This window comes from Dendropsophus ebraccatus, chromosome 3 (assembly GCF_027789765.1).
Source record: "Dendropsophus ebraccatus isolate aDenEbr1 chromosome 3, aDenEbr1.pat, whole genome shotgun sequence".
Taxonomy (NCBI): Eukaryota; Metazoa; Chordata; class Amphibia; order Anura; family Hylidae; genus Dendropsophus; species Dendropsophus ebraccatus.
Genome location: NC_091456.1, coordinates 193,286,515 through 193,413,729, shown reverse-complemented (window position 1 = coordinate 193,413,729; position 127,215 = coordinate 193,286,515). Strand labels below are relative to the sequence as shown.

Genomic DNA, 127,215 nt, shown 5'->3' with positions numbered 1-127,215 from the left:
AATTATTATTATATATATATATTTTATTAAGTTTTAAATAAACGGTCCCTAACGCACCAAGCTCCTCAGTCAGATACCATTGGGTTTATCTGAATGGTTTCCTGGCTAAAACCATCTACTGCTGGTCACAGTGACCTATTAAAAATAGCCTCGTGTATAAAAGAAAATTAGGTTATCATCTCTCTACGGTCTAGGAAAAACAGATTTTTAAGCCAAGAAATAAAGTGTGTTATAGAAAGAGACAAAGCCCCGAACCATTCACTTAATAAACAAGGCTTAGCCCCAGCTAAAATAGTATGTGCCATAGGGGAAGGATGTAGGAGACCTGTTCTTCTGACATATCTACAGTATATGAAAAAGAGCCTCATTACGTCCTAGCCTCATTACTAGGGCATTACAACATATTTGGATAAAGAGGGGCGCTAATATGGTGTAGCATGGAAAATTACTTGAAAGTGGACCAAACTAACCTGGTTGTGTTGTGCAAACCTTAGGCACAACACTAGAAGCCTTTTATGTTAAATTAGTCCACTACTTGGCCTCTGGTTCTCTGCTCCCAGCACCCGTCCTGATGCCAAAGCACAAAAATGCAGTTTGGCTTGACCATTGGACCATACATACAGCCATGGCGCAGGACTCCAAGGACCTCACGAGTATCTTTCTAGGACGTTTATTCACACTAGGCTTAAAAATTAGCGACGCGCTTTAGTGTCGGACTGACGTCTTTATCAAGCTCCTCCTCACTGCCAAAAGCCAAGTCCTGCCAGATAGGAGGGTCTTCAGAGGTGCTATGCCCTGAAATGAGCACCTGCATGGCGTTCTGATCGGGGGGAGGTAATAAATGCACCAATTGGGAGCTCACAGCTGCGTGTCTTCACATCCCGGCGGCGGAACCGGAAGTCCCAGACTGTTTTAATCTTGATGAATTTTTATGTTTTTCATTTTTTTGGTGTGTCTTTCCTGTGTTTCTTTTTTTATTCCATTATTTTTAGTATCATGGCTCATACAGTTGGAGGTCGTGATGCACTGTGGGATTATCGCCAACTCCGAATCGTATTATTTTTTTTCCCGAGTATTTTGATACTTATTTGGACATTGCTTCTCGGTTTTAGCTCCAGATATTTTTTTTTAGAATAATTAAAAAAAAAAACAAAAAAAAACACCTAACTTTTAAGTCATTTTTTCCCGTATGGCTCTTGGCTTGGCTTTATCTTTTCTGCTACTCTTCTTCACCATTAATAAGGATTCGTTTGTCATATTTTTTACGTTTTAATTTTTATGATATATAACCTACCTATGTTATGCAGTATTTTTAGCAGATATATTTCACTTTGCCCTTCATCTATATTTATAATTTTTTTCCAATCCTATTTATTACCATTTTTATTTCTTTTATTTTCATCATTCACACCTATTTTTCATATATGTCTACTATATCTATTATTTTTTCTTTTTTACTTAATATTTTTTACCTATATGGCATCATTATTAGAGATGAGCGATGCGAATCTGGCAAAAATATGCTTTGTCAACTTAGCAAATTTTTGTCTGATTTGTTATGAAATTCACAAAACATGGGGGCTGCAATGAAAGCTGCATATGTTTTTCTGCGTTACAGTGAGCGGGGGGATGCAAGGGATTATCCATAATCCCTTGAAGCCGTCGAATCATCTAACATCTGCTTGCCCGGCCGTGACCCTCCCAACACTACATAAGCTGACTACTTCCTGGAGGCGCCCATCAGCATGTGTGTTGGAGAGACGTTCACAGCAGCACAGGCTCCTGAATCTGATCTCATAATTACAAAGTGAAATTAAAAGCAAAGAGGAGAGAGGCAATAGAGAATCAGTAGTGGAGTGTTGTAGTACTGGAGAGTAGGAGTAGTGTAGTCGGATTACTGGAAAAGTCAGAATAGTGCAGAGCATGTTGATGTTAGGCTGGGTTCACACTGCGTTTTTGCATTTGTGTTCGTACGTTTTTCCATTGACTTCCATTATTTTAAAAAAAAGGATTAAAATAGATCCGTTTTTTTCATGTACACAAAAACATAGTCAACCAAATTTTTGTGTCTGTTAAAAAAAAATCCGTTTTGATCCGATTTTTTTTTTTTTTTTTTTTTTTTTTTTACTAATGCAGGTCAATGGAAAAAACATGCAAAAACGCAGTGTGAACCCAGCCTTCTATTCATATATAGGAGAAGTACAAGGCACAGCATATTGCTGGTATATACACATAGTAGGAGCTGTAGACAGGAGACAACTAGAAGTCCCAGCATGCTGATGGCGGCTGAAATGTTATATCACAGTTAGAGGACATCATCCTCCGTGATATATACCCCATCAAGAACCCTACCTTTAGCTTTATACCACTCAAGAAAACACAAGAGGCGTTAAAACCTCACACAACAATTACCCTATCAGGAACCATTGTGCGATATGTAACTACCATCCTGAGATCGTGAAAACCTCAAGAACAGTTATCAGCCAGTCACCATGCATGTCGGTAAAAATAGGACATGACTGCTACTATTCTTTATCACACGTGCCAGTGACTAATAACCCCACCGGTATGGTGACAAGGAGGGAAACGTCCTCTCTGAGAAACATAGTCATGGAGATTTGTGCCTGGATATGGGGTATGGGTTGCATGGTGCACTGTGTGGAGGCATTGAGCTGCTGTGGATAATATATGCCTGCAGTGGAAATGGTTAAATTGGTCTACATCATGGACAGTAAAGGTGAAGATGAAGTGGTTTCAGTTTTGATAAAGGTCAGTCTTGCCACACTGGGGCAAAAAAGCCTTGTCCTCCTGGTTTTCCCAATGGTCTCACAAAAATAAGGTGTGAGCGCACACTACATAGTAAGCTATTTCATGGAGTGCAGACAACCTCAGCAAATAAGATAAGACAAAAAACAAGAAAAAGAATCTGAGGATAATAAAGTATTGCACATCCAAAAATATATCAACATAATTTTATTAAACAAAAAATAAGAGAAAACACACAGAAAAAACAAGAAAGGCTGTATACAGCAATAAAAACCCAACTCTGAGGGGGGAGAAAACAATCAATCACCCCACCAACCGGGATCTCCCACATGAACAGATGTCACATGCCTAAATAGCAGGCATCCCTCCCATGAATCCATACAATGAATGGTACATAATGCACAAAAGAACAAGTCAATGCAATATAACAAAATACAGAAATATATACATATGGTAACTGTGCAAAAAATGTACAAACCAAATGAGAGACAGGAGGAGATGAGAGTGACCCCGGTACTGACCCTACCCCACGCGTTCCGTCAGCACAATGCTGACTTCATCAGGGGACTGTGTTGCAACTCTCAAATTAGATTATTTTATACCCCACATATAATGAATTAACCAATAAACAGCCAGCCATGGCAGTACTCACAGACGGAACATCATCACCGCCAAAACCGGCATCCAACATGGCACCCACGACGGCAACGGGAATCAATGAAGCGTGTAAACTACGTCATACGTCATGCGTTTAGCGTCCTACGTCACGCACCCGGCTCACACGCCTAGCGTCACACGTCACGCGCCCGGCTCACACGCCTGACGTCCTACGTCGTACGCCCACGTCATGCGCCATGCCTAATGCATCAAGCGTAAATACTTACCAATCAATCTCGATAATCACCTGACCAAGTGATCACATGACTCGATGATGTTCCCCCGTCACATGACCACAGTGTGTCAAACAAATAACATCATTTACTCCATTCAGGCGAAACCAGCACAAAATCAAAAAATAAATAAGTATCAAGTACATGGTGGTGGATATGAATACAAAAAGGATATAAATATAACCATATATAAAAATGATAATTTATGAACACACCAATAATATACAATAATTAATGTTTATATATCAACTCCAAAGATAGATAGAAAAACAAAGAATGTATATATAGATCATATCAAAATAACAATAATCAATAAGATATAACCTATAACTAACCCCATGATCATAAGAATAATTAATTAAACAACAAATAAATAATTAAACAATGCCCCTATATTCAGTCTCACCCCACATACATACATGTAACCATAACCAAAAAATGCTAATATCAATATTAAATGTATATAATGTATAAATTATGCAAATGATACCCCTACATGTAAATCCAAGACACATCTACTTTCTCCCCTTAAAGAATATATATATATGTGACTCGTACTAATCCAATACTCCTAATCACCCACCAAATCTATCGTAGAAACAACCTACAAATCCATAATAATTTATTAAAACATGAAAAATACATAACCACCACCATATAAGTATATTAAAATCCTAAATATATAAATCTAGCCTAATCAGTGTGTCATGAGCTAAACCAAAAAGCTCATGCACACAAACGGGATCACTCTCATCAAGGGGCATGAGGTCTAGTCAGGGACAAAAATATGACCAAGGTCAAACCTCAAGACCGGGGTCACTATACATCTCCGAATCTTAAAATATAAAATATGATATAGTATGATGATATAATAAACAATTAATATTCTATGCCAAAGTATACCTTAAATATATCCACCCATATTCCACCATGAATGACAAAAGGACAGGGGAACTTACATAACACCACCCCAAATATAGACCCATGGCATGATTCACATAACTACCCAGGGTATATACATGTGTCCCTCTCCTCAGTAGAAGTTTATAAGCAAAGGCATATTGTAAGAGAGGTAGCACTATAGGGTAATGAGGTTACACTAAAAAACCCAGTTACTTCAAAAAGTATAAAATATATTTATTATATAATAGTGAAGCACCTATTAAGAATTCTGTATATATCCGTGAAGCACCTATTAAGAATTTAGTATATATCCGTGAAGAATGTGTAAAAAAACTAAAAAACACACTAATGTAATATGTGCCAAGTATGAGCTAATCCCCATCCTATGTGAATATTATACCCAATAACCCCACAGCCTAATAAAAATCATCCCCATCCTATGTGAAAATTAATGCCCAATAAACACACAACCTGATGTGTGCTCATCCCCATCCTATATGTGAATAGTGCCCCATGACCCCTCACCCTAATGTATGTGAGCCACTATCCTATGTGGAAATGCATACCCAGTAATCCTCGTCCCTCAACACCACCATACCCCCCCCCCACCCCCCCCCCCACACACCCCCACCCCCCCACACCCCCCCCCACCCCCCCCACACACACACCCCCCCCCACCCCGAACACTACCCCCACCACACTCACATGAAAAAAAAAAAAAAAAAAAAAAAGTATAGTGTATAAAACCCCCACAGCAAAAACAACCCCCCCCCCCCCCCCTTATAAAGTAAACTGGGGTCATGTACAAAAGATGCAGATAGAAAATTACTTCTTATAAAACCCAGAGAAAAGTAGTTCCTCATTAAGTCCTCGGGGTGCCATCGTCTCTAATTGAAAGATCCAGCGTGCCTCGGATCTCAATAGAGACCCCGTCGTGTCGCCACCCCTGATATTAGGGGAGATCTTATCCAGTCCCACTATCCTAGTGCCTTCATATTTGCCTTGGTGATGTCGTAGATAATGATTCGCCACAGAGGTCAATGTTTTATCTTCCGAAAGCTGACGTCTGGCCAAGGAGATAGTAGAAAAATGTTTCTGTATTCGCTTCCTGAGTTCTTGAGACGTCTGTCCCACATATATTTTGTGACATGGACAAAGTAGTGCGTACACCACATTTTTGGTTCGACAATTGATGAAATTTTTGAGATTCCAACGTCTCCTGTCGTGTGAGAAAAAGTGATCATCAGCAATGAGAAACTGACATATGTTACAACCCCCACACGGGTAAGTGCCCCGCTGTCTTGTTCCAGTACCCAAAGCGGTCTTGGTCCTTGTAAAATGGCTCTGGACCAACATATCCTTCAAATTACGAGATCTACGTGCTGTTAAAGTGGGCATATCATGAATATGTCTGCGGATCCTTTCTTCTGAAGTTAGGATTTGCCAGTATGGAGTCAGTAACTTGTACAGGTCAGACCACTGATTGTTGTATTGTGTTATTAGTCTTATCCTGTTATCTTCTATCCTCGGTCGGGGCCTCAAGAGGTCCACCCGATCCGCTCTTAGGGCAGTAGTGTGTGCCTGAGAAATGAGACGTTTAGGATACCCACGTGCCCTAAATCGATTGGTCAAGTCCCTAGCAGCTGTGCCATAGTCACTTACTTGAGTGCAATTGCGACGGAGTCTCAGGAATTGTCCCTTGGGTATTCCAGCTTTAAGATGTTGCGGATGAAAGCTGGTATAATGTAGTAGGCTATTAGTCGCCGTACTTTTTCTGTATACACTGGTCACAACTGCAGAACCATCCAACTTGATTTTGAGATCCAAAAAATCCACTTCCGTTGTCGACACCTTAGATGTTAAAATAATGTTATTGGTATTTGAGTTCAAACCATCAATGAATTCTTGGCACTCCTGAATAGTGCCATTCCAAAAAAACAGGATGTCATCTATAAACCGAAACCATCCCACGACATGGTCCCGGAAACCCCGCGACGGGTACACCCTGCACTCCTCCCACCACCCCAAAAAGAGGTTGGCGTAGGAAGGAGCACAGCGTGCACCCATCGCGGTCCCAGAGACCTGCCGATAGAAGGTCCTGTCAAAGACAAAATAGTTGTGAGAGAGAACAAAGTTTAACAAACTTACCAAAAATGCATGATGAATCACATCCTCCCCTGTTCGTTTGGCCAAAAAAAATTCTACAGCCGATGATCCGTCCTGATGTGCAATATTAGAATACAATGATTCCACATCACACGTGACCAGAAAAGTCCCTGGAGAGAATGAGATATCTTTAAGTTTTTCAATAACATGCATTGAATCACGTAGGAAAGAAGGTAATTCCAAAACCAATGGTTGAAGATAGTAATCCAAATAAACACAAGCCTGTTCACACATGCCCCCTATACCGGCCACAATAGGTCTTCCCGGGGGTCTGGTAATGTGCTTGTGTATCTTGGGGAGCATGTAGAATGTAGGTACTATGGGGTCCTTTACTTTTAAAAAATCCAATTCACGTTTAGTGATAACCCCCTCATTGAAGGCAGCTTCCAACAGAAGGAATAACTTCCTCTGAAAGATCTGTGTGGGATCGGATGGTAATGCCATGTAGAACCGGCTATTACTTAGTTGTCTCCGAGCTTCCTCCAAGTACATGTCCCTCGGCCACAGCACAACATTTCCCCCTTTATCAGCCTCCTTAATTAAAAATAGGGGGTTCTCCTGGAGGTTCTTAATCGCCATCTCCTCCTCCCTAGTAATGTTTCTAGGACCATTTCTCTTTGATGGTAATGTCTTTATAGCATTAACAATAGAATGAAAGAAAATTTGTATAGGAGGAAATAGGGCAAGGGAGGGGGTCAGGCTCGAAGGTTTACGTTGTGTGAAGGTTCTCCTACCTGATGTATTTTCATTTTCCCTCAGGAGATCCCATAGATCCTGAAACACACGTCTGTCCTCCATAGGCCAATCATACACAATTGAAGGTTGTTCATAGAGAAGTCTAAAAACCAAAGATCTACAAAAAAGATAAACGTCCTTAACAAACGTAAATTTATCCAAAATACCTGTAGGAGAAAAAGTAAGCCCTTTCTGTAATACCGACCTTTCTGCCGATGCCAAGATGTGAGTAGACAAATTAATAATCTGCAGACCCCCATCCGGATCAGCAGTATTCACCCCTAAAGGTGTATCAAAGTTCATTTGTTCTTCTTGGTCTTCCGATACGAGGACTGGAAATTCCGGGGTCCTGTTTTCCTCTTTCTGTTTGGATTTACGTTTGCCGCGCCTGGTCCTCCGTCGGCGTCGCTTGAAGATAAAAAATCTTCACTAGTACTCTGATCCGTCGACATAACTCCTGTTGCCGTGACCTGGGTATTGCCCCCAGTAGTTCTCACATTACCCTTGTGTTTCCACCGGTATGCCTGATTCTTATCATGATCTATTTTATCCCGCTGGAACTTCAACCTCTTCCCAGACATAATTTCCTTTTCATAACGATCCAAGGTATCCTTCATTTTCACATAAAATGGTTCCAATAAGGTTTTATCAAAATTCTCCATTTTTTGTTCCAACTCTCTAATCTTAGTCTTTGTTTCTGCTATAACAATTTTATCATGATCCAAAAGCATAGTTGTGATGATTTTACTGCATTGTTTGAGTCCTGTCTCCCAAGTGCTTTTAAAATCAGGTGTTACTTCCCATGCCGGGAATATCTGGACCCTAAGACCCCTTGGGAAGATAGAATTTTTCATATATTCCTCAAGGCTCCGTATATTCCACCATACCCGTGTCAATGTCTTGTGGGCTTCAAGTAGTTCCATAGAAATCTGATTGAATAGTTGATTACCACCCATCACCACGTCCATGCTGAAAACTGAGTCCACCTGTGAGGTCCAACCTGCCTCTCTGGCCTCCAAATTAAACGCCATCATAAATCACAATGGATAGGTGCTGCTCACGAGAAAATGTCTGCTAAGAAGAGGGCAAACACAAAAATCAATAATCTCACAAAAATAAGGTGTGAGCGCACACTACATAGTAAGCTATTTCATGGAGTGCAGACAACCTCAGCAAATAAGATAAGACAAAAAACAAGAAAAAGAATCTGAGGATAATAAAGTATTGCACATCCAAAAATATATCAACATAATTTTATTAAACAAAAAATAAAAGAAAACACACAGAAAAAACAAGAAAGGCTGTATACAGCAATAAAAACCCAACTCTGAGGGGGGAGAAAACAATCAATCACCCCACCAACCGGGATCTCCCACATGAACAGATGTCACATGCCTAAATAGCAGGCATCCCTCCCATGAATCCATACAATGAATGGTACATAATGCACAAAAGAACAAGTCAATGCAATATAACAAAATACAGAAATATATACATATGGTAACTGTGCAAAAAATGTACAAACCAAATGAGAGACAGGAGGAGATGAGAGTGACCCCGGTACTGACCCTACCCCACGCGTTCCGTCAGCACAATGCTGACTTCATCAGGGGACTGTGTTGCAACTCTCAAATTAGATTATTTTATACCCCACATATAATGAATTAACCAATAAACAGCCAGCCATGGCAGTACTCACAGACGGAACATCATCACCGCCAAAACCGGCATCCAACATGGCACCCACGACGGCAACGGGAATCAATGAAGCGTGTAAACTACGTCATACGTCATGCGTTTAGCGTCCTACGTCACGCACCCGGCTCACACGCCTAGCGTCACACGTCACGCGCCCGGCTCACACGCCTGACGTCCTACGTCGTACGCCCACGTCATGCGCCATGCCTAATGCATCAAGCGTAAATACTTACCAATCAATCTCGATAATCACCTGACCAAGTGATCACATGACTCGATGATGTTCCCCCGTCACATGACCACAGTGTGTCAAACAAATAACATCATTTACTCCATTCAGGCGAAACCAGCACAAAATCAAAAAATAAATAAGTATCAAGTACATGGTGGTGGATATGAATACAAAAAGGATATAAATATAACCATATATAAAAATGATAATTTATGAACACACCAATAATATACAATAATTAATGTTTATATATCAACTCCAAAGATAGATAGAAAAACAAAGAATGTATATATAGATCATATCAAAATAACAATAATCAATAAGATATAACCTATAACTAACCCCATGATCATAAGAATAATTAATTAAACAACAAATAAATAATTAAACAATGCCCCTATATTCAGTCTCACCCCACATACATACATGTAACCATAACCAAAAAATGCTAATATCAATATTAAATGTATATAATGTATAAATTATGCAAATGATACCCCTACATGTAAATCCAAGACACATCTACTTTCTCCCCTTAAAGAATATATATATATGTGACTCGTACTAATCCAATACTCCTAATCACCCACCAAATCTATCGTAGAAACAACCTACAAATCCATAATAATTTATTAAAACATGAAAAATACATAACCACCACCATATAAGTATATTAAAATCCTAAATATATAAATCTAGCCTAATCAGTGTGTCATGAGCTAAACCAAAAAGCTCATGCACACAAACGGGATCACTCTCATCAAGGGGCATGAGGTCTAGTCAGGGACAAAAATATGACCAAGGTCAAACCTCAAGACCGGGGTCACTATACATCTCCGAATCTTAAAATATAAAATATGATATAGTATGATGATATAATAAACAATTAATATTCTATGCCAAAGTATACCTGGTTTTCCCAATGGCTGCTACCGCTCTAAACACCCTCTGAGATGCCTCACTGCTGGTTGGGCAGGACAGAAGGGTCAGCGGGAACTCTGCCGGCTGCAGCCAGATGTCGAGCTGCTATGCTCAGAACTGCACCAGATCAGAAATATTTAGGGGCAAGGGTGACTTCAAGTATGACTTGAGGTATAATTTCAGCTTCCGCTACGCAATGGGTGAGCTGTAAAAGCGCGTTCCGTGCCTCGTTCCTAGCCGGGTGACACCACAGATACACTACGGCGTCCCTCCTGTGTTATCTTTTGGCTTTTCAGACCCCGCCTTTTGTACCTTAACTATCTTTTGTTATCTGACTCTCCTGACCTTTGGCTATTGTGACCTGACTTTTCTGTGGATTGTGATTTGGTACCTCTGCTGGCCATTTGGTGTGACCTCGGCCAGAGACCCACTGTTGATTGGATTGTCTGTCAAAATTACTCCTCCTCTGCTTCCTCCTTCACCCAAATTTTGTCCATCTCTGGGCAAAGGTTCAAATGATAGACCGTACCACTGCTCCTCTCGGTAATCATGTTCCTCAAAGCAGTCTCCATGAGGTGGAGCAGAGGATGATGTCATTGAACGTAGTCAATGCGGTTGACCAACATGGTAGCTTCCTTAAATGTAATCAGCCGACAGACATCACACATTATCTGCCAATGGCTGATCTGAAAAATGCAGTGCAGCTTGAAGCTGCCAGAATGCATCCAAGGAATCGGAGACCGCTGTAGTCTGTTCTTACAGTCAGTCCAACATGTGAAGGGGCAACTTCCACCATGTTGCCACATCGCAAATGAACTAATGTTACTGAAGTCCACAATGGCATTGGATCTGGCAGAGGGTGTTACTTGCCATGTAGGAGGGGCTGAAGTCAGTGCAAAGTTTCCTGGACATCATCAGCAGCTCCTTCAGTCCTGGGAAGGAGTAGAGGAACCTTTGCATGAGTAGGTTCAGCACATGAGCCATGCACGCAACGTAAGTCAGCCCTCCCTGTTGTAGTGCAGACACATTGTTCCTCCCATAATCCGTAACTATATTGTCCACCTGCAAATGTCGAGGGGTGCCCCACTTCGAAATTTGGTCCTCCGTGGACTGAAGCAGGTCATGCCTGGTGTGGCTGTGTTCACCCAGGCTACGCAAGTGCAGGACAGCCTGACAACGGCAGAGACTACAGGGCAATCATGTACTGGGGGAATAGGATACATGACCATCTCAGGGACCCCCCCAAAAATTTATTTTATTTGTATTAGGAGAATTTATACTTTTGCAGTACTATCACATTTATGGCATGGCTTATGTTCCCTAGGAAAGTAATCCTATGAGTAATATACATTGAAATGTAGTCACATATCAATGTGAAAATCAAAAAGAAAATAAACACCATAGTCTAAAACCCAATGACTATGTGCCAGAAGGAGAAACATAAACTGAACAGCGTCGTCAGTTCCAACACTTCCTGCCACTGATCGTCTGACAAATCCCTCACATCTGTCTCCCACTTGCACCTTATAGCCAACGGAATCCTGGATTAGTGTTCATGTAAAAGTTGACTATACAAAAGAGAAATAAACCTTTGGAGGTTGTCTTCAGAGAAAGTCTAATACTAAGTTAGAGGACCCTAATGGGTGTTTGCTTTTCCTGTGTGTGATATACATGCCTCAATTGCATGTACGCATGTGGCATATTATACGAGGCACACAACTGTTAACGGAGACCAATTTTCCATCCCCCAAAAGCTACCCCATTACCCCATGCCGTTCCTACGGTGAGAAGCCCTCCAACCTAAGAAATGGTATGTTTACTTTTGTAGTCATTTATTGTTATATTTAAAATTTTAAGAAAAGAAATACATGGCAATCAGCCGGTAGTCCATTTAACATCTTTGCCGTAGGGTGGGTGCTGGCGTAGTGCTGTCCTATTGTGATGGCTTCACACAGCAACTGTTGTCTCAGCAGTGGAGGTGCTTTCCCTCTGGTCCCGACGGAGGAGGCAGAGTTAGATGTTCTTGACCTCCTTCTTCCAAGTGAGGCTGCTGACCCCTGACCTGCAGAGATAGGGCTGCGTGATGGTAGCTGCAACTGTTAGTAGTTATGGTCAAGAAGTGGCGTGGGGATCCCGGTTCTTCCAGGCAATGGGGTGATGCCGTTCCAGGTGCTGCCGCATTGAAGTTGTGCCTGGGTTGGCACCCAAACCTCGACCCACTTTCTGATCACAGATGTTGCATATGGCATGATGGTCTGTGCCACCACCGAGACGGAAAAACTGCCACACCTCTGATCGTAGTTGGCGGGTCTTTGTAGCAGGTGCACTACTTGATTGCTGTTGAGTGCCGCCACTACCTTGGGGTACCAACCGAGTACCTGGGCCTTTTTGAACGCTAGTCTGCCAACTAGCTGATGGTGTACCCCTTGGTGTACCCTGGGCCTTCCTGATTGCTAGTCTAGCAACTGGCTGTTTGTGTACCCTTTTACCTCTGGAACTGGAAGTTGTGCTTAGGACCTGACGCTGGCTTGGTGAAACAAACACATCTTCGTCCCCTGATGATGATGACAACGCCTGTGCTCCCAGATTTCGCATGGGGTCTGCCACATCATTATTGTAGTCAGGGATAAAAGTTTCCTCTAAAAGTCTGTCTTCCTCCAGTTGCATGCCTTTAAATCTCATTGCTTTGTAAGAAGATGCCCCTGCCTGGCTCTCCTGACTGCTTTCGGGCCTAGCAAGCCCTGGAATTTTAATGCTTCCTTTGAAATGTTGACTGTCCTCCCATTCCTCAAAAAGATCCTCTGAGTACATTGGCTGAATGTCCGGTGGGAGCGCTAGGCTTGGCAGAAGCTCTGTGGCTGATAGTCCTCCATAGGTGACTTGTGGCTGAGACACGACAGGAGACGGGGCTGAGTAAATCGATGTTCCACCACTTCCACCCCCTTGACTGCTACCACTCCCGCTGCCACTTGCCAAACCCTGTAAAGGGCCAGACTTCTTTAGACGCTTCGACATCCCTGCAGAGGACAATTTATTTGAATCAAAATTAACTCAATAAAAATCGAAACTAAAATAGAATATAAAATCGAATAATTTAAAATAAATTGACACTTATAATGGTGCCACTTAAACTAACAGGGGATACAAAGGGCGCCACATAACGGGAGGTGAAAGGGTACTTAAAGGGGAATTGGAATATGTTAAATGGTTTATTAGAAACATTTTACGACGCTGATCCAAGTCCACTGCTTTCCTGTTACAAAGCCTCATTTTATGCCGCTGATCCACCAACGACCACTGCTCTCCTGGGTGAAAATCTTTAGATTGGCTGAAGATTGACATTTTTTTTTTTATTTCAACAAGAGCTGTTGTACGAACCTATACTTTGTAATAGTCCCACTATCGTAGCTACAATGGTTTAGCTGCTTTATTGCGATTCCTTATGATTCGCAAATCACGGCTAAAATTTGCAAACATTTTTTTGAATGATCGCTCATCTCTAATCATTATGCAACTGCGACTCTGGTGAAAGGTCTCTTGCGTTTTCTGCTTGGTATTATATCTCATTATTGCTCTATCCTCTGCTTATCCGTTTTTTTTTGTTTTTTTTGGGGGGGCGTGTCTTTATCTTGCACATTGGCTGGGTTACATATAAGTTTGTTTCTCATACTGTGTGGTAACTCACACTGTTAGTGCTTGAACGCTATTTACACATATGTTCATACGAGTTCACTCATGGCTGATTTTTTTGTTTTATGGTGGATTATATACTTGACGTGGATGATTTACCATTGGAGATTTGTAGGACTTATTATTTTTATTAATTATTTACTCCGAAGCAGCAGCACACATGTGTTATTTATGCTTAACACATTATGAGCAGCTGTGTCTTCCTCTAGCAGATTACCCCATTAGAAGCAGCTGTATCCTCCTCCTTTAGCTTGCTTGTATAATACATAGTGACGTCTTATTACATGTCTGATAAATAATATTTTATATGTTTGAGAACTTTGGCTCAGTTTGCGTCTTTCTTAGTGAATTATAAAGATTTCTAATTTCCTTTTGTCTTTAAAGATTTTATTTTAGATTTTCAATATTAAGATTACAGGCATTGTTATAAAGTCATATTAAAGAAAAAAAATATACCATTGTAGATATCGAAAATGTAATGAAAGGACAGAGCTAAAATATGGAATATAAAGCAATAGTAGTAAGCTAAATATGTTACTTCACATGTCAAGTTGTTAAAGAATAAGCCTGTAATGAGGGGGGGGGGGTGTTAGTAAAAATATTAATACACAATTCATTCTATAACTTGCTGTGACAAAGAAGTACTTAGGACTAGTTGTGATTTTATAATGTTTGGATAAGTTGGTAGAGTGTAAAAAGTCCAAGGGGCCCATATTGTTAAAAACTTATTCTGTATATTTGATTTGCAATGAGAAAGTTCTTCAAGTCAGGGGAAAGATCAAAAGCAAATATTGAGAAAATATTACTTTACTGAAAGAGTAGTAGATGCTTGAAACAAACTCCCAGCGGATGTGGTAGGTAAATCTATAACAACACTATTTAAACCTGCCTGTTATATACATATATCTATACTAAGATAATAATAAGGGGAATACTACTAGGAGAAACTAGATGGACCAAGTGGACCTATGTGTCTAAGTTTATATTCTGGTTCCCTTTTGATCAAATTTATGATAAAAAACTGTGAATTGATTCTACCTTGTATTCCATTGAGCAGCGACTCGATAAAACAATGAAGCAGACAAATATGTGTTGCTCACCCCAAACCATGGTCACATCTGAGCACATTACTACACTACAGTATTCAAATGTCATATAGAATCGCCCCAACCCCACCACCCCACAGACGGCAACTGATAGAGAAGAAGAAAATCAACAGATTCGAATCTCTCAGTTAAAATCAAGGTAAGAATCTGTTTCCCTCGGAAATCGGAGAGATAATCGGCCAAATCAGGCCGATTTGGTTGATTATCACTCTGTGTAATAGAGAGAATGATCAGCCGATGACAACGATCACGACAACGAATAGTGATGCACAGCCAATGATTGTAGAATAAAATAAAGTATTTACTTGCCTTCCCTGGTCTCTGCACCTCCGCCTTCTGTTCCCTTCTCTTCTGGTCTCTGCACTGATAGGCCCGCTCAGCCAATCACTGGCCGAGACAGGAATGTGGCCAGTGATCGGGCTCAGCAGCCTGTCATTGCAGAGACCGGAAGAGAAGGGAACAGAAGGCAGAGCTGCAGAGACCAGGAAAGGCCCGAGGACACTGGGGAACGTGGTGAGGTAAGTAAATACTTTATTATTTTACACTAGGTAAGGGCTGCACAGGCATCGCTATTGATATCCGTGCAGCCATTGCTGCCCGATAGGCGCTCGTTTACACTTGGGCCGTATAATAGGACTCTAAGTTTACGTCATTTCCTCCACAACACACTATAATTAGGGATGGTTCGTGTTCGGCTGAACCCGAACGCTAGGCATCGGAATCCCGCTGTCTGCCCGCTCCGTGCAGCGGGCGGATACAGCGGGAGGACCGCCTGGAAAACTGGGATACAGCCATAGCCATAGGCTGTATCCCAGTTTTCCAGGCGTTCCTCCCGCTGGATCCGCCCGCTGCACGGAGCGGGCAGACAGTGGTAATCATTGCGGAGGGTTCGGGTTCGTACGAAACCTGTCCGAACCAGGTTCGGACCATCCCTAACTATAATTCCTCTTTTAGGATTTTGTAAGAAAGATTTTCTATATTCCCTACATGAAGATATTTTTCTATTTGAGCTCTTTGCTGTACAATTAAAGGCGACTTTTAGATACAACAAAAATTCCACCTATGTTACATAAAATATCTACTCCCCTTTGTGAATGTTCTGATGTTCGAAAAGATCTGGTTCGCAAGGCAAACCTGTCCCAGATTCTAGGCATAAAAATGGGCTCTGCCCTGTGTGAATTCTCTGATGTTTAATAAGAAGTGAATTGCTAGCAAAACATTTACCACATTCTGAACATGGAAATGGCTTCTCTCCTGTGTGAATTCTCTGATGTTTAAGAAGATTTGATTTTGTAGTAAAACATCTCCCACATTCTAGACATGAAAATGGTTTCTCTCCTGTGTGGGTTCTCTGATGCAAAACAAGATCTGATTTCTGAGTGAAACACTTTCCACAGTCCGAGCATGAAAATCGCTTCTGCCCTGTGTGGAATCTCTGATGTTTAATAACATCTGATTTAGTAAAAAACCATTTCCCACATTCTGAGCATGAAAATGGCTTTTCCCCTGTGTGAATTTTTTGATGTTCAGTAAGATATGATTTCTTAATAAACCATTTCCCACATTCTGAACATGGAAATGGCTTCTCACCTGTGTGAGTTCTTTGATGTACAATAAAATCTTGTTTCCAAGTAAAACTTTTGCTACATTCTAGACATGAAAAAGGCTTCTCTCCTGTGTGAATTCTCTGATGCAAAGCAAGGTCTGATCTCCGAGTAAAACTCTTTTCACATTCTGGACATGGAAATGGTCTCTCCCCTGAATGAATTAGCTGATGTGTAATAAGATGTGAATTCTTAGCAAAACATTTTCCACATTCTGAGCATGAAAATGGCTTCTCACCTGTGTGAGTTCTTTGATGCACAACAAGATCTTGTTTCCTAATAAAACATTTCCCACATTGTAGACATGAAAACGGCTTCTCTCCAGTGTGAATTCTCTGATGCAAAACAAGATCTGATTTCTTATTGAAATACTTTCCACATTCTGAGCATGGAAATGGCTTCTCCCCTGTGTGAGTTCTTTGATGTGCTACAAGATTTGAATTTCTTGTAAAACTTTTCCCACATTGTGAACATAAATATAGTTTCACTCCGCTGTGAATCTTTTGGTGTTTAACAAGTGATGATTTCCTAGTAAAACATTTTCCACACTGCTGACATGAAAACAGCGTCTCTCCTGTGTGCGTTCCCTGAACTGAATTCTGAGTAAAACATGGCTCCTCTTCTATATAAGCTGTTTTATGTTCATCGTCCCTTCTGTAACTTTTATTTTGATTTACAGTCTGTGATGAATCAGTAGACAGGATTATATTAAAAGGATAAGATGCGAGATCTTTGCTGTGAGGGGCTGGGTGTAAATCTGGGGTAATAGAATGTTCTTCATATGTATCTTGTGTGATATCATCATCTACTTTAATCTCTGTATAAATCAGATGTCCCTCTGATCTCCAGGTACAGTCATCTGCCAAGAATAAATCAGATTTTATTATTTTGGAGTAATATATCCTTAAAAATGTAAGCCATGTATTTAGTCTTTTTTTTGGGTAAGGCTGGGTTCACACTACGTTTTTGCAATCCATTTTTTGCAAAAAAACAAACCAAAAAACTTACGCATGTGTGTGCATCTGTTTTGATCCGTTTTTCCATTGAATTCCGTTATTAAAAAAACGGATCCGTGTTTTTTTTTAAAGGACACAAAAATTAGGCTGACTACGTTTCTGTGTCCGTTAAAACAATGGATCCTTTTTAATATAATGGAATTCAATTGAAAAATGGATCAAAATGGATGCACACACATGCATCCATTTTTTGCAAAAAAAAAACGGATGAATACAACGGATTGCAAAATGTAGTGTGAACCAAGCCTAACACCCCTAAGTGCACAGATTTCTACCAGATTCCGTCTCCCCGTCCTACGACCGCTACAATAGGATCTGATCATGTTCTCTCTTTCTCTGTTAATATGTAATGTCTGTAAGTATCTATTCTCATTTCCCCGGCGGTCTATGGAGTCTCCTTGTCTCTAATCTCCTTACCTCTCTCATTCTATCCTTTGCAGCTTGCTTCTACCCCTTTTTTCACACCTGGTAGTATTTATTACTAAAGATGAGCAAACTTTTCGAAATTCCAATAGGTTCACCAAAGTTTGCCGCAAAGTTTGGGTTCGTCTGAAACGATTCTGAAACGAACCACTAAAATGGCTAAACGACTGCACCTGCAATAGTGGGACTATAGGGGCTCTTTGCCACGCAGCACAGGAATCTCAGTTACCAATCAACCGGGGTCTGAGGAACTCTGACAGAACTTCGCAAGGCCTTCGGGCAGTTCTGCCTTTGTGATGTTATGTCAATAGGGGTTAGTTTTGTTGCTACTGCACTCTTTTATAAAGGATTTTGTTTCGTAACGATTTTATGCAGAGACTCTAATGGATGCTATTTGCTATGTGCTGGAGGACCGCTATCTTCTGGCTTGACAAAAAGATATTATCTGCTTCAAAACGCGTTGCCCGTACAGATCTATTAAATCAACCTTGAAGCTCTTCTTGGTCTCCTCGCACCTCAAAGTCTCCGGGGAGTAACGTCCCTGTTGGACTTGCAAATCTACAAAATGGACTTCTTATTCAAAGGACACTATACAGTTCTACAGTGCTAAAAGTCTTATTTTATCACTACAGCAGTCACCAAACTCTATTGTTTACAGGTGTTTATAGGATAACTTTAATATGGATGCTTTGTGAAGTCACTATTAAAACTTAAAGGGGTACTTTGTACCATAGTGACCAATGATTAAAAGTGCCTAAGGGTGCTTGAACACTACGGAATACATGCGTAAAGGCTGCTGCGGATTCCGTCGCTGGCCCCTGCTCACGGGCGCGCGCATGTCCGCCTGTGCCATAGACTCCATTCTAGGCACATACTGATTACACCGTCCGTCGAAAGAATTGATACGTCAATTCGCGCTGTCGTGTACGGGTACGAGTGACTGAATCCGCCGCGGGTCATACACGCGGATTCTGTAGTGTGCACGCACCCTTATGAAGGACTTAAAGAAGACCTGTCGCCCTGACCCCCCGCTGGAGCCCCTTATACTTACCCCCTTCCTCGTAGTCCCGGTCCCCATCCTGCCGCCGAGAAATCCCTGTTAAGTCCCTAAGGCTAGGCCTAGCATGGAACCTATGTGAAACATTAGGGTGGATTCACATTAAGGAATTCTCGTGGATAAACTCAGCGGAATTCTGCCGGCTGTACTCGCTCACTCAATGCAATAGTTTAAGCACGATAGACCGCTGATTTAAAGGGTATGCAGTGTCAGTATAAAGAAACTATTAAAGAGGCTATTCTTACCTCTCCACACTCCCCCGGTGTCCTCTAGCAGTGTCTCTGGTCCCCGCTGACTGCAGCCACTGCCGACACTTGCAAACCCATCTCTGCAGTCACAGCCAAGAGCAACTGTCACTGCAGAGATAGTATGGAAGTGGCAGCTGTGGTCAGCAGAGAACACAAAGACAAAGCAGGAGGACATCAAGGGATCATGGAGAGGTAAGTATCATCTTTATTATTTTTAATACATTGATGCTGAGTACCCCTCTAAAGCAAGGGCCACACGCACATTGCTAACTATGTTCATGCATCCCTGGCCACAGAGTTATTGAGCCATGTAATAGGCTTTGTAAGCGAGAACCGATTAAGCAGATCTCTGCTCATAGGGACGTGTAATATGGCCTTATTCTCCTGACTATGGCTGCAGGGGGTCTCTGCTCTAACCCTGGTCCCATCTTCAACTAACTTCAACTTTTCACCTTCCATACAAGCAACCCTTATCGACATTAATTGTAAAACTTTACATAACTTTGCTTTTTTTTCAGTTGCTCCCCGGTGAAAGGCTGCACATTTGTGCACAGATTTATGACTTTTTTGAAAGGTCTGGTGAAGGAGTTTTTAAGATTGACAGGTAAGATCTCGGTCATAATAAAACCTTAATGTCATTACAAAAAAAAAAAAAAAAAAAACTCAACCCATTCTATGATACCAACTGAAAACCTATTTGTAACCTCTCCTCCATCTCTGTGTACCTGGAACCCTTGTTCTTCTCTTGCCCTATAAACCATTATGCTGTAAACTCTCTTTAGCGGTCTATGTCTCCATGTTGTGTATCCTGTTATCTGGTCTATGTCTCCATGTTGTGTGTCCTGTTATCTGGTCTATGTCTCCATGTTGTGTATCCTGTTATCTGGTAAATGTCTCCATGTTGTGTATCCTGGTATCTGGTCTATATCTCCATGTTGTGTATCCTGTTATCTGGTCTATGTCTCCATGTTGTGTGTCCTGTTATCTGGTCTATGTCTCCATGTTGTGTATCCTGTTATCTGGTAAATGTCTCCATGTAAAACAGAGTAAATGGTTCCGTAGTACCAAAACTGGGTAACTACTTTTCCCCATCTGTACTGACAGCAAGTGATGTAGAAATAGATCTCATCCATATTAGAAATGCACAGTGTGTGAGTGTTGTCTGCATTTAGTTACCTGTAGTTATGTCCTCCATATACTGCTCATCAGCCCTCATATCTGTCTCTTCTTCTTCTTCTTTCACTATTATGTTAATAAAGTTCAAATCTTCCCCCTGATGTGTAAGCTGTAAAAAAAATATTGTAAAAGTCATCAGACAGGAGGAGAAGTCAGGTGGGATGTACAGATCATAGGGAACATCTCCATCTACCTGATCCTGTGGGAGAAGAGGACGGGGACATCTCTCTGGTGCTGTTCTCTTACTGGATCTGACTGGAGGGAACACATACAGAGACTGAATTCATTCTTTCCATCCAGATAATACAGAGAGGAGGTGTGTATATAGTCCTGTCTATTACCTGCTGATGGGAGGGGCTGCTGATCCTCCAGCATCACATCCTTGTACTGATCCTTGTGTCCTTCTACATACTCCCACTCCTCCATGGAGAAATAGACCGCCACGTCCTGACACCTTATAGGAACCTGACACACACAATGGTCACACAGTCATCCCCCCCACCCCTCCAGTGGTGTTACTGTATAATGTCCCAGCATTCCCAGCAGCCACAGTCTCACCTCTCCACTCAGCAGCTCCACCATCTTGTTGGTGACTTCTAGGATCTTCTCTTCCTCCATTTCCTCATGTATCAGGGGCCCCGGGATTGGGCTCAGGGTTCTTCCCCATCCTTCACACACAGGGGCCCCACAGCGCACACCAGGGGACATCTTGACTACTATGTAATTCTGTGTATGGAGAGACATCACTATCAGTCCATCCTTTCCCAGAATCCCTCACTTCTCCAGTCCTATCTAGAGATGATCGAACAGCGCTGATGTTCAGATTCGTACGAACTCGAACCATTGGTATTTGACTCCCGCAGTCTTACCGTTCTGTGGGGAAGGTGGAGACAGCCAGAGTACCCCCAGGAAAACAGGAATACAGCCTGGGCCATAGGCTGCATTCCTGTTTTCCAGGGGGGACTCGGGCTGTCTCCACCTTCCCCACAGAACGGTAAGACTGCGGGAGTCAAATACCAATGGTTCGAGTTCGTACGAATCTGAACATCAGCGCTGTTCGATCATCTTTAGTCCTATCTATTTGTTATTCCATAGATAAGAATGATGTCATGATGACATCACTCCCAGAATCCCTCACCTCCCCAGTAAGCAGGAAGAGTATCTCTAGGGTGAGGTTTATTATCCTCTCGGCCATCTTGTTCCTGTCTCTCTCCATCATTGATCGATCAGTCAGTCAGAAGAATCATCTACATAGGATCCTGTATTGTAGAAGGAAGATGAGACATTGTATAAATCACACAGATCACAGTTCCCGCCATCAGTACAATACTCTAATACTTAGAGGGGTATCTCCTCCATCGTATAGTGGGATAACAGGCTGATTGCTGGGGGTCCGGCTGCTGAGACCCACATTGTTCCCGAGAATAAGGAGACAATTACCCGGCAGTAACTGGAGCGTTCTACAGCGCCATCTCCTCATCTATACTATATATCCTCCTCACACCGAGCCGTATATCCACCCACACACAGGGGTAATAATCCTCCCGCTCTCCCCCAGCTCCTCCACACATCCCTCCACCTGCAGAGCTGTACAGGAGCCGTGTGCTTCCCCTGTGCTGACAGGACCTGCCATGATGTCACAGTCATGTGATCAGTCACATGGAGGAGGAGGAGTCGTCACATGATCAGGGGCTGCTGCTCAGTGTATGCAGGACTCTGCTGTGCTGGATGAGCTGAAGTGATGTGTATGCAGCAGAGCTGTGTGTGTGTGAAGTGTATGCAGCAGAGCTGTGTATGTGTGTGTTATATATGCCTGCAGCGGAGCCCTGTGTGTATGATGTGTGTGGAGCAGACAGGGACGGATTAACTTTACCATAGGCCCCAGGCTGTTCATCAAGCCTGCCCCCCCACCCCACTGTAACTATGGCAACAGTAGCGTGGTGTTCATAGTACAGGATAGATAATGTCATGATGCCCTGATTTGTGCAAAATTTTAGTAAAAAGTTATTTATTTATTTTTTTACAAATCATGGCAGAACTGTAGCCAGGAGACAGTACACCACTGACAGTATAAGTCTTTTTGGGTGGTCATGGGCCCCCCAGGAGCTCAGGGCCCCGGGCTACCGCCAAAAACTGACCTATTATAATCCGCTACTGGGAGCAGAGCTGTGTGTGTGTGATATATATGCCGGCAGCAGAGCCCTGTGTGTAATGTACATGTAGCTGAGCTGTATGTGTACACAGTAGAGCTGTATGTGTGTAATGTACATGTAGCTGAGCTGTATATGTGTAATGTACATGTAGCTGAGCTGTATATGTGTGTAATGTACATGTAGCTGAGCTGTATGTGTGTGTAATGTACATGTAGCTGAGCTGTATGTGTGTAATGTACATGTAGCTGAGCTGTATGTGTACATAGTAGAGCTGTATGTGTGTAATGTACATGTAGCTGAGCTGTATGTGTGTCATGTACATGTAGCTGAGCTGTATGTGTATACACTAGGGCGGTATATGTGTATTGTGAATGTAGCTGAGCTGTGTGGGTTTACATGTTTATTATTTTCACCCCCACCCTGCTGGTTTTTGTCTAAGTGAGACCTCTTCTTTATTTCTCTTCTTACCCTTTCACTATCTTTCTCAAAGTTTAGACATCAATCAATGATCTTTGTGCTGAAGATCTGGCCTCCTACTTTAAATCTGAAATTCACACTATCCGCTCTGACGGCACCGCCGAGCCCCAAAGTCCCATAGATCACATTCCCTCTCCTACTTGCTCATCACTTCCAGCTTTTGATCCAGTGACCAAGTCTCCAAGCTCCACTCCTTCTCTCGTCCCACTACCTGCCCTAGTGACCCTATTCCCTCACACCTCCTCCAGTCTTTCTCTCCCACTGTCACTACTCAGATATTCAACCTCTTCTCTGGTGTCTTTCCTTCTTCCTTTAAGCATTCTGTAATAACCCCATTACTGAAGGGGAAAAAAAAAAACATTTCTAGACCCCTCCTGTGCAGCCAATAGAGATGAGCGAACCTGGAGCATGCTCGAGTCGATCCGAACTTTCGGCATTTGATTAGCGATGGCTGCTGAAGTTGGATAAAGCCCTAAGGCTATGTGGAAAACATGGATATAGTCATTGGCTGTATCCATGTTTTCCAGACAACCTTTGAGCTTTATCCAACTTCAGCAGCCCCAGCTAATCAAATACCGAACGATCGGGTTCGGATAGACTCAAACCCGAACCTGGTTCTCCCATGTCTAGCAGCCAACTATCGAACTGCCTCTAATCTCCATTTCATCTCTAAACTCCTGGAACATCTGGTCTATTCTCGCTTAACCCGTTATCTCTCTGATAAGTCTCTAATCGGCCCCCTTGTTTGAGCCAACATGGATTATAAATATGAAATACAACTGAGACAGATTAATCCGTCTATACTTCGTGTCTATTCACTACAGATCGTATCAGGAAGGTGGATAAATGAACACCAAGGTTTGGTCCTACCCATCTGTTCACTCAACAGCTTCTACATGAGGAACACAGGTGGCATAATAACAGAGCTGGATGTGGAGGCCATGTATGGCCAGATTGGGCTGTATGAGCCATTGTTGCCGTGTTGTCTCTGGCCATGCTCATACAGGACATCTGTTGGCTATTTCTGGGCCTGATGAAGTCTTGCTGGAAATCTGTAGGAGGAAATAATTTCAGGCCTAATGGGATCTTCAGGAGTAGGGATGAGCGAACTTTTGAAAAGTTCGGTTCGGTTCGATCCGGCGAACTTTCGTGAAGTTCGGATTCGTACGAACCGAACCTAAAACGAACTTTGCTAATAGTGATGAGCGAATAGTGAAATATTCGAATATTCTATATCTATGTCTATGGGAACATGTATTCGATTATTGAAAAACATCTATTCGACCACTTGGAGGTCACCAAGTCCTCAATGACACCTCAGGAAATTATGCCAACACCTCTGGAATGCAACTGGGACAGCAGGGGAAGCATCTGACACCCCAAAATCGCCGGTAATAAAGTCACAAGTCGATGTTATACAGGTGAATTACCTGGTTATTAGAGATGAGTGAATAGTGAAATATTCGATTCAATTGGATAAGATTCACATAGCTCCCGATATTCGACTGTTCGAACGAATATCGAATCCTATTATAGTCTATTGGAGAAAAGTCCTTGGGACCGTGAAATCAATATTTGACGAATTGGAGGTCACCAAGTGCACAATGAAACCTCAGGAAATGATGCCAACACCTCTGGATGCATATGGGACAGCAGGGGAAGCATGCATGGATGCCTCTGAGGCTGCCTAATCGCACCATTATGCCAAATTCTGGGCAACAGCATGGCGGTGATCATGGCAGTGAACCATTAAAACAGAGGTAGCATATAAACCATCCCAAAATTGGTGACAGCAAGCAAGGTTACTGTGTGTTTCCATTCAGCGACAGCAACCAAGGCTACTGGGTGTTTCCATTAATTGACAGTAAACAAGAGTACTGGGTGTTTCCATTCATTGCAGCAAACAAAGTTACTGGGTGTTTCCATTCAATTACAGCAAACAAGGTCGCTGGGTGTTTCCACTAAGTGACTGCAAACAAGGTCGCTGAGTGTTTACACTCAGTGACAGCAAACAATGTTACTGGGTGTTTGCATTCAGTGACAGAAAACAAGGCTACTGGATGTTTCCATTCATTGACAGAAAACAAGAGTACTGGGTGTTTCCATTCATTGACAGCAAACAAGGTTACTGGGTGTTTCCATTTAGTGACAGCAAACAAAACTACTGGGTGTTTCCATTCATTGACAGCAAACAAGGTTCAAGTAAGTGATGTGTGTCTAGAAGTCCCAGAGAAGCCGTCAAGCTGTGAAGGTGCAGCAGTTGCAGAGAGGCCTTCAAACTGCCCAAGCAACATCTCCAAATGGGGCATCAAGCTGTACACGGGCAGCATTTTTATATATAATATTGAATGAGACCTGACACCAAGAAATCGTATAACCAATAACCTGATTGGATGGACTGTTGTAAAGAAGGACAGGAGTTACCTGTGTGAGGGTTGCAATTTGGAGTGCCTGTGGGTGTGAATGTGTAATATATATATCATAGAATAGAAAGTATTAGTTTAATAGATCATTAGATTTAGAAGGTTTATATGTTACTTGTTTTAATGCATGTATAGTTCAGGTAAAGGACATTAAAGGAAGGTTTTGCCTGTTATTCTATTATTGTTCTTGTTTTCCAGAATCCTAAATGAAGGGTTAAAGGGGATTTCCACATAAGGAAAATTTGTTTTCTATTAAAAGTACATTAAAATATGTGTCTATATAATGTATTACTGTATCTGTGCGGTTCTGCCACACTGGTAGCTGATAGAAATCCAGGAAGTGAAGAAAAATGGCCTCTGTGCCAATTCACATTGTCTCCTGCTCCTTCTGCTATCCCCCCTTAGGAGATAAATATTCTATGTCTCTGTCTCACATTGTGTGTCTGCTGAGCACAGGCTGATGATGCAGACAGGGAGCGGGGTGTGATGTCACAGGAGGCTTGGCTGGATCCCCCAATCCCCTGAGTGATTCACCATCTCTGACCGGCCAGAAGCAGCTGTTGCAATTTTGCTGATTGTGCAGAAGTCTGCAGTGAAATTAGGGCTATGTTCACACATGTTGGAGTTTCATTGCAGTACTGTAGCGTATTCACAAAAATTATGCAGTAACACAAGTAAATGATGCTAAACGGCAGAGAGGATCAGAGCCGGCACTGCCAATCCCACCTGGAGAAAAAAACAAGGCATAAACAGTATATCCCATGTAAGATAGTATTGTATAAAGTCCTTATTGTGTGGCTCAACTACAGGTGTTACAGGTAGAGAATACAGCGTGCTGTGTGGTGTTACAGGTAGAGAATACAGTGTGCTGTGTGGTGTTACAGGTAGAGAATACAGCGTGCTGTGTGGTGTTACAGGTAGAGAATACAGTGCTGTGTGGTGTTACAGGTAGAGAATACAGCGTGCTGTGTGGTGTTACAGGTAGAGAATACAGCGTGCTGTGTGGTGTTACAGGTAGAGAATACAGTGCTGTGTGGTGTTACAGGTAGAGAATACAGTGCTGTGTGGTGTTTCAGGTAGAGAATACAGCGTGCTGTGTGGTGTTACAGGTAGAGAATACAGTGCTGTGTGGTGTTACAGGTAGAGAATACAGTGTGCAGTGTGGTGTTACAGGTAGAGAATACAGTGCTGTGTGGTGTTACAGGTAGAGAATACAGTGTGCAGTGTGGTGTTACAGGTAGAGAATACAGTGCTGTGTGGTGTTACAGGTAGAGAATACAGTGTGCAGTGTGGTGTTACAGGTAGAGAATACAGTGTGCAGTGTGGTGTTACAGGTAGAGAATACAGTGTGCTGTGTGGTGTTACAGGTAGAGAATACAGTGTGCTGTGTGGTGTTACAGGTAGAGAATACAGCATGCTGTGTGGTGTTACAGGTAGAGAATACAGCATGCTGTGTGGTGTTACAGGTAGAGAATACAGCGTGCTGTGTGGTGTTACAGGTAGAGAATACAGCGTGCTGTGTGGTGTTACAGGTAGAGAATACAGTGCTGTGTGGTGTTACAGGTAGAGAATACAGTGCTGTGTGGTGTTACAGGTAGAGAATACAGTGTGCAGTGTGGTGTTACAGGTAGAGAATACACCGTGCTGTGTGGTGTTACAGGTAGAGAATACAGTGTGCAGTGTGGTGTTACAGGTAGAGAATACAGTGTGCTGTGTGGTGTTACAGGTAGAGAATACAGTGTGCTGTGTGGTGTTACAGGTAGAGTATACAGCGTGCTGTGTGGTGTTACAGGTAGAGAATACAGCGTGCTGTGTGGTGTTACAGGTAGAGAATACAGTGTGCTGTGTGGTGTTACAGGTAGAGAATACAGTGTGCTGTGTGGGTGGGACAATGAAATGATAAAGTACTGCATATAATTCAGTAACACAATGAAGCAATGTGTGAACACAGCCTAGATGTTCTGCAACAGATTTGGGCGGGGAATGGGCAGGGTGGAGGACTGTGATGGAACAGCTGGGGGAAAGCATAGCATTCTGGAACCTGTAGTACTGTGTACATCTGCTCAACCAGAAAGTACAGAAACACAATACAGAACAAAACATCCAAAACAAATGGATTTTTGGATGTAGTCTCAAAGCTGGGATAAATAGGTAAGAAATGCCATATGCTTCTGCAGGAGTTTCATTTTTTTAACCTCTACCTGGAGTTCCCCTTTAAGCATCATATGTTGGAGCCAACATGGACTACACCAAGTATAAATCTGATACAATTTTAGGCTATGTTCACACAATGTAAGTAAATGATTAATCACAGCCGTTGTTGCCGATTTGCAACACGGCCGTGATTAATCCTGAACATAGCCTTATGGTCTATGGTGACAGAGGCCAAAAAGAAGATGGACAGAATGGACAGAGCCTATGTAAATGAAGCTGCTTCCAGAGACAATGAAATGGAGAATCATAATTACTGGACAATGCTTAACAAGCCTTGCATTTAAAGGGGTATTCCACGAAAGAGCTAAAATGAAATGCTTTCAAACCTAGCTGATCTTACTCACCAAGTCCCCCTGAGTAATTTGAGCCATATCCCATCTATGTAGCTGCTGCCGTTCTTGAGCTACAAGTTTTTTTTAAAAAGCCAGTTTATATCCAAGATGGCGCAGGCCGGGAAACTACATCTCCCAGCGTGCATTGCACCTTAGAGCCAACTGCCAAGTATCTGCTTGATCTTGTAGTATCTGCTCATTGCTGGCTCAATCTGCATCTGTTTTACATTGTAAACAAAATAATGTGTCTATCAATCTATCGGCTATCCGCAGCCGCTCTTATGGTATGACAGTGTGAGGCGTTGCGAGTTCTTTGAGATTCTGGGTGAATTTGGGGGGCTTCAATTCCCTTAAACATATCGGGGGAGATTTATCAAACATGGGGTAAGGTGAAACTGGCTCAGTTGCCCCTAGCAACCAATCAGATTCCACCTTTCATTCCTCACAGACTCTTTGGAAAATCAAAAGTGGAATCTGATTGGTTACTGGGGCAAGTCTCCTCAGTCCTATCCTATAATCTGTCTGATTCTTACTGGGCTGAATTTTCTCCCCTTGTGGCAAATCCAGCTACTGTGCTGTGATCTCTGGCTGCAGTTTCCACAAAAATCTGGCTCTCTGTCACAGTTTCTACCTCACGCACACATTTAAGCTTAATTTTACCCCACAGACATCTTCCTGATAACTCCCTCACTGCTGGACAACTAGCAATATTGTGTGCTGGCACTTTCTCTAACTGCCAGACTGAGGTAATTAATTAACCCTCGATAGTGACAGACAAGCTTACGCTGGGCCACATATCCATCTACGTAGATAAATTAGAAAGAGAGAGATGAAACAACTGTTTTATTACCGCTATACTGCTCTGGAGGCTGTCACTGTTCTGTTGTTTCCTCACTCCTTGGCCAGGTGCTCACTGATTGGTGTGATGTCAGCGGTGGGTGGGGTTAGAGATGAGGTTTTACAGCTTGCCTGGCAACAGAAAAGACTGAGTTCATGTGACTTTAGTCTCAGAAGGGAGGGGGAGGACAAGGGTGTGGAGACCATGTGAACCAGGAAGTGAGGATTTTCTGCAGCTTCAGGGTGTAAGTCAGAATATGCTGCAGACAAATGGTCCAATTCATGTAATAGAAACCTATTACACACACGCTTAGATTATCGGTGGGGATTGAACAGGGTTAAATTTTATTAAGTGAAGTACCCCTTTAAGTGAAAAGAGTGGAGTCAAACAGTTGGATGGCTTTTCTGCTGTCATTAAGCCATAAACCAGAACCTGTTGCATACTTCAAAGCCTCCTTATCAGCATCACATGTGGATGGGCCTAACACGCCCAATGGAGTCAGCAGAAGGACAAGGACTTTATTCTATCCAAAGGATGCCACCTACAGGAAGGTGTTTACCTCTACATTATTGTCTTTAGGATATAAAGAAACTGAGCTGATCTGCTAAGACAGTGTCTGGAGGTGTTCCAGGGATGGGCAAGAGAAGGTGAAAAGGTGGAATACATCCCTTTACGAGGGCCATGGGGATGGTTCAGTTCCATGAACCAGAGAACGTGAATTAACGGAGAATACATCTCTTTACCAAATAGCGGAGAAGACAACCCTTTTACCAATCATCAGAGAAGACAATACTTTACCAATCATCAGAGAAGACAACCCTTTTACCGATCATCAGAGAAGACAATACTTTACCAATCATCAGAGAAGACAGCCCTTTACCGATCATCAGAGAAGACAACCCGTTACCGATCAGCAGAGAAGACAACCCTTTACCGATCATCAGAGAAGACAATCCTTTACCAATCATCAGAGAAGACAGCCCTTTACCGATCATCAGAGAAGACAACCCTTTACCGATCAGCAGAGAAGACAACCCTTTACCGATCATCAGAGAAGACAATCCTTTACCGATCATCAGAGAAGACAATCCTTTGCCGATCATGAGAGAAGACAATACTTTACCAATCATCAGAGAGGACAACCCTTTACCAATCATCAGAGAGGACAACCCTTTACCGATCAGCAGAGAAGACAACCCTTTACCGATCATCAGAGAAGACAATCCTTTACCGATCATCAGAGAAGACAATCCTTTACCGATCATCAGAGAAGACAATCCTTTACCGATCATCAGAGAAGACAATACTTTACCAATCATCAGAGAGGACAACCCTTTACCGATCATCAGAGAAGACAACCCTTTACCGATCAGCAGAGAAGACAACCCTTTACCGATCATCAGAGAAGACAATCCTTTACCAATCATCAGAGAAGACAGCCCTTTACCGATCATCAGAGAAGACAATCCTTTACCGATCATTAGAGAAGACAATCCTTTACCGATCATCAGAGAAGACAATACTTTACCAATCATTAGAGAGGACAACCCTTTACCGATCATTAGAGAAGACAATCCTATACTGATCAGAGGAGAAGACAACCCTATACCAACCAGCAGAGAAGACAACCCTATAACAACCAGCAAAGAAGACAACCCTTTACCGGCCAGCATTTTTGTACAGAACAAAAGAATTGTATAAGGCCATTTGGGTTACATGCACTGCCATTTTTTTGTACCCAAACCAGGTTTTACACAAGGCACTGTAGGGCTGCAAGACCTGGTCCGAAAGGTCCACCCCTCCTATGAATTTATAGTATTCTTGGTTTGATGGTAGGTTCTATGTTTCCTCGAACTAGGACTGGGGTGGAATGGTCAGCAGGCAGACTAGTCTACACAAGGACATCCCACTTGTCCTTGTATTTGACCAACATAAAGTCGTCTGAGCAAAGAACCCGACTTTCCCCTCGGGGCAATGGCTGTTCGAAGAACGATTTAGGGAGGACTTTTTTTGTTTTTTATGAATTGTGCCACATGCACCTGTGCCTCTGACAGCTAACTCGCTCAGCAGATTTATGCTAAATACAGCTGGTATCCACGGTCTAGAATGGGGTGGACCAAATCCCAAACTATTTTCTATGGGGGCTCTATGTGGGTGTCCTTTCCCTCGTATACACGAAACATGCATGTGTATCCAGATACGCTTTCACAAAGCTTGTAACGCTTTACACCATACCTCGCCCTTTGGTTCGGGAGGTATTGGCAGAAACCAAACCTGCTCTCAAAGCCCACACAGACACATTTCTGGGGGTTATACATTTCTGAAAATTTGGAATTAAAAAAATTAATTAATGGCCGAATTCTAAATAAACGGTCCAAGCTGGGGTCACTTTGGGTGGGAATTCCTCATCGTTGGCAAAGTGTACAAAGCTAAGTGGCATTTCAAAACGTGTCCTGGACCTGACAAGTGGGTTAAGAGGCGTATGGTATAAGATATCTTTGCTCTAAGAGAGGGATTTCTTATGATGCCCATGCTTAAAACAATGCCCCAAAATTTGTACATTTCGGTAGGGTCTGTAGGGGTCCATTTTTAAAGTAATATTTATTTGGATATTGGGCAGTAAAATGCTCAGCATAAATATTTGTTTGGACCACGATGAGAGCAATTACGTTGTCAGAGAAAAATAACAACAAAAAAATCTATTTCTCTGAATCCTGTGATATCTTAAATAATGCCTGGGGTGGCCGTAAATTCAGATACCTGGGGAACATAACTGGTTGTGGGGATCCATGAGGGGTGACTAGAAGTTGATGGCTCATTATCGCGAGGTTGCATGTGTGAAGTTTCATCATCAGAGGAATCGGAAGATGATGATGATGGTGATTCCAAAAATTATATCTCCTCTCTGCTGTCTAAGTCAGATTGCGCAAATAACATAGCTAAAGCCTTTTCTGCAGTAAAACGACATTAAAGGGGTATTCCCCCCAAAATTATTTTTGTATTAATACATTGCCCACCCGTAGCTTTACATCTTTCCAATATCAATTTATTATGGATTCTGCATAGTTTTGCTGTTATCTAGGTGCATTCACCCCCACCAAACACACAGACTCATCAAATCTCAGTCCAACCCGACACCGCTCCCTGCTCCTGGCCCCCACCCTCCGTGTCGGCATCACATGTCCTCCGTCTCTTCAATGGGCTGGGTTAACCCAGCCCACTGAAGAGAGGGAGGATAGCTACAGTCTCCCTCAGCTTCCTCCAGTGCTGCTGTGACCCCCTCCCCACACACACACATCCAACCATGCCCGCTCCTGTCAGCCCCCCGGCTCGTTTCTGTGCTATGACATCCCCCCCTCCCCATCCAACCATGCCCTCCCCTGTGATCCCCCGGCCCGCTACCTCCCCCCGCTCCAGATTCAACCATGCCCGTTCCTATGATCCCCCGGCCTGCTAATCCCCCCAAGATAAAACCATGCCCGCTCCTATGATCCCCCGGCCCGCTACTCCCCCCCCCAAGATCCAACTATTCCCGTTCCTATGATCCCCCGGCCCGCTACCCCCCCCCCCCCAGATCCAACTATGCCCACTCCTATGATCCCTCGGAACTGCTCCTCCCCCCCCAGATCCAACCATGCCCGTTCCTGTGTTTCCCTGGCCCGCTCCCCCCAGATCCAAAGATGCCCGCTTCTATGATTCCTCGACCCACTCCCCCCTCCCACATCCAAGATCCAACCATGCCCGTTCTTGTGCTGCGCTGTGACACTTCCCCCTCCACACACACAGCCGACTGTGCCTGCTCTAGCTTCCATGCCAGCCCGATCCTGTGCTTTGCCCCTGCTGCACAATGTCAGCATGGGTATCACAGCACAGGGGCGGGCTGGGTGGCTTACAGGAGCGGACACCGTCGGCTGTGTGTGTGAAGAGAGAAGTGTCACAGCACAGGAGTGCTCATCCGCGGCACACACACCCGGGGGGTGAGTGCCGAGTGTGTGTGTGCCCCGGGTGAGCGCTCCTGTTCCAGTGATCCGTGTTCAGTGCTGCGGCAAGGAAGACTCACCTGCAAACCCCAATACCCCCCGTGGCTCGCCGGTGGCATCAGCCCCGCTCACCCGCGGCAACCAACCCCCCCTGGACTCGCCGTGGCGTGCGGCATCCACACCCGGGACTCACCCACGGCCCTTCCCCGTGACTAGCCCGCGAAACCCCTCCCCCGCGACTCACCCACGGCACCCCAGCAAAGACCGTTCCCCAATGCCCCCCCACCGCGACTCACCCACGGCACAGTAACACCCCCACCTTCAGGGGCACAACCGCCTCTACAGCCCCCCCCCCCCACACTCACTTCACAACTCACATAACTCTGCTATGCCGCGCACTCAGCTCTGCTATATCTTGTGGATATCAGCTCAGCTACATCATGGACCAATCAGACATAAGGATTGCATGATGGGAGATGCAATCCTTATGTCTGTAACTATGGGAGCATTTTATTTTTTTAGCTCTTGGGGGGAATACCCCTTTAAGTCATTTTGAAGTTTTTTTGTTTTGTTTTGTTTTAAGAAAAAGAACAAGATAACTCCCGCTGTAAAAAATGTTTTCCCACAAAAAGCCTACGTCTCTCTCCTCTTTAACTTTTTTTTTTTTTTTTTAAACAGGGACAAGAATAAAAAAGGAAACTCAGCAGGCGGTATCTGTACCAAAGGAAGGAACTGGCAGCACAGCAGAACTATATTGGCAGGAAAGGGGTTAATTAGGGGTAAGTGGCTGGGATCACTCAGCAGGAGGTATCCGGACAACACAAGGTACATTGATGTCATCACTCCCAGAATCCCTCACCTTTCCAGTCCTATCCATCTGTTATTCCATAGATAAGAATGATGTCATGATGACATCACTCCCAGAATCCCTCACCTCTCCAGTCCTTTCCATCTGTTATTCCATAGATAAGAATGATGTCATGATGACATCACTCCCAGAATCCCTCACCTCTCCAGTAAGCAGGAAGAGTATGTGTAGGGTGAGGGTTATTATCCTCTCGGCCATCTTGTCTCTGTCTCTCTCCATGGTTGATGGGTCGGTCTCTTATACAGAAGATATCAGCAGAGGATCCTGTAGTGTAGAAGGAAGATGAGACAATGTATAGATCACACAGCTCCGGCCATCAGTACAGCACATCGCCTCCCACTGCTATAGCCAGGGCTGCAATAACAATTACATGGGGACAATGGTTGCTATGGAGATCTGTCAGAGTTCTATCTTAATAGATTGTCAGTCAGTTTATTACTATTGTCTAATCTTTTGCCGCCAGGATGACGCTATAATAAAGAATTGTGGCTTTTATGGGACAAGCAATGTTAGATTTCATTATTGAGCCTCTCAGGGAACGCTGTACAATTACCCGGCAGTAACTGGAGCGTTCTACAGCGCCATCTCCTCATCTATACTATATATCCTCCATACACCGAGCCGTATGTCCACCCACACACAGGGGTAATAATCCTCCTCCTGTCCCCCACCTCCTTCCCTCCTCCCGCAGAGCTGTACAGGAGCCGTGTGCTTCCCCTGTGCTTCCAGGACCTGCCATGATGTCACAGTCATGTGATCAGTCACATGGAGGAGGAGTCACATGATCATGGGCTGCTGCGCAGTGTATGCAGGACTCTGCTGTGCTGGTGTTTTGCTTATGGTACTTTTACACGTAGCGATAATTCGCCCGATCTCACGATTAACGATTTTGAATTATTTTTTTTTTATAACGATCAGCGTTTAGACGGAACGATACATCGTACACAAAAATCGTTTTGCGATCGCTTAAGCCCATCTCACACATTGGTCAAATCGTTGAAAGACTGTTTACACGGAACGATCTGCGAATGTTTTTGCGAACGATCAACGACGATTTGAGAACATGTTGAAAGATCAAAATGAACGATTTCTCGCTCGTCGCTTGATCGTTCGCATCGTTTACACGGAACGATTATGGCTCAAATGGGATCGTTATCGTGTAAAAACGAACGATTATCGTTCCGTGTAAACGGACCATTAGAGCGAGATTCTTTGGATTCTGTTATAGAACATGAAAAGAAAGTCGGACAAATCAGCAATAGTGTAACATGGTTTGTTGAAAATATAATATATCATTTCCCACACTTCATTGATGAGTTCCGAAATGGGTATTGTCAGGAAAATATCACCAAGCCTTAGCGACAGGTCGCTTCAGGCAGCTTCAGGCGTCTCCAATCACTGCTGTCAATTGATGATCACAAAAGCTTGGCGATATTTAACATCTTATATACCCTTATTTGCGTCATTAAAAGTAGGCAGTTACAGATGGGCTCCCACATCTGTAAGACATTACTTACGAGGATGTTGTTCAACAAAACTGGCCGAATTCCGTCAAACCGCTTCCCAGAAGAAATACGCTTCCCATAACATGTCAAGTCTGACAGAGTGCAGCCAAAATATTATTCACTTACATAAGGTGGAAAACAAGGTTACATGAACTGGCTTATGACCCGCCATGTTGTTTCACAACAGCCATCTTTGTATGGTTCGGTGCCATTTTGTGTGGATTGGCGGACATTTTGTGGGCTCCGACCGCCATTTTATATGCCACGGCAGTCATTATGGCTTTTGTATCACAGCTGGATGAGCTGAAGTGACAGGGCCGGCGTCAGCCCCACAGCATCTCTAGGGGCCCAGAGCTCTAATGTTCAGCCCCCTCACTGTAGTGCAGGCTGAGCACCGAACATAAGAAGAAACAGGAGGCAGAGTAGGACCTCCACAGAGAGAGAAAAGGGTAAAGAACCTGATCACATGACCTGCAGGTCCTCAACCTACCAGTGTGGAGATCAGCCTGACAGAGAGGAAGTGTGAGAACACTGAGCTATAAGTGCTGTGTGTGTCAGTAATGTGTGTTGGGCTGGAAAGGAGCACTCTTATTGTTTGGCCGCCCCCCTCCCCCCCCTTCCTCCTTCCAGTCATCCCCATCTTCATGCAAAATAGGTGGTCTAGGAGCAGGTAATATAGGACTATTCCTCTCCCCCAGTCACTCTCTTTCCCACCTGCTCATAAGCCTTTTTTAACTGCCAGTGCCGAAATTTTTGACCCCAACCTCTCTCTACATCATTTTCCAATGTATCTATATTCTTTAACACCCCCTCTGAAAAGAAGTGATTTACTCTCATATACCCTTTTCTTTTCCAATGATTTTGTGACTGTATTTTAAAAAATTCTTCAAAGTTTTTACTATCCCAAATCTCTGTGATCTCCAAACTACTTTCCACCTTACAGAAATGAGAGTATTTAAGTCTGACCCTCTTTCTTACCCACATCAACCTGTTCAATACCTGCTCTATCCGCCTGAACCACTTCTCATTGACAATAAGTCGGGGCTGCAGACAAGAAGTAGTTGATCTGGGGAAGAATCACCATCTTAATTAAAGCCAATCTAGCTGACATACTTAAGGGCATCTTTTTGGGCCCTATTCCACCGGACGATTATCGTTTGCATAATCGTTAACGATTAACGATCTCAAACGACAGCTGTTGCAAAAGACCTGAAAACGTTCACTCATTTCCATGGAACGATAATCGTTACTTATGATCGTATTTGCGATCATTTTTTCTTCGCTATTGCGTTCGTATCTACTGCAAACAACCGAACGACGTCTTATTCAATGCGAACGATTTGCAAACGTTTTGCGAACGAGCAACGATAAAGATAGGTCCAGGTCTTATAAAGCGATCAACGATTTCTCGTTCGGTCGTTAATCATTAACTGCATTTCAACCGAACGATTATTGTTTAGATTCGAAAGATTTAACGATAATCTGAACGATAGTCGTCAGGTGGAATAGGGCCCTTTTAGTACTGGTTTGAGATTGAACTCCACATATTGTTGAGGAGAGGCCGTAAGTTCTACTCCTAAATATTCCATTCCCTCTGCTTCAGGGATTATATGTAACCCCCCTCCCCCGCTGCTCTCATAGTTTCTCCATCTAGCAATAAAACGGATAAAATTGGGAACGTTTAATTTTTTTTTTTTTTCCACCAAATCATGTGATATGCATCTCTTGCAAACATACAAAGTGACTTTTTGACTTTTTTTCAGACTCCTCACATTATAAGACACAAATGTAAGAACCATAGTCGTGTTAGTGTGCACACTGCGGACCTATATAGAGAACAACCAAGTGTAACAAATAGGGTCTACATATAGAGTCACGGGGAGACTTCCGTCATGGAGAACACTGGAGCACGTCTTAAAGGCCTTAAAAAAAAAACAAAACAGAAACAAGAACAGAAAATGGAACAAAAACATGGGCCATGTTATAACACAGCCAGAATCCGACAGCCAGGTACAGCTACGTTGACCCCTATGAGAGGTTCATGGAGTGCGGTGATGACTCCGGTTGCGGGAGGTCACCTGTCAATCCGGACACAATTTATGGAACTCTGCTGCTGGTCGCTGTACAGAAGGAACGGTGATATCCCACGTCTCTAGGAATTTAATGCCGTCATCAATGAAGCTTATGGCCGAAGTAGCGCCATTCCTAGATACCAGTTTGTACCATTGTACATACCATTTGTAGAGAATCTTCTCTTCGCGTAGGGCAGCAGTCACCATTGCAATGTAGCTGCGGAGAAATCGGTGAACACAGCGATCAGAAATATTATCCCTTTTTCTGGTAGCCTCCTTTACGTGAAAGTGAACATGAACCAACATGTCCCTGGGTACATCAGGTGGCAGGTGTCTAGGGACTATCGATTACCAGGTCTCTGTGGGTACAGTCAGGGAAAAGTCCTTTTATTAAAGGAGAAGTCCAATGCAAATTTTTATTAAAGTATTGTATTCCCCCCCAAAAGTTATAAAAATCCCCAATATACACTTATTAAGGGAAATGCACATAAAGTGCCTTTTCCCCTGCACCAAGGCTTCACTTCCTGGATAACATGGTGATGTCACGACCCGACTCCCAGATCTGTGCGGGCAGTGGCTGCTGGAGAGGATGATGGCAAGGGGACACTGAGGGACACAGGGCACTGGAGGGACACTGAGCATCCCCCAGCCATCATCTCTCCAGCAGCCACAGCCCGCACAGCTCTGGGAGTCCTGTCGTGACATCACCATTTTATCCAGGAAGTGAAGCCTTGATGAAGTAATAAGTGAAGAGGGAAAAAGCACTTTATAGGCATTTCCCATAATAAGTGTATATTGATTATTTGTATAACTTTTGGGGGGCAATAACATACAAAAATTTTCACTGGACTTCTCCTTTAATTTCTGAACATAATGCAGTAGCTTGTGCGGAGGCACTGACTCTGGGATGCCTCTAAATTTCAGATTATTCCGACGGGATCTGTCTTTCAAATCTGTCAACTTTCCCTTTAAATACTGAACAAGTACTTTTAGGGGTCCATGTACACAGAAAGATTATCTGACAAAGATTTGAAGCCAAAGCCAGAAACAGACTATAAACAGAGATCAGGTCATAAAGGATAGCCTGAGACTTCTTCCCTTTTCAAATCCATTTCTGCCTTTGGCTTCAAATCTTTAAGGAATTAAGGGATGCCACTAGCTCTCCCATCTAAGGGTATGTGCACACTACAGAAATACGACGTAAAATCGCAGATTGTGGCGGGCTGGCGCGTCTCCATGTCATAGACTTCATTTTATGCATTAATGGACGACAAAATCGGACGGACGGATTCCGCAACAGATTTTACATCGCATTTCCATAGTGTGCACATACCCTTAGGGTGGTTTACACAGATAGATTATCTGACAAATCTTTGCAGCCAAAGCCAGGAACAGACTATGAACAGAGAACAGGTCATAAAGGAAAGATTGAGATTTTCAGTCCATTTCTGGCTTTGACTTCCAAAGGTGGTCCTCCTGGTAGAGACAGACCCAAATAACTCGTAGGTGGTCCTCCACAGTTTTGACTCATAAGGCCGAATACAAAAGGCAAGTCACACCTCACAATTACTTTTTATTCCATGTTAGTTGAGGAGATAAAATCCAAATAAAATAAGTTTACGTTTTTGAGTGCAAGGTGAACAAATGTGTATTCTGGAGATCATGTTGGCAGCAGCAGTCAGAGCCCCTGTGATCTCACACTTATCCTCTGTATAATAATTGTAACTTGGAATATCCCTTTAACACTTTACGAGCAGCTGTGTCTTCCTCTAGTAGATTACCCCATTACTAGCAGCTGTATCCTCCTCCTTTAGCTTGTCTGCATAACACACAGTGAAGTCTTATTACATGTCTGATAAATAAAATTATTCAAGTTATTGGCAAAAAGGTCTGAAGAATTTTTCTCTTATTTGCGTTTTGCCCATTCGCTGCCTACAAAAATGTATTGGGGAATTCATTTTGATTTCTGATTTCTAACATTATGTCTTGTCTTTTCCTCCACAATCGGCTGTAATTCCTCTTTTAAGATTTGGTAAGTAAAATGTTTTTCACGTTCCTTAGATAAAGATGTTTTTTCTGTATGATGTGCGGCTAAAGTTGCCTTTTGCATAAATAATTTCTACATATGGTAGGGAAAAAAGAATAATCCCCTTTGTGGACGTTCTGATGTTGTTGCCCCTGTCTCTGATGGGGTCTCCCTTGTGTGAATTATCTCATGTCTTAAAAGATATGATTTATCAGTAAAACATTTCCCACATTATAAACATGAAAATGGCTTTTCTCCTGTGTGAGTTCTCTGATGGTTAGTAAGATATTTTCTTACTAAACCTTTTATCACATACTGAACATGGAACTCTCCCCTGTGTGAGTTCTTTGATGTACAGAACGATCATATTTACAAGGAAAACATTTCCCACATTGTGGACATGGAAACGGCTTCTCTCCTGTGTGAGTTCTCTGATGCAAAACAAGGTTAGATTTCTGAGTAAAACACTTTCCACATTCTGAACATAAAAACGGCCTCTCCCCTGTGTGAGTTCTCTGATGGTTAATAAGATATGCTTTCTTAATAAAACATTTTTCACATTCTGAACATGGATATGGCCTCTCCCCTGTGTGATTTCTTTGATGTACAAGAAGATCTTGTTTCCAAGTAAAATGTTTCCCACATTCACATGAAAATGGCTTCTCTTCTGTGTGAATTCTCAGATGCAAAAGAAGATCAGATTTCTGAATAAAACTTTTTCCACATTCTGGACACGAAAATGGCTTCTCCCCCTTGTGAGTTCTTTGATGCTCTACAAGATTAGATTTCTGAGTAAAACACTTTCCACATTCTGAACATAAAAATGGCCTCTCCCCTGTGTGAGTTCTCTGATGGTTAATAAGATATGCTTTCTTAATAAAACATTTTTCACATTCTGAACATCGATATGGCCTCTCCCCTGTGTGATTTCTTTGATGTACAAGAAGATCTTGTTTCCAAGTAAAATGTTTCCCACATTCACATGAAAATGGCTTCTCTTTTGTGTGAATTCTCAGATGCAAAAGAAGATCAGATTTCTGAATAAAACTTTTTCCACATTCTGGACACGAAAATGGCTTCTCCCCCTTGTGAGTTCTTTGATGCTCTACAAGATTAGATTTTTGAGAAAAACATTTCTGGCATTCTGAACATGAATATGGCTTCCCTCCAGTGTGAATCATCTGGTGTCTAATAAGTGAAGATTTCCTAGTAAAACATTTTCTACATTTCAGACATGAAAACAGCTTCTCTCCTGTGTGAGTTCCCTGACCTGATATCTCAGTATTACATGGCTCCTCTTCTATATGAGCTATCTTACGTCCCTCATCTGTTCTGTAACTTTTATTTTGGTTCACAGCCTGTGATGGGTCAGTAGACAGGACGTGTATAGAAGGATGAGATGGCAGATCTTTGCTGTGAGGGGCTGGGGGTATATCTGGGGTAATAGAAGGTTCTTCATATGTATCTTGTGTGATCTGACCATCTGCTGTAATATCTGGAGATATCTGATGTCCCTCTGATCTCCGGGTACACTTATCTGCCAACAAAAAAAATAAAAAAATCAGATTTTATTATTTTAATTAGTAGTTTCCATCCTTTACAGATCCCGTCCTTACTAAAGTCTAATATGATCTCCCTAAGTTTAAATGTAATGGTCACTACTCTCTATTTGTTTTTCTGTCTCAATGAGCTGCAGCCTCTTTGCCTATGAAGATGACATTAGGCGGCTGTGTTATTCATACAGAGACAGGTGGACTGGATTACTTATGTAATACATGTAGTATGGGCTGTCACTGTACCATTAGTACAGTGCAGGGCAGTTCTCAGCAAACATTATGTTGACCAGTAGGAGGCGCAGTTGCCCTACTTTTGTATTCAATACAAAACATAAAGCAGAAAAGACTGTATGCTCTCTGTATCTACTCACTTAAGCAGTTACCTGTAGTGATGTCCTCCTTATACTGATCTCCACCACTAACATCTGTCCCTTCTTCTTCTGATATTGTGTCTGTATATGTATTACAGTTCAGATCCTCCCCTGTAGTGATGTTCTCCTTATACTGCTCATTACTGCTGTCCTCTGTCTCTTTTTCTTCTTTTACCCTTATGTCTGTAGCATTAAAACCATTCAAATCTTTCCTTGTAGTGATGTCCTCCTTATACTGCTCATCACCGCTCACATCTGTCTCTGGAGCATTAATATTGTTCTCATATTCCACCTGATTGATAAGATGTGAGAGAAATATTGTAAAAGTCATCAGACAGTAGGAGAAGTCAGGTGGGATGTACAGATCATAGGGAACATCTCCATCTACCTGATCCTGATCCTGTGGGAGAAGAGGACGGGGACATCTCTCTGGTGCTGTTCTCTTACTGGATCTGACTGGAGGGAACACATACAGAGACTGAATTCATTCTTTCCATCCAGATAATACAGAGAGGAGGTGTGTATATAGTCCTGTCTATTACCTGCTGATGGGAGGGGCTGCTGATCCTCCAGCATCACATCCTTGTACTGATCCTTGTGTCCTTCTACATACTCCCACTCCTCCATGGAGAAATAGACCGCCACGTCCTGACACCTTATAGGAACCTGACACACACAATGGTCACACAGTCATCCCCCCCCACCCCTCCAGTGGTGTTACTGTATAATGTCCCAGCATTCCCAGCAGCCACAGTCTCACCTCTCCACTCAGCAGCTCCACCATCTTGTTGGTGACTTCTAGGATCTTCTCTTCCTCCATTTCCTCATGTATCAGGGGCCCCGGGATTGGGCTCAGGGTTCTTCCCCATCCTTCACACCCAGGGGCCCCACAGCGCCCACTAGAGGACTTCTTCACTACTGTGTAATCCTGTGTATGGAGAGACACATTACTATCACTCCATCCATTCCCAGAATCCCTCACCTCTCCAGTCCTATCCATCTGTTATTCCATAGATAAGAATGATGTCATGATGACATCACTCCCAGAATCCCTCACCTCTCCAGTCCTATCCATCTGTTATTCCATAGATAAGAATGATGTCATGATGACATCACTCCCAGAATCCCTCACCTCTCCAGTCCTATCCATCTGTTATTCCATAGATAAGAATGATGTCATGATGACATCACTCCCAGAATCCCTCACCTCTCCAGTCCTATCCATCTGTTATTCCATAGATAAGAATGATGTCATGATGACATCACTCCCAGAATCCCTCACCTCCCCAGTCCTATCCATCTGTTATTCCATAGATATGATGTCATGATGACATCACTCCCAGAATCCCTCACCTCCCCAGTCCTATCCATCTGTTATTCCATAGATAAGAATGATGTCATGATGACATCACTCCTAGAATCCCTCACCTCCCCAGTCCTATCCATCTGTTATTCCATAGATAAGAATGATGTCATGATGACATCACTCCCAGAATCCCTCACCTCCCCAGTAAGCAGGAAGAGTATGTGTAGGGTGAGGGTTATTATCCTCTCGGCCATCTTGTCTCTGTCTCTCTCCATGGTTGATGGGTCGGTCTCTTATACAGAAGATATCAGCAGAGGATCCTGTATTGTAGAAAGAAGATGAGACAATGTATAAATCACACAGATCACAGTTCCCGCCATCAGTACAATACTCTAATACTTAGAGGGGCATCTCCTCCATAGGATGGGGGGGGGGATAACAGGCTGATTGCTGGGGGTCCGGCTGCTGAGACCCACATTGTTCCCGAGAATAAGGAGACAATTACCCGGCAGTAACTGGAGCGTTCTACAGCGCCATCTCCTCATCTATACTATATATCCTCCACACACCGAGCCGTATATCCACCCACACACAGGGGCAATAATCCTCCCGCTGTCCCCCAGCTCCTCCACACATCCGTCCATCCTATTATTTTATTCCCATAGTCTTAATCCCATAAAGTACAGGGACCTTGCTGGGGGCGGACACACAGCTCCCAGGCAAGCCCCGCCCTGACCAGATTTCATTGGTTGCTCAACTCCAGGCTTCCTAGCAGCCAAAATCAGACCCTGCTGGACCCCCGACCCTAATCCGAATGTTTAGTCTTAGCGTTAGGGTTCCACCTGCAGAGCTATACAGGAGCCGTGTGCTTCCCCTGTGCTTCCAGGACCTGCCATGATGTCACAGTCATGTGATCAGTCACATGGAGGAGGAGGAGGAGTCACATGATCACTGCTGCGCAGTGTATGCAGGACTCTGCTGTGCTGGATGAGCTGAAGTGATGTGTATGCAGCAGAGCTGTGTGTGTGATGTGTGTGGAGCAGAGCTGTGTATGTGTGTGTTATATATGCCTGCAGCAGAGCCCTGTGTGTAATGTACATGTAGCTGAGCTGTATATGTGTGTAATGTACATGTAGCTGAGCTGTATATGTTTAATGTACATGTAGCTGAGCTGTATGTGTGTAATGTACATGTAGCTGAGCTGTATATGTATGTAATGTACATGTAGCTGAGCTGTATTTGTGTAATGTACATGTAGCTGAGCTGTGTGTGTAATGTACATGTAGCTGAGCTGTATATGTGTAATGTACATGTAGCTGAGCTGTATGTGTGTAATGTACATGTAGCTGAGCTGTATGTGTGTAATGTACATGTAGCTGAGCTGTATATGTGTGTAATGTACATGTAGCTCAGCTGTATATGTGTGTAATGTACATGTAGCTGAGCTGTATATGTGTAATGTACATGTAGCTGAGCTGTATATGTGTAATGTATATGTAGCTGAGCTGTTTGTGTGTGTAATGTACATGTAGCTGAGCTGTATATGTGTAATGTACATGTAGCTGAGCTGTATATGTGTAACGTACATGTAGGTGAGCTGTATATGTGTGTAATGTACATGTAGCTGAGCTGTATGTGTGTAATGTACATGTAGCTGAGCTGTATATGTGTGTAATGTACATGTAGCTGAGCTGTATGTGTGTAATGTACATGTAGCTGAGCTGTATATATGTGTAATGTACATGTAGCTGAGCTGTATATGTGTGTAATGTACATGTAGCTGAGCTGTATATGTGTGTAATGTACATGTAGCTGAGCTGTATGTGTGTAATGTACATGTAGCTGAGCTGTATGTGTGTAATGTACATGTAGCTGAGCTGTATATATGTGTAATGTACATGTAGCTGAGCTGTATATGTGTGTAATGTACATGTAGCTGAGCTGTACATATGTGTAATGTACATGTAGCTGAGCTGTATATGTGTGTAATGTACATGTAGCTGAGCTGTATATATGTGTAATGTACATGTAGCTGAGCTGTATATGTGTGTAATGTACATGTAGCTGAGCTGTATATATGTGTAATGTACATGTAGCTGAGCTGTATGTGTGTAATGTACATGTAGCTGAGCTGTATATGTGTGTAATGTACATGTAGCTGAGCTGTATATGTGTAATGTACATGTAGCTGAGCTGTATATATGTGTAATGTGCATGTAGCTGAGCTGTATATATGTGTAATGTACATGTAGCTGAGCTGTATGTGTGTGTAATGTACATGTAGCTGAGCTGTATATATGTAATGTACATGTAGCTGAGCTGTATATGTGTAATGTACATGTAGCTGAGCTGTATATGTGTAATGTACATGTAGCTGAGCTGTATATGTGTAATGTACATGTAGCTGAGCTGTATGTGTGTAATGTACATGTAGCTGAGCTGTATGTGTGTAATGTACATGTAGCTGAGCTGTATGTGTGTAATGTACATGTAGCTGAGCTGTATATATGTGTAATGTACATGTAGCTGAGCTGTATGTATGTAATGTACATGTAGCTGAGCTGTATGTGTGTAATGTACATGTAGCTGAGCTGTATGTGTGTAATGTACATGTAGCTGAGCTGTATATGTGTGTAATGTACATGTAGCTGAGCTGTATATGTGTAATGTACATGTAGCTGAGCTGTATATATGTGTAATGTACATGTAGCTGAGCTGTATATGTGTGTAATGTACATGTAGCTGAGCTGTATATGTGTGTAATGTACATGTAGCTGAGCTGTATGTGTGTAATGTACATGTAGCTGAGCTGTATGTGTGTAATGTACATGTAGCTGAGCTGTATATATGTGTAATGTACATGTAGCTGAGCTGTATATGTGTGTAATGTACATGTAGCTGAGCTGTACATATGTGTAATGTACATGTAGCTGAGCTGTATGTGTGTAATGTACATGTAGCTGAGCTGTATATGTGTAATGTACATGTAGCTGAGCTGTATATATGTGTAATGTACATGTAGCTGAGCTGTATATGTGTGTAATGTACATGTAGCTGAGCTGTATGTGTGTAATGTACATGTAGCTGAGCTGTATATATGTGTAATGTACATGTAGCTGAGCTGTATATATGTGTAATGTACATGTAGCTGAGCTGTATGTGTGTAATGTACATGTAGCTGAGCTGTATATGTGTGTAATGTACATGTAGCTGAGCTGTATATGTGTGTAATGATGGAAACTCTTCTAAAAAAGAAGATAATGGATCACCTAAGAATCAACAATTTGATGGATCCAAACCAGCATGGCTTTACTGAGGGCCGATCATGTCAGACTAATCTCATTGATTTCTTTGATTATGCCACAAAAGTGCTGGATGAAGGTGGTGCTGTGGATATCGCCTATCTGGACTTCAGCAAAGCTTTTGATACAGTTCTCCATAAAGAGCTGATAGAGAAGTTGGAGAAAATTGGACTAAATCCCTGGATAGTTCAGTGGATTTGTGGTTGGCTGAAGGAGAGATATCAGAGGGTTGTTGTTAATGGTGTATATTCCGAGCAGAGACTGGTTACAAGTGGTGTGCCACAAGGGTCTGTTCTGGGTCCTATTCTTTTTAATATGTTTGTAAGTGACATAGGAGAAGGGTTGGTAGGTAAAGTTTGTCTGTTTGCTGACGACACAAAAGTGTGCAATAGGGTGGATATTCCTGGAGGTGTCAGTAATATGGAAAATGATTTAGCTTTGCTAGATAAGTGGTCCAAACAGTGGAAATTGAAGTTCAACGTTTCCAAATGTAAAATAATGCACTTGGGGAGGAGGAATCCTCTATCCGAGTATCACATCGGCAGTACTGTGTTGGAAAAGACTTCAGAAGAGAAGGATTTAGGGGTAATGATTTCTGACAGCCTTAAAATGAGTCACCAGTGCAACCAGGCGGTGGGGAAAGCAAATCGTATGCTGGGGTGTATAGCTAGAGGTATAACCAGTAGGAAGAGGGAGATTGTGATCCCGCTGTATAGAGCTCTGGTGAGGCCACATCTGGAATACTGTGTCCAGTTCTGGAGACCTCACCTAAAAAAGGACATTGATAAAATAGAACGGGTCCAAAGACAGGCTACAAAAATGGTGGAGGGTGTGAGGCATAAACCATATCAGGAAAGACTTAAGGATTTGAATCTGTATAGTCTGGAGGAAAGACGGGAAAGGGGGGACATGATTGAAACCTTTAAGTATGTTAAGGGACTAAATAAGGTTCAAGAGGGAAGTGTTTTTAGTAAAAAACTGAGCTCAAGAACAAGAGGACACAGTGAGAGGTTAGTTGGGGGAAAGATCAGAAGCAATGTAAGAAAATATTATTTTACTGAAAGAGTAGTAGATACCTGGAACAAACTTCCAGCAGAGGTGGTTGGTAAATCTACAATAACAGAATTTAAACACGCCTGGGATAGACATATATCTATCCTAAGATAATAAGGAAGAAAATACTAAAAGGGCAGACTAGATGGACCCAGTGGTCTTTTTCTGCCGACAATCTTCTATGTTTCTAATGTACATGTAGCTGAGCTGTATGTGTAATGTACATGTAGCTGAGCTGTATGTGGTTAAGGTACATGTAGCTGAGCTGTATATATGTGTAATGTACATGTAGCTGAGCTGTGTATGTGTAATGTACATGTAGCTGAGCTGTATATATGTGTAATGTACATGTAGCTGAGCTGTATGTGTGTAATGTACATGTAGCTGAGCTGTATGTGTGTAATGTACATGTAGCTGAGCTGTATATGTGTGTAATGTACATGTAGCTGAGCTGTGTATGTGTAATGTACATGTAGCTGAGCTGTGTATGTGTAATGTACATGTAGCTGAGCTGTATATGTGTGTAATGTACATGTAGCTGAGCTGTATATATGTGTAATGTACATGTAGCTGAGCTGTATATATGTGTAATGTACATGTAGCTGAGCTGTATATATGTGTAATGTACATGTAGCTGAGCTGTATATGTGTAATGTACATGTAGCTGAGCTGTATGTGTGTAATGTACATGTAGCTGAGCTGGAAATAATGGCCACACTCTAAACACTGACAGCCAATCACAGCACATATGCAAATAGCTGAAATATAGCAGCCAATAGAAATTCTAAGGTCTTGTCAGTCAATGCCTCACAACATCCACAGTCACATGTCCATTATTGGCCAATAGAAGATGTAGAAGATGGAAGGTTTTTAATGATTTTGTAACTGAGCAATGATCTTTACCATTATAAGTAGCAGAGTTCAGTCAGTGATGTAGCACAGCTGAGCCAGCTGTTTAGCAGAGCCAACACCCACACTACGTAGAGCTGAGCCAGCCGTGTAGCAGAGCCGACACCCGCACTACGTACAGGGCCGTCTTACCCATTGGGCAGGGTAGGCGTCTGCCCGGGGGCCCTTGCGTGTAAGGGGGCCGCTGCCCTCTGTGATATATCTGTATTTTTCGCTTTATAAGACACACTTATAAAACTAAGTGCGTCCTATAAAGCGAAGACGGCTCCCAAGCAGTGCTGAGCACCGCAAGGAAGCCGTCCCGCCCGCCCCCTCTATTGCCCCCTCCGCCCCTTCTATCGCCGCTCAGCCCGCCCCTTCTATCGCCGCTCAGCCCGCCCCTTCTATCGCTTCTCAGCTGAGCCGATCAAAAGCCCAGGAAAGTGCAATGAGCAGCACTTTCCTGGGCTTCTGATCGGCTCAGCTAAGCGGCGATAGAAGGGGCGGGCGGTCCAGGAACTCACCCGTCCGCCGGCCCCTGATGTCTCCCGGCAGCGCGCTCCCATCATCCTCCGGGCACAGGCAGCGGGGTACAAAGACGCTGCCTGTGTCCTGGATGTGTCGTGCAGCCGGACACTTCCGGCACAGGCAGCGTCTCTGTACCTCACTGCCTGTGCCCGGAGGATGATGGGAGCGCGCTGCCGGGAGACATCAGCTGCTGGGGCCGGCGGACGGGTAACTGGTTTGTTGTTTTGGGGGGCACTGGCTACTATGGGGGGCACTGGCTACTATGGGGGGCACTGGCTTCTATGGGGGCACTGGCTACTATGGGGAGCACTGGCTACTATGGGGGGCACTATATGGGGGGATTGGCTACTATGGGGGGCACTATATGGGGGCACTGGCTACTATGGGGGGATTGGCTACTATGGGGGGCACTATATGGGGGGATTGGCTACTATGGGGGCACTATATGCAAAGATGTGGGGGATTTGATGGCGCATTTGGGGGGGGGGGCAATTCGCCACCTCTGCCCAGGGGCCCATAATGCTGTTAAGACGGCCCTGACTACGTAGCGGAGTTGAGCCAGCCGTGTAGCAGAGCAGACACCCACACTACGTAGCAGAGCTGATGCAGCCGTGTAGCAGAGCTGACACCCGCACTACATAGCAGAGCTGAGCCAGCCGTGTAGCAAATCTCTCTTAAATGGACCTTACCCAAGTTGCTCTTAAAGGGACGGTACCCAAGTCACTTTTAAAGAGACTGTACCAAAGTTGCTCTTAAAGGGAGGGTATCAAGGGTTTAAGTTTCTCTAAAGGGAAGTCACTGTTAAAGGGGTGCTCTTTTGAAGCACTATATATTTCCCTGGAAATGCAAATCTAGTTTCACTTTTTGTACATTGTTATAAGGGCTACCATCTTGCCCGAGTTATTTATAATAGCATTTAGTGACATGCTTTATAGCAAAACTCATGGACATAGACTACAACAGACAAAGTCTTTCCCCTTGAGAAGAATGCGAAACATTACTGAGCACACTCTGTGACCTGTGAAGAGGTCATTCCACAGGGAGCTGCTATTGTCTCCTCTATCTATTGGTGTCACATGATGCTACAATGCTGTGCAGATAACTTTACAGCAGCCTCCTCATCACCACACACACAAGAAATCTCAGCTTAGTTTTAGCCCCAGTGGTGAGAATGAAAACTGCCACAATCCCGGGTGCTATCTGCAGCGCGGGACCGTGGCTATTAGTGGGCATGGTACAAACGCTGTGCCCGCTAATTAGCTTTTTAAATGCAGCTGTCATTGCAGCATATCTATACTGCATAGATCTCAATGAGAGATCAGTGTAGTTATACTAGAAGTCCCCCAGGGGGTAATAACCCTAACCCCAGGGGGAATAATCCTAACCCCAGGGGGAATAATCCTAACCCAAGGGGGGGGAACAATCCTAACCCCAGGAGGGAATAACCCTAACCCCAGGGGGAATAATCCTAACCCAAGGGGGAATAATCCTAACCCAAGGGGGGGGGGGGGGGGACAACCCTAACCCCAGAGGGGAATAACCCTAACCCCAGGGGGAATAATGCTGACCCCAGGGGGGGAATAACCCTAACCCCCAGGGGGACTTCTAGTATGTGTGTAAAAAAAATAAAAAAAAATTATTGATAAAAAATCCCCTCCCCTAGTAAAAGTTCCAATCACCATCTTTCCCCATTTTATAAATAAAAAAAAATAATTAAACATGTTTGGTATCGCCGCGTGCGCTATGGCCCAAACTATTAATTTAATTCCTGATCCCTCGCAGTAAATGGCACGGTAAAGTGGAAACTGGCGCATTTTTGGACACATTAAGTCCAGAAAAATTGTAATAAAAAGCGATCAAAAAGTCGCATATGCGCAATCAAGGTACCGATAGAAAGTAAACATCATGGCGCAAAAAATGACAACAGCCCCATAGACCAAAGGATAAAAGTGTTATAAGCCTGGGAATAGAGCAATTTTAAAGAACATTTATTTAAAAAAAAAAAAAGGTTTTAATTTTTTAAAAGCCATCAAATAAAAAAAAGTTATACAAGTTACATATCGTTTTAATTGTAACAACATAAGAAACATGTATAACAAGTCAGTTTTACCCTAGGGCAAACGGCATAAACACGAAACCTTTCCCAAATTAAAAAAAATGCTTTTTAAAAAAAAAAAATAATAAATAATTCACATTTAATTTTTTTCTGGTTTCGCTGCATATTTTATGCAAAGGTTAAGTCTGTCATTGCAAGGTACAATTAGTGCCGCAAAAAATAAGGGCTCACGTGGGTCTCTAGGTGAAAAAAAGGAAAGCGCAAAAATGGAAATTGGCCCGGTCCTTAAGGGGTTAAACAATAGACATTTAGAAATTATAAGTCTATGAAAAGTCGTTAATGTGATTGTAATTGCGTTCGTATACACACACCATAAATGATCGTTCTTGCATTCATATCTCTATACTGTGAACGATGAGCGTTTACGCTGAAAGACAACAAATTTTTGTTTGTTTTAACAATACAACACATGTGCAGTGCTCAGACAAGTGATGAGTAGGAGAAATTCTGCCCAAGGGCATTCCTAAGTGTTTTTTAACACACACATTTATCGGACAGATTTTTGAAGCCAAAGCCAGGAATGGATTTTAAAAGAGGAGAAATCTCAGGCTTTCCTTTATGATCTGATTTATGTTTATAGTCTGTTCCTGGCTTTGGCTTCAAATCTTTGGCAGATAATCTTTCTGTGTAAATGGACCCTAATGATGCAGAAGGCAGGGAGGAGGGATGGAGAGGCGTTGCAGGCCTAGGGCACAGACACTCTAAGCTACGCCAATTTGACACAGGGCTTCAAGTTTAAAAGTTGTTTTTTAGGACAATAACTGCATCACCTGCCGGACAAATCTTGGATGAAAAGCAGCTATATGCGGTACAAGCGGTTTGGAGGGGGGAGGGGGCCAGATTGTGGGTACAGAGTCGCTTTACGTGTATAACAAGGTGAATGTCTACAGATAAGACTGCTCACAGAAGTCTCCATCTGACTATTCTCCAGCTATTCTGATAAGAAGAACGAGCAGTAATGTCATCCTCTAGATGTGCAAAGCTGGTAACCCCAAAGAATTATAGGTGGTCCTCCTGGTAGAGACAAACCCCAAATAACTCGTAGGTGGTCCTCCACAGTTTTGACTCACAAGGCCGAATACAAAAGGTAAGTCACACCTCACTACATTTTACCTTTTATAACTTCACAACTACTTTTAATTTTATGTTAGTTGATGAGATAAAATCAAAATAAAATAAGTTTACGTTTTTGAGCGGAAGGTGAACAAATGTGTATTCTGGAGATCATGTTGGCAGCAGCAGTCGGACCCCCTGTGATCTCACACTTATCCTCTGTATAATAATTGTAACGTGGAATAACCCTTTAACACTTTACAAGCAGCTGTATCTTCCTCTAGTAGATTAACCCATTAATAGCAGCTGTATCCTCCTCCATTAGTATGGCTGCATAACACACAATAAAGTCTTATTACATGTCTGATAAATAAAATTATTCAAGTTCAAGTTATTGGCAAAAAGGTCAGAAGTATTTATGTCCTATTTGTGTTTTGCCCATTTGCTGCCTACAAGAATGTATTTGGGAATTCATTGTGATTTATGATTTCTAAGATTGTGTCTTGTCTTTTCCTCCACAATCAGCTATAATTTCTCATTTGCCAGATTTTGGGTAGGAAAATGGTCTCTCCCCTGTGTGAATTCTCTGGTGTCTAATAAGATGTGATTTATTAGTAAAAGATTTTCCACATTTTAAACATGAAAATGGCTTCTCTCCTGTGTGAGTTCTCTGATGTAAGACAAGACATGATTTTTGAGTAAAACATTTTCCACATTCTAGACATGAAAATGGCTTCTCTCCTGAGTGAATCCTTCGATGTACAACAAAATCTTGTTTCCAAGTAAAACATTTTCCACATTCTAAACATGAAAATGGCTTCTCTCCTGTGTGAGTTCTTTGATGGAAAACAAGATTACATTTCTGATTAAAACACTTTCCACATTCTGGACATGAAAATGGCTTCTCCCCTGTGTGAATTCTCTGATGGTTAATAAGATACGATTTCTTAGTAAAACATTTTTCACATTCTGAACAAGAAAATGGCTTCTCCCCTGTGTGAGTTCTTTGATGTACAACAAGATCATGTTTCCAATTAAAATATTTCCCACATTGTAGACATGAAAACAGCTTCTTTTCTGTAAGAGTTCCCTGAACTGATTTCTGAGTTAAACATGGCTTCTCCTTTATACGAGCTGTTTTATGTTTATCGTCCCTTCTGTAACGTTTATTCTTTATAACAGTCTGCGATGAATCAGTAGCCAGGACTTGTATAGAAGGATAAGATGGCAGATCTTTGCTGTGAGGGGCTGGGGGTATATCTGGGGTAATAGAAGGTTCTTCATATGTATCCTGTGTGATCTGACCATCTGCTGTAATATCTGGAGATATCTGATGTCCCTCTGATGTCCGGGAACACTCAGCTGCAAAGAAAAAAACTATCAGATATTATTTTAATGTAACCTATAAAATGTATGGTAGAATTCTTCACATAGGGGTGTTGCACATAAAGACTAATTCTACATGAATTAGTCTTTATGTGCAACACCCCTATGTGAAGAATTCTACCAGAATCTGTCTTCCCGTCCTACGATCAAATCTGATGGAACATGCAATAGCTTCAAGAGTCTATGAAGCTGCAGCCATTGCTTTCTAGCTCTCCTCGTGCCTAACGTTCCTGTGTATGGGGAGGACGGGAGTGATAACTGATGGCTGAACCTTAAATCACAGACCAGTGGACCAGTTTGTCTTTATTCTCCAGATTACCTAATTAACAAAAAAAAACTCGACCCGCTCTACGCTGTCAACTTTAAACCCATTTTTAATCTCTCCGTCCTCTCTGTCTACCTGGAATCCCTGGTCCTGTTCTTCTCTTGCCCTATAAACCATTATGCTGTGAACTCTCCTTAGTAGTTTCCATCCTTTACAGATCCCGTCCTTACTAAAGTCTACTATGATCTCCCGAAGTCTAAATGTAATAGTCACTACTCTCTATTTGTTTTTCTGTCTCAATGAGCTGCAGCCTCTTTGCCTATGAAGATGACATTAGGCGGCTGTGTTATTCATACAGAGACAGGTGGACTGGATTACTTATGTAATACATGTAGTATGGGCTGTCACTGTACCATTAGTACAGTGCAGGACAGTTCTGTATGGACTAGATACACCTGCCCTGTACACTGTAACACTACCACCACTAGACACACCTGCCCTATACACTGTAACACCACCACCACTACATACCTGCCACATACACTGTAACACCACTGGACACACCTGCCCTGTACACTGTAATACCACCACTGGACACACCTGCCCTGTACACTGTAATACCACCACTGGACACACCTGCCCTGTACACTGTAATACCACCACTAGACACACCTGCTCTGTACACTGTAACACCACCACCATCTAAGACAACAATGGCTGATGCATAGCACTCTCCTTTAATGCTGGAAAAAGGACCAGAAATAATGGCCGCCAACAATGTTGGAGATGTCTACGAGAGCAGTATGCATCAGCCATTGTTACCTTTGGTGGGGGTGTTACAGTGCACAGGACTAGTGTGTCTAGTCCATACAGAACTGCCCTGCACTGTAAAAATGGTACAGTGACAGCCAATACTACATGTATAACATCAGTAATCAAGGTCACATGTCTCTGCATGAACAACACAGCCGCCTAATGTCATCTTCATGGAGGACAATGCTCCAGCTCATCGAAATTACAGTAGAATCAGTGAATGGCTGCTGGAGACTGGGGGACTTCACATGGAGTGGCTGCTGGAGACTGGGGGACCTCACATGGAGCGGGTGCTGGAGACTGGGGGACCTCACATGGAGCGGCTGCTGGAGACTGGGGGACCTCACATGGAGCGGCTGCTGCTGGAGACTGGGGGACCTCACATGGAGCGGCTGCTGGAGACTGGGGGACCTCACATGGAGCGGCTGCTGGAGACTGGGGGACCTCACATGGAGCGGCTGCTGCTGGAGACTGGGGGACCTCACATGGAGCGGCTGCTGCTGGAGACTGGGGGCCCTCACATGGAGCGGCTGCTGCTGGAGACTGGGGGACCTCACATGGAGCGTCTGCTGCTGGAGACTGGGGGACCTCACATGGAGCAGCTTCTGGAGACTGGGGGACCTCACATGGAGCGGCTGCTGGAGACTGGGGGACCTCACATGGAGCAGCTGCTGGAGACTGGGGGACCTCACATGGAGCGGCTGCTGGAGACTGGGGGACCTCACATGGAGCTGCTGCTGGAGACTGGGGACCTCACATGGAGCGGCTGCTGGAGACTGGGGGACCTCACATGGAGCGGCTGCTGGAGACTGGGGGACCTCACATGGAGCGGCTGCTGGAGACTGGGGGACCTCACATGGAGCGGCTGCTGGAGACTGGGGACCTCACATGGAGTGGCTGCTGGAGACTGGGGGACCTCACATGGAGCGGCTGCTGGAGACTGGGGGACCTCACATGGAGCGGCTGCTGCTGGAGACTGGGGGACCTCACATGGAGCGGCTGCTGCTGGAGACTGGGGGACCTCACATGGAGCGGCTGCTGAAGACTGGGGGACCTCACATGGAGCGGCTGCTGGAGACTGGGGGACCTCACATGGAGCGGCTGCTGGAGACTGGGGGACCTCACATGGAGCGGCTGCTGGAGACTGGGGGACCTCACATGGAGCAGCTGCTGGAGACTGGGGGACCTCACATTGAGCATCTGCTGCTGGAGACTGGGGGACCTCACATGGAGCGGCTGCTGGAGACTGGGGGACCTCACATGGAGCGGCTGCTGGAGACTGGGGGACCTCACATGGAGCGGCTGCTGCTGGAGACTGGGGGACCTCACATGGAGCGGCTGCTGCTGGAGACTGGGGGACCTCACATGGAGCGGCTGCTGGAGACTGGGGGACCTCACATGGAGCGGCTGCTGGAGACTGGGGGACCTCACATGGAGCAGCTGCTGGAGACTGGGGGAGCTCACATGGAGCCGCTGCTGGAGACTGGGGGACCTCACATGGAGCCGCTGCTGGAGACTGGGGGACCTCACATGGAGCTGCTGCTGGAGACTGGGGGACCTCATATGGAGCTGCTGCTGGAGACTGGGGGACCTCACATGGAGCGGCTGCTGCTGGAGACTGGGGGCCCTCAATGGAGCGGCTGCTGCTGGAGACTGGGGGCCCTCACATGGAGCAGCTGCTGGAGACTGGGGAACCTCACATGGAGCGGCTGCTGCTGGAGACTGGGGGACCTCACATGGAGCGGCTGCTGGAGACTGGGGGACCTTACATGGAGCGGCTGCTGGAGACTGGGGGACCTCACATGGAGCGGCTGCTGGAGACTGGGGGACCTCACATGGAGTGGCTGCTGGAGACTGGGGGACCTCACATGGAGCGTCTGCTGCTGGAGACTGGGGGACCTCACATGGAGCGGCTGCTGCTGGAGACTGGGGGACCTCACATGGAGCGGCTGCTATTGGAGACTGGGGGACCTCACATGGAGCGGCTGCTGGAGACTGGGGGACCTCACATAGAGCTGATGCTGAAGACTGGGGGACCTCACATGGAGCTGCTGCTGGAGACTGGGGGACCTCACATGGAGCGGGTGCTGAAGACTGGGGGACCTCACATGGAGCTGCTGCTGGAGACTGGGGGACCTCACATGGAGCGGCTGCTGGAGACTGGGGGACCTCACATGGAGCGGCTGCTATTGGAGACTGGGGGACCTCAAATGGAGCGGCTGCTGGAGACTGGGGGACCTCACATAGAGCTGATGCTGGAGACTGCGGGACCTCACATGGAGCGGCTGCTGGAGACTGGGGGACCTCACATGGAGCGGCTGCTGGAGACTGGGGGACCTCACATGGAGCGGCTGCTGGAGACTGGGGACCTCACATGGAGCGGCCTGCAATCTCCAGACCTGAATCCCACAGAAAACCTATGGGATCAATTCAGTGGCCGTGTATAGCCTCATAAATGTGTGCCCCTGAACTTCAATGACCTGAGGGCGCCCTTTAAGAACAGTGGCATGCCACGCCTTAGCCAGCAGACAACTGACCAGTAGGAGGTACAGTTAGTAAGCTGTAATTGATGCTCAAGGGCACACGACAAGTGACATGTTTTTGGGGTATACCCACCAATAGGGTGGCTTTTGTTTGAATAAATTGTTTGATTAAGGAAATCACCATTGCTGTTTCTACCTAAGTGCCCCATGATATAAAATCAATGGAGAGGAAACAATTTACATTATCCATAAATTTCACCCACAAGCCAAATATCCCAAATTTTTTGTGAGTAGTGTGTAGTATGTATTTTTTTTTACCCTATTTTTGTTTTGAATACTAAATATACAGCAGAAAAGATTGTATCTTCTCTGTATTTAGTGGTCACTACTCACCTGGGGGGTTACCTGTAGTAATGTCCTCCTTATACTGCTGATCACTGCTGTCATCTGTCTCTCCTTCTTCTGATATTGTGTCTGTGTAATTTTTACAGTTCAAATCTGCCCCTGTAGCAATGTCCTCCTTATACTGCTCATCACTGCTGTCATCTGTCTCTTCTTCTGACCTTATGTCTGTAGCATTAAAACCATTCAGATCTGTCCTAGTAGTGATGTCCTCCTTATACTGCTCATCACCGCTCACATCTGTCTCTGGAGCATTTATATTGTTCCCATCTTCCCCCTGATTCATAAGATGTGAGAGAAATATTGTAAAAGTCATCAGACAGTAGGAGAAGTCAGGAGAAGTACAGATCATAGGGAACATCTCCATCTACCTGATCCTGATCCTGTAAGAGAAGAGGACGCGGACATCTCTCTGGTGCTGTTCTCTTACTGGATCTGACTGGAGGGAACACATACAGAGACTGAATTCATTCTTTCCATCCAGATAATACAGAGAGGAGGTGTGTATATAGTCCTGTCTATTACCTGCTGATGGGAGGGGCTGCTGATCCTCCAGCATCACATCCTTGTACTGATCCTTGTGTCCTTCTACATACTCCCACTCCTCCATGGAGAAATAGACCGCCACGTCCTGACACCTTATAGGAACCTGACACACACAATGATCACACAGTCATCCCCCCCACCCCTCCAGTGGTGTTACTGTATAATGTCCCAGCATTCCCAGCAGCCACAGTCTCACCTCTCCACTCAGCAGCTCCACCATCTGGTTGGTAACTTCTAGGATCTTCTCTTCCTCCATTTCCTCATGTATCAGGGGCCCTGGGATTGGGCTCAGGGTTCTTCCCCGTCCTTCACACCCAGGGGCCCCACAGCGCCCACTAGAGGACTTTTTCACTACTGTGTACTCCTGTGTATGGAGAGACACATTACTATTAGAGAAAAGCGACTTGATCGAATAGCTATTCAATCGAGTATTGGACTACTAGAAAAATTCAAAATGAACTTTACTAAAACAGCTAAACAATTGCTTAGCTGTTTTAATCAAAATTACCATAACTCACTCATCCTTCCTCTTCGGCTTCCTCCAGCCCACTGACAGCCCCACAGGGAGCCAGGTGCTGAAGACGTCAGAGGTGAGTATAAAGCTGCCCCCCCCCGCCGCACTGCACCCATCCTAGCGAGAGAGGGGGGCACTTAACCCCCTTTCTTGCTGGTATGGGTGCAGTGTGAAATCAGTCTGGCCTCCAAAGAGTTAAGTGTGTATGCAATGCATGCACACTTAAACCCTTGGGTACCAGATTGTTCACTATGGCCCCCAAGGGGTTAAGTGGGGATGCTATACACCCATATATATCCATATGTTATTACATAGATAAGAATGATGTCATGATGACATCACTCCCAGAATCCCTCACCTCCCCAGTCCTAGCCATCTGTTATTCCATAGATAAGAATGATGTCATGATGACATCACTCCCAGAATCCCTCACCTCCCCAGTCCTATCCATCTGTTATTCCATAGATAAGAATGATGTCATGATGACATCACTCCCAGAATCCCTCACCTCCCCAGTAAGCAGGAAGAGTATGTGTAGGGTGAGGGTTATTATCCTCTCCGCCATCTTGTCTTTCTCCATAGTTGATCGGTCCGGAGAGTTATCAATGATAGGTACCTGAGCTGAAAAGAAGATGAGACAATGTTCTACAGAAAGCTAAAGCCAAAGAAAAGTAAAGATGGCAACTGTAAAAACAGTGACGCAATGTGAACAGGTGGTTAGTGGGGAGGGTGTACTGATTTGGTGGGAGGTAAAGGGTCAGGGTGAGTATATAGGGGATTGTTAGGTTGGGGAGATAGAAAGATCATAATTAAAGGGGTTATCCAGCACGTTAAAGCTTTTTATATGTTGCCGCCCTTATATAAAACATAGCAAACATCTTATTGTGACCTCACCATGTTCTCCTGCTGCGTCTTCAGGTTACCTGCTGACCATAGACATTTCTGAAACAAACTCATCTCGGTAGAGACAGCCTCTCAGCCAATCACTGGCCTTGGCGCTGTCTCGTCTCAGTCAGTGATTGGCCGAGCAGACTGTCATTGCTGAGACGTTTATCTCCAAAATGGTGGCCGGGAACCTTGAGACACCGGGGGAGCATGGTGAGGTAAGAATAAGATGTCTGCTATGTTTTATATAGGAGCTAAACCTCCCCTGTACTGTGACTGCTGTGTATACAGGAGTCATGGCCGCTGTAATGTACATCCACCATCCTGCTGCAATAACAAGGGTTACACAGCATTCATGAGGAGCTGAGGGGTCGCCATGACAACCAACTAATCTGACCACAACCAATCTCTACATAGGAGAGCAACAGCTAAGCTAATCCGGTATCATCCTGAAGGGGTTAATAACAATAGAGATATAATATACTGTACCTGCAGAGCTGTACAGGAGCCCTGTGCTTATGGGAGATGCTATTCCAGGGGAATCTAGGTATCCTTGATGACGTCACGCTCATGTGACTTGTGTGGGAGGAGCTTAATTTTTCCCGGCCTTTCTTAGCAGCAGGTGTAGGTCAGTCAGGACTGTGTTGCTGCAGCGTCTGTATGTGTCCCGGCCTTTCTGTGAGGTAGAAGATGACAGAAATGGCCGTGTGAGGAGTTTCTTGACATTTGAATTGGTAAGCTGTTCTCTGGGACTGTAGTAATGTTTGTTATGTGTTTACAGGACCTGCCATGGTGTCACAGTCATGTGATCAGTCACATGGAGGAGGAGGAGTCACATGATCAGGGGCTGCTGCTCAGTGTATGCAGGACTCTGCTGTGCTGGATGAGCTGAAGTGATGTGTATGCAGCAGAGCTGTGTGTGTGTGATGTGTGTGGAGCAGAGCTGTGTGTGTTATATATGCCTGCAGCAGAGCCCTGTGTGTAATGTACATGTAGCTGAGCTGTATATGTGTAATGTACATGTAGCTGAGCTGTATATATGTAATGTACATGTAGCTGAGCTGTATGTGTGTAATGTACATGTAGCTGAGCTGTATATATGTGTAATGTACATGTAGCTGAGCTGTATGTGTGTAATGTACATGTAGCTGAGCTGTATATGTGTAATGTACATGTAGCTGAGCTGTATATGTGTAATGTACATGTAGCTGAGCTGTATATGTGTAATGTACATGTAGCTGAGCTGTATATATGTGTAATGTACATGTAGCTGAGCTGTATATATGTGTAATGTACATGTAGCTGAGCTGTATATGTGTAATGTACATGTAGCTGAGCTGTATATGTGTAATGTACATGTAGCTGAGCTGTATATGTGTAATGTACATGTAGCTGAGCTGTATATATGTGTAATGTACATGTAGCTGAGCTGTATATGTGTAATGTACATGTAGCTGAGCTGTATATGTGTGTAATGTACATGTAGCTGAGCTGTATGTGTGTAATGTACATGTAGCTGAGCTGTATGTGTGTAATGTACATGTAGCTGAGCTGTATATGTGTGTAATGTACATGTAGCTGAGCTGTATATGTGTAATGTACATGTAGCTGAGCTGTATGTGTGTAATGTACATGTAGCTGAGCTGTATATGTGTGTAATGTACATGTAGCTGAGCTGTATATGTGTAATGTACATGTAGCTGAGCTGTATATGTGTGTAATGTACATGTAGCTGAGCTGTATATATGTGTAATGTACATGTAGCTGAGCTGTATATATGTGTAATGTACATGTAGCTGAGCTGTATATGTGTGTAATGTACATGTAGCTGAGCTGTATATATGTGTAATGTACATGTAGCTGAGCTGTATATATGTGTAATGTACATGTAGCTGAGCTGTATATGTGTGTAATGTACATGTAGCTGAGCTGTATATGTGTAATGTACATGTAGCTGAGCTGTATGTGTGTAATGTACATGTAGCTGAGCTGTATGTGTGTAATGTACATGTAGCTGAGCTGTATGTGTGTAATGTACATGTAGCTGAGCTGTATATGTGTGTAATGTACATGTAGCTGAGCTGTATATGTGTGTAATGTACATGTAGCTGAGCTGTATATGTGTGTAATGTACATGTAGCTGAGCTGTATATGTGTGTAATGTACATGTAGCTGAGCTGTATATGTGTGTAATGTACATGTAGCTGAGCTGTATGTGTACACAGTAGGGCTGGGTTCACACTATGTATATTTGAGGCTGTATTTGGTTCTCATGTCAGGTCCTCATAGCAACCAAAACCAGGAGTGGATTTGTACATGTAGCTGAGCTGTATGTGTGTAATGTACATGTAGCTGAGCTGTATATGTGTGTAATGTACATGTAGCTGAGCTGTATATGTGTGTAATGTACATGTAGCTGAGCTGTATATGTGTGTAATGTACATGTAGCTGAGCTGTATATGTGTAATGTACATGTAGCTGAGCTGTATGTGTAATGTACATGTAGCTGAGCTGTATATGTGTAATGTACATGTAGCTGAGCTGTATATGTGTAACGTACATGTAGCTGAGCTGTATATGTGTGTAATGTACATGTAGCTGAGCTGTATATATGTGTAATGTACATGTAGCTGAGCTGTATATGTGTGTAATGCACATGTAGCTGAGCTGTATATATGTGTAATGTACATGTAGCTGAGCTGTAAGTGTATGTGACTGTATGTGACTTTCTTGCAAAGTCAATATTTGCCTAGAAAAGGAACTTTATCCCCCAAAACACATTTCAACATCATTGCAGCCCTGCCTTAAAAGGACCAGCTAACATCATTTCAGTGATTGCTCCATTAATACAGGTGTGGGTGTTGATGAGGACAGGGCTGGAGATCAATCTGTCATGATTAAAGGGAACCTGTCATCGGGGATGCGGGCAGAGAGCCCGCCCAACCCCCTGGTGCAGCTCCCGGATACTTAACCCTTTGCGACGAGTCCCGTTACTGGAGCCAGTCCCAGGACAAAGATATCCGCGCCCAAAGTCGTGTGCGCACTGTATGCAAATGAGCAGAGATGAGTCCGATGCCCATAGAGAATGACAGTTTCGTCATTCTCTATGGGCGTCTGACTCATCTCAGGGGCGCGCACGCATGGCTTCAGGTGCTGATATCTCTGTGGCTGCAGAGGTCCTGAAGAAGAAGGGTCAACAATGCAAATATTGACTTGCTGCAGTAACTCATTCTAACTGTCAGTATAAGCTTTTGTTACTCATAATATGATTGCAATTATATTTCTGTATGTAATAAAAACATCTCATAAACACATATAAAAACCAGAGGGCAGCAGGTAATGGGAAAAATATAATATTTGTGTCATTCTCAAAACTTTTGGCCATGACTGTATACAGTGGCGGATTATAATGTGGGCGGTCTGTGCTGCTGGGCGCTGCGACCTCCCCTATAAGACCAGCACCCTCCTCTCCTGACATCCTCTGTGCTGCTCGGACCTCTCCTATAGATCAGCACCCTCCTCTCCTGACATCCTCTGTGCTGCTGTGACCTCCCCTATAGATCAGCACCCTCTTCTCCTGACATCCTCTGTGCTGCTGTGACCTCCCCTATAGATCAGCACCCTCTTCTCCTGACATCCTCTGTGCTGCTGTGACCTCACCTATAAGATCAGCACCCTCCTCTCCTGACATCCTCTGTGCTGCTGTGACCTCACCTATAAGATCAGCACCCTCCTCTCCTGACATCCTCTGTGCTGCTGTGACCTTGGGAGGGGGCAACATCAGGGGACCAGGTGAGGTGGCAATATGTTTATTGGGGGCAGTGGAGATGGGGTGGACAATGCTTACTGGGGGTAGCAACAAGGGACCAAATATTATGTTTTGGGGCCAGCAGGGAGGGGAGGCAGGCAGTGTTTATTGGGGACAGTGTGTGTGGGGGGGGGGGTGTCGCAGTAGCAGATTATAATGTGGGCGAATTGACGTGTGTGTGTGTGTGGGGGGGGGCCAGGTTGGGTGGACAGCCCGGGGCCCAGGGTACATTTAATCCGCCACTGACTGTATACCTCCCCGTTTGTTGTTTGTTGAGATCTCATACCCTAATCTTATTCTGGTTCTCATCTTTGTGGTTTAATCTCCCTTGTTCTGCCCCCCTTTCAAACGCAAACATAGGGCCTCCACTGTAGCCCTATTCCCCTCCTATGCTCTCCTATATTGTTTTGTGAGTTGTTTTCTAACACCCCCACCCCCCCTGCTGCCATCCTTAGTTTCTTGGCTGCTTCCCTCTCTAAGCAGCCTTTTGAGTTGATTTTTTCCTCCTTCTGCTTTTTTCTTTTTCTGTCTTCTCTCTGCCAGCGCGGTTTCTCCCGTTCCCAGCTTTTGCTTTCTGCATTGAGTCCTTTCCTTATTGCATCTCATGGCTACCCTCCGCATTACCTTCCTGAACTTACAGGGGTTTAATGTCCCGGAAAAGAGGTCTAAAATCCTGTACTTAATGCACAAACTAAAGATGCATATTTTATGTCTTCAAAAACAGATATTTCCCGACTAGCTTTCATAGTAGCGATCCTCAGGCCAAAACTTAGGGTGTTGCCATTTTTTTTGCACAAGTCCCTACAATTCCAATTGATAAATTCCAAGGCGGACCCTGAGGGACGTTATTTATTTTTAATACTGTCCAAAGAGGGGCAGACATATACGGTGGCCACGGTCTATGCTCCTAATCATGGTTAGCCTGAATTTCTCTCTCGTACCCTGGACCATTTGCTGCAGTTTATGCAAGGCCACTTGATCCTCACTGGAGGCTTTAATCTTGCCATGTTTTCTGATGTGAATAACCACCTTGGGCTCCTCCACCCTCTCTTATTCTAAGCTTAATAAAATGCGTAAATTACTACACCGTATGCAGCTCTGTGACACCTGGAGACTCTCACATCCAGATTCCCCAGATTATACCTTCTACTCCAACCCCCATACCTCCTATAGTAGGATCGATTACAAATTTGTTCATCACTTTCTCCTTCCTAGGGTGTTCTCCTCCTCCATAGGCAATATCCTGTATTCGGATCACGCTCCTGTGCATTGTGAACTTAATCTCCCGGACTCCCTTAAGCCCTCCTTTACATGGAGACTGAGCGAGTCTTTGTTGAAGGACTCTCTGTGTTTGTCGAAGCTAAAGTCAGCGACTCTAGCCTTTGCTGCTGTTCACATCGCTGACACCACGACTCCTCAGATCTCTTGGGAGGCCTTAAAATGTGTCCTAAGGGGGGTTCTTATTAAGCATGGCTCCTGTCTGAAATGAGAGTTTGCTCTCCTCTGCAGGTTCGTTAGACAAAGCATAAGTTGACTAGGGTGGAGGAGACGCTCAGGGAATTGAAGAAAACAAGACATGATATTTCTAATCTTCTGGACCGTAAGCAGACCCATTACTGGCAGCTCTGCTCTAGTACCATGTATGAATGGGGTAACCAGTTGGGCGGGCTGCTAGCGCGTGCTCTGCGAGACAAGCAAGCATCCCTATATGTGCCCTCCATTAAGGCCCCGTCTGGTCAGCTGTCTCACTAACAACTGATATCTTAGAGGCTTTTCGTTTCTTCTACACGGATCTATATAACTTACCCACACTTCTATCTACTGCTCCCGCCCCGTCCCTGGCGGAATTTCTAGAAAATTATGCACTTTCGCGATTACCTACCTCGCTTCTTGAAAAGCTGGACGACCCTTTCACTCCAGAGGAATTGGCCCTTGCGGTGGGCTCAATGCCTTCAGGAAAAAGCCCAGGCCCTGATGGCTATGCCGCCACATTATAAGACCCTCTAATCTGAACTGTCTCCTTTTCTTCTTTCCTCCTTCACCTCCATCTCTGCCTCTACGAGTTTCCCTCCTGCTTTTTTGCAGGCCCACATGACGGTGATCCCGCATAAGCCCCTCTATCATGTCATGTCTTCTGCCTCGCTCCTTTCTCTCAAATCCCTGATTTGGGACCAACCTTGCTCCTCCTCCTCCTCTGTGATGCAGTACCTGCAACTGAAACATTTTATAGCTCTCTTGAAGTGCACTGTAATCTCCACAGAGATCTAACCGATTTGGAAAAACTTTGTATCACTACTGAAGCGCCCTGTCATACGGTATCGCTTCTTTATGGTATACTCCATAGTACCGACAGGGAAGATAAGCTGAAGTTTCAGCGAGAGTTGGAGAGGGAGCTTGGCCGAGACCTGACCTCTGAGGAAAGGGATAAATCCTTTCATTTCTGTCACAAGGCATCAGTTTCCTGTAAGTCCCAGGAAACCAATTACAAGATTGTCTCCCGGTGGTACAGGGTTCCGCCGATACTTCATAGGCTCCACCCATCGGTTTCGGACATCTGTTGGAGATTTGGAGCTTCTAGTGGGACTATGTTGCACATATGGTGGGATTGTGGGTCGCTCAGATCCTTTTGGGATAAGGTGAGAGAGCTTATAGGCAAAATTACGAGGTGTGCCCTACCGCACGACCCAATGATTTTTCTCCTATTGGTCTTGCTGTTGGCAAAAAAAGAATCTCATCAGATTCCTCTTAGCTGCGGCCCATTCAGTTATTCCCAGAAGATGGAAATCTGCTTCTTCCCCATCGATCTCTGAGTGGCTCCGAGACATACTACACATTGCCAGAATGGAGGAGCTCAGGGCGGAAACACACTCCACCCAGGTGGCCACTGCACGCTTATAGTACTCTTGGGACTGCTTCCTCTCTTTGCCTGAGTATTGTTCTTTTTTAGAGATGAGCGAACCTCAAGCATGCTCGAGTCCATCCGAACCCGAACGATCGGCATTTGATTAGCGGTGGCTGCTGAAGTTGGATAAAGCCCTAAGGCTATGTGGAAACCATGAATATAGTCATTGGCTGTATCCATGTTTTCCAGACAACCTTAGAGCTTTATCCAACTTTAGCAGCCCCTGCTAATCAAATGCCGATCGTTCGGGTTCGGATGGACCCGAACCCGGTTCGCTCATCTCTATTCTTTTTAAATAACATGATCTAGGTCTGTGTCCTCTCCTAACTGATTTGTATTGAGAGCTTTACCTACTCAAAAGATCCCTTTGTGAGACGAGTTGAGAATTGGTTTTATTTCAGACCTTGTCTGGCGAAGGGATGTGTTGCATTCCGAAAGCTGAAAATTCAAACCTGTTTTTTGGATGGCCAATGAAGGTATCACTCCTTAAAAACTGGGATCCAAAGTTTTATACACAATGTGGATATTTCTGCCTAACAAGCTACGACACAATTTTTTCTGACAACCACCAGAGTTAATTACCTTTTTGTTTCATAAGTATCATGGATATGGATCTTAATAATCATTTCATGTGTAAGAATTTTACTATACATAGGTGTCCATTGGTTGCAAACAATCGCAAACTTTTGCTCTTTCGAAGTTTTTTTTTATCGCAGTATTTTAACTGCGCAACAACTCCTTACTTCCGGTGTGGAAGAGGTGTGGTTTATGAACGTGTGAGGTTCACAGGGGTGGATCTTAATTTAGGTCTATGTGTACCAATAGGTGAGCGTGCTAATCGACGGAAGGGCGTGTTTATGTACGTCGTTACGCACTGAGGACTGAAAAGCCTTGCCCATGCTAACATGTCTGCTGGAGAGAAAAGACCAGCTTCCCCACTGGGACACTTGGAGCTGCTCGTCCGTCTTATGGACGAGCGTGATTACTATCTAAATAGAGCTGTGTATCCCCGTCCACATGCGCGGAAGGCAAAAATTATCCGCCAAGTTATTCAGGTGATTCAGGGACGGCTCCAGGTTTTTGCAGGTCCTTGGGCAACAGAGCCTTAGCGGGCCCCTCATTTACACACACTGCACAATAACGTGAGACACAACATGTACAAACATACATTATTGACGTAGACACTGACTGACACACTCAGACACTGACACACAGCAGTTACAGCTCAGTCTTCTCCCTCTTCCTCTCAGGCTGCTCGCCACACTGTAAGGTTAAGGATGCATTAAGAATGTATTAACAACATGTCAGCCACTGTTGTTACACACTAACTGTCTAAGTGGTGCCCTTCAAGCTGAAAGTGTGCTGCACAATCCCCTGTAAATGCATGTAGTGTAATCCTCAATGGGGATACATACCTAGCGGGGATAATTGTAACCCCGAACCTTTAAACACCCGCAGGCCAACGCCCCACCACACCCCAAGAGCGGACCTTACCTGCTAGCCACTGTGGCTCTGTCGGAGACAGGGGCGCCGCAATCATGAGGCGACCTGAATCGTCTGCCTCAGGCGGCGCCACCAGCTGTCACCATGGGGGCGGCATTCAGTGGCAGATTATAATATGAGCGGTTCGGCGGCCGCCCACATTATAATCCGCCACTGACTGTACCATGTACTGGAGCCCCCCCGCCCCCGGGCAGTATCTGTAATGAGATGCTGTGAGCGGGGGAGACTGTATTCATAAGCGCCGCGCTGTACTAAATCAGCCGCGCCGTGCTGATACTACAGTGCGGCGCTTATGAATACAGTCCCCCCCGCTCCCAGCATCTCATTACAGATACTGCCCGGGGGCAGGGGGGCTCCAGTACATGCATTCCACGTCCGTGATTCGTCAGGATCACGGAACGTGGGAATGCAGCCTTTAGTCCCCCGGGTGATGCGCGGCTGCCGGAGGTGTCCCATCCTGTCCCCGGCAGCGCGCGCATCAGAGAGATCCCCGTGCGCCGGAAGTCACAGCCACAGGCGCATGGGGAGATCTGTGATGCGCGCGCTGCCAGGGACAGGATGGGACACCTCCGGCAGCCGCACATCAGCCGGGACCAGACCAGAGAGGCTCGACGGGGGAACGGAGGGCAGGTGAGTTGTGTGCTGTTTTTTGTTTTATCTGCTGTGCAGGGGGGGGGGGGGGGAGAGGGGGACCATCTATAAGGGAGGGGGGAAAGAGGGGGACGATCTATAAGGGAGGGGGGAAAGAGGGGGACGATCTATAAGGGAGGGGGGAAAGAGGGGGACGATCTATAAGGGGAAACCATCTATAAGGGAGGGGGAGAGGGAAGAGGGGGACTATCTATAGGGGGGAGAAGGGGACCATCTATAAGGGAGGGGGAAAGAGGGGGACCATCTATAAGGGAGGGGGAGAGGGAAGAGGGGGACTATCTATAGGGGGGGGGGGAAGGGGACCATCTATAAGGGAGGGGGGAAAGAGGGGGACCATCTATAAGGGAGGGGGACCATCTATAAGGGGGGGGGGACCATCTATAAGGGAGAGGGAAGAGGGGGACCATCTATAGGGGGGGGGAAGGGGACCATCTATAAGGGAGGGGGGAAAGAGGGGGACCATCTATAAGGGGGGGGCCATCTATAAGGGAGGGGGGAAAGAGGGGGACCATCTATAAGGGGGGGGCCATCTATAAGGGGGGGGGCATCTATAAGGGAGGGGGAGAGGGAAGAGGGGGACTATCTATAGGGGGGGGAAGGGGACCATCTATAAGGGAGGGGGGAAAGAGGGGGACCATCTATAAGGGAGGGGGACGATCTATAAGGGGGGGGGACCATCTATAAGGGAGGGGGAGATGAAAGAGGGGGGCCATCTATAAGGGAGGGGGGAAAGAGGGGGACCATCTATAAGGGGGGGACCATCTATAAGGGGGGGGAAGAGGGGGACCATGTATAAGGGGGGGAGGGTGACCATCTATAAGGGAGGGGGAGAGGGAAGAGGGGGACCATCTATAAGGGAGGGGGGAGAGGGGGACCATGTATAAGGGGGGGAGGGGGACCATCTATAAGGGGGGGAAGAGGGGGACCATCTATAAGGGGGGAAGAGGGGGACCATCTCCTAAAAGATCAGCACCCTCCTCTCCTGACATCCTCTGTGCTGCTGGGACTTCTCCTATAGGATTAGCACCCTCCTCTCCTGACATCCTCTGTGCTGCTGGGACCTCTCCTATAGGATTAGCACCCTCATCTCCTGACATCCTCTGTGCTGCTGGGACCTCTCCTATAGGATTAGCCCCCTCCTCTCCTGACATCCTCTGTGCTGCTGGGACCTCTCCTATAAAGTCAGCCCCCTCCTCTCCTGACATCCTCTGTGCTGCTGGGACCTCTCCTATAAAGTCAGCCCCCTCCTCTCCTGACATCCTCTGTGCAGCAAGGGACCAAACATTATGTTTATTGGGGACAGCAGTGGGGGGGGCAGTAGTGGATTATAATGTGGGCGGATTGACGGGGGGGGGGGGGCGTCATTCTATAGTTCGCCTCGGGCAGCAGAGAGGCTAGAATCACCCCTGGTCGGAGAGTGTCGCCTCCCATTGATCCCCAATAGCTAATCACTGCTGGTGTGCAGTGATTGGGTTATGGGGACCAACGAGAGACGGGACCTTAGACGCAGTGTCCCCAGGAAGCAGGTAATGTATGTTCAGACAGGGCTGGGTTAAACAGGAAGGATTAAAGACCCCATGGGAAATGATTATTGAAGAAGGGGTATGTAAGCCTTTAGATCTTCAGACTACATCAATTATGAATGTTTTTCCAAGCAAACTTGCAGCGTTAAAAAAATTTCAAATTCGGTAGCTGAAAAAGTACCCTCAGGGTGGCTTCACACAGGACCAATCCACAGCATATTGTTTAATGTAAATTTGCAGTCCAATCAACTGTGGATCCAGGCCCTGTAAATTGTATGGACCCACTGATTCGCAGTGTCCTGGACATCCCTCTGCAAGTAGGTTTGGCGACTGTGACGTAAACCCCCTACAAACAGAGCAGGTCATGTATACACTCTAGGTGGACAGGGGATAACGGGCAGTCCTTCCCACAAACTCCCAGCATTAGCTACATCCCAATGTGAGTATGTGTGGCCATAGACCCACAATCTGACCACCACAAACCGCTTGTACCTTTGGATAGCCGCTTTTAATCCAAGATCTGTCCTGGGGTCTGTATGACAGGTGATGAAGTTATTGTCCTAAAAAACAACTTTTAAACTTGCAGCCCTGTGTCAAACTGGCTTAGAGTATCTGTGCCCTAACTTTGCACCACCTCTCTGCCCCTCCTCCCTACCCTCCCCATCATTAGGAACGCCTCAGGCAGGATTTTTCCTATTCCTCTGCAGTGAACACTGCACAGGTTCACGATCCAGTCCATGTTCCGGGCTGACACAGGTGAGGAATAGGAGAATACCTGCCTTGAGCATTCCTAATGATGAAGAGGACGGGGAGGAGGGACAGAGAGGTTGTGCCAGCCTAATGCACAAACACTCTAGGCCACAGGGCTGCAAGTTTAGAAGTTGTTTTTCCCCATCAACATGACGGCACCATGGAGAGAGGGACCCCGCCCCCAGGGACAGGAAACCTAGAATATAAAAAATTTAGGCCCTCCTCTCATCCTCAGTGGTTTCCTGTCCCTGATGGGACACCTGGAGTACAGAGGCTCTACGGAGTCTCCAAAGAACAGAGGCCGGGACCTCTCTCCTGCTGGGCCGCCCTAGTTGGGGTGTGCTGGGGAGGTCCAGAGGGGATGCAGGGGCCTCCCAGGGAAGACCGACTCACCGTTCCTCCCAGACGCGGTGTCGTCTTGAGGCCGAGAACCGGACAGACCAGGGCAGCTCAAAGACGCTGCGGCGAATGAGCTACTTCCGGTTCGGAAGCCGGGATTCCCTATTGGCGCGAGGCAGTGACGTCGTGCGGGAATCCTGGCCAGGACGCGCCGGAAGTGACGTGGCACGCCGGTCAGAGTACTTCCGGGGCTGGCGTCCACAGATCTTTCGGGCTGAGTGAGTCGGCCGGCGCTCGGAGCAAGTAGCAGCAGTAGCAGCGGCCATGAGCTCCAGCAGTGAACGGAGGAAGGAGTCATCCGGTGCAGCGTCATCCAGGGTATCGGCCATGCTTCTCCCCCGGTTGGGGGTGGTGAGATGACTTCTGTTTGTTTGTCTCCCCTGTATCATATATTTATGGGCTTTCATTATGATTAATCGCAGGATGAAAGTGCCAAGCGCTCGAGGTCTTCTAGGCATAGAGAGTGCAGGATTTGTAAAGATAAACTAAAGTCTGATTACAACAAGCCCACATGTGAAGAGTGTATTTCCAGAATGGTTAGGGCTGAAGTCCCTTCTATGGAGGCTATTATCTCATCTGTAAAAGATATCATTAAGAGTGAAATCCAGAATTCCTTAAAGGATATTGTACCTACACCGACGCCTCCTCTCCCGCTACCAATAGTTATGTGTCAACCTCCTCCTGATGAAGAGGTGCCAGGTCCCTCCAGAGCTCCACTGGAAGTTTTTGGTGAAGCTGAGGAAGAGGGAGTAGTAGCAAAAGATGGTTCGGGAGCAGAGGGCTCGGACTTCTCCGATACAGATATTGGGGGGGAAACCTCTCTTCTCTATTGAAGATATCAGTGCTCTGGTAAAGGAAGTTAGAGCTACTATGGAATTGGAAGAAGTTAGAGAACCTAAATCTGTACAGGATATAATGTTTGGAGGACTAGACACTAAAAAACAAAGAGTTTTTCCGGTGCATAGAACAATTTCATCACTTATTACAAGAGAGTGGAAAAAGCCAGAAAAAAGGGGGTTCATTCCAAGAGCGGTTAAAAGAAAATATCCGTTCGACGAATCAGAGAATCCTTCCTGGGATAAACCGCCTAGCATCGATGTTTCTATAGCCAAAATGTCCAGAAAGGGAGCTTTACCTTTTGAAGACCTAGGAACCTTAAAGGATCCTTTAGATAAGAGAGCAGATGCTTTTTTAAAGAAATCCTGGGTAGCTTCCACAGCCTCATTTAAACCTAACATTGCAAGCACATGTGTAGCCAGGTCTATGATGGTATGGCTCAGTAAACTAGAACAAAACATACAAGCAGGAGAATCGGGGGAAAAGCATTTACCCATGTTAAAAAAATCTGCTGCTTACCTTTCAGATGCTTCAACTGACGCCTTGCGCTTCTCGGCGCGTTCAGCAGCTTTATCCAATTCGGCCAGAAGAGCCCTATGGCTAAAAAATTGGGCGGGAGAACCAGCATCGAAAGCTAAGTTATGTGGTATACCATGTGAAGGCAATTATTTGTTTGGTTCTTTTTTAGATGACCTACTAGACAAAGCGTCAGATAGGAAAAAGGGGTTTCCCTATTCCTCGCAAAGGAGTCACTACCAGTCCTTTCGGAACAAGGGAAAAGGTGGATTCCAGAGGAAAGGGCCAGAAACCTCTGGAAAAGGGAAAGGAAAAGCCAGAGGGTATATGTTCTCTCAAAAGACCGACAATTCCAAAAAACCCTCTGCCCAATGACGCCGAGCCACGACTGGGGGGCAGGCTGGCTCAGTTTGCTCAGGAATGGGAAAAAATCTGCGGCAGTTCCTGGGTGTTACAGTCCATTCGAGAAGGAGTAAATATAGATTTCCATTCATTGCCTCCCACTCGTTTTATAATAACAAAGAGTCACTCGGGAGAAAAGGGCCAACATCTATTGGAGACAGAGGTCAGGACGCTCATGGAGAAGGGAGTTCTGATACCAGTTCCAAACGGGGAAAAATCACAAGGGTTTTATTCAACCCTGTTCCTAATACAGAAACCGGACAAATCCTACCGAGTGATCATAAACTTAAAACCATTGAATCAGTTCATAAAGTACCAACGATTCAAAATTGAGACGATAAAAAGCACAGTAAATCTTCTTTATCCAAATTGTTTTATGGCGTCTGTCGACCTAAGAGATGCCTACCTGCACGTGCCAATTCATCAGAAATTTCAAAAATACCTCAGAATAGCAATCTGGATGGACAAAGTGCTTCTACACTTACAATTTCGAGCCTTACCATTCGGGATTTCAATTGCCCCGAGGGTTTTCACAAAGATTATTGCGGAAATGGCAGCTCATATAAGAGAAGAGGAAGGGTTGTTCATTCCGTATCTGGACGACTTTCTGCTTGTGGCGGAAAGCAGGGGCAAACTGCAGACCATGATAAAAAGAGTCCTAGCCATTCTACAGAACCTGGGCTGGATCATAAACGAAGAAAAATCCTCTCTAGTCCCTGCAACGAAGAAGAAGTTTCTGGGAATAGTACTGGACTCAGTAATGCAAAAATCTTTTTTGCCAAAGGAGAAAATTCAGAAGTTGCAGCAGGCAGTAAAAGCACTAATTCAAAATCCAAAAACGTCCATAAGGAACGGTATGTCCTTGTTGGGTCTGTTTACAGCCACCATTCCCACAGTAGCCTGGGCTCAATACCATTCCCGGCATCTGCAGGCAGAGTTATTATCAGTATGGGACGGCTCACCCACAGACCTTGACAGAAAGATCATCCTGTCACAAGGAACTCTAGACAGTTTTTCATGGTGGCTTACAGAAAAAAATTTATCGGCAGGACTGAGCTGGGTTAATAAATCCCTTAAAGGGGTTGTCCGGCGAAAAAAATTATTCACAGAATAACACACATTACAAAGTTATACAACTTTGTAATGTATGTTATGTCTGTGAATGGCCCCCTTCCCCGTGTCCCACCACCCCCACCCGTGTACCCGGAATTGTGGTGCGCTATACATTACCTGTCACGTGCCGACCACGGTCTCCGATCCTCAGCAGTGACGTCTTCTTCGGGAGGCCAGCGGATCTTCCCGAGTGCTGGCCGCCCTCTGCAGCGTCATCCGAAGCTCAGCCGCGATTGGCTGAGCATAACTGTGCTCAGCCAATCGCGGCTGAGCAGCTGATGACGTGGCCGCGTCATCAGCCGCTCAGCCGCGATTGGCTGAGCACAGTTATGCTCAGCCAATCGCGGCTGAGCTTCGGATGACGCTGCAGAGGGCGGCCAGCACTCGGGAAGATCCGCCGGACTCACGAAGAAGACGTCACTGCTGACGATCGGAGACCGTGGACGACACGACATGCGGTGAGTATAATGCACCACACTTCCGGGTCTAGCGTGGGTGGGGGGAAACACGGGGAAGGGGGCCATTCACAGACATAACATACATTACAAAGTTGTATAACTTTGTAATGTGTGTTATTCTGTGAATAATTTTTTATCGCCGGACAACCCCTTTAAGGTCATTACCACAGATGCGAGTCCCTGGGGATGGGGAGCACATCTGGATCATCGCAATTTCCAAGGCCCCTGGTTGGAACAGCATACCTTTGGGTCTTCAAATCAAAAAGAATTAGCTGCAGTTCACCAAGCTTTGCTAGCAGCAAAGAAATTCATTTGTAAAGCAGATGTAAAAATTATGTCAGACAACTCTACTACAGTTTCTGTAATCAATAGACAGGGTACAACTAGAAGTCAGGGTTTGCTTAACCTGTCTTATGATATCTTTTCATTTGCAGAAAACAACTTGTTAAGTCTCTCAGCAGTGCACTTGAAGGGGAGCATGAATACGAGAGCGGACTTCCTGAGTCATCACCAATTACATCAAGGAGAATGGCAGCTGAACCCTGCAATATTCCGAATGATAACAGACCTATGGGGGGTACCAGACTTATTCGCAACCCGTCAGAACAGGCAAGTCAAGCTTTTTCTTTCATTGTCCCCAGCAGACCGGCCCCTAAAAGTAGATGCATTAGTTCACCACTGGTCATGGAGCCTTATGTACGCCTTCCCTCCGCTAGCACTCATTCCCCGAGTGTTGAAGAAAATCAGACAAGACAAAGCCAAGTTAATTCTAATAGCGCCATTCTGGCCCCGCAGAGCATGGTTCTCGTCTCTTCAGAGTCTGTCAGTAGCGGACCCATGGGTGCTGCCGGAGCAGGAAGATCTTCTTTTTCAGGGACCCATCTTGCATCCCAGTGTGAAGCAACTGCACCTGACGGCATGGCTTTTGAACGGATGATCCTTAGGACTCATGGCCTTTCTAATGCAGTAATTACCACTCTACAGAAAAGTAGAAAGGTGATAACATATAAGATCTACTTTAGAATCTGGCGAACTTTTTTCTCCTTTGTTGGTTCCAATATTATAGACTTACATAAACCAAATATTGCCCAGGTGCTGGATTTTCAACAAAAGGGTCTAGAGAAAGGACTAAAACCAGCCACGTTAAAGGTTCATGCTTCAGCACTAGGGGCATTGTATAATCAGCAGGTGGCATGTGATCCATGGGTCATGAGATTCTTTAAAGCGGCAGCTAGGTTCTCCACCACAGTCAGCTGTGCCGTCCCACCATGGGATTTAAATTTAGTACTAAAAAGCCTAACAGATGCTCCGTTTGAGCCCCTCACAGAAATTTCACTAAAAAATTTAACATTAACCCTTTAAGGACATGGCCCATTTTCGTTTTTACGTTTTCGGTTTTTCCTCCTTGTGTTTAAAAGGTCATAGCACTTGCATTTTTCCACCTAAAAACCCACATGACCCCTTATTTTTTGCTTCACTAATTGTACTTTGCAATTACAGGCTGAATTTTTGCATAAAGTACACTGCGAAACCAGAAAAAAATTCAAAGTGTGGTGAAATTGAAAAAAAAAAACGCATTTCTTTTATTTGGGGGAAATGTGTTTTTACGCCATTCGCCCTGTGGTAAAACTGACTTGTTATGCATGTTCCTCAAGTCGTTACGATTAAAACGATATATAACATGTATAACTTATATTGTATCTGATGGCCTGTAAAAAATTCAAACCGTTGTTAACCAATATACGTGCCTTAAAATCGCTCCATTCCCAGGCTTATAGCACTTTTATCCTTTGGTCTATGGGGCTGTGCGAGGTGTCATTTTTTGCGCCATGATGTGATCTTTCTATCGGTACCTTGATTGCGCATATACGACTTTTTGATCGCTTTATATTACATTTTTTCTGGATTTGATGTGACCAAAAATGCGCAATTTTGCACTTTGGGATTTTTTTGCGCTGACGCCGTTTACCGTACGAGATCAGGAATGTGATTAATTAATAGTTCGGGCGATTACGCACGTGGCGATAGCAAACATGTTTATTTATTTATTTGTTTACTTTTATTTAAAACCTGGGAAAAGGGGGGTGATTCAGACTTTTATTAGGGGAGGGGGCTTTTTACTATTAACAACACTTTTTTTTTTTTTTTTTTACACATATACTAGAAGCCCCCCTGGGGTTAGGGTTATTCCCCCCCTGGGGTTAGGGTTATTCCTCCCCTAGGGGACTTCTAGTATATACACTTGGATCTCTCATTGAGATCTCTGCAGCATAGATATGCTGCAGAGATCCATGAGATCGGCACTCGTTTGCTTTCGGCTGCTGCAGCCGAAAACGAACGAGTGCCGAGCCGAGGACGGCGCCATCTTGGACGCGTCCCCGGCCGGCATCAGTAACGGAGATCGCTCCTCCGGGACAAGGTCCCGGAGGAGCGATCTCCCCCACTAGACACCAGGGAAACGTTGCCTCCGGTAATCGGAGGCAGCTGTCAACTTTGACAGCTGCCTCCGATTAGCTAATTAGCGGGCACGGCGATCAGACCGTGCCCGCTAATAGCGGCGGTCCCGAGCTACACGCGGCACCCGGGATCGCGGCACTTCAAAGCGGGGCCGCCGCGCGGCCCCGCTTTGAAGTGCAAGTGAGGACATATGACGTAGGGGTACGTCATATGTCCTTAAGAGGTTAAAAACAGCTCTTTTGGTTGCAGTCACCTCGGCCAGGAGAGTAGGAGAATTGGCAAATATGTCCTGTTGTGAACCTTATACAAAGATCTTATCGGACAGAATAATTTTTAGCCCCGATCCAGCCTTTCTCCCAAAGGTAGTGACTGATTTTCACAAGTTTCAGGACATTGTTTTGCCATCTTTTTGAGAAAACCCATCTAACGATAAAGAAAAAGAGTTCCATTGCCTAGATGTTAGAAGAGTGGTTTTGCAATACTTGGAATCTACCAGGCAATTTAGGAAGTCCAGATCACTGTTCATACAGTTCTCTGGAGTCAATAAGGGATGTAAGGCAAGCAGTGGCTCAATTTCCAGATGGATAAGACAGGCAATATGCGCTTGTTATTTGGTGGCAGGGGTTCCTCCACCACTTAGGCTTAGAGCTCATTCCACCAGGGCAATAGCTACTTCCTGGGCGGAAAGGAGGGACGCTTCTATTGCTCAGATCTGTAGGGCGGCGGTTTGGTCTTCACCCCACACTTTCTTCCGGCACTATAGATTAGATCTATCTGATTTATCGGGTGTTGCCTTTGGTAGGAAAGTCTTACAGGCCATTGTCCCCCCCTAGTGGTTTCTTCTCTGGTACTCTCTCCATGGTGCCGTCATGTTGATGGGGAAAACAGAAATTACTCACCGATAATGATGTTTCCTCGAAACATGACGGCACCACCACATTCCCACCCTATTTGGTGCTATCTCACTTTTTTTCACGAGGGTGTGCAAAAAAAAAAAAAAAAAAGACAGATATATATTGCATGAGTATTAGTTGGTGAAGGTGTGGTATTATTATCCTTGTACTAACCAGGGCTCTCTTCGGTCTCTGTAAATCACTGAGGATGAGAGGAGGGCCTAAATTTTTTATACTATAGGTTTCCTGTCCCTGGGGGCGGGGTCCCTCTCTCCATGGTGCCGTCATGTTTCGAGGAAACATCATTATCGGTGAGTAATTTCTGTTTTTAGGACAATAACTGCATCGCCTGCCGAACGGACCCCAGGACAGATCTTGGATTAAAAGCAGCTATCTGAAGGTACAAGTGGTTTGGGGGGGGGGGGGGGCAGATTGTGGGTACAGAGTCACCTTAACAGGGCAGGGATCTGCAGTGGATTTGGCTGGGTAATTCCAGAAAGTTTTCCGGTGCAGAGCCACCCTGCGTGAAGTCACCCTAGAAAGATATTTTCCCATTCCCAAATTAGAGGACATCATGTTACAGTGTAATCTTTTGGACCATTTAAAGTACACTACAAGCAAAATCTTTTTTTTTTTTTAAATCAGACTTTATTTTTAATTTACTATCTCTCTAAAAATGTAACAGAAAATCAAAAATTAAAGGCATAACCAGCTTAGTGAATACTGTTTACATGAGGGACATGTTTCAAAAATATCTGTAATTTCCTTTTACAGTACAAATGTATTCACATTACTGTGTAAAACCGTTAGCTGAGAAGTTGGTGATAATGCGGGATCCATATTGCAGGCAGCCAGTTCATGAGTATTTTCACTGTTCTCCGCTTCAGTCAAGTCTGTTTGTTGTATTACATTACGTGAAGCACGACATAACTCCAGGGGGGAGATTTATCAAACATGGAGTAAAGTTAAAGGACAACTCCGGCGGGACCCCCCCCAAAAAAAAAAAACACAGACACACACAGACACCATACTCACCATCCCTCCGGTGACGATCGCCACTCCATTCGGCCGCCGGCCGCCTCACCGTCACCTGCGTCCGCCGTCCAGCGATGTCTCCTTCTTCCGGGTCCATGAGAGAGAAAAGGCTGCCAGCGCGCTTGCGCACCGGCAGCCTTTTCATTGGCTGGAGCGCATCACATGGCTTCCAGCAAGCTCAGCCAATCAGGGCTGAGCAAGCTGGAAGCCATGTGATGCGCTCCAGCCAATGAAAAGGCTGCTGGTGCGCATGTGCACCAGCAGCCTTTTCTCTCCCATTCACTCTCAATGAAGACGCCGAGGAGGAAGAAGACCCGGACCGCCCCCAGCTCTGACATCACCCAACACCAGAGAAGAGGACCGTGACGACCGTAATAGGTAATGTATATATTCTTTAACTTCCGGGGTGGGGGGTCGGGGGTCGGAAAGTGGGGGAAGGGGGCCAGACCGGGTATTTAACCACATTACAAAGTTATATAACTTTGTAATGTGTGTTAAATAAGCCAAAAAAATTTTTCGCCGGAGTTGTCCTTTAAACTGGCTCAGTTGCCCCTAGTAACCAATCAGATTCCACTTTCCAAAGAGTCTGTGAGGAATGAAAGGTGGAATCTGATTGGTTGCTAGGGGCAACTGAGACAGTTTCACTTTACTCCATGTTTGATAAATCACCCCCATGGTCTTGTGTACTCTCGGTCTTTCTCTGTCTGTTCGAATAGTCTTTACTTTTTCCATTAACATGGAAGTGCATGGTAGGCATCGTTAAATTCCAGAATAAACTCGTTTGAATTGTCCATATTCTGCAAATAATGAAATTCTGAGCGGCACCACATGAACTCTCACCTCATACTAACACATGCTGAGAGACTTGAATAAAACAAAAAAAGAAAATACACAAACGCAACATAGTGTTGTTTAAGTGTTTCCTTTATTTTTTTGAGCAGTGTAGTTTCTCTTCAGTGTGAATCCTTTTATGTGCAGCAAGATATGATTTCAAAGTAAAACATTTTCCACATTCTGAACTTAAAATGTTTTCTCCCCTGAGTGGATTTTCTTATGTAAAATAAGTTGTGATTTTTGAGTAAAACATTTTTCACACTCTGAGCATGAAAACGGCTTCTCCCCTGTGTGAATTCTTTGATGTGTAACAAGAGTTGATTTTTTAAGAAAACCTTTCCCACATTCTAAACATGAATATCGCTTATCTCCTGTGTGACTCCTTAGGTGATCAAGAAGTGTTGATTTCCTAATAAAACATTTGTCACATTGTGAACATGAATATAGCTTCTCTCCAGAGTGAATCTTTTGGTGAATCAAAAGATGTGATTTCTGAGTAAAACATTTATCACATTCTAAGCATGAATACGGTTTCACCCCTGTGTGAGTTCTTTGATGTGCAAGAAGACTTGATTTTTGTATAAAACCTTTACCACATTCTAAACATGAATATCGCTTATCTCCTGTGTGAATCCTTTGGTGTTCAACAAGTGTTGATTTCCTAATAAAACATTTGTCACATTGTGAACATGAATATGGCTTCTCTCCAGAGTGAACCTTTTGGTGAGTCAAAAGATTTGATTTCTGAGTAAAACATTTATCACATTCTGAGCATGAAAACGGTTTCATCCCTGTGTGACTTCTTTGATGTGCAACAAGACTTGATTTTTGTGTAAAACATTTCCCACATTCTGAACATGGACAAAGTTTCTCTCCAGTGTGAATCCTTTGATGTGTAACAAGTGTTGATTTGACAGTAAAACTTTTTCCACATGCTGAACAGAAAAATGGCTTCTCCCCTGTGTGAGTTCCCTGGATTGATTTCTTAGTATTACATGGCTTCTCTTCTATCTGAGCTGCTTTATGTCCCTCATCCGTTCTGTAACCTTTATCTTGGTTCATAGTCTCTAACGGGACTTGTATAGAAGGATGAGATGCCAGATCTTTGCTGTGAGTGGCTGGGGGTATATCTGGGGTAATAGAATGTTCTTCATATGTATCTTGTGTGATCTGACCATCTGCTGTAATATCTGGAGATACCTGATGTCCCTCTGATCTCCGGGGACACTCAGCTGCCAAGAAGAAAGATGGTTTTATTAGTTTTCAGTAATATAACCTTAAAAACTTATGGATGTATACAGATAGGGGGAGGTTTATCAAACATGGTGTAAAGTAGAGCCGGCTCAGTTGCCCCTAGCAACCAATCAGATTTCACCTTTCATTTTCCAACGTGTCTGTAAGGAATGAAAAGTGGAATCTGATTGGTTGGGGTCTAAGAAAGAGATTTATCAACCTGGTGTAAAGAATTGGCTCAGTTGCCCCTAGCAACCAGATTCCACCTCTCATTCCTCACAGGCTCTTTGGAAAATAAAAAGTGGAATCTGATTGGTTGCTAGGGGCAACTGAGACAACTCTACTTTACACCAGGTTGATAAATCTCCCCCTAAGTGTTTGGACCGCGACCGATCAGGAGAACGAGCCGAAAGAAGTCATTTTCTGACCTGGTCAGCCCCGTAGACTTACATTATGTGTCCGTAAAGCAAAGAGTCAGGGGAGAACACGCTGTGCCTAGGCTTCTCCCATTTTGTTCTCCTGATCGATTGAGGTGTGAACACTCCAACTCCAAACAATCAAAACTTTTCACATCTTTGTGTGAAATTCTTCAACTTCCTACCTTCTGAACAAGCAACCTTATTTGATATTTATTGTGAAACTACTTTTATTAAATGTACTGGCTTAGGAGGTGTACGGCTCCAGGATGTAAGTGGTAATGTTACTGCACAGCCACTTATCCTCTTACCCCCCGTGAAGGATGAATCATTCCTAAATTCAGTGTAAGCCGATGTAGTCAGTACCGGTGTTAGTCCATGAAAGAATGCACAAAATTTTGTGCCTTTTCCACGCCAAAAAAGTTGCCTATACTCCTACTCCCCCTATAGTTTTTGCCCTATACGTGTATTTAATACTGAATATACAGCAGAAAAGACTGGCTCTTCTCTGCATTTAGTCACTACTCACCTGGGAGGTAACCTGTAGTGATGTCCTCCTTATACTGCTCATCACTGCTGTCATCTGTCTCTTCTTCTTTCATCATCATATCTGCATCATTGATATAGTTCAGATTCTTCCCTGTAGCGATGTCCTCCTTATACTGCTCATCACGAAAGAGATCTGTTTCCTCTTCTACGATGTTGTCTATAGCATTAATATAATTCAGATCCTTCCCTGTAGTGATGTCTTCCTTATACTGCTCATCACTGCTGACATCTGTCTCTTCTTCTTTCATCATCATCATATCTGTATAAGTGATATGGTTCAGATCCTCCCCTGTAGTGATGTCCTCCTTATACTGCTCATTACTAAAGGGATCTGTCTCCTCTTCTTCTTTTTTTACTATGTTGTCTATAGCATTAATATAATTCAGATCCTTCCCTGTAGTGATGTCCTCCTTATACTGCTCATCACTGCTGTCATCTGTCTCTGGAGCATTAATATTGTTCCCATCTTCCCCCTGATTCATAAGATGTGAGAAATATTGTAAAAGTCATCAGACAGTAGGAGAAGTCAGGTGGGATGTACAGATCATAGGGAACATCTCCATCTACCTGATCCTGATCCTGTGGGAGAAGAGGACGGGGACATCTCTCTGGTGCTGTTCTCTTACTGGATCTGACTGGAGGGAACACATACAGAGACTGAATTCATTCTTTCCATCCAGATAATACAGAGAGGAGGTGTGTATATAGTCCTGTCTATTACCTGCTGATGGGAGGGTGGGGGTTATTATCCTCTCGGCCATCTTGTTCCTGTCTCTCTCCATCATTGATCGGTCAGTCAGGAGAATTATCTACATAGGATCCTGTAGTGTAGAAGGAAGATGAGACAATGTATAGATCACACAGCTCCGGCCATCAGTACAGCACATCGCCTCCCACTGCTATAGCCAGGGTAGGGCTGGGCGATTAATCAAATTAATTCGATTAATTCGCCCAGAGTGTTTGGATCGATTTGATTTTTTGTGAAAATCGTAAATTCGATTTTCACAAAAAATCATTGCGGGCGGGCCGGACGGTGCGGTACGCGGGCAGGCAGACAGTCCGGAGACGGGCAGTATGGGGCTGGCGAGCGCTGCTGTGAGGTGCAGGGCGGGCCGGCAGTCCGGAGAGGGGCGGTGCGGGGCCGAGAGGGGCGGATCGGGCCGGCAGTCTGGAGAGGGGCAGTATGGGGCTGGCGAGCGCTGGAGTGAGGCGAGGGGCGGGCAGTCCGGAGTTATGCAGCGCGGGAGTCCTTGAGCACAGCGTTCCGCTCCCCTGTCAGCCACAGTTACAGCTCCCCGGTCTCTGGAGGAGACAGCAGGGACTGCAGGGTGATAGTGTCGCTGCGGGTCCTGGAGCTGTACAGCTCCAGGAATCACACTATCACCCTGCAGTCCCTGCTGTCTCCTCCAGAGACCGGGGAGCTGTAACTGTGGCTGACAGGGGAGCGGAACGCTGTGTGCCGGGGTGACAGAAGGAGGGCTATGTGCACTCCTGCTCCAGTCACCCCCAGCCCCCCCTCGGTCCCCTTCCAGTCACCCCCAGTTGCACCAGTCCCCCCCAGTCATCCCCAGCTGCCCTAGTCCCTGTCAGTCATCCCCAGTCCCTGTCAGTCATCCCCAGCTGCCCCAGTCCCCGTCAGTCTTCCCCAGTCCCCGTCAGTCTTCCCCAGTCCCCGTCAGTCTTCCCCAGTCCCCGTCAGTCTTCCCCAGTCCCCGTCAGTCTTCCCCAGTCCCCGTCAGTCATCCCCAGCTGCCCCAGTCCCTGTCAGTCATCCCCAGTCCCTGTCAGTCATCCCCAGCTGCCCCAGTCCCCGTCAGTCATCCCCAGTCCCCGTCAGTCATCCCCAGTCCCCGTCAGTCATCCCCAGTCCCCGTCAGTCATCCCCAGTCCCCGTCAGTCATCCCCAGTCCCCGTCAGTCATCCCCAGCTGCCCCAGTCCCTGTCAGTCATCCCCAGTCCCTGTCAGTCATCCCCAGCTGCCCCAGTCCCTGTCAGTCATCCCCAGTCCCTGTCAGTCATCCCCAGCTGCCCCAGTCCCCGTCAGTCGTCCCCAGTCCCATTCAGTCATCCCCAGCTGCCCCAGTCCCCGTCAGTCATCCCCAGTCCCCGTCAGTCATCCCCAGCTTCCCCAGTCCCTGTCAGTCATCCCCAGTCCCCGTCAGTCATCCCCAGTCCCCGTCAGTCATCCCCAGCTGCCCCAGTCCCTGTCAGTCATCCCCAGTCCCTGTCAGTCATCCCCAGTCCCCGTCAGTCATCCCCAGCTGCCCCAGTCCCCGTCAGTCATCCCCAGTCCCCGTCAGTCATCCCCAGCTGCCCCAGTCCCTGTCAGTCATCCCCAGTCCCTGTCAGTCATCCCCAGCTGCCCCAGTCCCTGTCAGTCCCCCTCAGTCACAGGGGAGCACTGTTCCACTGGGAAGCAATACAGTTGTTGTCTCAAACATCATTAAAATTGTATCTGACGCTGTGAGAAAAATTTTGTTTATTTAGCAAAATAAAAAAATCGAGATTTAAATCGAGAATCGTTCAGATTTCTAAAAAAAATCGAGATTTTATTTTTTGGCCATATCGCCCAGCCCTAAGCCAGGGCGTTGTACAGCGCCATCTCCTCATCTATACTATATATCCTCCACACACCGAGCCGTATATCCACCCACACACAGGGGTAATAATCCTCCTGCTCTCCCCCAGCTCCTCCACACATCCCTCCACCTGCAGAGCTGTACAGGAGCCCTGTGCTTCCCCTGTGCTTCTAACTCCAAGTGAATCTCTGTACCTTGTGTAATCTTCTGCCACAGAAATTCCAGGATAATGGCAAGAAACTCCTCACAGGGCCAATTACTGCAGCCTCCTGCCTCACAAACCACATAGACAGGTAAAATCTCGGTGGAGGCTAGAATGTAGTTGCCACAGGTAGGTCTTGAGGACCTTTGATGACGTCATGCCCATGTGACCAGCCTCCTGTGTGGGAGGAGCTATCTTCCTCTGTTAGGTTTTCTATGAGGCGGCTGGTTTCCCGGGCTTTTTATGAGGCAGCAGCATAGTGAGTGCAGTGTATATGATCAGCAGGAAGTAAACCACTGTTCTGCAGGATGAGGGGTGTGTGGGTGCACTGTTATGTGATGTTCTGCAGGGTGAGCTTTGTGGGTGCACTGTTATGTGATGTTCTGCAGGATGAGGGGTGTGTGGGTGCACTGTTATGTGATGTTCTGCAGGGTCAGGGGTGTGTGTAGGGCCGCTTTAACCGGAGGGCACATGGTGCATGTGCATCGGGCCCACTGGTTAAAGGGCCCCCCCGAGCAGGGCAGCCGTTGCTATGTGCGACCAGTGCGGTCGCAGAGGCGTCCGGCCACCAGCCTGTCAGGGGGGAGCGCCATGGATGGGTAATCTACTTACCCATCCATTGCGCCCTCTGCAGGGCCGGCCCGCCACTGCGCTTCAGCAGCAGTACTGACAGAGAAAGAGCGCCATTGGCTCCCTCCCTGTCAGTCACTCTTGTGGCTGCACTTCCTGCGGTCACAAGAGGCAGCACTCTCCCTCTGGCGCCCGACGTCACTGGAACGTCGGCGCGAGGGTAAGGGGAGTGCAGCCTCTTGTGACTGCTGCAGTGCTGCCACAAGAGGGAAGAGAAGAGGACTGCTTGGACCCAGTGAGTATAATTGTTTTTTTTTTTTTAATGTTACATGGGAGGGGGAGCACACCAGGGGGGGGGCAGGGGTGCACAGCAAGGGGCTATATACTATTGGAGAGAGCACAGGGTGCTATATACTATTGGAGAGAGCACACAGGGGGTCTATATACTATTGGGGGGAGCACAGGGGAGCTATATACTATTGGGGGGAGAGCACAGGGGGCTATATACTATTGGGAGAGAGCACAGGGGGTATATATACTATTGAGGAGAACACAGGGGGTCTATATACTATTGGGGGGAGCACAGGGGGGCTATATACTATTGGGGAGATCACAGGGGGGCTATATACTATTAAGGGAGTGCACAGCAAGGGGGCTATATACTATTGGGGAGAACACAGGGGGTCTATATACTATTGGAGGAGAGCACAAGGGGGGCTATATACTATTGGGGGAGAGCACAGGGGGGGCTATATACTATTGGGGGAGTGCACAGCAAGGGGGCTATATATTATTGGGGAAGCGCACAGGGGAGCTTCATACTACTGGGGAGAGGGTTCCATTGATTCTAATGGAGTCATGTCATGGAGGGGGGGGGTCTCCCACTAAGGGTAGGTCGGCCAGCCTCCAGTGCTTCAGCCTCGGCCTGGTGGTACAGTCACTTTAAAACTATGGAGGCACAGAGGGGTGTAACTATATAAAGAGGGGCTATATACTATTGGGGAGAGCACAGGGGGACTATATACTATTGGGGAGAGCACAGGGGGTCTATATACTATGGGGGGAGCACACGGGGGGCTATATACTATTGGGGAGAGCACACAGGGGGTCTATATACTATTGGGGGGAGCACAGGGGGGCTATATACAATTGGGTGAGAACACGGGGGCTAAATACTATTGGGGAGAACACAGGGGGTCTATATACTATTGGGGAGAACACAGGGGGTCTATATACTATTGGGGGGAGCACAGGGGAGCTATATACTATTGGGGGAGAGCACAGGGGGCTATATACTATTGGGGAGAACACAGGGGGTCTATATACTATTGGGGGGAGCACAGGGGGGGCTATATACTATTGGGGGGAGAGCACAGGGGGCTATATACTATTGGGAGAGAGCACAGGGGGTATATATACTATTGGGGAGAGCACAGGGGCTATATACTATCGGGGGAGAGCACAGGGGGGCTATATACTGTTGGGGGGAGAGCACAGCAAGGGGGCTATATACTATTAGGGAGATCACAGGTGGGCTATATACTATTGGGGAGATCACAGGGGGTCTATATACTATTGGGGAGATCACGGGGGCTATATGCTATTGGGGAGATCAGAGGTGGGCTATATACTATTAGGGAGATCACAGGGGGGCTATATACTATTAAGGGAGTGCACAGCAAGGGGGCTATATACTATTGGGGAGAACACACGGAGTCTATATACTATTGGAGGAGAGCACAGGGGGGGCTATATACTATTGGGGGAGAGCACAGGGGGGCTATATACTATTGGGGGAGAGCACAGGGGGGCTATATACTATTGGGGGAGTGCACAGCAAGGGGGCTATATACTATTAGGGAAATCACAGGTGGGCTATATACTATTGGGGAGATCACAGGGGGTCTATATACTATTGGGGAGATCTTGGGGGGCTATATGCTATTGGGGAGATCAGAGGTGGGCTATATACTATTAGGGAGATCACAGGGGGGCTATATACTATTAAGGGAGTGCACAGCAAGGGGGCTATATACTATTGGGGAGAACACACGGAGTCTATATACTATTGGAGGAGAGCACAGGGGGGGGCTATATACTATTGGGGGAGAGCACAGGGGGGCTATATACTATTGGGGGAGAGCACAGGGGGGCTATATACTATTGGGGGAGTGCACAGCAAGGGGGCTATATACTATTGGGGGAGAACACAGGGGGGCTATATTCTATTGGGGGAGTGCACAGCAAGGGAGCTATATATTATTGGGGAAGCGCACAGGGGAGCTTCATACTACTGGGGAGAGCGCACAGGGGGGCTATATACTTCTGGGGGAGCACACGGGGGTTCTATATACTAATGGGGGAGCGCACATGAGGGCTGTATATAACTGGAGGACCACACAAGGGTCTATATAGTACAGGGACACCATAAAGTGACTATACCACCAGGCCCAGGCTGAAGCACTGGAGGCGGGCCGACTCACCCTTAGTGGGAGGAAACCCTAGCCCCTCTATGACAGGGTTCCATTGATTCCAATGGAGTCATGTCATGGGGGGGGGGGTTCTCCCACTAAGGGTGGGTCGGCCAGCCTCCAGTGTTTCAGCCTCGGCCTGGTGGTACAGTCTCTTTAAAACTATGGAGGCACAGAGGGGTGTAACTATGTAGGGGTACAGAGGGGTGTAACTACTGTATAGGGGTACAAAAGACCTAACTACTGTATGTGTTGGAGCCTAAAATATTTGTCTGGCAGATTCTGGAGAGAAGATTCACAGCTAGGAGAAGACTTCAAGGTGGCCCAGGCTGGATGGAGAGAAAAAGAAAAGGTGACAGACTCTGATCGGAGGAGACGTCCCTGGTGAGTTACTGGATGTAACTGCACTCTGTTATAGGGTTGTAGTGTTAGGGGTCATGATGTGGCGGTATCATGTAATGGTATCATTGGTGATATCTTTGTTTTGTTCAGTGCAGTTTTCAGGTAATATGTAATCACTGTATGGTGGAAATAGTGTTATAAGGTAACTACTGTATGTAATGGGGCTCTTAATACAGTGTGGGGGCAAATTCAGTACATTATACAATGTGCCGAAAGGGAAATGGGGGGTGGGGGGTGGGAGCCACTCTTGAGGGCTGTGCACCAAGCTCACAAATGTATTAAAACGGCCCTGGGTGTGTGGGTGCACTGATGTTCTGTAGGATGATGGGTGTGTGGGGGCCACTGTTATGCGATGTTCTGCAGGATGAGGGAGTGTGGGTGCACTGTTATGCTATGTTCTGCAGGGTCAGGGGTGTGTGGGTGCACTGTGATGTTCTGCAGGATGAGGGGTGTGTGGGTGCACTGTTATGCAATGTTCCGCAGGGTCAGTGGTGTGTGGGTGCACTGTTTTGGTTGCCCAGTGCACCCCAGCCGCCAGCAGTGACACCCCGCGGCTGCGGCAGCAACCATACCCCTCTGTCCCCTGAACTTCTGTGATGCTGGCCACTGCAGCTCCCAACCCCTGTCACCTGGACCCCCCCTCCCCTAGTGATTATCACAACCACCAGACACCATCTACCACCCCCTCCCAGGACCGCAGTAATGATTCGGCACTCTGAGTGGCACAACTACATCCCCCCCCCGAACTTACTGATGAAGGCGGGCTCTGGGCTTCTGCTCCCGAATCACTGTAATTATTGATAATCGTACCCCCTCAAACCTCTGCTGTGCTGGCCGTCGCTGCCCCCCTCCCTGTACACATCACCCCCCCCGCCCCCCCCCCCCCGGGTGCGCTGTAATGATCAGGCCACCTGAGTGGCACTACTCCCCTGCCCCCCTCGCTGATGAAGATGGGCCTGTGGGCTCCTGGACAGCTGTAATGATTAATGATTGGACCCCTGATTCCTGGATTGTTGCCATGGTGCCCAACTCTGCAGCTTTAAGGAAGGCCCCAGCGGGTGAGATGGGTGACCTCACAGTGCAGGGCGATGAGTGCCCCTCTGACCGGGAGCCCGATGGAGTGGTGCCCCTTGTGCCTCCTGGCATAGCGCCCTGCTTGCTCTCCCCTTTGTCCACCCCCACACTCCCGCTTCCCCTGAACCTCAGCAGTTTTTCGATCCCCTCCTCAACCGAAGGCGAAGACCCCCCTACTTTACCATACCCTGGACCCCCCACCTGAACCTCAGCTCCCCCAGACCTCAGCAGTGAAGATATTAGGAGTGACAGCCTGACAGGACCAGAGATTGCCAGAAGAGGTGAGATTACCCCCTAAAACTACAACCCCCACCATGTCCTGCTAACAGTTCATCATGGGAGTTGTAGTTTTGCAGCCTGTGGCCATCCAGATCTTCAACCCCCATCATGCTCTATAGGCTGTTCATTTTGGGAGTTGTAGTTCTGCAACAGATTAGAGGATGACAGCATAGGAAGGGGAGGCAGTGGCACAGTAGAACTACGTCTCCCAGCATGGTGTGGTGATATGTAGCACTACAGTACACAAAGGGGACGTGGTGGTACACAAGGGGCCATGTGGGTACATGTGATGTATGTGGAATGTATGTTGGCATACTAGACCATATCGCAAACACTTTTTTTTTCCTGATCAGGAAATCCTGGAAGGAAAAAAAAACTGAATACTGTCAGGAAATCCTGATGCTTTCCTGAAACCTAAGGCCTTCTGATCAGGATTTCCTGACAATAAAAACTGATACGGAGGTGTGACGGGTGATGAGTGTTATGTCCTGTTCTCCTGAGATCTGTCATGTTAGAGGTTACTCTCCCTCCCTGGTATGATGGTATATGTACAGAGAGGATAGATGCCCCCCGGTATGATGGTATATGTACAGTGAGGATAGTTACCCCCGGTATGATGGTATATGTACAGTGAGGATAGATACCCCCCGGTATGATGGTATATGTACAGTGAGGATAGTTACCCCCCGGTATGATGGTATATGTACAGTGAGGATAGATCCCCCCGGTATGATGGTATATGTACAGTGAGGATAGTTACCCCCCCCGGTATGATGGTATATGTACAGTGAGGATAGTTACCCCCCGGTATGATGGTATATGTACAGTGAGGATAGTTCCCCCCGGTATGATGGTATATGTACAGTGAGGATAGATACCCCCGGTATGATGGTATATGTACAGTGAGGATAGCTCCCCCCGGTATGATGGTATATGTACAGTGAGGATAGTTACCCCCCGGTATGATGGTATATGTACAGTGAGGATAGATCCCCCCAGGTATGATGGTATATGTACAGTGAGGATAGTTCCCCCCGGTATGATGGTATATGTACAGTGAGGATAGATGCCCCCGGTATGATGGTATATGTACAGTGAGGATAGTTACCCCACCGGTATGATGGTATATGTACAGTGAGGAGAGAGACCCCCCCAGTATGATGGTATATGTACAGTGAGGATAGATGCCCCGGTATGATGGTATATGTACAGTGAGGATAGTTACCCCCCGGTATGATGGTATATGTACAGTGAGGATAGATACCCCCCGGTATGATGGTATATGTACAGTGAGGATAGTTACCCCCCCCCCCCCGGTATGATGGTATATGTACAGTGAGGATAGATGCCCCCCCGGTATGATGGTATATGTAGAGTGAGGATAGATACCCCCGGTATGATGGTATATGTACAGTGAGGATAGATGCCCCCCGGTATGATGGTATATGTACAGTGAGGATAGTTACCCCCCGGTATGATGGTATATATACAGTGAGGATAGTTACCCCCCGGTATGATGGTATATGTACAGTGAGGATAGTTACCCCCGGTATGATGGTATATGTACAGTGAGGATAGATACCCCCCGGTATGATGGTATATGTACAGTGAGGATAGTTACCCCCCGGTATGATGGTATATGTACAGTGAGGATAGTTACCCCCCTGGTATGATGGTATATGTACAGTGAGGATAGCTCCCCCCGGTATGATGGTATATGTACAGTGAGGATAGATGCCCCCCGGTATGATGGTATATGTACAGTGAGGATAGTTACCCCCAGGTATGATGGTACATGTACAGTGAGGATAGTTACCCCTCCGGTATGATGGTATATGTACAGTGAGGATAGTCGCAGTGAAGATAAGCACGTTGTGATTGGGAGTGGCGCTTGGCATTGGCCCAAGTTGACCTCTTCACCAGGGCCTATGAGACATTAGCGGGGATATCTCCGTCCCGGGACCAGCTCCAGGAGCCGGACTTGGCGAGATGGGGTAAGTATCCGGGGCTCTATTGGGGGGTTGGGCAGCCTTCACCCCGACACGGGGGGGATGACAGGTCTTCTTTATGTAAACATGTTATTCTTGTTAGGCTGCTAGACTCTGGACTCTATCATTTAGTAACCAGGTTACACTTGGGTTATCCAAAACGGCACCAACGCCACTCCAGGCTACCGTGACAAGTGCCCAAGTGACCCTATGCCCACAGAGCTGCCACAGCACCACATAGCTACCCCGGTACCTGGCTCTGAGCGCCTCGTGTGTTATATATGCCTGCAGCAGAGCGCTGTGTGTAATGTACATGTAGCTGAGCTGTATGTGTGTAATGTACATGTAGCTGAGCTGTATGTGTGTAATGTACATGTAGCTGAGCTGTATATATGTGTGTAATGTACATGTAGCTGAGCTGTATATGTGTGTAATGTACATGTAGCTGAGCTGTATATGTGTGTAATGTACATGTAGCTGAGCTGTATATGTGTGTAATGTACATGTAGCTGAGCTGTATGTGTGTAATGTACATGTAGCTGAGCTGTATGTGTGTAATCTACATGTAGCTGAGCTGTATGTGTGTAATGTACATGTAGCTGAGCTGTATATGTGTGTAATGTACATGTAGCTGAGCTGTATATGTGTGTAATGTACATGTAGCTGAGCTGTATATGTGTGTAATGTACATGTAGCTGAGCTGTATGTGTGTAATCTACATGTAGCTGAGCTGTATATATGTAATGTACATGTAGCTGAGCTGTATGTGTGTAATGTACATGTAGCTGAGCTGTATATGTGTGTAATGTACATGTAGCTGAGCTGTATGTGTGTAATGTACATGTAGCTGAGCTGTGTGTGTAATGTACATGTAGCTGAGCTGTATGTGTGTAATGTACATGTTGCTGAGCTGTACGTGTGTAATGTACATGTAGCTGAGCTGTATATGTGTAATGTACATGTAGCTGAGCTGTATGTGTGTAATGTACATGTAGCTGAGCTGTATGTGTGTGTGTGATATATATGCCTGCAGCAATCTCCCACCTATAAGGCACCATAGACCGCTGGGTAGGATATATGAAGCTATTACTCACAGAGCACAGTGTCAGATCCGGAGCGTGTTCCCTTCTTCCTCTGTATTTCTCACCACTCAGCTGGGCGCTCAGGACTCTTCAGCAATCTGCTCTCTTCTTGTACAATGACCCTACGTGTTTCCCGCTTTACCAGCAATCACCAGGGGATAATTCACACAGCAAGGAAAGCAGGTCTGTGCCGCACTGATGTCGCCCGAACACTGCGCTATACACAGTAACTTCTATCTGGATGTCTCATTGCAACATACACCCCACCTCCCCTCAGGTATTCCTACTCTGTGCCAGCCCACTCCCCCCCCCCCCAACAGAACTTCCTGGAGAAACTCATTATCTAAGCTGTATATGTGTAATGTACATGTAGCTGAGCTGTATGTGTGTAATGTATATGTAGCTGAGCTGTATATGTGTAATGTACATGTAGCTGAGCTGTATATGTGTGTAATGTACATGTAGCTGAGCTGTATGTGTGTAATGTACATGATACAGGATACATTATTAATATATGGAGGGCACAGCAGGGGGCATTATTACTATATGGGGGCACAGCATGGGGCATTATTAGTATATGGAGGCAGAGCAGGGGTTATTATATGGAGGGCACAGCAGGAGACATTATTACTATATGGAGGGCACAACAGGGGGCATTACTACTATATGGAGGGCACAGCAGGAGACATTATTACTATATGGAGGGCACAACAGGGGGCATTATTACTATGTAGCATAACAGAGTGCAATTCCCACGGCTGGCACCTGTTCACAAGTGGTTTATTATATATTTCATGAGGTGACATGTCTTATGTTAAACTGTTATATGTATTTCTCTGTACCAGTGTAACTGGCAGGCAGAAAATGGGTTACTTGCTTTACACTGCACACTAAACAAAACACCTACTGTCCTTAGTGGGAAGTGCTCTAGCTAGAGTAAGAGGCCCATAGAAGTTACTAGAGAGTGGGCGGCGTATGCTAATAGGCTCCCCATCAAAGGTCTGCAGATTCAGTGTATAGCTGAGACAAGTAAGTAGCTGTTGAGGGGACAGGATCACTACAGGAGATGAGATCACCACAGGAGATGAGATCACCACAGGAGATGAGATCACCACAGGAGATGAGATCTCTACAGAGCAAAGCTGCTGAGGGGAACCAGGAAAGAGAGATTATAAACAGCAGCAAAAGATCAGCTGGAGGTGAGACCAAAAGAGACACTGAGAGAAAGTTTGTCCGGTGCCCCCTCAGGAAGGGGCCAGCACATCTACAGTCAGTGGGAATCCTCAGATCAGCAACCCAAGTGGATGGATTTGGCTGTTAAGAGAGTAGAGTTAACTTAGGTCTCTGCACCCATCTTGCTGAATTCCGGGGGTAAGATTTATTAGGACCCCTGGATACCTCTAGGACTCGAAAGTTGTGGCTTAAGGCTTGGCCTAGTAACCTTACAGCAGGAAGCTCCCTTGCTGACAGGGAGGGAAACAGACTCAAGTACCATTGGGAAGAGGTCCACAGGATCACAGAGCCCACCAGCGTCCCACACGTACTGACAGACCAAGGTCTGAGGCAGATCATCTCTCCACACACCACCAGACTCTCTACAGGCGCAGTAACCCAGTCAAGGCCGCCAGTATTCATAGCTGTAGGCCACAGGACTGGAGAACACCTGCAAGTTCATCAGTAAAGAAGTTGTTATACCGCTTCCCTCCTTGTCTCCCTGTTGTCCTGGTCTACCTGCACCACACCACCATCAAGGGCCATATCACCAGACAGCAGTACAGAACTACAGGTCCACACCACCGACAGCCTTACACACAGGTGCAGCCCCCTACAAAAACCTGCAGCAGCCCAGAGAAGAGAGATAGAACATAGGGAAGAGCCAGAGAGTAACCTGTACCTTTGGAAGCCCTCGTGCCCACTTAAAACCGTGACAAGTTAGTGCCTAAGGCTGCGGTGCACCACAAGACCCAGCCATCCTGCAGGTACAGCACCTTCTCACTCTACAGCCCTCAGTGCATCCCCTCACTCAGGAGCTCAGCGATACACTCAGGAGAGGCATAACCACTTACAAGCCAAAAACTACCACCATCATCCTCTCCCCATTCCCCCTTACTCTCTTCTTCTCCAGCCCTGGCATGCTGCAACTATATGGGGGCACAACAGGGGACATTATTACTATATGGAGGCACAGCAGGGGGCATTATTACTATATGGAGGCACAGCAGGGGGTATTATTACTACATGGAGGCAGAGTAGGAGACATTATTACTATATGGGGGCACAGCAGGGGACATTACTACTATATGGAAGGCACAGCAAGGGACATTACTACTATATGGAAGGCACAACAGGGACAGTATTACTATATGGAGGGCACACAGGGTACATTATTACTATATGGAGGCGAAACGGGGGACATTTACTATATGGGGGCACAGCAGGGGACATTACTACTATATGGAGGGCACATCAGGGGCATTAATACTATATGGAGGGCACATCAGGGGGCATTATTACTATATGGAGGCACAGCAGGGGCATTATTACTATATGGAGGGCACATCAGAAGGCATTACTATATGGAGGGCACATCAAGGGGCATTTATTACTATATCGAGGAACAGCAGGGGACATTATTACTATATGGGGGTATAGCAGGGAACATTATTACTATATGGAGGCACAGCAGGGAACATTATTACTATATGTGGGCACAGCAGGGGACATTACTACTATATGCAGGGCTCAGCATGGGACATTATAACCATATGGAGGCACAGCAGGGGACATTATTACTATATGGAGGCACAACAGGGGACATTATTACTATATTGGGGCACAGCAGGTGGCATTACTACTATATGGAGGCACAGCAATGGACATTACTAGTATATGGAGGGCATAGCAGGAGACATTACTACTATATGGAGGGCACATTAGGGGGCATTATTACTATATGGAGGCACAGTAGGCGGCATTACTATATGGAGGCACAGCAGGGGGCATTATTACTATATGGGGGAACAGCAGGAGACATTATTACTCTATGGAGGCACAGCAGGAGACATTATTACTATATGGGGGCACAGCCGAGGCATTACTACTATATGGGGGCACAGCAGGAGGCATTATTACCATATGGGGGCACAGCAGGAGGCATTTTTACTATATGGGGGCAAAACAGGGGACAGTATTATTATATGGAGGGCAGAGCAGGAAGCATTATTACTATATGGGGATCAAAGCAAGAGGCATTATTTCCTCTCCAATCTTATCAGTAGAACAGCCAGTCGGTCTAGGTCAGTATAATAAATGATATAATAAATTGTTATGACAAATATCAGATGGGAAGGAAAAGGCCCCCATCACATCTGTAATTAAAGGGGTTACTCTCCCCTCACTATGCTGGGTTCCTCCTGCAGCGTCTGTGTCCCCCGCTGAGTTCCGCCAATTCTGTGGTGAACTCTTATTGGCAGTCGCAGCAAACTCAGCCAATCAATGGCCATATAGCTGTCACATCCCAGTCAGTGATTGGCTGCGGTCCTTGGAGGTCCTTGAGTAGTGACTCGGTACGGCTCCCTAAACCTTTATTGCGCCTGAGTAAGGTAACTCCCTTGGGATCACACAAGCGGGATGAAGTATCCACATCAGTTAGTGTTTTTCCCACTCTGTTATTTTCTATGCACGGCTATGCAACGCCGCACGCTTCACTAGACATTAAAGGAAACTCACCATGAAAATGCCACCTAAGCTATCGGCATCATGTTATAGAGCAGAAGAAGGCCACCCCTCTTCCAACCTGTCCTGTGGCTGAACTTGCCTCCCCCTCAGAAGCACTGTCTTCACTAGGCTTATCCACCCAGCTGGGGTCAGTCACCTAGTCCTCATCCACCAGCTCTTCCTCCAATTCCTCACTCTGCTCCTCACTTTGAATTACATCCATGACAACAACCTCACTGCCTGACAACTGGGTCTCATCGTCATCAGACACCTCTTCTAACCTCACTTGCAAGTCCCCACTCTCATCACCCACTGACTGCGTGAGCTGCATAGTTTGGGCCAGATCAACTGCTCCGGTTGCTCAAACTCAGGGAAGGGTCCAGAAAAGAGTTCCTGGGAGCCTGGTGGTGGATCTGAATTCCTCCTTTCCCTAGAGAGGCCAGGCTGTGGGGAAGGAGGCAGAGCTACTGGAGCAAGGGTTCCCCTCCCTTGGCTAGTGTGGGTGGACTGCGTGGAAGACTGGGTGGTGGATAAGTTACTGGACACATCCGCTATCCACGTTAGTGGTGTACCCTGAGACCCCGTAAGTTGCGAGAATAAGCTAGGGAGTGAATGTCTGCGGTGTGCCACTGCTCCCTCCTCAACGGGTGCTGTGTCACCCTACCCAGAACCACGGCCTCTGCCCATTGCATCTCTTGGAACTCTACGCCCACATCCTCCACCCTTACCCCTGGGGTTCACCATTTTATGGACACTGCACAGTCAAGACTGAGCTGCACTACAGATCACAGCAAGCCAAGAAAATATATTACTCAGACTACTTTTGGAGGTAGTCGTATAGAGTCTGTGTGTAAGTGGTGCTATATGGTATATGCCACCTCTAACACAGGACAATGAGCAGTGAGGTTGGATATGGTTGCACTTAAAAAGAAAGCAACCCTGCAGACTGGCTGCAGTTGACAACAGATACTCCAAATGCTCCAAATTTAAAGATTATTATTATTCAAACAAGATAACAATAAAGTGACATACAGACGTGCACTTCATGAAATGCAAGTCAGCGCGCTACAATCAGATAACAATATTGGGTTTTTATAATGTTTAAAATGCCCATGTGATGTGTTTGCGATAATCCTGGAGCTTGAATACTGGGCAAGGAGCACATTTTCTTATATTCCACCATATTGAGATGTGCGTGCATAGTTCTTGGGCTTGGTATCACAGGGTAGAAACACTTCTTCTAGTTGTAAGCACAAAAACTATCACATAAGCAGAAATATTTTGTTTTATTCTACTCTAAGCATCAAATTGATATTAAAAACAGGGTAAGATGGCTGGATTTCTTTAACTGTGAACAACTAAAAATAACGACCGTTTTTTGCAAAAGAAGTCTGAAAATAATTTCATGATTATATGACGTCCGACTCAAAAGACGTCTGTTATTCTATAGACTTGAATGCATTTGATTGAAGTCAAACTGCTGTTATAACAGATAAAAAAAAAAAGTCTGATGCTAAATACACAAACAACACAAAATAGACATCAATATACAGTATCGCAAATAAAATATATGTTCAGCAGCTTCAGAATTACGGATTTAGGGAAGAGGGACAATGCAGATGATTAACATTATTGTCCGTTACATATAAACACCACTTCACACACAGTGTATGACCCTAACATTCTGCTGAACATGGGCAGTGCGTGAAAAATTTTGTCATGGTCCAAGATACGTTTTGGCAAATAATCTATGCCAGAAGGACTGCTGCGCAATTATTTATGTAAAAAATAAAAAAATGGCACATAATAAAAATGCCTAAAAAAGTAGCACTGACTAACTAACCCCACCCCCTCTGAGGATAATAAAAAAATATTGCAGGTGTATTCTTCTCTAAAATAGCACAAACTGCTTCATAAATGCACTGAATTTTACGCCCTGCGCAAAAACACAAAATACACCAGAATAATGTGGCAAAAAGATTGATAAATGTGCCCCAAAAAGGCTTCTCCCAGTGTGAATTTTCTTATGTTTAATAAGTTTTGATTTCTGAGTAAAATATTTTCCATAAAAAAAAGCATAAAACTCAGTTCTCTGATTTATAACAAGATTATTTTAAAGTAAAACCGTTTATAGATTATAGACATGAATGTTGCTTCTCCTGTGTGAATTCTCTGATACAAAACAACATCTGATTTCAAATTAATATAGATATGACCAATCCTCAAAGGTACTTGCCCAAATGGATATATTTTTAATATTAATTAAGAAAAAACACAGTGTAATAAAATTGACACAATCAAATCAATACAATAAAAATACATAAACAGTTACCATAGGGCCCTAATGGTATAATAAATGAGATAAAAACAATTAATCATAAAATCTGAGCAAATATTAGATATATAAATAAAGCTTAGTGTAGCCCCTGAATTAGAAGGTCTCTTAAAAATGACTGATATAGAAAGGAAAAGAGTTCATATAGTGCACCTCTCACCAGACCATGTTGGCATTACCGATGATTTCGTAGTAATCTGCGACCTGTGGTACGCCAAAGATGTTATCAGTGATATGTCCAAACAGGTAGAGCACTTGAAAAAGATCACTGTATGTCCACTATATGCGACCTATAGTGCGCCCGCGGTCGCATATAGTGGACATACAGCGATGTGATTTTTGAGCAAAACATTTTTCACACCCTAAGCATGAAAACGGCTTCTCACCCGTGTGAGTTCTTTGATGTTCAACAAGACTTGATTTTTGTATAAAACATTATCCACATTCTGAACATGAAAATAGCTTCTCTCCAGTGTGAATCCTTTGGTGAGCAACAAGGGTTGATTTCCTACTATAACATTTGTCACATTCTGAACATGAAAATAGTTTCTCTCCAGTGTGGATCTTTTGATGTATCGCAAGATGTGATTTCTGAGTAAAACATTTTTTACATTCTGGGCATGAAAACGGTTTCACACCTGTGTGAATTCTTTCATGTGCAACAAGATTTGATTTTTCTGCAAAACATTTCCCGCATTCTGCACAACAAAATGGCTTCTCTCCGCTGTGAATCCTTTGGTGTGCAACAAGTGATAATTTCCTAGTAAAACATTTGTCACATTGTGGACATGAAAATAACTTCTTTCCTCTGTGAGTTCTGTGACCTGATCTCTCAGTATTACATGGCTTCTTCTCTATATGAGCTGCTTTATGTCCCTCATCCGTTCTGTAACCTTTATCTTGGTTCATAGTCTCTAACGGGACTTGTATAGAAGGACGAGATGCCAGATCTTTGCTGTGAGGGTCTGGGGGTATATCTGGGGTAATAGAATGTTCTCCATATGTATCTTGTGTGATCTGACCATCTGCTGTAATATCTGGAGATATCTGATGTCCTTCTGATCTCCGGGGACACTCAGCTGCCAAGAAGAAAGATGGTTTTATTATTTTTGAGTATTATAACCTTAACAACTTATGGATGTATACAGATAGTCTTTTAAGTGCACAGATTTCTACCATAATCCGTCTCCCCGTCCTCCGATCAATACGATAGGATCTGATCATGTTCTCTCTCATCCACAGATCTGTTCTGATTAGTTGAAGTCTGTGTGTTTAGAGCGCGACCGATCAGGAGAAGAAGCCGGGAGACGTCATTTTCTGTATTGGTCAGCCCCATAGACTTACATTATGTGTCTGTTAAACAGAGAGTCAGGGTAGAACACACTATGCCTAGGCTTCTCCCAGTTTGTTCTCTTGATCGATCATGAGCTTAAAGCGACCCTGTACCCACAATCTGCCCCCCCCCCAAACCTCTTGTACCTTCGGATAGCTGTTTTTAATCCAAGATCAGTCCTGAGGTCCATTCGGCAGGTGATGCAGTTATTGTCCTAAAAACAACTTTTAACTTGCAGCCCCGTGCCCTACGGCATATCTGTGCCCTAACTTTGCACCACCCCTCCGTCTATCCTCTCCACCCTCCTCATCATTAGGAATGACACTGGAACATTTACTGCTGTTTGAACATTGCACAGGTGCCTTAACGATCCAGCCCATGTGCCGTACTCACACAGCTGAGGAATAGTAGGCAATCTGCCTGGAGCATTCCCAATGATGAGGAGGGTGGGGAGGAGGGGCAGAGAGGTTGTGCCAGCCTAATGCATACACAATCTAGGCCACGGGGCTGCCAGTTTAAAAGTTGTTTTTTAGGACAATAACTGTATCACCTGCCAAACGGACCGCAGGACAGATATTGGATTAAAAGCAGCTATCCGAAGGTACAAATGGTTTGGGGGGTCAGATTGTGGGTACAGAGTCACTTTAACCCTCTGACAATAAACACAAAAGTTTTTTTCATGACAGGGATTCTTTAACTTTTTACCTTCCAGACAAGCAGCCGTAATCGACATTTATTCTTAATTTTAATTTATTTACAGGCTCAGTAGTGGGAGGTGTCTGTACGGCGGCGGAAGTGGTAACGTTATTGCATCATCACTTACCTTTGTACCCCCGTGTACCAATTACGCATTAGGTGGTAAAATATAGCGCTTCTAGTGTGGAGTCGGTGAGCGTCCCATATGCGACAATTTTGAATAGTCACATAAGATTAATGATTTTCCACGCCAAAAAAGTTGCCCATACTCTTGATAAATACCCCTATAATATTTGCCCCATATGTGTAATTGATACTGAATATACAGCAGAAAAGACCGTCTCTTCTCTGCATTTAGTGGTCACTACTCACCTGGGCGGTTACCTGTAGTGATGTCCTCCTTATACTGCTCATCGACGCTCACATCTGTCTCTTCTTCTTTTACTAATATGTCTGTAGCATTAATATAATTCAGATCCTTCCCTGTAGTTATTTCCTCCTTATACTGCTCATCACTGCTGTCATCTGTCTCTGGAGCATTAATATTGTTCCCATCTTCCCCCTGATTCATAAGATGTGAGAGAAATATTGTAAAAGTCATCAGACAGGAGGAGAAGTCAGGTGGGATGTACAGATCATAGGGAACATCTCCATCTACCTGATCCTGATCCTGTGGGAGAAGAGGACGGGGACATCTCTCTGGTGCTGTTCTCTTACTGGATCTGACTGGAGGGAACACATACAGAGACTGAATTCATTCTTTCCATCCAGATAATATATTTTGCGCACTGCAGACACGCCTCCCTGTACACAATTCCGTGCCCTCTTCCCGCTCTGCCCATATGGTGCACAAGGGGCAAACTTGAAGAAAAGTTTTTACAAACCGTGTGCAATGATGTGCATTTTTTTTTCAAGTTTTCGCAAGGTGCAGTGCTTGATAAATACAAGATGGCTACACTACAGGTGAGCTGGGTGAACAGACTCTCTCACACATGGGCTGTGCAGTTTAAGGCTGGGTTCACACTATGTATATTTGAGGCTGTATTTGTGAGGCTGTATAGCAACCAAAACCAGGAGTGGATTGAAAACACAGAAAGGCTCTGTTCACATAATGTTGTAATTGAGTGGATGGCCATCATTTAATGGCAAATATTTGCTGTTATTTTAAAACAACGGCTGTGGTATTGAAATAATGGCCGTTATTTACTGTTATATGGCGGCCATCCACTCAATTACAACATTGTGTGAACAGATCCTTTCTGTGTTTTCAATCCACTCCTGGTTTTGGTTGCTATGAGGACCTGACATGAGGACCAAATACAGCCTCAAATATACATAGTGTGAACCCAGCCTAATAGTTTTTACCTTATTTATTAAATTAGTATACAGTGATACCTCGGTTTAAGAGTAACTTGGTTTAAGAGCGTTTTTCTCACCTGTATGAGCTCTTTGATGTTCAACCAAACTTGATTTGTGTGCAAAACTTTTCCCACATTCTGAACACGAAAATAGCTTCTCTCCTGTGTGAATCCTTAGGTGAGCAATGAGGCTTGATTTCCTACTATAACATTTGTCACATTTTGAACATGAATATAGCTTCTCTCCAGTGTGGATCTTCTGGTGTATCACAAGATGCGATTTCTGAGTAAAACTTTTTTTACATTCTGAGCATGAAAACGGTTTCACACCTGTGTGAATTCTTTCATGTGCAACAAGATTTGATTTTTCTGTAAAACATTTCCCGCATTCTGCACAAGAAAATGTCTTCTCTCCGCTGTGAATCCTTTGGTGCGCAACAAGTGATAATTTCCTAGTAAAACATTTGTCACATTCTGGACATGAAAATAACTTCTTTCCTCTGTGAGTTCTGTGACCTGATTTCCCAGTAATACACGGCTTCTCCTCTATATGAGCTGCTTTATGTCCCTCATCCGTTCTGTAACCTTTATCTTGGTTCACAGTCTGTGATGAATCAGTAGCCAGGACATGTATAGAAGGATGAGATGGCAGATCTTTGCTGTGAGGGTCTGGGGGTATATCTGGGGTAATAGAAGGTTCTTCATATGTATCTTGTGTGAACTGACCATCTGCTGTAATATCTGGAGATATCTGATGTCCCTCTGATCTCCGGGTACACTTATCTGCCAAGAAGAAAGATGGTTTATTATTATTTTTGAGTATTATAACCTTATAAACTTATGGATGTATACAGATAGTCTTTTAAGTGCACAGATTTCTACCAGAATCCGTCTCCCCGTTCTCCGATCACTACGATAGGATCTGATCCTGTTCTCTCTCATCCACAAATCTGTCTCCACATCACTGATGACGCTGGGGGGGGGAGGGGTTTCTCTCCTGTAACCCTGCGCCCACCTTCTTTTACACTTCAGAGCAACATGTCAACAGTTTTGATCGTTTGGCCTTATGAACGTCTTTACACCATGACCGATTAGGGGAACAAGCTGGAAGAAGTCATTTTCTGACCTGGTCAGTCCCATGGACTTACATTACATTACATTACATTATGAATCAAGAGAGAACAAGCTGTGCCTAGGCTTCTCCCATTTTGTTCTCTTGATCGATCATGAAATGTACACTCGGAATCCAAACAATCAAAACTTTTAACGTCTTTGTTACCTATCAAAAGTTTTTTCATGACAGGGATTCTTTAACTTTTTACCTTCCAGACAAGAAAGCTTAATCGACAATTGTTGTAAAACTCATTTTGTTTAATGTACCAACTTAGTAGTGGGAGATGTCTGTGTGGCTTCGGGAGGTAAGTGGTAACGCTATTGCATCATCACTTACCTTCTTAACCCCCATGTACCGTCTCCGCATTAGGTGGTAACATATACTGCTTCTAGTGTGGAGTCGGTGTGCGTCCCATATGTGACTATTTTGAATAGTCACACAGGATGAATAATTCCTAAATTCAGTAGAAGCCGATGTAGTCAGTATTGGTGTAAGTCCAGGAAAAAATACACAAAATTTTGTGCCTTTTCCACGCCAAAAAAGTTGCCTATATTCTTGATAAATCCCCCAATAGTTTTTGCCCCATATGTGTAATTGATACTGAATATAAAGAAGAAAAGACTGGCTCTTAAGTGGTCACTACTCACCTGGGCGGTTACCTGTAGTGATGTCTTCCTTATACTGCTCATCACTGCTTTCATCTGTCTCTTCTTTTACTATTACGTTTATAGCATTAATATAATCCAGATCATAGGGAACATCTCCATCTACCTGATCCTGATCCTGTGGGAGAAGAGGACGGGGACATCTCTCTGGTGCTGTTCTCTTACTGGATCTGACTGGAGGGAACACATACAGAGACTGAATTCATTCTTTCCATCCAGATAATACAGAGAGGAGGTGTGTATATAGTCCTGTCTATTACCTGCTGATGGGAGGGGCTGCTGATCCTCCAGCATCACATCCTTGTACTGATCCTTGTGTCCTTCTACATACTCCCACTCCTCCATGGAGAAATAGACCGCCACGTCCTGACACCTTATAGGAACCTGACACACACAATGATCACACAGTCATCCCCCCCACCCCTCCAGTGGTGTTACTGTATAATGTCCCAGCATTCCCAGCAGCCACAGTCTCACCTCTCCACTCAGCAGCTCCACCATCTTGTTGGTGACTTCTAGGATCTTCTCTTCCTCCATTTCCTCATGTATCAGGGGCCCCGGGATTGGGCTCAGGGTTCTTCCCCATCCTTCACACCCAGGGGCCCCACAGCGCCCACTAGAGGACTTCTTCACTACTGTGTAATCCTGTGTATGGAGAGACACATTACTATCACTCCATCCATTCCCAGAATCCCTCACCTCTCCAGTCCTATCCATCTGTTATTCCATAGATAAGAATGATGTCATGATGACATCACTCCCAGAATCCCTCACCTCTCCAGTCCTATCCATGTGTTATTCCATAGATAAGAATGATGTCATGATGACATCACTCCCAGAATCCCTCACCTCTCCAGTCCTATCCATCTGTTATTCCATAGATAAGAATGAGGTCATGATGACATCACTCCCAGAATCCCTCACCTCTCCAGTCCTATCCATCTGTTATTCCATAGATAAGAATGATGTCATGATGACATCACTCCCAGAATCCCTCACCTCTCCAGTCCTATCCATCTGTTATTCCATAGATAAGAATGATGTCATGATGACATCACTCCCAGAATCCCTCACCTCTCCAGTCCTATCCATCTGTTATTCCATAGATAAGAATGATGTCATGATGACATCACTCCCAGAATCCCTCACCTCCCCAGTAAGCAGGAAGAGTATGTGTAGGGTGAGGGTTATTATCCTGTCGGCCATCTTGTCTCTGTCTCTCTCCATGGTTGATGGGTCGGTCTCTTATATAGAAGATATCAGCAGAGGATCCTGTATAGACAGAAGAAACAATGTAATATATTTGTTATTGCTGCATCTAGAAATGTCCAAATTATTAACTTTTTGGTGCCATACACTTTTCCTATTACCCTATTATGAATTTATCTCAGAAACTGGTATTGCTTCACAGGCAATGACAACTGGCAGCTGACAAACTATCCAATCTAGCTGTACAGGAGGGTAGATGCTAGGAGCCGTGTGCTTCCCCTGTGCTTCCAGGACCTGCCATGATGTCACAGTCATCTGATCAGTCACATGGAGGAGGAGGAGTCACATGATCAGGGGCTGCTGCTCAGTGTATGCAGGACTCTGCTGTGCTGGATGAGCTGAAGTGATGTATATGCAGCAGAGCTGAGTGTGTGTGATGTGTGTGGAGCAGAGCTGTGTATGTGTGTGGAGCAGAGCTGTGTATGTGTGTGTATTATATATGCTTGCAAACAAGTGCTCCAGCGGAGCTATAAGTTTAATAATAAAACATAAAATTTAGCAACTTCCGTCTCAAAATAACAGGGCAGGGTATGCATGAGAGGTGCTGTCATGGGCTACCGAAAACAATATTATCCGTAAGTAGTCATGCTTTTACCCTAATGCCCATGACAGCACCCCTGAAGATCTAGAATAGAAATTATAGGGGTAGTGCGGCGCTAATAAATTATTCACAGAATAACACACATTACAAAGGTATACAACTTTGTAATGTATGTTATGTCTATGAATCGCCCCCTTCCTGTGTCCCACCACCCCCGCCCGTGTACCTGGAAGTGTGTGGTGCATTATACATTACCTGATCCGTGTCGAGGGCCGTCCGCCATTTTGTGCCAAACGTCATCTTCGGACGGACACCTGAATCGCTGCCGCCGTCCCCCCTCCGCCGCGTCACAACTGTGCTCAGCCGCGATTGGCTGAGCACAGTTATGCTCAGCCAATCGCGGCGGAGGGGGGACGGCGGCAGCGATTCAGGTGTCCGTCCGAAGATGACGTTTGGCACAAAATGGCGGACGGCCCTCGACACGGATCAGGTAATGTATAATGCACTGTACACGGACGGGGATGGTGGGACACGGGAAGGGGGCGATTCACAGACATAACATACATTACAAAGTTGTATACCTTTGTAATGTGTGTTATTCTGCGAATAATTTTTTAGCGCCGCACTACCCCTTTAACTAGGGAGGGACTACAGCTGATAACAATTTCAGGCCAAAGGCTAATGGTGCGTTTACACTGAGAGATTTATCTGTCAGATTTTGGAAGCCAAAGCCAGGAATGGATTCGGAAAGAGGAGATATCTCAATCTTTCCTTCATGACCTGTTCCCTGTTCATAGTCCATTCCTGGCTTTGGCTTGAAAAATCTGTCAGATAAATCTCTCTGTGTAAACGCACCATAAGTCAGAAACAGACCTAGTCGAATGAGCCGTAAAAAATGGAGGAGGATCTTTCCCTTTACTAGTGATACACTGTCTGATCCACCTACTAACAGACGCTTTAGAAGCTGCCTTACCCTTGTTAGGACCTGAGAATTGAAGCAATAGGTTTTCTGCTGATCTAAATTCTGTAGATACATCCAGATTATATAGAAGAAAGAAAAACTCTCTAGGCACTATGTTGATTGCCACGGAGGTGATGTGAGTGGCTTAAAAGTCACCGCCATCGAAAGGGTTAATAGACCCAAATTTGGGGGGGGGGGGGGGTGATTGGACTCGCATGTGTGATTCAGGCTAATGGTCACTAACTTGTATTGTAAGTTTGACATTGTGATAAGCACTATTCTGTGTAAATAGTCATGTGACGTACCTGGATCAGTTGCATGGGCAATCAGGTGTTTTTGAGCCTGGTGGGCGTTCCACATTCAGCCTAACGTCACATCCTATCCTTATTTAAACAGATTGTAACCAGAAGACTACTGCCATGATTAAGAGGGACTTACCTCGCGACGCGTCGGCGTGTTTTTTATGAGTTTTTTTGTTTCGTTTTGATGATTCAATAAAGAACCTTAATTTTAAAAAGCTGTGGATGCAGAACCTCCTTTTACCTTAGATACATCCAGATACCTGAGTAAACACGTCCTGACATCTAAAGTATGAAAGGTGGCCTCCTTCTGATTTTTTGGATTGTTACAAAAAGTTGGTAAAATAATGTCCTGATTTTTGTGAAACTTTGAGACCACGTTGGGTAAAAAAGTAGGGAGAGTCTTCATGACCACTCTGTCATCGAAAACCTGAGTGTATGGAGGATGAGCAGACAAAGCTTGTATTTCAGTTACTCTCCTTGCTATAGTTATTTCAAGAAGTAAGGGGGGTCTTAATGGTCAGCATCTTGATTGAAAGTTGATGTGGAGGTTCAAAGGGAGCTGCTGTTAGGGCGTCCAATACTAAGTTTAGATCCCACTGGGGCACTGTAGCTCTGTTGGGCTGATCTAACGGATCTTGGTTACCTTTTGAAAATCTTAAGGAAGGCCCGCCAGACTCGGAAATAGATATTCGAGGTGACATCCTTTCTACTGGCTAGTAACTGTCCAAGAACCCTCTTCTCCTCAAGATGACCCGCTCAGCATCCAAGCATCCATCGCCTAGGATTTTCCAGAGGGTTTAGGGAGCAAAACCTGTGTAGTTTCCAGTTTTGCCTCGTGGCGAAGAGGTCTATTGACGGATTGCCGAATCTTTTTGTTACCAGAAGGAAGATTTCGTTGTTTAGTCACCACTCCGTCTGATCTAGGTGTACTGTGCTGAGAAAGTCCGCCACTCTGTTTTCTTTTTCCTTTAGATGTACCGCTAATAGAGACATCAAGTTCCCCTCTGCGAAGGAAAAAATCTGTGATGACAGATTCAAAAGAGTTTGAGATCTTGTGCCCCCTTGCTTGTTCACATACGACACGGCTGCTGTATTGTCCGTATAGATTAGAACATGGCTGTGAAGGATCTGGGCTTTGAAGCTCTGTAGAGCCATTGGAGTGGCCAGTAGTTACTTGTAGTTTGAGGATGTTTGTCTGATCTGAAGAGGCCACTGGCCCCGACATATTTGAGAGTCCATGTGAGCTAAACACCCCCACGGGCAGGTATCTGATGTTATTATTACCAGCAGGTGAGGGGACCAGTGAATGCCAGATGAAAGGTTGGCTGGAACTAACCACCATCGGAGAGATAACCTTGCTCTGGATGACAGGGAGAATGGAAGGTCCAGGGTTCCTTGATCTAGACAGGATGTTCTGTTGTAAAATCCTTGTTCTGTACTGTGCCCATCTTACTGCTGGTATAGTTGAGGTAGACAGACATTGCCTCTCTCAATGATTTGCTTCTTGACTTCCGGTAGGAAAGTCATCTGAACCGTGGAGTCTAGAGGAACTCCCAGAAAGATACAGCAGATTTGATTTTTTTATATTGATGTTCCAGCCCAATATCTTTATTACTTGAGAGGCCTGTTCTAGATAGAGAAGAGTTTGAGCCGAATCTAAAATCAGAAGAAAGTCGTCTAGATATGGGACCAGGATAATATCTTTCGTTCTTATGAAGGCTGCCATGTCTGCTACCACTTTTGTGAATACTCTCGGGGGCTGTGAAATTCCAAATGGTAGGGCTTTGTATTGGAAATGACACCACTGACCCCTGATGTTTACTGCGAGTCTCAAAAACTTCTGATGGGAAGGATGAATTGGAACGTGGTAGTACGCATCCTCTAAGTCTATTGATGCCATCAGACATTTTGGAAACAGAAGATGTAAAGCTGACTTTAGAGTTTCCATACGAAATCTCTTGTATTTTAGGTGAACATTGAGTCCTTTCAGGTTTATGATAACCCAATAGGAGCCATTTGGCTTTTTTACAAGAAAGAGTGGCGAGTAGTAACCCTTCCCTTGCTGATCTACTGGTACTGGGACTATTACGTTTTTTTTCTATTAATAAAAGGACTTCCGATTCCATGGCCGCCTGTTTCTCCCTATCTGACATGAGTCTGGTGGGGAGGTATCTGTTCCTGAAAAAAGGAAACCTTTCCCTTTTCCAGAGACCCTAAATTTCCTGGATGTATCCTGTCTTGGACTAAAGGGTCTTTCAAATTGTCTTTTACCCTAAGACTCTTGAGACTTTGGTTGAGGGGGAACAACTTTTTCTTATCCAAAGCTTTCTCAAGCAGAAAGTCGAGAACCGGACCAAATGATGACTTTTGATGCCCCTTCCATGACTTTAACCAAAGGACCCACCTGGCGGAGTTAGAAAATGCCGCAGCCCTAGCTGACATTTTTAGGGAATCCACAGATGCATCTGCTAAAAAGTCAGCCGCTTTAGATAACACTTGCAAGTCATTGAGGATTTTATGTCTTTAAATCTCCCAACCAGACCCTTAACCCCAGGGGCGTAACTAGAAATGGCTGGGCCCCACAGCAAACTTTTGATTGGGGCCCCCCCCTCCTCGACCAACCACTATGCCATCAACACACCCAGCTCTACACAGGTTCTATACACCATATAAATTACACTGCAGTTATATTAAGTGACTCACAGGGGACGCCTTCTCTCATTAGAGTTGTTTCCTTTTCATTTTCTTCTCCATCTGTCCTGGGCCATTATAAGAACTCCGAGCCACGAATCCACAGAATCTGCCAGACAGACAAATTAGGCTCTGTGTAGACAGCTTATAGATTGCCCCTTGTTCAGTCCTCCATATAGATGGCCCCATGTGCATCTACTATAGTAGAGATCCCGCTCTGTGTAATCCATTTATAGTAGATGACACCCTCTGTGCATCACCTATATCAGAGGTAGGGAATCTCTGCTCTCCAGCTTCTGCAAAACTACAACTCCCATCATGTATGGACAGTCAAAAATAAAGCTGTAGTTTTGCAATAGCTGGAGAGCCAAGGTTCCCTATCCCTGCCCTACAGTATATGGTCCCCTCTGTGTAGTCCTCTTAGATGACCCCTCTGTGTCAACCCCCCCAGTGTAGTTCCCCTTATAGATGCCCCCTAGTCCCCTTCATAAATGGCCCCTCTGTGTAGTTCCCCTTTTAGATGGCCCACATTCCCCATAAAAGTAGCCCCCAGTGTTGTCCATCCCCGTCCCGCATATAGGTAGCCCCCAGTGTTGTCCATCCCCGTCCCGCATATAGGTAGCCCCCAGTGTTGTCCATCCCCGTCCCGCATATAGGTAGCCCCCAGTGTTGTCCATCCCCGTCCCGCATATAGGTAGCCCCCAGTGTTGTCCATCCCCCATATAGGTAGCCCCCAGTGTTGTGCATTCCCATCCCCCATATAGCCCCCAGTATTGTGCATCCCCCATATAGCCCCCAGTATTGTGCATCCCCCATATAGCCCCCAGTATTGTGCATCCCCCCATATGGCCCCCAGTATTGTGCATCCCTCATGTAGCCCCCAGTGTTGTCCATCCTTAGCCCCCAGTGTTGTCTATCCTTAGCCCCCAGTATTGTGCATCCCCTTCCCCACATAGCCCCCAGTATTGTGCATCCCCTTCCCCACATAGCCCCCAGTATTGTGCATCCCCTTCCCCACATAGCCCCCAGTATTGTGCATCCCCTTCCCCACATAGCCCCCAGTATTGTGCATCCCCTTCCCCACATAGCCCCCAGTATTGTGCATCCCCTTCCCCACATAGCCCCCAGTATTGTGCATCCCCTTCCCCACATAGCCCCCAGTATTGTGCATCCCCTTCCCCACATAGCCCCAAGCGTTGTGCATCCCCTTCCCCACATAGCCCCCAGCATTGTGCATCCCCTTCCCCACATAGCCCCCAGTATTGTGCATCCCCTTCCCCACATAGCCCCCAGTGTTGTGCATCCCCTTCCCCACATAGCCCGCAGTGTTGTGCATCCCCTTCCCCACATAGCCCCCAGTATTGTGCATCCCCTTCCCCACATAGCCCCCAGTATTGTGCATCCCCTTCCCCACATAGCCCCCAGTATTGTGCATCCCCTTCCCCACATAGCCCCCAGTGTTGTGCATCCCCTTCCCCACATAGCCCGCAGTGTTGTGCATCCCCTTCCCCACATAGCCCCCAGTGTTGTGCATCCCCTTCCCCACATAGCCCCCAGTATTGTGCATCCCCTTCCCCACATAGCCCGCAGTATTGTGCATCCCCTTCCCCACATAGCCCGCAGTGTTGCCCCTCTGATTAAAAAAACAAACACATAACTCACCTAACCCCACGCTCCCCCGTCGGTCGCCGGTCTCCTCTTCTCTCTGCCTCCGCCCGATGAGCAGCCCTCTGGTGAAGTCCCGGCAGCGTCATCGCTGAGCGCTCAGTGTGCGCCGCGGCGGCTGGGACTTCCGGTTTGTGTTCTTAGTACCGGAAGTCCCAGCCGCGGCGGCGCACACTGAGTGCTCAGCGATGACGCTGCCAGGACTTCACAAAAGAGCTGCTCATTGGGTGGGACACTCTTGTGATCGCAAGCAGAATGCTTGCTTGCGGTCACAAGAATGATTGACAGGGCGGGAAGCCTATGGCTTCTCGCGCTGTCAGTCAGAACACTGAACACCCGGGAGGCCCGCTCGGCCGCCGGGTGTTGCAAGCGTTCATCTTCGGGGGGCCAAGGCCACGGGCCCCCTGATGTTAGGGGCCCCGTAGCAGCCGCTACGGCTGCTACGGCGGTAGTTCCGCCCCTGCTTAACCCCTTAGCGACCCATGACGTATCTAATACGTCATGGCGCCGCGGGGGGTGTTCACGTGCAGCCGGGCAGTGCCTCTGTTAGCCGGCGCGGGTCCCGTTGCCGCGCCGGCTAATTAAGCACTTCAATGCAGCTGTCAAACCTGACAGCTGCATTGAAGGGCTTTAGACATCACATCCCTGGTGTCTAGTGGGTCGGATCTCCCCCCCACGATGCGATCGCGGGGGGGAGATCCGTTCTTCTGGCCGTGCCGGGCCTCAGCGTCGGAATGACGCTGATCCCGGCTCGGCAGTAGATTGCTATGGTCTGCAACAGGCCATAGCAATCTATGACCGATCTCATGGATCTTTGCTGTGTATATACACAGCATTGATCTCTATGAGAGATCATTGCTGTGTATATACAAGCCCCCCAGGGGGGCTTCTAGTCCATGTAAAAAAAAAAGTAAAAAAGTGTTTTTATTAATAAAAAATCCCCTCCCCTAATAAAAGTCCAAATCACCCCCCTTTTCCCATTTTATAAATATAAATTAATAAATAAATAAACATATTTAGTATCGCCGCGCGCGTAATCGCCCGAACTATTAATTAATCACATTCCTGATCTCGCACGGTAAACGGCGTAAGCGCAAAAAAATTCCAAAGTGCAAAATTGCGCATTTTTGGTCGCATCAAATCCAGAAAAAATGTAATAAAAAGCGATCAAAAAGTCATATATGCGCAATCAAGGTACCGATAGAAAGAACGCATCATGGCGCAAAAACTGACACCTCACACAGCCCCATAGACCAAAGGATAAAAGCGCTATAAGCCTGGGAATGGAGCGATTTTAAGTGACATATATTTGTTAACAATGGTTTGAATTTTTTACAGGCCATCCGATACAATATAAGTTATACATGTTATATATCATAGTAATCGTAACGACTTGAGGAACATGCATAACAAGTCAGTTTTACCATAGGGCAAACGGCGTAAATGCAAATCTCCCCGAAATCAAAACAAATTCGTTTTTTTTTCAATTTGACAGCGCAAATGATTTTTTTCCGGTTTCACAACATATTTTATGGAAAAATTATGCCTGTAATTGCAAAGTACAATTGGTTTCACAAAAAATAAGCACTCATATAAGTCTCTAGGTGAAAAAATGCAAGCGCTATGGACTTTTAAACATAAAATGGAAAAAGCAAAAGCGCAAAAACGAAAATTGGCTTGGACCTTAAGGGGTTAAAGAACGGGCTACGTAAGTGGCTGCAACGTTAGTTCTTAAAGCGCCCGTTGAGGCCTCCCGGGTTTTACGATTAAAATGGTCAGCCTTGGGGCGGAGCCTAGCCGGACATGTGAGCGGACACGAGTTCTGAGAGCTCCCGCGGGTCCCGCTGAATACCGGCACATTGCTACTCCTGCGGGCCACCATCCTCACTGAAAACGCTCCCGGGGGTGCGGAGAAGCCCGGGAAGCATTCCGGTACCGGGCAAATGGCTGGAAGGGTCCCCAAAAAGACAAAATCAACGGCAGGAACGGGCGGCCGAGAAGCCCAAGATGGCGCCGACCCGCCGCTTCACACACCACGCAGTACAAGGCAGCTTACTGCGGGGACGGCTGCCAGACTGGCGGAGTTTCAGAAACCGCCGACTCCACGGATGAGCAATGGATGTGTCCGGTATGATCCAGTAGAGGGGGAAGATATAGAGGAAAGCCCCATAGAGAATACCCCTTCAGAGGCAGACATGGCGGGGGGCTGCAGTGACAAGGAGGGAGAGGAGGAATACATGGAGGCTGTGGCAGGGGAAGCACAGCAGAGCAGTACTCCACCATATGCCCCAGGGACAGTATGTGCACAGGAACCCACACTGAGAGACATTTTGCTGGCAGTCTCACAATGTAACTCCTCTATCACCAAATGTAATGCTGCTATTTCTTCTCTTACACAACAAGTGGGCAGCTTGCAGGGTGAAGTGGGGTTCCTCCGCCAAGATTTACGCAAAGGCAGTGATAGAACCACGGAGGTGGAGCACAGAGTGGGGGACCTGGAAGACAAGGTTGCGCCTATTGCCACAACTTCCCGTAAGCATGATCAAGTTATTTCTCAACTACTACTAAAAACGGACGACTTGGAGAATCGTCTGAGACGGAATAATGTAAGACTGGTGGGAGTGTCGGAGAGAATAGAGGGTGCAAACCCCACAGAATACTTTGAGAACTGGCTCTCTGAGGTTTTTGGGAAGGATAATCTGTCCCCTATGTATGCTGTTGAAAGGGCTCATAGAGTACCCACCCGACCCCTCCCGCCTGGCTCCTCACCTCGTGCAGTATTGGTGAAATTACTCCATTATCGCGATCGTGACACCATATTGCGAGCTGCACGGAACTTGCCAGGAGCTACTATCAATGGCAGCAAAATATCTTTCTTCCCCGATCATTCCGCAGAAGTCCAGAAACAGCGGGCGCAATTTCTGGAGGTGAAGAGGAGGTTGCGCAATCTTCAGTTGCCATATGCCATGCTGTATCCTGCCAAGTTACGGGTCGTGGCAGCAGGGGACACTCATTTCTTCACTTCCCCAAGGGATGTGACGCACTGGCTGGACCAGGAAGAACAACATCTGCGTGGAAGACGCAGCCCGCACAATCGTGATGCACCAGCCTGAGTTCAGGAGTTGCCTACTCAAGTTAAAGATTTGTTGCCCCCGGAGGAAGTCCGGGTGTCTGGAAAGTATTCAAGTTCTTCTTTCTTCTTCTTTTATATTCTCCTGCTGGCCCGCAGGATTACATTTCTCCTGTTTTAAGTGGGACCCGTCCTGCTTCATTCTCACTGCATTGTATTTGACTGTCTGTTCATTGTGTTACGGTCATGGAGAACTGGTGCCCTAATCTGCAGATTTTTTGGGTGCAGATCACATTGTTTTTGGGAACTGTGTTGTTAGTTTTCCAGTTAAGGGATTTTTTTCTTTTTTTCCCACCTGTCGGGATCCACATGGTGCCTTATGCTTTTTATTCTGCATGATATGCTTAGAAACCTGTACACCTCTGCCACCCAGTGGCCGTCCTTAATATGGCAATGTGATTTCCATCTTAGCTTAACTGAGTTCTATATGTTCGCTGATATGTCTACTGAGCAGCATTATCATTTTTTTGAATATGTGTTAAGTAGTGACTATGGCTGGTAGGCTTACAGGGATCTCATGGAATGTGCGGGGCCTGGGAGATGCGGACAAGCGGTACGCACTGTTGGACTTCCTGCGACAGTATCACCCAGTGGTACTGTGTGTACAGGAAACACATTTGACCGCGGACACTACTCAATACTTGAGGCGTGCATGGGTGGGGTGGAGTTATCATTCTGTTCATACGCAATGCTCTAGAGGGGTGAGCATATTGGTGTATAAAGATATTCCCTTCACATGCATGGACAGTAAAATTGATCAAGAGGGAAGGTTCATATGTTTATATTGCATCTATGGGATTAGATGCATTCTTACTGCGGTATATGTCCCGCCTCCGTACAGCTGTACAGTCTTGAACAGAGTGATGGAGTTTGGCTCGGCTCACCCGGATGTTCCTCTATTGATAGTGGGGGATTTCAATATGGTGGTTGATCCCTCAATAGATAAACATAGCGTGGGTTCGGTGAATCTAGCCGCTGGTGCTACTGCTTTGGGGAAAATGCTAACAGAATTGTCCCTAACAGATGTCTGGTGACAGAGACATCCGGGGGAGCGGAGTTATTCCTGTTACTCATCCACGCATCACTCACTATCTAGAATAGATTTAGCTATATGCTCTAACCATATGTTGAACCATATAACTGGCGTTGATTATCTCCCTAGGACTCTCTCAGATCACTCACCCTTGAGACTTCAATTAACACATCCTGGTTCCGGGGTGGTCGGGAGAAGCCTGTGGAGACTGAACCCGCATTGGTTGACCGTTTTGGACCCAGCCACAGTGGTACCAGTGGTGGATGAGTATTTTGTTTTAAATAGGGGTTCTGTGTCTCTCCAGGTGGAATGGGATGCTATGAAGGCATACTTACGGGGTCACTTTATCCAGCGTATCACGGGGGTGAAAAGAAGAAGGGGACAATTGCGAAGGGATCTGCTGAAGGGCTTAAAAGAGAGGGAAGAGCAGCATGTTTTGCAACCGACGGGGGCTACTGCCCGGAGGCTTCAAGCGGCCCATAAGGCTATCAATATATTTGATATGGAGTCCGCAGCACAAAAACGTACATTTGCTAAACATTCCTTTTTTGTAGAAGGGGAGAAGGCGGGAAACATCCTGGCAGTGGTTGCCAACGCCCAAAGGGATCCATCGTATATCACGAGCATTCAAAGTCAGGAAGGGGATGTAGTGACAACATTGACGGACATACTAGAGGTGTTTAGAAGCTATTATCTAACGTTATACTCCTCTCATATTACCGTGACTCCGACTCAATTGACGCAGTTTTTGAGTGGTATATCCTTACCAACTCTCACGTTAGAACAGCAGGCCTTTTTAGACACGTCATTAACATTAGAAGAACTAGTGGCGGCTGTAACCTCATTACATAACTACAAAGCACCAGGATCAGACGGGCTCCCAGCCGAATTGTATAAATTAGTTGGGAAACCCCTACTCCCCAAATTGCTGGAACTATGGAAAGCCTCATTGGAATCGGGCACCCTGCCAGTGTCTATGCAGGAGGCAATAATAGTGGTCTTACCAAAACCTGGGAGAGATCCTTTGATTCCCGATTCCTATAGGCCTATTTCCCTACTTCCAGTTGATATTAAAATCATAGCTAAAGCTCTGGCTACTCGTCTCTCTGGGGTCATTTCGTCTTTGATACATCCTGATCAGACGGGATTTATCCCTGCTAGATCTACGGCTCTGAATATACGTAGATTACACCTCAACTTACAGATACCAGTGGATAATCCGGGGGCTCGTGTGGTTTGCTCATTGGACGCTGTCAAGGCATTTGACAGCGTCAAATGGCCATACTTGTGGGCGGTCTTGGAGCAGATGGGGTTTGGACCAGTATTTCTGTCATCTATACAACTGCTATACTCAGCCCCAGTGGCTCGCTTGCGGATAAACGGTGGACTGTCCCCAACCTTTCCACGTCATCGGGGAACGCGGCAGGGATGCCCGATTTCCCCGCTGTTGTTTGCGCTGGCTATAGAGCCTTTAGCTTCCCTGTTGCGCTCGCATCCTGGGGTGGTTGGCTTTCGGAGGGGAGCGAGGGAGGATAAATTGGCGTTGTACGCCAACGATTTATTACTCTACCTTAAAGTGTCACTGTCGTGAATTTTTTTTTTGCAGAAATCAATAGTCCAGGCGATTTTAAGAAACTTTGTAATTGGGTTTATTATCCGAAAAATTCATTTTTATCATGAAAAAGCAGTTTGAAGCTCTCCCCCCTGTCTTCATTTTTCTCCTATGGAGAGAGCTAAAGAAAAGACCAAAACAGGACAACAAAGAGTTAATCTACAAATCCCTCACGGGATATCTCCTGTGACAGTCACCAGTGACCTCTCTGAGCTCGGATTACAGCTGTCACCCAGCTCCGTGCCTGTAATCCTCTGTTATCTGCTTTCTGCTGCCGGCTAACTCCCTCCTTCCTCCTCCCCCCTCCCCTCTCCCTAGAGCAGACAGGGTACGTCTCCTGCAACAAGTCACAATTTTCAGATTTTTCAGAGTGGATGAAAAAGAGGAAGGAGGGGGGGACCTGGGAAAAGGCTTTTTACATGCAGATAATGGCAGATTTGGCTAATAAACCCAATTACAAAGTTTCTTAAAATCGCCTGGACTATTGATTTCTGCAAAAAAAAAAAAAAATACGACAGTGACTCTTTAATGACTCCTCCGCCTCCCTCTCTATTGCCATGGCCACAATAAATGAATTTGGAACATATTCGGGTCTTACTATAAATTGGGACAAATTGGTCATTATGCCCGTAGATTGAGATGACACTCTGCAGTTAGATTCGGCCATCCCATTAAGGAGTGTCAGTACGTTTAAGTATCTGGGAGTATTTATCTCTAGAGAGGTTAGAGCATATGAAAAATTGAACATGACACCCCTGATAGCTAAATTTCAGCAGAAACTGGCGGTCTGGCGTAAACTACCGTTGTCAGTGGTGGGTAGGGCGAATCTGGTGAAGATGATATGGATGCCACAACTATTGTACATTTTACATAACTCTCCTGTGTGGCTTCCTTCTCGCCTTTTCTGTAAGATTCACTCTCTCTTCCGCGCATTGATATGGGGTTCCCAGCACCCACGCATTAAATTAGAAACATTGCAGAGGGCTAAAGACGATGGGGGTCTTGCCATTCCCAATGCAGCCATGTACTTCCTTGCGGCCCAACTACAACACCTGCGGGGATGGGAAATGGGTGACAGGGGTGACCAGAACAAAGCACTGCTTGGACACCACTTACAGTCAGACTTTCTATTTGAGACCCTGGAAGCCAAAAAGATATTACTGCTCACTCCTCAGATACCAACGTTGCTGCTTATACATAAAATATGGTGGAAGATTAGAAACTTATATGGTGTCACGGGTTATACACAGTACACGTCCATATGGGATACTCCATGGTTGGGAGAATTATACTTCCTGGAGGGGTTTTCCGCCTGGAGAGACACGGGAATTAGGAGAGTAATGCAATTGTATGATGGCAGACAGCTGAAGCGGTTTGACCAACTGCAAAGTCAATTTGTACTGCCCCATACTCAATTTTACAAATATTTACAATTACGCCATGCATGTGAAGCGGAAGGGGAAATACTTGCATCGGAAGTACATTATCTGCCACCAATGAACGTTGTAGGGGAATCTGAGTCCACTAAGGGACTTATCTCCTGTTTATACAGACATATTGTATCTAAGCACCTAGATAGATTTCCACTTCTGCTGCGGGAAAAATGGGAGGCAGACATTGGCCCTATAGAAGAAGGGCAATGGACGGAGATAATGGAAATGACACCTAAACTGTCCTTAGGGGAGCAACATCAGCTCTCGCACCTCTACCTGTTACACCGTGTATATCGCACACCACAATTCCTTTTCCGCATACATGTCCGGGACACACCCATGTGCCCGCGATGTCATCTACATGAAGGGGGGATATTGCACATGTTCTGGCGATGTCCCAAGCTGTTCCGCTATTGGAGAGGAGTGGCGTCGGCCATACAAAAAGCATACTCAGTGGAATTGCAACAGTCTCCACTGGTTTATGTATTAGGATATGTAGAAGACTTAGCGCTACCCGTGATAGAGCAAACTGCAGTAGCCCGTATTTTGTTCATGGCGCGTAAGCTCATTGCACAGCACTGGCTAGACGAGACCCCTCCCTCGGTATCGGAATTTGTGGGAAAGGTATGCGTATGAGCAACGAAAAGCACCCAAGAAATTTGAGAAACTCTGGGGAAAATGGTTGGCTATCCCTGAACTAGTGTCTCCAGGTTCTTGCACATAGGTTGGGATGTGGGATGTACGGGTAGGAGGGAAGATCTATCTTATCATTGCCTGTATCTTGTCCCCGCTGGTTGGCGGGAGGTGTGCAGGGCTTGGCTTAGCCAGGCTCCTTATTTGTGCTTTGCATTTAATGGTTTTCTGAGTATATATTTCATTTCCGGAAACATTAATGCGGTGGAATGATGTCAAGATTTGTGGACTGCAGAATTCTACATATGTTCATGAAGACTCTGGAACTGACAGGACTGGGGAGAGGGGGGAGGGTTAGGGAGGGTAGGGGTCGGAGGGTATGCCCTCTGGGGAGTTTTTGTTTGTTAATAAAAAAAAATGCATATCTTTTAATAAAAATAATTTGGATTAAAAAAAAAATGGTCAGTCCATAGGGTCTGGCAAAGACCCCAGATCCTCAAAGGGTAGACTGTTCTTTTTTGCTATTTTAGCTACAGGGACATCAACTGCTGAGAGGAACCCACATATACTTCTCCCTGCTCTATGTCATGCCAGGAAATAACCGAGGCTTGCTCTGATTCAATTTCACTACTCGAGGGGCCAGGAATCTCTTGCTGGGTAGGTAAATTTAATTGAGATAGGGACGTTTTAATCTCGTCTCTAACCCTTTGTTTGATGCTATCCGCCAAAGCTTTAGATTCTTGTGCTACCATATGGTCCACACAGGCTGAACATACAGATCTATGGTAATCATCTTTTAACTCCTTCCTACATTCACCACATATCCTGTGCCTTTCAGAAGATCTACTAGAATCCTTAGGGCTGTGAGGTGATTTCTACAATATAAACAGCAATAAACACCCCATTACTAAAAGGCAAAAACAGAGGACCTCTTACCCATCCTATGGTCTTCACTGGTACCGGACTGGAGGTCCGGACTGGTTTTGTCGCTCCTTTCACTTCGTTCATAGCATCCTTTATCCCCTCCTGAGGGCTCAGACATGACTGCAGGAGGTGTCTTGGTGCCTCCGGACGCTGATAGAGGCTTTGGACGCTGTATAGAGAATCCCGGGCGCCCGCGCCGGAAGTGACGGTACGCGCCAGATGTCATCATTAAGGGCGCCGGACATTATTACGCATACATACTCGCTGACGTCAAACACCCAGGGAAACCGGAAGCCAGCACAGCATGGATGCCAGCGTTCACTGCAAAGCCGCACCACCCTGCCAGGGCTCAGGCACGAACCTGCAGGCCAGAGCCGGGCAGCAGACCGATGAGACCCCCGCCAGGCTTCCAGGGTGCTCCCCAGAAGAGAATTAGGCCTGCAGGGAGCCTCAAAGTGCACCAGCAGATGAAAGACCTGTGGTTGATGAGGTAATCAAACTTCTTCACTTCCACAGGAGCAACAAACTTATAATGGGCTTACGTGCTGCAGAGTGGACCCTCTCGGCTTTATCTCCCGATCGGTACGGATGTGAGCACTCAGACCTAGACCCATCAAAACTTTTGACATGTCAATAAGTCATTGGCTTCTTGGCTATCCTGTAAAGACATGAGTATTGACCAGGACAAAACTACATGGGCCACCTGTAAGCACATACATATATGATCACCTGTAAGTATATACCTATATGGCCACCTGTAAGGACATACCTATATGGGCCCCCTGTAAGGACATACCTATATGGGCCCCCTGTAAGGACATACCTATATGGGCCCCCTGTAAGGACATACCTATATAGGCCATCTGTGGCAGGTGGATAAAGTCCAATTACATTCCCTGGAACAGGCAAGATGATGACAAACTATGCAGAAAGACACCTCTATAGTGTTACTTACAGTAGGTTATGACAGGTGTAGATAATACAGCCCTACACAACCCTCTTTGCTATATTTGTTGACCCCTAGGCCACCCAATGTGAGGATACTACACCACATTACACATGGCTTCCTTCTGCTGGTTTGTCAAATAACTCACAGTGAGATACAAGAGAGCCGGCAAACACAGTGTCTTCCTTAGGGCCAGTTCACACAAAGCAAAAGCAGCGAAACTCAGCACAGGCAGCGGACCGAACGCAGGCCCCTGGGAACTAATACTCAGCCTATGCATGCAGCTGGTCTCACAGACAATGAAAGAGACTGACAGCAGGAAAAATTATAAGTAAACCACAACCAGGCCGGCAATGCTGAGCTTAGTTCTGCTGCCCATTGGTCCATAACACAGAAGATGATTGGTTCCAAGACAGAATGCTACTTTCATGGCAATTGCCTGGTGGGGATAGGCCGAGACACAATAATGACCTTTCCACACAACGTCTGGAATGAAGTAAGTGGCAGACAAGAGTTTTTATGAAACCACATACACAGTTAACTCATTGTAGCACTTTAGGATCTGCTTGCTGTCAGGGAATAGAAAACGCAGTTGAAACACTGTAATATAGCTTACACATCCCCCATCCCAAGAACAAACTTTCACACACAATAGACATGAGTATATACATCACAACCGGAATATACGTTCAGCAGCTTCAGAATTATGTTTTTTGGGTAAAGGGACAATACAGATGATCGACATTCATTGTCCTTTACACATAAACACCACTTCAGACACTGCGCATGACCCTAAACATTCTGCTGAGCATGGGCAGTGCAGGTTCAGTCCATGACAGCAAAAATGACAAGTAAAGATGTCTCCTATAAAGAACTGAAGATACATTTTGGCTAATTATCTACGCCAGGGTCTGACCGGAGGACTGCTGCAATTATTTATGCAAAAAATTAAATAAAAAAAATCACACATTATAAATCTGCCTAAAAAGGTAGTTAACATTAACCCCCCCCCCCCCCAAAAAAAATAGTGCACATTGCTTCATAAATCAACAAAATTTCCCACCCTGCGCAAAAATGCAAAATAAACCCAAATAATAACGCAAAAAGATTGATAAATGGGCCCCGTGTGATTTTTCTTTTGTTTACTATGCAGTGATTTCTGAGTAAAACATTTTTTACATTCTTAGCATAAAACTCTCCTCTGTGTGAAATCTCTGATGTTTATTAAGATATCATCTCAGTAAAACTTTTTCCATATTCTGAGAATAAAATGGCTTCTTCCCAAATAAGTTATCTGATTTTCAAGATTGTTTCCAAATAAAAGTTCATAGATTATAGACATGAAAGTTACTTCTCTTCTGTGTGAATTCTTTGATGCAAAACAAGATCTGATTTCAAAGTAAAACATTTTCCACATTCTGAACATACAAATGGCTCGTCCCCTGTGTGAATTTTGTTATGTACAATAAGTTGTGATTTCTTAGTAAAACATTTTCCACATTCTGAGCATGAAAACGGCTTCACCCCTGTGTGAGTTCTTTGATGTTCAACAAGAATTGATTTATGTGTAAAACATTTCCCACATTCTGAACACGAACATAGCTTGTCTCCAGTGTGAATCCTTTGGTGTCTAACAAGGGTTGATTTCAAAGTAAAACATTTTCCACATTCTGAACACAAAAATGGCTTCTCCCCCGTGTGAATTACCTTATGTTTCATAAGTTGTGATTTTTGAGTAAAGCATTTCCCACATTCTGAGCATGAAAATGGCTTCTCGCCTGTGTGAGTTCTTTGATGTTCAATAAGACTGGATTTTTGTGTGAAACATTTCCCGCATTCTGAACATGAATGTCGTTTCTCTCCAGTGTGAATCCTTTGGTGTATAACAAGTGTCGATCTCATAGTAAAGCATTTTCCACATGCCAAACATAAGAATGGCTTCTCCCCTGTGTGAATTCTCTTATGTTTGATAAGGTATGATTTCTGAGTAAAACATTTTTTACATTCTAAGCATAAAAACGGCTTCTCCCTTGTGTGAGTTCTGTGATGTTCAAGAAGAATTGACTTATGTGTAAAACTTTTCCCACATTCAGAACAAGAATATAGCTTCTCTTCACTGTGAATCATTTGGTGTTTAACAAGTGACGATTTCCTACTATAACATTTGTCGCATTCTGGACATGGAAAGGACTTCCCCACTGTGTGAGTTCCCCGACCTGATTTCTCAGTAATACACGGCTTCTCCTCTATATGAGCTGCTTTAAGTCCCTCATCTGTTCTGTAACCTTTATCTTGGTTCACAGTCTGTGATGGATCAGTAGACAGGACTTGTATAACAGGATGAGATGGGGCTGGGGGTATATCTGGGGTAATAGAAGGTTCTGCATATGTATCCTGTGTGATCTGACCATCTGCTGTAATATCTGGAGATATCTGATGTCCCTCTGATCTCCGGGGACACTCAGCTGCCAAGAAGAAAGCGGATTTTTTGCAAAATTTTGTGACATTTTTACACACCAAAAAAGTTGTTCATAAATCCCCCCATATAGTTTTTACCCCATTTTTGTTCTGAATACACAGCAGGAAAGATGGACTCTACTCTGCATTTAGTGGTCACTACTCACCTGGGCGGTTACCTGTGGTGATGTTCTCCTTATACTGCTCATCACTGCTCACATCTGTCTCTGGAGCATTAATATTGTTCCCATCTTCCCCCTGATTCATAAGATGTGAGAGAAATATTGTAAAAGTCATCAGACAGGAGGAGAAGTCAGGTGGGATGTACAGATCATAGGGAACATCTCCATCTACCTGATCCTGTGGGAGAAGAGGACGGGGACATCTCTCTGGTGCTGTTCTCTTACTGGATCTGACTGGAGGGAACACATACAGAGACTGAATTCATTCTTTCCATCCAGATAATACAGAGAGGAGGTGTGTATATAGTCCTGTCTATTACCTGCTGATGGGAGGGGCTGCTGATCCTCCAGCATCACATCCTTGTACTGATCCTTGTGTCCTTCTACATACTCCCACTCCTCCATGGAGAAATAGACCGCCACGTCCTGACACCTTATAGGAACCTGACACACACAATGATCACACAGTCATCCCCCCCACCCCTCCAGTGGTGTTACTGTATAATGTCCCAGCATTCCCAGCAGCCACAGTCTCACCTCTCCACTCAGCAGCTCCACCATCTTGTTGGTGACTTCTAGGATCTTCTCTTCCTCCATTTCCTCATGTATCAGGGGCCCCGGGATTGGGCTCAGGGTTCCTCCCAGTCCTTTACGCACAGGGGCCCCAAAGTGCCCACCAGGGGACATCTTAACTACTATGTAATTCTGTGTATAAAGAGACACATTAAAAGGAGTTATCCACCTGCATCTTTTTACCGCGGGTAGGGGGTGTAGGTTTAGATCTCTGCTTGCTGACTGTAATTGAAAACATTCTAGTTCCATTCAGACTCTAAGAACATCCATTACACTTACAATATACAGAGCTGTGACACAAAGACAGGTACATATGCTGCATTCACTGACAGCAGGCAGAGATAGAACTATAACTTTTCATAGTACAAAAATCTAGGCTCAGGGGCACATATAAGTCTATGGAAGCAGCACAGGTGCATGGAGATGATGCAGATAATGTCTCCTGGGGGTCGTGTTACCAAGTCAATAGACAGCTAACCCAGCCCCCAGAGAGGAGATCACATGTCCTGTGTCTGGAAGGGGGAGGGGGGGGAGGGGGAGCAGTGTGTTGTCAGAGTGGACACAGAGATGATGATTTTAGGTGTCCAGAGGAGGTAAATATGTTAAAAAAAACAGGGAAAGGATACAAGATTATACATGTATATTAGACATAGGGTGGTATTGGGAAGGGGGATTGTTTAAAATATTATTTTTCTTACCCGGATAACCCCTTTAGTATTACTAAATCCATTCCCAGAATCCCTCACCTCTCCAGTCCTATCCATCTGTTATTCCATAGATAAGAATGATGTCATGATGACATCACTCCCAGAATCCCTCACCTCTCCAGTCCTATCCATCTGTTATTCCATAGATAAGAATGATGTCATGATGACATCACTCCCAGAATCCCTCACCTCTCCAGTCCTAACCATCTGTTATTCCATAGATAATGATGTCATGATGACATCACTCCCAGAATCCCTCACCTCCCCAGTAAGCAGGAAGAGTATGTGTAGGGTGAGGGTTATTATCCTCTCGGCCATCTTGTCTCTGTCTCTCTCCATGGTTGATGGGTCGGTCTCTTATACAGAAGATATCAGCAGAGGATCCTGGAGTGTAGAAGGAAGATGAGACATTGTATAAATCACACAGCTCCGGCCTGGAAGGGAAAGAGAAGAAGACCCAGGTACATAGCCGCCAATACTCTAATACTTAGAGGGGCATCTCCTCCATAGGATGGGGGGGGGGATAACAGGCTGATTGCTGGGGGTCCGGCTGCTGAGACCCACATTGTTCCCGAGAATAAGGAGACAATTACCCGGCAGTAACTGGAGCGTTCTACAGCGCCATCTCCTCATCTATACTATATATCCTCCACACACCGAGCCGTATATCCACCCACACACAGGGGTAATAATCCTGCAGAGCTGTACAGGAGCCGTGTGCTTCCAGGACCTGCCATGATGTCACAGTCATGTGATCAGTCACATAGAGGAGAGCTGTCTGTGTGTGATATGTGTGGAGCAGAGCTGTGTACAGTGGTGCCTTGGATTACGAGCATAATTCGTTATAAGTTACTGTACAGTATAGCAGCATGTGGTGTATAATGTATAGTAACTGTATAACCCTGATAACACAGCAGCTGGATATGTGATATATAAGTTACTGTACAGTATAGCAGCATGTGGTATATAATGTATAGTAACTGTATAACCCTGATAACACTGCAGCAGCTGGATATGTGATATATAAGTTACTGTACAGTATAGCAGCATGTGGTATATAATGTATAGTAACTGTATAACCCTGATAACACAGCAGCTGGATATGTGATATATAAGTTACTGTACAGTATAGCAATCAGCATGTGGTATATAATGTATAGTAACTGTATAACCCTGATAACACAGCAGCAGCTGGATATGTGATATATAAGTTACTGTACAGTATAGCAATCAGCATGTGGTGTATAATGTATAGTAACTGTATAACCCTGATAACACTGCAGCAGCTGGATATGTGATATATAAGTTACTGTACAGTATAGCAGCATGTGGTGTATAATGTATAGTAACTGTATAACCCTGATAACACAGCAGCAGCTGGATATGTGATATATAAGTTACTGTACAGTATAGCAGCATGTGGTGTATAATGTATAGTAACTGTATAACCCTGATAACACAGCAGCAGCTGGATATGTGATATATAAGTTACTGTACAGTATAGCAGCATGTGGTATATAATGTATAGTAACTGTATAACCCTGATAACACAGCAGCTGGATATGTGATATATAAGTTACTGTACAGTATAGCAATCAGCATGTGGTATATAATGTATAGTAACTGTATAACCCTGATAACACAGCAGCAGCTGGATATGTGATATATAAGTTACTGTACAGTATAGCAATCAGCATGTGGTATATAATGTATAGTAACTGTATAACCCTGATAACACAGCAGCTGGATATGTGATATATAAGTAACTGTACAGTATAGCAGCATGTGGTATATAATGTATAGTAACTGCATAACCCTGATAACACAGCAGCTGGATATGTGATATATAAGTTACTGTACAGTATAGCAGCATGTGGTGTATAATGTATAGTAACTGTATAACCCTGATAACACAGCAGCAGCTGGATATGTGATATATAAGTTACTGTACAGTATAGCAGCATGTGGTATATAATGTATAGTAACTGTATAACACTGCAGCTAGATATGTGATATTATAAGTTACTGTACAGTATAGCAATCAGCATGTGGAGTATAATGTATAGTAACTGTATAACCCTGATAAAACAGCAGCAGTTTGTAGATACAGGATGGAGCTGCAGCTCCCCATAATGCAGTAGCGTAGTACAACAGGCTAGAAGAGAGAAGCAGGGCTGCTGTCAGAGGTCTGTGTGGTCACATGACAGCAATGTGGAAGGGGGGGGTGTTCAGCATGGAACAATCAGGAAGTGAAAATCACAAAGCTGTGCAGGAGGACAGAGACAGAAACTTTATTATAGCAGTTTGAATGGCTGAGTGTAAGTGCAGGCACATTAAGGAGCAGACTTGCTGTATGGACATTGAACTGTTAGCTGTGAGCATGAGACCATTCTATTTACCAAGGGAACTATTGCATATCATTGTGATAGCTGCATATGTCCCCCCTTCTGCAAAAGCCGAGGCTGCCTGTGAGGTCCTACAAGCCACGGTGAGCCAGTTGCAGATGCTACATCCCCAAGCCCTCCTCGTATCTGGAGACTTCAACCATGCTTCTCCATCATCTACACTATCCAGTTGGGGGCTGGGTTCACACTACGTATATTTCAGTCAGTATTGTGGTCCTTATATTGCAACCAAAACCAGGAGTGGATTAAAAACACAGAAAGGCTCTGTTCACACAATGCTGAAATTGAGTGGATGGCCGCCATTTAATGGCAAATATTTGCTGTTATTTTAAAACAACGGCTGTTATATTGAAATAATGGCCGTTATTTACCGTTATATGACGGCCATCCACTCAATTTCAACATTGTGTGAACAGATCCTTTCTGTGTTTTTAATCCACTCCTGGTTTTGATTGCAATATGAGGACCACAATACTGACTGAAATATACTGTGTGTGAACCCAGCCTCACACAGTATGTAACCTGCCACACAAGAGACAACAAAACATTGGACTTGTTCTTTGCCAATGCAAGGGTGGCATATAACTCATCAGCCCTACCATCCCTAGGAAGATCAGATCA

At 45.2% G+C, this 127,215-nt stretch overlaps 3 protein-coding genes and 2 long non-coding RNA genes across 5 annotated transcripts; all 5 read right to left on the bottom strand.

Moving 5' to 3' along the window:
- Positions 1-15,974: 15,974 nt before the first annotated feature.
- On the bottom strand, positions 15,975-81,757 carry LOC138786641 (zinc finger protein 585A-like). Its single transcript, XM_069963622.1, has 6 exons — positions 81,246-81,757; positions 39,832-41,056; positions 37,548-37,710; positions 36,400-36,465; positions 20,632-20,740; positions 15,975-17,570 (listed from the first exon to the last, which is right to left on the bottom strand). Exons 1-6 carry the CDS (start codon positions 81,745-81,747, stop codon positions 16,186-16,188), a joined length of 3,450 nt encoding a protein of 1,149 aa, XP_069819723.1. The 5' UTR covers positions 81,748-81,757; the 3' UTR covers positions 15,975-16,185.
- LOC138786878 (uncharacterized) lies at positions 20,960-22,248 on the bottom strand. The gene is made up of 3 exons (XR_011362230.1): positions 22,072-22,248; positions 21,770-21,890; positions 20,960-21,357 (listed from the first exon to the last, which is right to left on the bottom strand). It is a non-coding gene; the product is annotated as an uncharacterized lncRNA (long non-coding RNA).
- Positions 79,140-80,309, bottom strand: LOC138786808 (zinc finger protein 300-like). Its single transcript, XM_069963871.1, has one exon. It carries the CDS (start codon positions 80,127-80,129, stop codon positions 79,254-79,256), a length of 876 nt encoding a protein of 291 aa, XP_069819972.1. The 5' UTR covers positions 80,130-80,309; the 3' UTR covers positions 79,140-79,253.
- A 5-nt stretch (positions 81,758-81,762) lies between the features above and the next one.
- LOC138786871 (uncharacterized) lies at positions 81,763-92,130 on the bottom strand. Its single transcript, XR_011362222.1, has 3 exons — positions 91,925-92,130; positions 81,987-82,086; positions 81,763-81,900 (listed from the first exon to the last, which is right to left on the bottom strand). It is a non-coding gene; the product is annotated as an uncharacterized lncRNA (long non-coding RNA).
- Positions 92,131-98,399: 6,269 nt separating this feature from the next.
- Positions 98,400-123,720, bottom strand: LOC138786640 (zinc finger protein 420-like). The gene is made up of 5 exons (XM_069963620.1): positions 123,666-123,720; positions 121,622-122,735; positions 101,430-101,851; positions 100,653-100,719; positions 98,400-98,919 (listed from the first exon to the last, which is right to left on the bottom strand). The coding sequence occupies exons 1-5, from the start codon at positions 123,718-123,720 to the stop codon at positions 98,400-98,402; spliced, it is 2,178 nt and encodes a 725-aa protein (XP_069819721.1).
- Positions 123,721-127,215: the final 3,495 nt, after the last annotated feature.

Excerpts from the sequence above, each read along its gene's own strand:
- LOC138786641 (XM_069963622.1), bottom strand. The coding sequence starts at position 81,747 with ATGAATCAGGGGGAAGATGGGAACAATATTAATGCTCCAGAGACAGAT. Across the intron at positions 36,466-37,547 it reads GGGATATCACCGTTCCTTCT|CCCCGACTTATTGTCAATGA; the intron begins GTACAGCGACCA and ends TCTTGTCTGCAG. Across the intron at positions 17,571-20,631 it reads TATGGAGGACATAACTACAG|ATGACTGTACCTGGAGATCA; the intron begins GTAACTAAATGC and ends TATTCTTGGCAG.
- LOC138786640 (XM_069963620.1), bottom strand. The coding sequence starts at position 123,720 with ATGTTTTCAATTACAGTCAGCAAGCAGAGATCTAAACCTACACCCCCT. Across the intron at positions 100,720-101,429 it reads ACATCAAAGAGCTCATACAG|TCAGATCCAGTAAGAGAACA; the intron begins GTGAGAAAAACG and ends TGTTCCCTCCAG. Across the intron at positions 98,920-100,652 it reads CTCCCACAGGATCAGGATCA|CAAAGATCTGGCATCTCGTC; the intron begins GGTAGATGGAGA and ends AGACCCTCACAG.
- LOC138786808 (XM_069963871.1), bottom strand. The coding sequence starts at position 80,129 with ATGAACCAAGATAAAGGTTACAGAACGGATGAGGGACATAAAGCAGCT.